General features: G+C 40.1%; 2 protein-coding genes across 2 annotated transcripts; both read left to right on the top strand.

Annotated features, from left to right (window-relative positions):
- The first annotated feature begins 4308 nt into the window (after positions 1-4308).
- On the top strand, positions 4309-73539 carry ube2j1 (ubiquitin-conjugating enzyme E2, J1). The gene is made up of 8 exons (XM_031318589.2): positions 4309-4683; positions 40089-40162; positions 45620-45751; positions 46340-46424; positions 54444-54549; positions 63592-63721; positions 64747-64875; positions 72592-73539. Exons 1-8 carry the CDS (start codon positions 4653-4655, stop codon positions 72883-72885), a joined length of 981 nt encoding a protein of 326 aa, XP_031174449.1. The 5' UTR covers positions 4309-4652; the 3' UTR covers positions 72886-73539.
- Positions 73540-81983: 8444 nt separating this feature from the next.
- Positions 81984-113878, top strand: LOC116063595 (gamma-aminobutyric acid receptor subunit rho-2-like). The gene is made up of 9 exons (XM_031318588.2): positions 81984-82265; positions 84851-84957; positions 95514-95581; positions 100059-100282; positions 100445-100527; positions 103572-103712; positions 106423-106575; positions 111888-112096; positions 112188-113878. The coding sequence occupies exons 1-9, from the start codon at positions 82144-82146 to the stop codon at positions 112500-112502; spliced, it is 1422 nt and encodes a 473-aa protein (XP_031174448.1). The 5' UTR covers positions 81984-82143; the 3' UTR covers positions 112503-113878.
- Positions 113879-138313: the final 24435 nt, after the last annotated feature.

Below are 138313 nucleotides of genomic sequence, written 5' to 3' on the forward strand. Positions count from 1 at the left end.
GATACTTGTAACCAACCATGAAAGGATATTATCCTCCGGAGTCATGTCAGATTGTTTAAGCGATCACTCTGTAATATACTGTGTGTGGAAAATTAAAATGTCTAAAGCACACCCTAAAGATATAACATTCAGACAGTGTAAATATTTTGATGTAAACCTTTTTAATGTTGACATGGGCAATATTAACTGGGAGCGCCTCTCGCTTATACCTACTATTAATGATGCATGGGACTTCCTTTACAGTGAAGTTATGAATGCGATCAATAAGCATGCTCCACTTAAAACAGTCAGAGTAAAAGGGACTAGTCTTCCCTGGATTAACTCAGAACTGATTTCTCTGTTTAAGCGAAGAGATGTTGCTTGGGCCAAATTCCGCCTTACCTGAAACCAGAGTGATTGGGAAATATATAGACAATTACGTAATAGTAGTAAAACTAAAACAAGGAATGCAAAGTCAGAATACTATAAAAATAGCTTAAATAGAGAGTTTAAGAATCCAAGACAATTCTGGAATAAACTTAACACTTTACTTAACCATAACAAAATAGGGCGAATTAATCAACTGAATATCAATAATGAAATTATACAGAACCCCGCAATAATTACACAAACTTTTAATGAATATTTTGTTGCAGTCTCTCAAGCTAATAAAACCCCATATTCACATGCAGCTTTCAAAAACCCCCTGCCTCAAAATCTTTTTTCTTTTAAACTGATTTCACCTATAGATGTTTACCAAACTATAGCAAAATTGAAGTTGAGTACTGGCGCTGGACCTGATGAAATGGAATCTAAATTTATAAAATATGCATCACATATCTTGATGTTCCCCCTGGCAAAATTATATAATTTATCTATAAATACAAACTCACTTCCACCCATTTGGAAGATGGCTAGGGTGTTGCCTGTATTCAAAGGTGGAAAACCAGATGAATTGAATAACATACAGACCTATTTCTATTATATGTACAGTCCAAAGAATATTTGAGAAATTAATTTTCATGCAATTAAGTGAATTTATTGAAGAACATGATATCCTACCAACAGCACAGTCTGGATTCTGACCTAATCACTCTACTACCACAGCTCTTCTCAACTTTATGTATATACAGGATGTATATACAGCATTTGATCAAGGAAAATATACTGGAGCCATTTTTATTGATTTTTCGGAAGCATTTGATAGTTGATCATTATTTACTCCTTGATAAATTGTATTCGATTGGCTTAAGTCAAAGATCGTTATTATGGTTTAATGCCTATTTACATGGTAGGCGTCAATATGTTGCATTACAAAATACACGCTCCACTAGTTTAGTTATAGGTAAAGGTGTGCCCCAAGGCTCTGTACTGGGGCCACTTCTCTTTTCTGTTTATATTAATGATATGCCCAGTATTTGTTTATCCTGTAATGTTCATCTTTATGCTGATGATACAGTTCTATATACATCATATAACCAGAAGGACCAGGTACGGAATGCATTACAATCGGATTTTATTATTGTACAGAATTGGCTCAGAGAGCACAACCTTTTACTTAACGAGAAAAAAAACTTGCACTAAGTTAAAATGTTGTTAAACTGAGACCATCTAAAGTTACTACGAATTCATTACAAATCTGTATGATTGATGGAAGTTTTCTTGTAAATGTAAATGCATTTAAGTACCTGGGTTTGTGGTTAGATACTGAGCTATCATTTAATGCTCATATTGAAGCTACAGTTAAGAAAGTCAAACAATGTTTGTGTCAGTTGTACCGTTCAATTGATTGCTTTACATTTGATACAAGAAAGCGCATTGCACAGCAACTTTTATTACCACTAATTGATTATGCTGATATTGTTTACCACATATCAAGTGTTACTTCTCTTAATGCTTTAGATCTTTTATTTAATTCCATATGTAGATTTGTTTTAAGGTTTCCATTTATGACACATCATTGTACGCTCTATGAAAAATTGGACTGGCTCCAACCTAAAGAAAGAAGAAGGTACCACTGGTTTATGTTTATTTTTAGTTGCATTAATTATGCCAATAAATGTCCCCCTTATCTTCAACAATATTTTGTTAGACACATCTCAGTCTATCCCATACGACACTTGCTCCATCCATTTTTTGCTATACCAAGAATACATCGGGAAATTGGGAGAAGAGCATTTTGTCATGAAGCTCCTATGGACTGGAATAACCTTCCATTGTCATTGAAATCTATTACATCGTTACACTCATTTAAAGCGGCATTATTTTTATATTTAAAGATACCATGTTCATGTTTTAATTGAGGTTTCTTTCTTTTTTCTTTTTTTTTTTTGGGCTTATCTGAATGTTGTATTATTATAATGCTGTATTATTATTATTATTATTATTATTATTATTATATGAACAGCTTATGAGGACTTATTACTTATTACTGTCAATGTAACCATGTAATTTATTGTATAATTTGGGGAGGTGGTGGATTTGGAGGGAGGGAGCATACTGTGAATGATGTCTTGTTGAGTTTGTTGAGTTCACAATTTTTGTGATGTCTTTCTTTTTATATGTGTTACTGTGTAATGTCATGTTTTGAGCATGTGTGGCTCTGGTTGTTATTTTCTAACACTGATTGAAAGGACCCCCTTGAAAATGAGATGGTACATCTCAAGGGGCTATCCAAAATAAAGAAAGATGGCTAATGGTAGAGAAATGAACATTCAATTCACGGGCAACAGTTCTGGTGGACATTCCTGCAGTCAGTATGCCAATTGCATGCTCCCTCAAAACTTGCGACATCTGTGACATTGTGCTGTGTAATAAAACTGCACATTTTAGAGTGGCCTTTTATTGTGGCCAGCCTAAGGCACACCTGTGCAATAATCATGCTGTCTAATCAGCATCTTGATATGCCACACCTGTGAGGTGGATGGATTATTTCGGCAAAGGAGAAGTGCTCACTAACACAGATTTAGACAGATTTGTGAACAATATTTGAGAGAAATAAGCCTTTTGTGTACGTAGAAAAAGTCTCAGATCTTTAAGTTCAGCTCATGAAAAATGGGGGCAAAAACAAAAGTGTTGCGTTTATAATTTTGTTCAGTGTATATATATATATATATATATATATATATATATATATATATATATATATATCAAGGGCATAACTTTGGGTTCAACATTGGGGGCGGGGGGGTTTGAGATCTCCACTTTTGAGCAAAATTGAAATTTTGAGCATATCAAACACTTCTTTTCCTGCATTCTGGTGATTTTTTTCTGCAATAATTTGTGCCTTTTCTACATCAAGTTATGGTGCAAATGTCTTTAATTATGTAAAGTAAATTATAATAGGTTTTTGGGGAGGGTTGCACTGGCCAGTTTCGATAATTGGGGGGGTTGTAACCCTCCCACCCCCACTGTATATTAGGCCTATGAACAGTATGTGTGTATATATATATATATATATATATATATATATATATATATATATATATATATATATATATATATATATATATATATATATACATACAGTATCTCACAAAAGTGAGTACACCCCTCACATTTTAGTAAATATTTCATTATATCTTTTAATGGGACAACACTGAAGAAATTACACTTTGCTACAACGTAAAGTATTAAGTGTACAGCTTGTATAACAGTGTAAATGTGCTGTCCCCTCAAAATAACTCAACACACAGCCATTAATATCTAAACCATGTGAGTACACCCCTATGTTAAATTCCCATAGAGGCAGGTAGATTTTTATTTTTAAAGGCCAGCTATTTCATGGATCCAGGATACTATGCATCCTGATAAAGTTCCCTTGGCCTTTGGAATTAAAATAGCCCCACATCATCACGTACCCTTCACCATACCTAGAGATTTGCATGGGGTACTTTCCATAAGATCATCTCTCAATGCAAATCAAACCAGCTATTAGGCTAACTGAAATAAAACCATGCCAATCTCTAGGTATGGTGAAGGGCATGTGATAGCAAGCATTTAGTGCGACAGTAGCGCCCATTGCATATACTTTATATTCTTTGCAATTTTGCACTCAACCCATTCAGCTTTTTTTCTTATGCAATAGTTACTTTGTATGTACTTTTATTTGTTTTTTTCTGTATTCATTGTTTATTTTATATTAATGTTTAATGTTTGTTTGTTTATGTATGCACCTTTCACCAAGGCACATTCCACATAAGTGTACTAATTGTGTCAATAAAACATTTTCTGATTCTAATTCTGATATATTACTTGCAATAATACGCCTGCGCTGTCTTAGATCTCCCCAGAAGAGGAAGAAAGGCAGATGTATAATAAGACGGCCAGTAGTCAGTCACTTCCTGTTTACGTTTCCACAAATGACGTCACGCGGATACCATTTAACAGACAGTTTCAAAACCGAAACAGCGGATAACTTGAGAAACAACTCTTCAATGTTCTTGTGACGGCTGGTTTAAAATATCGTCTAGTTTACCTACGTACTGGAACATCGTGGAGATTGAACGACCTACGTTTTCAACTGTTCTGCTCATATTTGAGGACCCGGAGGAAGCTAGCCGGGCTGCTAAGTGAAGCTAACGTTAAGTAGGTAGCTGGGAGCTAGCTAGCCAGTTAGCAACATTAACTCAACAGGACTTCATCTTTAAACCGAGTGCTCAACATCTGTTAGTATGGAGAATAAATATAACCTCAAGAGTCCAGGTAAGCTCACTTTACAAGTGTTGTTCTGCAGCTGTCAGCGAGTTTGCTAACATGACCGACACAGTTCCAGTTCACTGTTGACATTTCTTAAATAACTAATTGTGAACAAACTAAATCCAAATTAAACTGCTACACTGACATGAGCTGAATATTATTGACTCTATTTCTTAGTTATTGTGTTCGCTGCTTAGCTACATTTGTATGTGAACTCCATATGGAGGTACTTTGTTTTGTTTTAGCTAGTATTCAGAGAAAAAAACCATCTATATTCATTCAGCTTTCATAGTAATTGCATTGGCACAGCTCACTTGCTGGGCTGAAAGAGCTACGTGGTGCTCAGTTTTGTAACGTTACTCTCTGTTTAGGACGCGTCTTCGTGTGTAACATTAGCTAGCTACAGTCATGGTCTTTTGTGAACAGTATTTCACTGGGATACAGTTAAAAAAACAACAGCAGAAGCGAGGCTTTTGTACACAAATGACCTAGCTGGGATCAGCGATGTGGTAGTGGTGATTTGCAAAAATGATATTTACTGAGCGATATACAGTAGACGGGTTATTTTCCTAGCAACAAGTGAGTCACAGGCAGAATTAAAACTCCATGTTTAACAGCAACATGCTGTTTCTTAGTGATTACTTCAACAAAGATGAAGCTGCTGTTGGTCCTGGGTACATTAATGGATACGACATGACATTTATGCACTTTAGCCTACATGTTTTTCTGTGATTTTGCAAAGATGTGGCCTGTGGAAGATTTGGCCTATAGCTAAGACTTTTTTTTAAAGTAACTACCTGTATGTATGCCATGCCCTTTTGTGACTACTTGGACATGGTTTCCGAGCAGAGAATCCCCAAACTTTTGCCCTGTTTTAATGTTGTAAACGTAACATTGTTGCACTGTGCTAAAATAAGACATTATTAAGCATTATCGTCATTTAAAAGTAAGCACAGACTTTCTATCTAAGCTGCAGTGGCTGGAAGATTGTTAGACAAGTTAAAATATTACAAGACAAGATAGAACTTAATTCATTCTGAGGGACATTTTTCTGCCAAATATGCACAACATACAACTAAAATGAATAGGATAAATATACTATATCTACAAACATGGTAACATAAAATATACATTACATACTAAAACATAATAGAATAATACAAATAAATTAGAAACAAATGGAGATGCAAAGTGCAAATGAGGGTACAACACATTAATGGAAGTCAGGGTATTGGTAACAGTGTTCAAATTGTAATGAATAAACTATATAGAAAGGTGCATATTTGGCATTCTGTTAATAAAAGAACTAACCAGACAGAATGGTGTGTCTGCTTCAATATTACCACATAAAAAACTGTACAGAAAAATGTGTTATAAATGCTACAAATTACAAGCATAGACATATAGATAATTAATGAATGAGAAAAAGCACTGAATGAACTGCCTAAAGGGGTGATATAAAAAAAAAAAACAACATTTATTTATATTTAGCCAGGTAAGCCGATTGATAACAAATTCTCATTTGCAACGACGAGCTGTCACGTTCACACTAGACTTCTCACTTTGCCAGACCCTCCTCCACAGCGCTGCAAAGGAGGGTCTGGCTAGTCCACACAGCATTCCGGGATGGGAGAAAAACGTGATCTGGTTTATTGGCATTTCTTTAATCCAATCACAATCGTCATGGTTGGCGCGAATCTCTGCACGGAGCCGCTGCAAAATAGCCTCGGGAAGGAACTTGTTTTGGTTGAACGCGTGTACGTTCAAAAGTTATTTAAGTCATGCGAGAGAAAACTCAGATTGGACAGATAGTCTAGCTAGCTGTCTGGATTTAATCTGCAGAGATCTGAGGTAGAGCTGGGCAATATATCGATATTATATCGATATTGTGATATGAGACTAGATATCGTCTTAGATTTTGGATATCATAATATCGTAATATGACATAAGTGTATTATCTTGGTTTTAAAGGCTGCATTCCAGTAAAGTGATGTCATTTTCTGAACTTACCAGACTGTTGTAACTTTTCTATTATTTGCCTTTACCCACTTAGTCATTATATCCACATTATTGATGATTATTTATCAAAAATTCATTGTGTAAATATTTTGTGAAAGCACCAATAGTCAACACTACAATATCGTTGCTGTATCGATATCGAGGTATTTGGTCAAAAATATCGTGATATTTGATTTTCTCCATATCGCCCAGCCCTAATCTGAGGAGCAGTTAACCATAGTGCTCAGAAATCCACCGGAGTTTAAAACTCCAACACAAAGAAAGCGGAAGGAAACGGACATTGGCGAACAGACATGCATCCGGCGGCATTTCCCGCGTCACCGGAGCAATCCCGAAAGTGGAACGTCGAGGATAAAGGCTACATTCACACAGTCACACATTCATACCTGGAAGCTGCCAAGTACAACCACAGTCTGATCTGCTGGGCAGCCACTGAGCAGCTCCACTGGAGCGTTTTTTTTTTTATTTGGGTTAAGGGCCTTGCTCAAGGGCACTTCAGTGGTGGTAATGAGGGAGGGACAAGTGCTGCTCCACTTTCCCACCTAGAGTTATCCTGGGGAGTCTGGGGATTGAACCCAGTAGAAAAGCAAATGAAAACAGTCTGAGTTTGAGGTATGATAGGTATGTGATAATAGTGCATGACAATAAACCTTGTCAGTGAGAGTGTTCACATTGAGAATAATATCCCAGCTATGATCAAATTATGGGAATATCTAGACCGAATCACAGTGAACGTCCTAACACAAAAATCACCTCCGTAGACAAATGGTAGTTGATTTCAGCTGCTTAGATATGGGAAATCCGCAAACTTGTTTATTTCTGTTGTCATTTTGAGCCGTAACTGTAACCTTTAAAGATAGATGGCCTATCTTTTTTTTTTTTTTTTTTTATGAAACCTGAATAATCCTGGTTTTTAAGAAACCTAAATATGCTACCTGGATTTCTACAAAAGAAAGCGGGATACTATGACATGGAACGCCCTTCTCAGGTTTCTGTTTTCTATCACAGTATGTTTTGTAACAAGAACAAAAAACTTTTTGTGCCCAGGTGTGTTTATCAACTGGAGTTACGTCAGCAGCAGTTAATCAGTTTACCAAAAATATGACATTACTAACAATATAGCAACGATCTGCGCTGTGATGAAAGTAAAAATCTGTTTACTGGTAATGCAGAAAATTTGACATGTTATTGTCGCTCCTATTTTCCATTTCTGATGAGCAGATGATAATGATAAATGCTCCGATGAATGAACTAAATTGGCATCATCATGTAAACATATACTCACTGTTAGTGTCCACCAGTGAGAGTAGAGTTACTATTAGACCAGCCATTCAGTTTGTGTTACAAACTTACATGGCACATTTAAGGTTTACATAAATTCGTTTGGGAGTTATTTACTAAACTGTGGTAGCCAGGTGTATGTTTCTCAACGGGGGTGGTACAGCCCCCCAGGGGGTGTTCAGAGGATGACGGGGGGATGCTGGAAGCAATATTTTGGAAAGGGGGGCGTTGAGGTGCCCTTGGGGTGCGTTTTGTTTTAAGTTTGCAATTTAAACTCCTTGCAAAAAACAGTTGTCTGCAACATTAAAACCTGCCAGTTTACACCACCATAACTCCGCATCTTCAACTCCAATGTTAAATCAGTTTTATTATATGGGGCAGAAACTTGGAGAACTACGAAAGCACCATCAAATAAGCTCCAATCATTCATTAACAGATGCCTACGACATCCTGGAAATTTACTGGCTTAAGACAATTACAAATGAAGAGCTCTGGCAAACCACATAACAAGAACAAATTGAAACCCAAATCAAACGTAGGAAATGGGGCTGGATCGGGCACACCTTAAGAAAACCACCCTCCAACATGACCAGACAGGCCTTAACCTGGAACCCACAAGGAAAAAGAAAGCCATGAAGACCAAGAAACAGCTGGAAAAAGGTCTGTTGAGGCAGAACTCAAGAAAGCAACAACATTGTGGAAGGAAGCAGAGAAGACCGCCCAACACCGAACCAGTTGGAGGAAATTCATGAATGACCTATGCTCCCCAAAGAGCCAAACGGTTTAAGAAGAGTTTACACCACTGGGAGTGGACGAGACGGTGTAGCTTCTTTTCTTCAGTGTTTCCGTCAGCTCGGTGCTGCCTTCACAGGAAATGGGACGTCGGAGCATCCTCTTAAATGAACTCTGTACTGCAGCATTACAAATCGGTATTGTTGTGAAATTTAAAGTCTTCATTAAGCGTTCAACAAAAGTTGGGGCCTAATCAATCAATCATAATATTCAGGGCAATTAGCCTACATTTCATTTGATCGGGGGGGGGGGGTAATGGACCTGGATAATGGATAGGGGGCGCTGGCCCAAAAAAGGTTGAGAACAAGTAAGCGAATAAAAATGCATATGTTTACTTACTTTGACATACTTTTTTTAAAATTATTATTATGTTGGTCTAGTGGAGTATTGCACATTTACGCCAGCACTTCTTCATATGCAGGTGTTACCAGACAAAATGTATTTTTATGAACTGAAACTGAGAATATGGTCAGAAATCTAGAAAAGAAGTTACTGGTAAGATAATAGAAGCATTGAGTGCATGCCACGTATAACCAAGAACTCATTAGAGCAGTGATTATCAAAGTATGGTCCATGTGAAAAGTCTTCAAATTAATTTATTTCAATTGTCATGATATATAAATTTGTATTTTTTGTACATGAGGGGGTCCCTGGTCTATTCTCTATCTAGTTGTAAAAAAAGATTGAGTAGAAGTTTAAAGTTTGCTATGGGTGTACAACCTTGCTCCAAGGACAGACACACATTGACATGTACGCAACACATGCAGGTGCTAAGTTCCCACAGATACATAGGCTACAAGATTGGTTTAGATTTGGAAGTTTCAGTTTTCAGTTTTAATATTCAGAGTTTCACAATTACTGTATTATAGATCTCACTGGAGTTTCTGTTCAAGGCACTTGTTAAACTACCTTGGACCAATTCCTCACTGAACATAATGCAATGCCAAATAATACAGTGTATTCAAAAAAGGAAAAAAAAACTGTCCGAACATGACGATGATACGAATGTTCCTTCTAAAAAAAAAAAAAAAAAAAAAAAAACATTGCTTTGAACTATTTGTTATATCTATTTTTGCACATTATGTCCATAAGAGGGCAAATGTACAACAGGATACATACAGTCATGTGAAAAAATTAGGACACCCATGCTAAAGTTGACTAAAAAGAGGAATACAAAAATCATCTTTTGCAAATTGATCTTAATGCCTTAATTAAAAAAATGAGGAAAAATCCATTCTTTAAGGACACCAATTTTCTTTGTGAATGAATAATGTATCGTAAATAAATAAATGTTCTTCCTTAAAATACAGGGGGCATAAGTCAGTACACCCCTATGTTTAAATTCCCATAGAGGCAGGCAGATTTTTATTTTTAAAGGCCAGTAATTTCATGGATCCAGGATACTATGCATCCTGATGAAGTTCCCTTGGCCTTTGGAATTAAAATAGCCCCACATCATCACATACCCTTCACCATACCTAGAGATTTGCATGGGGTACTTTCCATAAGATCATCTCTCAATGCAAATCAAACCAGCTATTAGGGTAACTGAAATAAAACCATGCCAATCTCTAGGTTTCGAACACCCGCCCAACTCTGATTGGCTTAACATGACATTTTACTCAACCTCAGCCAATCGTCAGCATTTATGCGCTTGTGTCGCGCACTGCCCACTAACCAAGGAAGAACAGTAAAAAAAGTCTTTGTCTCTCGGCTCAGACACAGCGATAGTTGGTCTGATGAAATAAACGGCTCAAAATATAGTAACGCGCCGCATTTTTTGGCAGTAACGGTAACGGCGTTATTAAGATGGGAAGAGTAATCAATTAGATTACTCGTTACTGTAAAAAAGTAATGCCGTTAGTAACGGCGTTATTTATAACGGCGTTATTCCCATCACTGTATATAACTATTATTATCTACGTGTTGGTCAGTTTGTCTCATTGACAATTCCATTTTGCAGCAATAAAATTGAAACAGAGAAATGTATCTATTTAGATAAAACAGATGTTGACAAAGTTTCATTCATCATTTGAAATTGGAAAAAAATTGAAGTTAAGTTAAATTGCAATATATCGCTGAATATTGCAATATGTTTAAAATTGCAATAATATCGTATCTTGACATAAGTATCATGATGATATTGCATCGTAAGCCCTCAGGTGATTCCCGCCCCTACCTGTACAGCTGCTTGACAGGGAGCTATAGAAAATAGAAAATTACAAAGAGTTTTACAGTGCCTGGCCTTCTTAATTTCATTGTAGGCCATGGGCCAATACTGAACATTTACAGAGCCAAGTTGAGCTGTGGAAATGGATGGCCCCTCTTCCTCGTAATCCCCACCCAGCATTGCTATGTGTAAAGAAATAAGGTGCAAGTTTTATCATTGTATACCATCAGTTAGATGTAAGGTGTAAATCTCAATAGGCCTCTCTGTATCTTCCCCTGTGGCAGCTGACAATGTGCCTTCATCGTCCTCCTGTAAGAAAATGTTTAACTCTTTTGTGTTCTACTCTCTAATCCATTATGAACTGTGGAGTTTTAGGAGAATTTGCAGCTGCATGGTCTTTTATAGCAGGCTCCACCAGAGAGATTACACCATCTGTAGTCTATATCCCCGACGTTCCACTTGTGGGATTGCTCCGTTGCCGACGGAAATTCTGCCGGATTTCACTCATTTAGGCTGAATATCCGTTGCCTTGGGCTTTTTTTGTGTTGACATTTTAAACTCCGGTGGATTTATGAGGACTATGGGTAACTGTTCCTCAGATGTCTGCATGGTAAATCCAGACAGCTAGCTAGACCATCTGTCCAATCTGAGTTTTCTGTTGCACGCCTAAAACAACTTTTGAACAAGCACGTTCCACCAAAACAAGTTCCTTCCCAAGGCTATTTTGCAGAGGCGCCCTACAGCGCTTAGCGCCGCTCAAGACGATTGTGATTGGTTTAAAGAAATGCCAATAAACCAGAGCATGTTTTTCTCCCATCCCGGAATGCTGTGTGGACTCGCCAGACCTTTCTACGCAGCGCCGCGGTGGAGGAAGGTCTGGCAAAGCGAGACTACACCATCTGTAACTGGTAGAAGATGAAGATAAGTGCCCAACATAATACAAATTTAGTTTTTACAACAATGCAGGCCACATCACAATTTCTCAAATTAATAAGTGAATTAAGTCACCTTAAAATAGATTGTGATAGATAATGTCTATAGGACAAGAATAAACCAGAAGAAGAACAGCCATCAATTAGGCCTACAAAGATTTACCACTATAGAAAACCAGTGTGCATGATGATGGGTGGGATAGTGAGCTAGCACTAACTAAGATGAGCTTCCACCAGAGATGCCCTCAGCCATAGGTCACCCATGGTTCTGACTGAAGACCATCTCTTCAGCCTCTGTGAGTGGTGGTGGTCCCCCTCCTGTTTTTTGGGCCTCTGCTTTTTTTTTTTCGATTGGCTAAAATGGTGGTTGAATTTCTCCAAGCACAAATTTGGAGACTTATGCATAAGTGGATTTAATGTTACTTTCAAAGACAATAATAAATACAGGCAGTTTTAGGATAGCTGAAAAAGTTACTCTGTTTGCTTAGAAAATTCCACTACTATAATGCTAAACAACATCAGAATTGCTTGCAATTATACATGTGTGATGTATGTTTTTATAATTAATTCATCTTCAGTTGCTGCCAAGTGCGTTTTGTGCCTATTAAGTTTGACCTGAATAAATATGAAGACGTGCATGCGCACAGATGTTGAATAAGTGGAATACTCTATATAGAACTTGATAATTCTTTTTTTTAAATTGTATTTTAATACTCACGCATTGACTCGGTCAGGGCAGTTGCAGCTGTATTGCTCTTTTTCTTAAATATATGTTCATATTCTGCATAAGCATTCATTCATATTTCTAACTCCACTTGGGAGAAGTAGAAGGTTTGAGCTTTTTTTGGTTATGATGAGTCATGTTATCTGAATTCCATTGATAAGGGCTTTTTAAATGCTCTTGCACACCCTTTACCCACACTGTAAAAAAAAAAAAAATTGTAAAAAAACGGTAAAAAGTCTGGCAGCAAAGTTGCCAAACACTTACCGTCAAATTACAGTAAAAAACCTTACATTATTTTACAGAAAAATTCTTTTTTTAAATACAGAAATTTCCTGTAAATATTTTCTGTATTTTTACAGTCTAACTATTGTAGAATTAAAACAAATTCTTGTTATAAAACATTTCTAGAATGTTAAACAACTGTATAAATCTTTATCAAAACTAAGAAATATTGCAGAAATACCTTAAAATTACATAATTTAATTTATTTTCATACGGTTTTCTTTGGTAGATTCACAAGATTATTCAATCCATCCACAAGAACTCCCTGTTAAAGTACAGATTCCTGGATGTAAAACACATAAAAATTATGTAAAATGACTTTCAAATACCCTCCTTTAGGCATTTATTTTATGATTATCCAATCTATTTACGGTAAATTCCTGTTTAATACTGTTTTTTACTGTACAAAAAAGAGAAGATAATGGGATAATACCTTCCAGAAACATTGTAATAATAGTCATTACTTTATATAAACAATATTTGAGAGTATTTACAAGCAACTCTGCAATATATCTACATACTTTTACCATTAATGTATGTTGTTTACTTTAAATAAACATTCATTTATAGTTATAAAAGGCAACTCTCCAATATATTTACATACCTTTACCATTAATATACGAGGTTTACTTTATATATACAAGCAAATATCCAATATATACACATAGTTTTACCATTATTGTATGGATGTTCACTTTATATAAACATTATTTGCCCGTAATAACAAGCAACTATCCAGTATATCTACAGACTGTACCTCATTATTGTATGGGGTCTTACTTTATATAAACTGTTCTTTATAGTAATTACAAACAACTATCCAATATATATATATATATATATGTATATATATATATATATAATATAAATTAAATATATATATATATATATATATATATATATATATATATATATATATATATATATATATATATATATAATATATATATACTTTTACCATTATTGTACGCGGTTTACTTTATATAAACATAGTTTTATAGTAATTTAGAAGCAACTCTCCAATATATCTACATACCTTTACTATTAATATATGAGGTTACTTTATATAAACATTGTTTTATAGTAACTTAAAAGCAACTATCTGGTATATCTACAGACTTTTCCTCATTGAAGTAGGGGGTTTACTTTATATAAACATTATTTGACAGTAATAACAAGCAACTCTCCATTATATGTACATACATGTTTATTTTATATAAACTTCATTTGACAGTAATAACAAGCAACACCAATATATCTACAGACTTTTCTTATAAGTGCATGGGATTTACTTCATAAACATTATTTGACAGTAATTACTATTACTAACCAATATATGTTCACAACTTCCTCATTAGTAAATGGGGTTTTGAATGTACAAAAACCAAAAGGGCTATGTAAAAGTGCAATTGCATCAACTACTTTTACACGCAATAAATATATAATTTTTTCTGCTGACATTTTACAGCATTGTCCAATCCATTCACTGAAGATCCCTATTTGAGATGTATGAGATTTTAAGATGTATCATAACCAGAAAGTATTATAGAACTTATAGAATTTACTGCATGCTTTACAAAGAAATGCACTATTTAAACAGTGCTATCCTTAAAGTTCACATATGAATAAACTTATGGGAGCAAAAACTGTCTGGTACATTGAATTATAGCAAAAGGGGAACTATGGGCAATTTGGGAATTCATACATGTGTGTTAAAAATGTCAGTGAACATGAACAACTCTCTCCAAAATCTAAAAACTCAAATTTGTGATGTCATCTGATATAATGTCTGGAGCTTTTCCAAAAACAATGAATTGAGAAATATTTGAAAGATGACACTGAGAACACCCAGGGGGATGTTCAGAGGTAACGGGTAGAGTTTCTGTTTCAGAAATAAAATGCTAACATAGAATAAACCTCATTTGTTTGTTTTTTTTTATTCTACAAAATTAGTTTCACATTCATTGTCTATGAAGCAGCTTAGTAACCTGATGACATCATAGTTTGAGTCTTACATTTCTGGTTTGTGGCTTCGCCAGAGAGTAGCTGTCGGTACACGATCCGTTCTGCACATGCGCAAGATAATACTGTTTTACGTATCCATACGACCTGCACGATCTGTTCCACGCTAGCCTATGGCTAGCCTCCACCGGGAAGCTAACGTTAGTTTAGCTAACAGCTAATTCGGCTAACCGCTAGCTGACAGCTAGATTCAGTCTAAAATAACGTTAACTCAAACGTAATGGGAAAAGCAGGCTACAGCTAAATTAAGACTTCACAGTAATAACAATAAAGACAAGTATTGAGTGATTGTATTTTAAATGAGCACAAGTAAAGTAGAACTGACGTAACAGCTGTTATATATGTTAGGTGTTATATATGTCAACGTTTATTTTCAAGTTTTATTTTGAGGGTCTTTTAAAGTTATTACATGCTGTCTCAGCTAGCAGTTAGCCGAATTAGCTGTTAGCTAAACTAACGTTAGCTTGGCTGTCGACCGGAAGCGTGGAACAGATCGTGCAGTGTCGTAAATCCTCGTACAACCGCGCATGCGCGAACATTTTGCGCATGTGCAGAACGGATCGTGTACCGACAGTAGCTCTTAATCAAAAATATCAGAGGTGAGATTAAAGACCATTGCACACCAGGGACGATTATTTCGCATGTCAATATATTTTTTCGAACTGTTGTTTTTGTCACAAGTAGTGTTTACTTATGAGGATCACCAAACAACAACACGGAGGCTGCTGTCCCAACTACAGACTGTACGTCAGCAAACTTTATTACTCCTTTCAACCTTTACAATGGCAGCGTATGCCAGAAACATTCTTTCCGTTTTTACCTTTCACAATAAGCCCGAGACATATGCTACACTGTTTTGCAGAGGGAATTCAATTGAGTATTAACTGTATACTCAATTAGAGTTGGAGGAAACTCAATAAATAGCTTACAGTAGCTTAGTGTTACAGCTTTTCCTGGGACGTATCCGAAGCTAGCCCCCGTCCCTCCACTCAGCAGCCTGGAAACCAGACAGGACACCTTTTGGTGCTTTTGAGGAGCTGCTGCATTTATTTGTTGTCAAACTGCAGAATCTAGCTGCTGTACAATCACTTCATATCTTCACCACTAAACGTTAACTCTCCTCTGCTCCGACTGCTCTCTCTTTCTCGTCCGCTCACACCACATCTTCCGTCACTTTCTCGCTCTCTTCAGCATCTGTCCTACTGACATTGTAGATGAGCTGGCGTGTATATCCAAACCTTTTATTGAAAACTGTCACAAATTTGCATCGCTGCCGGTGTGAATAGTTTTGATGTGAAATACTCACAGGCGATTATTTTGCATATTGGCGTCGCTTATTCGTCACGCCCCCAGTGTGTAACGGTCTTAAGTCACACATGTGCAAGTCACAAATCTTAACCTTCACCATCTTGAACAAGTCCCAAGTCACTGTGTTTAGACTCAAGTAAGGCTGTACCAACAAAAAGGGGTGTAAAAATGTTACAAATCCAAATCCGGTTCGTTTTATTTACAAGCACAGACCAGGTAAAGCAACCGTTAACAATGCAGGGGCCCATTTCAGGAAGGAGGTTTAACAAACTCTGAGTGTAACCCTGATATCTGAGTTGATTTACCCTGAGATGGGAAACTCTGAGTTTTCAGTTTCAGGCAGCATGAATGGAGCCATGATACTACGATTCACCATGGTAACAACCACAAACAAACTGGTGGGCAGAAATCCTGCACATACAGCGAGTTTGAACATGTATTTAGTTAAAAAAGCACCACAGTGGCTGCTTTAAAAGAGAGAATTTGCGTGGGAGAAAATTGCTGCTAGAGTAAATGCGTTAGTTCCAATATAGTGTATATCATATTTAATCATAAGTATAATATTACTGGTGAAATGGTATTGAACCTATAATCTATAAAAGTCCTAGGCCTACTAATCCCATTCTGAGGCTGCAGCACCATCATCAACAGAACTATAATTCATAATCTTATATTTCAAAGGGTTTACATCATTCACCTGCAATACTGTGGAACTCTTTTTTAATGGCTCTTACTGGTTTGTGTCCAGGGAACACTACACAAACGTTTAAAAAACGTTTCAGAGTGAGTCACACTCTTCTGACGGCGCTTTGCTACAGTAGCTTTACCAATATGCTCCGCATCACCAATGTTGTAAAGAAAACTGTTGTTTGCAAAAAAATGTAATGTGACACAAATAATGTGCTGGGATGTAGAGCATGTCCACGATGGGTGACGTTAGTGATATGAGGATGATAAGGTTATGTAAGCTACATAACTGATAGACTGGGAAGAAAAAAACGGTACCGCTCAAATAGGTATTTATCTGGAAATTAAAATGCGTCGGGGCCTCAATATCATCTCCTGACGTATGTTTAACTCCCTGCAAAGTAATACAGCTTCTACATCACCGGGATCGTCGACAAAAGGACATTGCATGTTTTGAGAAAAAAAAACGTTTTATAATCTGCCTAACATGGTTAATAAACCAACCCTGTTTTTTTATTCATGCCGATAACAAATTGCGCTAAAATGCGCCTGATACAGACTGCAATTATGAATGATGAAATGAAAGAGAGCTGTGTCAGGGGGAGGAGACTGAAAGAAGAAAACCTGTTCCCGACTAGGTTAGGTTCACAGAGTCCGAGGTTAGGTTACCTCTCTTTCTGAAACGGAAAACCCAGAATTACCCTCATCTCAGGGTTAACAAACTCAGAGTTTTCACTAAACCTGCTTTCTGAAATGGACCTGTCATTCGGTACCTCCATTAGCTGTATGTGTGTTTGTGAACTCCTTTGCTGCCTCCTTCTTAGCCTCTGCTGGGCTCCCTCTTGCTCTGGGCTATCCTTTTCTCAGCCATCTGATGCACGAGTCTTCAACTTCACCCAGGCTATTCAGACCGTAAAGCAGGTTCTCAGGCTGGCTGTGGGAGAGTTGTCTGGTCTGTTGATCCTTGTCAAACTGAACACAGAATGAGAGCCATAACATGGGTGAGAAAGATGTGGTAAGGTACAGATGATTACGTGTGATACTGTAGGGTGAACATCTATTTACTTTAGCTTTCTTAATCTTCTTGATCTTCTTATCCTGGTATTCTTTCTTCCATCTTGCCTAAACAAGGATTAAAGAATTAGGGTGAGATTTGAACATTACTGTAACAGTAGTATACATAGATTTATTTGTGGAGGCTTGCCAGCATTGACCACCAGGTATTTATTTATTTTGATTTACAGCAAAAATTAAACTTAAAATACATATTTAATTACAGACTGAGTGCAATTGTCTGGAGGAAGAAACACTTATAAATAGAGCAGGTAGCCTATATCTTATTTCTGAGTTTGTTCAATTCCCTGTCCATTTATTTTTATGTGGAAAGCGGGAATGGAAATATTCTCTCTGGAAAGACAGAATGGTAATGTTAAGTTGGACACACTGAATCATGAGTGAAAATAACGATCACGTTCAAATTAAGATGTTGTGGTCCACAAAGCAGACGCTCCGTTTAATGTCAAGTTGTAACTTGTTGTTACAACGTGTGGTTCACCGTTCATAAAGTAGAACCAACGTAAAGTTAGTCAGCTGAGATAGCTTATGTAAACTTGAGGCATAACCTAGCTAGGTGGTAACGTTAAACGGCGGGTTACCGGTTAGTTAACAGTAATGTTAACTACTAGCGTTAGGAGCAACGGAGCGTTATAACGTTTCTTTAATTACTAGTATTAGCTAGTACCCAGCAAATCAAGCTGACCTGCTAAACTGTCTGTCTAGTTAACTGTTATATATTTAGCTAGCTAGCTAAAATTACGATTGGTGCATGGTTCACATTCAAGGCTAACATTACATAAGGACAGTCTTAATGTAATAACGTTAGCTAACGCCTGACACACTTTGATAAGGCACATAAACGGCAAATGCTAACGTTATCCCTGCTGACATTTTAAAATTGTGAAACGTATGCAAGTGTTATCTTAACTCGTGTCCAGTTGATATCTCGTGAGGAAACTGCATGTACATAAAAAGAAAATATTACTTTACCTTAAGTGAAAGCTGAATTTGAATCATCGTGGAGAAGTCCTGACTCCTGCGTTACATTATTATCCACACTGTCTCTGCGTCGAGATGAGTTTGACGTTAGCACAGCCCCCCATGAAGTCAAACAATATCATTGGTCAAGATCGTCTCTGCCCGGCATGATTCATCCAATGATTGTGCAACATTCAATTATTTGAATCTGCGCGCACTTTCCTGAAGCACATAGCCTAGACTAAAGAGACCATTTCTGTTTACATTTCTGTTTTTTCAACCATTTTAAGGTCTTACATCGCTTCACGTCCTGATTATCAATGTTCACGTTGATGCTAGAAGCCTTGGTTGAACTGTTGAGCCCTAGCATCCCTTCCCAGTCTTTCACACATTGCATGTATTGCTAAATTGAAAAAAAATATATTGCACACCAATGTAAAGCTTTATTCATACTGTGTCCTCCCTGTCTTTATTCACCGTATATTACCTCAGCCCATGAAAAACTCTGTGTCCCCTTTGACCTGTAGAAAGTGGGGAGAGGCAAAATGATTTGAGGGAGCAGTAGACTGCACAATGACCTTGCATTTTGTTGAACACTGTGACTCACTTTGGTTCTTAATATTAAGAAAAATTGTTTTAACAACAATTTTAACTTCATAAGGAAAAGAACGTGTATGCTACATATTCTATTTGAAGTACACCAAATACATTAAAAAGAGGTCTGTCCCGCATGCATATTAGTTTCTGACTGTGGGGAAATGGGAAAAACAGTAAAAACGTCCCCAAATTTCTGAATTGCTTATTTTCATAACATTCACTGAGCCTTGCCTAAAACAGTTTGGAGTTTGTATTGGAAGACTCCAACGTTTTTAAAGTGGATTAACAGCCTTTTATGAAAAGCCTACTCCTTCAGTTTTGAAATGAAATCACAGATAATTTCTCAAATAAGCATAATGTTGCAGATGTCCATACTGTTTGTCGGTAGGCATGGCTTTCATAGGAGGGGACACACTTTCCTATCAACGCAGGGTTGAATTAAACTGTATGAGTGTTGGAACTAGCGGAACAAGTTAGGTTAGGGGGTGTGCAAGTTAGGCAAGCAGGTACATACTGTATTTGAGGTACTGGTGTGCATTAATATTGATTTTCCACCCCTTATAAAAGTGTAGCATAGCTGTGGCACAGGCAATCCATTTAACTTATTAATGTTACACCTTAATGAAACACACATTGCCCAATATGTGCATCAATGCCTGTGTAACCATTGCAAGTCAGTGGAAATTGTAGTGTAATTTCAGAGGCAGGGGTGGTCAGATCACGAGGTCTTGGTGAGGCATTTAAGGTACCGGACATGCATGAATATTCATTCTACCCCACATAAGAGGGAAGCTCATGCTCTGAGCTGTTTGCATGACATAGACAGGAACAAACATCAAAAGCCAGAGTGGACACAGTATGAGACATCACCGCAGACATCAGCAAAGTAAGCAGTCAATGGAAAAAGATGTTGGGCCATGAATCTGAAATAGGCCCATGGCCTCCACGGAAGTGAAATGAGGCAAGAACATCAGATGCCCCCTAAAATATTAGGATGGTGAAGATGTAGTCTTACCCAGGCTGTAGGCTGCCTGGCTCTCTGTGTACTGTATCGTCATCCTGTAGGCCTATAGGGTTGTGGGCCTATGTGATGTGAACTGTGGCTGCACGATTCTTTTGTCAACTAATTTGCCAGACCAAAACATGATTATATAGTGATGAGCATATCACAGACTTGGACTAAAATAGACATCATGTACATCCAAGGCCTGTAGTTTAGGTTGACTCTTGTCTCTTATGCATTCCCATAACTGAAGCTATGGCTTTGTTTCCACAAATATTTAGGTGAAAGAATGTTTATTTTTACAAAGACAGATCTAAATACAGCATCTTTGTCACCAGTGGTGATTTGGTGCAGTAGTCCTATAGCTTTTTAAGCTTGTGTGCTGCCAAGTTGTTTTACTGTTTGTATTACCATAAATATGCTTGCAAAATATTACAGTAGTGTAGTTTCTAATATAATTACATTGATCCAACTATAATTGAGAACAATTGCTTGTGGGTTTTTGCTGTGGAGTTGTTGAGGCCATGCAGTGAGGGTTCATGTCAGCCTCATTCAATGCATTAAACGGGTATGGCTGGTCCTACCTGTCTCAGTACCTCTGTTAACCCCTCTTCAAATAACTGCAAAGCTAAATACAAGTCCTACTCTATTGCTAGAATTTAGTAGAGTTGCATTAAGAGACACTGGCCAGGATGAAGTTTGACAGCGATTAAAACACTAACACACAGTATGAGACCACATTGAATAAGCTAAAATGGACCCCTATACATTATATCAATATTTACCCTCTGAAGAGTCTCTGATGCATATATTGGATAGTTAATTGTAAATATTGTCAAATATTTTTACTAAGTAAAAACTAATTACTAATTACTAACTAATTTTTTAAGTAAACACACAGTACATTAATGGGAGTCTGTAGATATATTGAATAGTTGCTTTTAATCACTATAAAGTATTGTTTGTATGAAGTAAACCTGATATATTAATGATTAAAGTACAGTATATTAGATAGTTTCTTTTTAACACTATAGAATATTGTTTATATAAAGTAAACCCTTATACATTTATGGGGAAAAGCCTGTAGACATAATGAAGAGTTGATTGTAACGTTTATATAAAGTAATGACTATAAAATAATGGTTCTGCAAGTTATTATCACATATTGTTTTTTGTACAGTAGAAAACCAGTATTAAACAGGAATTTACTGTAAATTGATTGGATAATCATGTAAAATAAATGCCTAAAGCTTTTAAGATACTATTAATGGGCTGTCAAATAGGGTAATTTTACATTAATTTGACATGTAAATAACTATAAATGAATGTTTATTTAAAGTAAACAACATACATTAATGGTAAAAGTATGTAGATATATTGGAGAGTTGCTTGTAAATACTCTCAAATATTGTTTATATAAAGTAATGACTATTATTACAATGTTTCTGGAAGGTATTATCCCATTATCTTCTCTTTTTTGTACAGTAAAAAAACAGTATTAAACAGGAATTTACCGTAAATAGATTGGATAATCATAAAATAAACGCCTAAAGGAGGGTATTTGAAAGTCATTTTACATAATTTTTATGTGTTTTACATCCAGGAATCTGTACTTTAACAGGGAGTTCTTGTGGATGGATTGAATAATCTTGTGAATTTACCAAAGAAAACCGTATGAAAACAGCAGTTTTCATTTAAATTATGTAATTTTAAGGTATTTTGCAATATTTTTCAGTGTTTGTACAGATTTATACATTTGTTTAACATTCTAAATATGTTTTTTGATTACAATTCTTTTTAAATCTACAGTAGTTGGACTGTGAAAATACAGAAAATGTACAGTAGATATCTGTATTTTAAAAATAAATTCTTTGTAGAATAACAAGGTTTTTTACTGTCATTTCACGGTAAGTGTTTGGCAACTTTTGCTGCCAGACTTTTTACCGTTTTTTCACGATTGTTTTTTAACGTTTCTTTACATTAAATTTAAGGTTTAACAGTAAAAAACCAGAAAGAGGCCTCAATTTTACACACCGTAAAATGATGTTTTTTTTTTGTCTTTTTACATAAAATTCAATGTAATTTAACTTTCAAGCCCGTTAAGCAATGGAATTATCCTGTTAAACAACTATATTATCTCATTATATCAATTTACAGACTAAAACCTTAATGTTTTTTTTTTTTAAATAAAAGTATTTTTCTGTATTTTTCTGGCATTAACACTTAATGTAGAAAAAACGGAAAGAATCCGTAAAATTATACAGTGAATTCCAGTGAAATAACTTTTTTTTTTTTACAGTGCAGGGTTAACTTCACTCAGAGTGGATTGACCTAATTCTTATCTCCTGTTCTGAAACCGGAAACTCTTGAGTTTGACAGATCAGAGTTAGTAAACCTAAAGTTCAGGTTGGAACTCTGAGTTTGTTAAACCTGCTTTCTGAAATACCCCTCTGATCGCCACTCTGACAGGTTACATTGAACACATAATTGGACATAACGTATTACGGATATAATATAACAACGTTACACTAGTTCACTTAAGCACTCATATCCATCTCACATGGATTGTGATATTTAAGCTAAGATAATAACAAAGGAACATGATGCTGTGGTATTGTCAGACACACAGACTTTTAAAAGGGAGCCATAATATAGAAGAGACATTGCTTTTAATAGATTTTTTTTAACGTCTAAATATTTAAATAAAAATGACACACTCTTCACACTCTTTTATTGTCTATTCACGTAAATTACTGTATTGCTGGCAGAAAACTTAAAGGTTTAATTCTGTTAAAGCTCCGTCAGTTGCTGAGCCTATCAGTGATCTCGAGTAACCATGACCGGACGATATGAAAATAGAAAAGATCACCCAACCTTGTCCTCAAACTGTGGCTATGTGTCACAAGAAATGTAGCTCGAAGCTATTAGCACCCACAAGGTTAATCAACAGGCTGGAGTAGGAAAGATTCTCTCATTTGTACTCCTGGCTGTTGAAGACTAGTAGCAATAAAAAGTGCTCTGACTTTGGAGGTATCTTTTCCTTCTCTTTTCTGTGCTCTGTGACTTTCACATCTTTGGAAATGGCTTATTATTATGCAATAGTGTCTGCTCTCTCCCCTCTGGACCAACTATGAATAATTCCCAGTGGCAAACACTCAAAATATGTTGCATAAGATGATTTGGCGTACAAGGATTATCACCCTACCGCCTTGGGCCAGTGACCGGACCTCCGCGAACCCAACAGAAGCCAGAGGCACTTGTGTGGGAAGGGCTTTTCCTTGTCATTTCTGCTTACGGTTACCGGAAGGAAGAGCCAAAAATGGGCATGGGGTATGGAGCACTGGAGCGCCTGTCACAGTGCATCCAGGCACTGGCAGTACAGTGGTGTGCAGCTTCCCTAGAAATTACAGTACGTTCATACTGGAGAAATGTGCAATTTATGATCTACGTCCAGTGCCAGTGCCAAGTAATATTTAAAGAGACAAAAAAGTAAAGGTGTGGAGATCTGGGTAGTGGAGGGATATAAAAGTTTATAATTCACAAAGTTAGTAGTTTACCCGGAAAGCAGCCAGGCACTTTCACTTATGCAGGACTACTGCTCTGAACAAATTTAAAGCTCTCAATCTTCCTCTTTAAAACCATTAAATTCATTCGTTATTATTTTAAATTAGAGATGTTCCGGTATCGGCTCCGATACTGCCTAAAACGCTGGTATCGATATCGGGAAGTACTGGTGTTAATGCACTGATCCGATACCACGTAATAAAGCCCTAAAGAAAATCTACGTTAAAGTAGTTTATTTATGTTCTTTTTCCGTTATAACTGACTGTCAAACTGCATAATAAAAGAAAGTTCTGGGCCGTTTGTGTTTTTTCATGTTTCACAAAGAGTTTAACCTGAGCCAGACCGACAGTAAAGCTAGAAATCATATCACATCCATACAGGGATAGTAGTATACAGTTGTTAAAACATAATAAAATATATGACACACTGGTATCGGATCAGTACTCAGTATCGGCAGATACGCAAGTTCAGGTATCAGAATCGCTATCGGGAAGCAAAAAATGGTATCGGGTCATCTCTATTTTAAATATTTGAATTATAGTTGAATACTTAATGCTCAAATTCAGCATTTTATTAATATTTACTACACTACTCAGTTCTTTGTTATATGCTCTATCCACTAAAGGGATTTCACACATTAGCCTAGAAGGGCCAACTACGTCATAGCGCATTGCATTTCTGGCACACCACTTTGTTTACATTCACTTTCTACCACAGAAACACAGCGACCAATACAACTCAACAGAGAACCCTGTAATGAAAACGGCTGATGTACATTTTTTAATGTTAAGATTAGGGTTGGGCAGTGAAACCTGGTGTCCTAAATGACCTGACCGAATAGCAACACGGATTTAGGTGCATCATTTTGGTGCCACTTCAATGCCTGCGCTACTCTCTGGTGCTCTGAAATGGATGTTTGAGGCAACAGAAGCATCGCTGCATGTGATGGTAGTTAACACTACACTTGGCAGCAGGTAACGTTAGCCTACTGTTAGCTAGTAGCTGGCTTAAACAGTTAAATGGTCTAAATTGTATCTGTATTTCACTGGAAAAGATTCCAACACCGAACGTGCAAAGTATCGTGTTAGCACTGGTATCAGAAAAAACCTAAACGGTGCACAACTAGAGAAATGGACTACTGTTATGATTATTATTTCTTGTGTAGCATAAAGAGACAATAACTGCATTTCGTTGTGCAGCCTTGTATTGGACAATGACAATAAATTAACCTTAAAGTATACACAGTTCCAACTTTAAAGTATAAATAAATACATAATTATTAAATACAGTTTGAAGCAGAAGTTATTACAAACCTAGTATACTTTTTGTATTGAAATAAATAAAATCACTGCTTGCAAATGTCTCCTCGTATGCCTTTTATTAAAGAAAAAATATTTGATACATTTTCATTGCGCCCCTAAAATTCCTTATGCACACAGACTGTCCGGTAAAGTTCACAGGCAGTGTTTTAAAAGTGCATTTCTGCAATCTGCACTTTACTTTATGTGATTTGTTTCTGACTTTCATATTAATGTTTACACCAGGCTTATTTGTCAGTTCTTTATGTTGTCATGGTAAATATTGCATGGCGTTCAACAAATTGAAGTGATGTGAGTGATTGAAGTAGTTTATAAATAAATATGTCATTCATATAAATTCATACATCACCTAATTTCATCAATATAATAACATACAGGCCTGGCCTACAGGAAAGAACCGTTTGTTTAATCTATCTGATATTTTGTTGGTCATACTATACAATGATTTATTGTTTGTCTTTGTTGAATAATACAGCAGATAAATATAGATAAAGAGTTATCATAACCTATTTAGCCCAAACTACAAACATTGTTATTAGCCCTTATTGTCCTTTCAGGATAAGTAAATAAATAGAAGTTCTGATGATGGATGGCTGGGTAGACAGACTGATGAACAGATCACTGACATCAGATATCTCCCTCTGAGATTTGGTTTTGACATTAGGATGTCTTGTCCATGACCTAAACTGTCCCAGGCTGAGTGTGAGCTGCCACTGGCCCTGCCATCAAAGCTGGAGCTGCCTGCTGCCATCCCAAAGATTACTGGTGGATGAGGCACTGAGCAGACTCTTTAAAGTGGTTCATCTCTCATTCTGAAGTGCCTGCTCCGCTCTGATAGCCTAACACACCTTTCAGGGCTCCTGATTCCACTCTGCAGGGCACTGATGGATTCCCCAAGTGGTATATCATGACTAACCGGGGGCTTGAACTATAAAGAGAATCTTTTAACTTCAATATCTTTTAGCTATGGCTCTCTAAGTCTCGCCATTCCTCTTAGCCGCACCACCAAAGTGTCTTTCTTTCTGACCCATGCCGCCAGTATTTTCTAGACTGTTGGGATTTGTGAAACGTTATTAAACAAAGGAAAAATAGCACTCACTTTTGTTTTAGAAATAAGAAAAAAATAAGTTAACAGTATTCAGACACGGGATTATCCATAGCATGTGTGCATACAGTATGTGGAGATAGATAACTGTGGGATGGAGGACGTTACAAATAGCAAATATACAAATTTATAACTGCTCACACCCCCCCCCCCCCCCCCTGTCTTTTCTGCACAGTCAGTCCACCTCCACACAGTCATAATGTGCTGCTGCTGTAGGAATAAGGCCCAGTGCTACTGTCTTGTGCCAAAGCCTGCTGGGTAGTTGTTGAGGAGACCATTAATTCCTGTGCTGTCAGGACAACTTAGGCCACACTTTGGGCTTGTCGCCACAGGCAATAGGCATGTACCATACACTGAAGTTGAATTTACTGTATACAATACAGACAAACACAGTAACTCTGAGCCATACACTGCACTGTACTGTGTGGTCCAGGCTTCCTACACAGGCTTACCCGCACAGTGTGATAGGGCTGTGCAATTAATCAAATTTTAATCACGATTAGGATTCCTCACCACACAACGATCACCAAAACAATGTAATCGAGTAAAACGATTTTGCACATTACATTTTGCAAGTAAACTCTTATTTTGTCTTGCGTTCTGAATGAAAAATAAAAGTTCATACGGAAAAAAAAAACATTAAGGGAAATCTTACATTTCAAGGTGTTTTCACTGTTTAGTTGTTCTCTCCCCCTGCACATTTCAGGGAAAGACTGCATTTGTGAAAGGGGCTTTGGTCTTGTTCAATAGAAATGTAGCCACGTTTACTTACGTTTCTGAGTGCGTTCATCCTCGGGAGGGCCTCGACAACAAGCTCTACGCTACTTTTCTGATTCTATTGATTTAGAAACAAGAATTGTTTTGAGTAGGGGGAATAATTTGCCAAGTTTGAAAAGTTGGGGTGTTTTGCAAAGGTCTACAAAAATATGCAAAATGCTGCTGATACGTCCCAGACTCCAGCACTCACATAATTACATTACATTAACTGTGCTTGTAATGCCAAAGCCCTGCACTAAACTGAGGCATTTCTTGTTCTGAAGAAAGATCCATAGAGTGATCTGGCCTAGTTAACATCTATAAAACCACCTACTGTTCCATCAGCGTAGAACATTTGAACATTTAACTAAAAAGGGGCTGTACTCGACATTCAGAACATTAAAATAATGTAGCAGCAAACGGATATTTGCTATGGAAAGATAAAGTGGGGTAACGGCGTCCTGAGCAGAGAATGTGTGTGTTGTAATCAGAGTTTTTCTTTTCTTTGTTTTTTTTACATTTACGATTTTACGTATTGGGGAACGGTCTGTGAGAGGAGAGAATACAGCAACGTCCAGATTAAAATGTTTTAATGTTGGCAAGAATTTAATGTCATAAATAAACTCTGGAATTATGAAAATGGGAAAAAAATTTAAGAACCAAACAACATAAGAAATACCCTACAGAGCTAAAACACACACACAGACAGAGATTAGACCTCCACAGCTTTCACTTTTCCTCCTCACACCCTCAGCACTGCAACACATATCCTTCAGTCTCTCCATTGGCTTTGCATCGACAGCACAGTCACAACAGACGTCAGACCAGCATATCAATTAGCATTATCAAAGTTTCCCTCCTGGGTCCACAATGGTTAGATTGGCATTTTTATCTCCAGTCACAACAGCAGCACAGCTCTACTTCTCTTTCTCTCAGCTTCTGTCATGCTGCTCTTTTCTGCTCTCTTGCATAACAATTCTGTGATCTCAGAAACGTCTTGAGGACACTTTGTTCTTATCCTTGCACTCCCGGTTGCCAGCTGCTTGTATTTTGGTGTTATAGGATTCTGTTTGGTCTAACCGTTTCTGCTGTATTGATGTTTAATTATACCAAGTTTACAAAATAGTGTGAACATTCAGAGTAGGGCTGCACAATAAATCGCAAGTGTATCGTTATCGCAAATGTTGATATCGAGGTACACGTATCGGAAAGACTGCTTGAACTGCAATAAATGATAGCCTATTACATGTGCCGTGCATTCAAATGCATGCATGTCAAAATATTCGCTACTGCCTGAGGTGGCAAAGAGCATGGATGTGAATATAGCTCTTGGATTATGCGTCTGCCAGCAAAGCAGAAAGACATTAACACTGCGCATTTGAGTATTTGTTTAATTATCGCAAGTGACATCGTCATCGCTATATTCAACAATTTTATCGCATATCACATGTTTTCTGACATTGTGCAGCTCTAATTCAGAGACTTTCTATCCGACTGTAGAATATTTGGTAACACATTATAATAACCATTGCAAATAAATAGTAAATTGATAGTTAATTAAACTTAACGTTTTTAGTGCTTAACTTTTTGATATTAATAAACGTCCTTTACATTACAACCATTGCCAAATGAGTTTCTACAAAGCTAATTAAGACTATCAGCTCCACACAACACTCTCTGGATTTCTCAGTATTACTATGTTCAGAAGATTGTGTCGTCTGCTGACTTTCCCGCGCAGAAATTAGTGTGTGTGTCCCTTAAGGCCCTGACACACTAACCCTAACCCGAAATGACGAGCGGGATGATTGACTGACGCCTCTCAAAATCTACGAAAATTAGAACTTACGCTCAAGTCGGCGTCGCTTCGGTGTGTTCCAAGGCACTTTTTGGACCTCGGGGAGCCGACTGATCAGTCCGACTGCCTTTTCTGCCGATGGTCGGCCCTCGGGTTGGTGTGTCAAGGCCTTTAAAGTGACTATTTGTAACTTTAAGTTTGTGTTGATTCTAGTGGCCCCTTTGGACAAAAGCGGTAGTGTTTTTACCACACCTGCTGTCGTAAAGGTCTTTTCTTTACGGTGCTGTATTACTGAGTTAGAGTTACGGGGAGGTCATATAGTCGCGATGAATATTTTGCTCAGGCAGAAGATCATTAATTTACAATAAGAGAATAAGTTACAGATGCATCGTTAAATTTGAAGTGTTACATACAGTAACTTAGCCTACTTTGGATGCATCGTGAGCTAAACCGGGTGTCACTGTGTCACGAGCTAAAGCATTAGGAGATTGTTGTAGCAACCAACGTAATATTAACTTATACAGAGCATTTCATGAAACCCACGGACGCTTTACACAAGTACAGGGGGACACGGGAAAAGATTAGTAGTAGGCCAACACAAACACAGACTGAAAGGAATAAAACATCTTCGCTAAATTGACGGGTGAGTAAATTAATGTTGGCTACTGACGTACAACCACATCGCATATTGTAAAGTTATTTAATTAAGGAAAAAGACACACCTGAGGGCCAATTCGAGGACATTTTGAATAACTTGCAATCCCGTAATTGTCTCCGAGATTGACTCGGTTTTGCCCATTGTCTTTCACATTCCCTTTTAGCTTTTAGTTCTTCGTTTAATTTACTTCTTTTCTGTGACAGTCCTGCCCCAGTATCAGCCATAACTACAGCAGATAACTTCTAAAATAACATTAAAATACAGTTAGGTCTATATAAAGACATCTCCTGCTACCCTTTACCTGGCTGGATACAATAACGCAGGCTTTTCGACTAGACGAAATCTGTGACCCGTCAGAATGTGTTACTGTAGCGCTGTCCACCTGCCGTAAATCATTTTGTGACTTCGCGGGAAAAATCTCTTTTCACTGTTAGTCTGGTTTGCTGTAACCCACAGGTCAATAGGGGCTTTCCGACCGGAGGGATTTTTGCAGTTCTTAGAACTAAATGTTCCTAGAACACTTTTTCGTCGTGTTCCGACAGGAAAAATGTGGGGATTTTTAAGTTCCCCTGGCCGCAGTAGTGTACTTTTTTAGCTCCTACTTCAGAGCAGGTTCTTTTCCCTTTTCTTAGGTGTACTTGATTGGTCGAACTTATAAGTCACGCCCACTGCCAACTCGGAACTTGCAGACAGAGCAACAACGGGACATTTTTAACAATTTTCACCATCTTATTCATCATTAAATTCACTTCTGACAACGTTTTAGGCGAGAAATTAACTGTTTAGATTTCGAATATAGGCAGTCTTGTGAAAATGTATGCCGAATTGACAATTGACAACTTCAAAGTTTTCGGAGTTGAGAAGCTCCATGAAGTGAGGCGACAGCCAGCAAGCGCCTGCCCCGGCCGCTAGCTCGTCGCTCGGCCAATCATGCTCAGAGACCCCGCTGTGAGCTGGAGGTCTCTCAGACCGGTCTCGTAAATGAGAGGCTTTTATTTCACCGTTGACGGTTCGTTTGTTTAAATATCACAACACATGTCCATCATAAGATTAACAGGAACCTGTGGTTAACTGTCTTTTCGGAGTTAAACTCCACAAGCGTGTCCTGCAGCTCGCCGGCCGTCACACACACACACACACACACACACACACACACACACACACACACGTCCACAGCGCAGCAGGCAGAGGCGGGGTCTGTTGCGAGTATAATAAAGCCCCATCTGTGTTGAGCAAAACATTACGTGAATTACTACGAGAATGGACGGAATGCGGAACTCGGAAAAGTGGACTGATGCGGAGGTGCAGGCACTGCTGGCCATGTACGGCCTCCTCCATGCTGCTTTGTTGTTGTTGTATGTGGCGCTAAGGTCTAGTGACGATGCTATAAAGACCGTTCTTACCAGTCCCTATGGCCACTTGGCCAGTGGAAATGCAAACGGAAAAAAAGATTTTGGGGGAGAGTAGTTCTTAGAACTGCTTAGAAGTGTACTTTTCCTCTAAAAAGTACAAGGACTATCCGGTTGGAAAGCACCTATTTATGATCATCAGATGGAACATTACACAGTTTTTAGAAATGTGTAAAAGTTACATATAGTCACTTTAATATAAACACACAATGTGAAGTTGGTTGCTGACTTCGATTTGATATTGATATTAGATTATAGGAGGAGTAGTAGATAATATGCTAATTGCATTAGTCATATCTTTTTTTTCTGGCCTGTAAACCTGAATAGTAATGTGACACAAATGTTCTGTGCTTATTAAACTGTTCTAGTAGGGTAAAATAAAAAAAACATGAGTCCATCTGCCTGTTTGTTTGAGTGTTCCTAATCATCATGTCATGTACAAAGTAACCTGTAAATTAGGGCTGGGCAATATGACTGACATCAATATCACATTATTATATATAATATAATATATGATATCACTATTTTTCCAATTGCATTATTTGTAAAATCACATACAAAAGGATTTAAATGATGCTCCTTGTCAATGTAATATTTTGGTAAAAAAAAAACACAATAACTGATAATATTAAACTAGACTAAGAAGGTACAGGACTGTTGGAAATATATTCTAAAAAAATAGGTTTGGGTTGTGATAACTGGTGTCATTTTGATCCGGTTCCTGATTGACAAAATACCTGATAAAGTCAGATGTAAACAAATCAATTATCTCTCCTCAATTTTTATCAGCACATTTTTTGACAGCAATGTAGAAAACATTTAGGTAGTGTGTCATAATGCATATCATATCAATATTCTAAGCTTCTCAACTTAATATGAATTGAGATCTCCAGTTTTTGGAGCAACCCCCTCGAGAAAAACAAAGCCCTGCAGAGTAAGCCGACTGCACCAGTTATTTCAAGTGACGAATACATTTTCTATCAAACTTTCATATCTTCTGATTTCATTTTCAGGCTGTAGCTACAGGTTGTGGATTTTACGCATGCATGCAGCTACTAAAAACTAGTCATTCTGACATCTCAGCCAATAACTAATGATTACGGACCTAAGCCGAATCTTGGAGTTGTAGTTAATTTAGGTAATTTATACCTTTGGTCACTTTAATGACCGAATAAGGGCTGCTATTGTACATACGTACATTTTTTGCAAAAAATGTGTGATTTAGTATACCTAAATGTAAATGGACTGTATTTATATCGAGCTTTTCTAGTCTTAACGAATACTCAGAGCGCTTTTACATTGTACAGGAACCATTCACCATTCACACACTGGTGGCCGAGGCTGCCTTACAATGTGCCACCTGCTCATCAGATAAACATTCACACTCATTTACACTCTAATGCGGGGGAAATTCAGGGGTTCAGTGTCTTGCTCAAGGACACTTTGACATGGAACTGCAGGACTAGGGATCGAACCACCAACCTCCCGGTCGGTAGGGGACCGCTCTTACCACCTGAGCCACAGCCGCCCCACAGCCCACCAAAAAGGTGCTCTGTGTGCGTTACACTCTCTGGTCTCTGTTCACACTGCAGTCTCCACCTTGTAACATCCTTCACTTTACCGACAGTATTAAAAACAGATGAAGCCGCTGTGTCTTAAGAAGCTTCTTACTTCATTTTTAGCTGTTAACTAACTTTGCATCGTCTTTGCCATCTCTTTTTCCTCCTGCTTTTCCCTCACACAGCCACTACGCTAAAGTCCAAAGCCGCTCACCGATTTTAGCTCTCACTTGCGCTAATGTCGTAACAACATTCACAAAAGATATGACCAAGCAGTCTCTGTTTAGGCAGTAGCGCGTGTGTCGCGTTCAGTAGCGTGTGTGTCGCGTTCAGTAGCGTGTGTGTCGCGTTGGTCACGTGAGTGTCAGAAGTGTAGAGGGTTTCAGAGCATGCAGACTTAAGAGGCTGTACAAAGTATATTATGTAACTTAGGGTGTTTTCACACATACCTCATTTGGTCCGGACTTTCGGACTTTTCATTTTGATCCGAACCAAAATTACAGGTGTGAAACCTCCCCCGGACCACGGTCCGGATCAAAAGACCAAATTTTGGTCCAATAAAAGGAGGTGGTCTCAGTCCGGACCAAACTGAACCGTGGTCCGGTTCGTTTATAGTGTGAAAGCATTTTTTGGATGGTTCGGACTTTCGGACCAAATACAAGAAGCTCTGGCAGGCTCTCCTTGTGTTACAAGACCTGGGAAGCTCCTTTAAGCAATAGCTCGGTGCTTAGTGTGTAGGCTACATGAGAGAGTGATGGTGAATGTGCTCAGAGCAGACAGCTGTCGGCTATCAGAGCTGAGAATACATCAGCAGTTTATTTGTTAAGTGGTAGTAAACGTACAGTGTAGGTTTCCATTTGTCTCTGAAGAAATTCTCCAGAAAGAAAGTTCTCGTGTCTTGCTTCTCAACATCTCAACATCCGGACCTTGGTTCGGACTTTCATGTGTGAAAACACCCTTAATCACTAGTTATTATATTACAACCATCTTAAATATCATTGTTTATAAGGGCATACAAAATGTATTCTTTTAATAAGAATTAGTGCTGTCAGTTAAATGCGTTATTAACGGCGTTAACGCAAACCCATTTTAACGGCGTACATTTTTTTTATCGCGAGATTAACGTTCTTTTTGGCCTAGCAAACTTTGTAGTTTTTTTTCACATGGTGTTGCAACAACTAGTAACGTTAGAAAAACTACAACACCACACCGGATCTAGCTAGACCGGAAACACAACAACAGGCCGCACACACTTGTTCGGGCTTGCGAGCCGGCCAAAGAGTAATAGGCTAACGTTACGTTTTGAGTGGATGGCGAGCGCAAGACGCCGAAATGGATACCAATAAGATTCTGAATGGAAAGTTTACTTTTAAAAAGTTGCCAAATGGTTCCATTGACAAGACCGAAGTGATCTGTGTGTTTTGTCGTTGTGAACTGAAATATCATTGCAGCACTCCAGTCTGAAATACCACTTGATGGCCAAGCACACAGCTGATGCCAATTCTCCGCCCCCTCATCAAAACCAGGCGACATTGGATGACTTCAGAAAGAATTTTCTTTTCAATAAAAAAACATTTGCACAAAGCAAGCCGATCCACTTTACCATGTTGATAGGAGCATTAAAATGAGAAGAAATAATGGGACAAAAAGAAATCAAGGGACATTTAGAATAGATAAAAATGTGTGATTAATTGCGAGTTAACTATGACATTAATGCAATACAAATTTTAATTGTTTGACAGCACTAATAAGAATTAGTATTTTTTTAGTTATTGTTCTATTTATGTCATTTGTACTGTTGAGCAAAGCAAAAATGTCTATTTTGAAAAGATTTTTTGGTTATTTAGCTTTGTAAAATATTAAGTTATTTAAAAAAAAATTGCACATTTTTTGTTTATGTATTTTTTAGTTATGCTCATCTAACTTTGTATGTTTTAAAACGTACGGTATTTTGTGCATTTTCTTTGATAATCAAGCAACTAGACTCACCATTATATCGCAATCGCAGTATTGAAAATCGTAATATGACTTTTTCGCAAAATGATGAAATGTTGATAGTGAAACCTAATTGGATTGAAGGTATTTAAAAGAATGTGGATTCGTTAAACCTATTTTGATCCTCAATTGGGGTTTAAAAAAATGCTATAGAACCGCAGACTCAGGTCCTAACTCAGCGTTCTAAGTCCGACCTAATAGAGCTCAACAGTGACCGGCCGCCCACTTTTTTAACGGCTCTGGTTCCGGAAGTGTTTTCCCACATTCAGTTGTTTCATTGACGTTTCGAAAATTGCTTATATATAGAGTTTTAAGCCTGGAACCAAGCCATCCAGCTATGAGATGAATAGTGAACATAAAACATTTGATTTGGTGCAAAAAAACATTTTCAAAACAGCAAAAAAGGCAAAGGTACAAGACTGTGTACAGAAACTATCATAGACTTCAATGGTAGAATCTCGCTCTAGCTGTTCGTGGTTTCATGGGTATGGTAAACGTTTCTATGGTAATAGCGAGTTGGACCAATCGGAGACATTGCTGTTATGCTTAGGATTGTGGGTACTGTATTTTTTCTCCATACAAAGTTGATTTCATACAGACTTCTAGCTTCAACAGAAGCAGAAACTTTCGTTTCACAACCTCGTAGCTCGGGGTCAGTCTACCCCGGAGGGTTTAGACGTTATGGCCGATAATCTAAATCCTTATGGAGAAAATCAGTGGGATTTTTACTTCCGGAACCACACTGTCAAACTCTGTAGTTATGCCAGTTGCACCACCTTGGCTTAAGCCCTCTTCTCGCTAAGACCGGGCGTAATTCTTACGCCTAGTCAGGAGCAGGCGTCAAGTCGAAATCTAAGCCTGTTTCTATAGTAGTAGCAGTAGTCTTTTCACTTTTTTCGTTCATCGCTCTCTGTACAAAGGCTGCCTGAGTCGGAGCAATCGTTGATTGCCTCTGTTATCTGTCTCCATGTTGTTTGTTTCTTTTTGTTTGTCGTAACGTTGGACTGCTTGGCAGTCAGCGTATGTCTGTGCTGACTGTACAGCTCTATCAGTTTTCTTATCTCAGTGTCAGTGAAATTGCCTTTTCTTTTGCTTTGATCCTCCATTGAAATGGTTACAACTTTACAAAACAGAGGAAAATCTATACAAACACTTCACAAGAACGCGCATCGCTAAATCCAGGCACAGTTAAGCCTACGTGAAGTCAATTCTAAAGACTGGTCTTTACAAAGACCATCTGAAATAAATATTAAAGGATTTGAAAGGTTTGTACAAAGAGCAGCTGATAGCACACACTGATCGCACTTTCAAAGATCACACTTCCGATGGTGGGATGGTCTTTTCAGCAATTGGGCTTCACCGCCTACAGCTGGCTCAGCATTTGTGAATTTGAAATGTTATCTTGCTACCCATAATGGATGGAGCTCACACTGTGGAGTGCATGTTCAGCTGTTCACAGATCACTGCACAGTTAAGCTTCCTGTCTGTTATTTTATTTGTTGGCTCTTATGCGCGGGGCCACATGGGCCAACAGCTTTGTCGTATTTTGGGTTTCTGTTGAAGCTTAACGTTTTCTGAAAACTCAACAGATTGTCATTGATGAAGGTGGAATCACGCATGCATGCATGTGTAGTCAGAGAGCAGAAATGACAATAAAGGATGGAATCCAACCCATAACATTAAAAACAACAAACAAACTTGTATTCTTATTTTCCACATACACACAGTACAATGTAGGGAAATTCAATTATTGCATTGGAACCCATCCTAAGTATTAGGAGCAGTGGACAGCTATACACACAGCATCCATACATACACTCTACCCTACTCTACTCTACTCTACCTCCGAACCACTAGCCACCCCGATAAAGAAACATGCCAGCAGGCTCAAGCAGAACTCCCCAAATAGGTTATTTCATCATTCTGATGGAAATGTAGCTCAGCTCAGGTCTCTACCCACATTTTCCAGCTGACAGCTCTAAACAAAGAGATGTGTGCATTTAAGACCGATGGCAGAAAACCTGGCTCTCTTCCTGTTATAAAACTTGGAAAACATTTTAGTTTCATCACCCTGGGATACTTTTACGCTTTGTGAAGCATTTTCTTTATTTTCTGAGCCCAATAGATTGCGTGCTCTGTTCAACCAAGTGTTGAAAACACTGAATTGCCATTTCTTGAGCCTTCTCCTTTTAAATCAAGGGTGCCATCCAGTTGGTTCAACAATTACGACTAATGCAAATTTGCACATCACTGCTGAAAGGTAAAGGTAAAAATATTACGTGTATTTTGATCAGTTTTTGGCCACGATGCATCTTCCCCCTTGTCTGAATAGTTTTAAGCTTGAGTAAAAGACTGCAAGCACTCCATGACCCCCTTGCGCTCTTGTGTAAACAGAAGAAGGTGGGGAAACCTTGTTTGCACGCACACACATACACACACACACACACACACACACACACACACACACACACACACACACACACACACACACACACACACACAGAGAGAGAGAGACCAATGTGAGATTACTGTGGTTGGTTCACATATTCACTGAAGAGTGTCCGTCCTCGGGCAGAATCCGAAAGAACACGTGCTCTGAAAGCTGCGTGGTGTCAGGCCATCTCTCTGCTCCACTGCTTCACTCACCCCTGCAGCCTGCACATCCTCTCAGCTCACCTCGCCTTCATCCCTGTTATTTGCCCTCCCACCCATCCTCACTGCTGCCCCTTGTCTTTTTCTCCTATGTTCATTTCACAGTCTCCATTTCCAGCTCAACACCCTAGCAGTCCACACTCGATTGGATTCCAAACCAATTTTGCGTCCATGAATACTTCTTAGTTCCGCTTTTCTTTTCACAATTAACATTCCGGTTTTCAGCCCCATCCTGTTTCCTCTTGCAGCGGGCTGGTAGCTGATAGCTTGAGCGCTAAAAGCAGCCCATAAGAGAGCAAAACCAAGCAAATTGACCTTGCTGTCCAATAGTTCCACAACTCCCTTGTTTTGCACAAGGCTGAGACTGTGACATCAGCCCTGTTGTTGTGACTCATGAATCATCCTTGTGTTAAAGCATGATGGGATATTTAACCCAAGGCTTTGCCCAAGATGGACTCTAATGTGGCCTCACTTTGAGACCTTGCGTCCTGTACTCTGACTGGTGTTGCTGCAGCCTGGTAGTCAGCATTACATCAAGCAGCGTCTTTGTCCTTTAAGGCCCTGACACACCAAGCCGGCGTCCAAGGACTAGTGGCGTCACCTCATGTTGCCCCGCTTTGCCTTTGCCTCACAACAAACAGGGTTTGTCTGAATCAGCAGCGACATAACCAAACGGCGCCTACTGCTAACCCTAACCCGAAGACAGAGGACCCTAGGAGATGGTTTACCAGACTGTCCATCTCCCGGGCTGTCATCCATTCTCTCCGCAAAGAAGTCTCCCTGCGGTGGGGAGCGGAGGGACTGTGCGTCCTCTGGCTAAGGTTAGTTCGCTGATGAAGGCCGACACGCAGCGACGGTGCGGGACGCACCGCAAAAACTAGGGGGCGACGGTCGCTCACCGTCGACCCAGGAGTGATTAAACCCACACACGCGGCAGACGTCTCTGTCCTCCTAGTCTAGCATAGCGGTCCTGAGGAGGGTCTGGCTCCTCCACACAACATTCTGGGATAGGAGAAAAGATGTTCTCTGGTTTATTGGCATTTCTTTAAACCAATCACAATCGTCTTGGGCGGCGCTGAGCGCCGGACGCAATAATGGTGCCTCTGCCAAATAGCCTCACCGGTACTACTGTTTCAGCTTCTGTTCAGTGAAAATGACATTGATATTAATAGATGTTTTTATCTATTATTTATCTATTTTATCTTTTTTTTACGGCGCGTCCCAGAAGCGTGTGGCGTTTGTTTCCTTTACAACACCACAGACGACGAGAGATTCATCTTGGAGGTGGAAAAACATAATAAGATCTTTTTTATCAGGACAACGCCAGAAAAGAGAAGGCATGGAGTTTAATTACAGGTGTGCATGGAGTGGAAGGTATACTAGTTTAATAAACACGTGATTGTTCTGTAAAGTACTTGTAAAGACAGTATAATCTGCGAGTCGGGCGGGCAAGGCGCTCCGCTTCTGTGACGCTCCTGGTGTGGTGTGGTGTGGTGCGTGGCGAAGGATGGAACTAAACCGCAGCTGAAACGCAGCACAGACGCGCCCAGTGGAAAATAGCCTCGGGAAGGAACTTGTTTTGGTGGAACATGTGCTCGTTCAAAAGTTGTTTTTAGTCGTGCAACAGAAAACTCAGATTGGACAGATAGTCTAGCTAGCTGTCTGGATTTACCCTGCAGAGATCCTGTTGATGACGTTGTTTGTTGAATACAATCAACCTCATCACTCTAGGGCAGGCCTGCGTGTGTTGTGGGCTAGGTCATGACACAAGGGTCAGTGCCGGCAGATGATTCTCTGCCGCCTCATTTTGAGAGTATGTTGCGTCGGCACATAAACTCACAAAATGCTGCCATGACCCCTTTAGCACAACTTTAAAAAAACAAACTTGTTTACTCTCTTTCTGCCTCGAGTTACAAGTTCAGCTGTATTTGTAGCATGCAGCAAGATCAGGGCGCCTGCTGTCGTCTGCTAGTCATCTGCTCATCTTCAGTAAGCAACTAATATTTCATTCATTTTTGTTTGAGCGATTTATGAATCGACTAATCACTTCAGCTCAATTTTACTATGATTGCTCACAGGGTAAAGTTAGTCAAATGTAAAATTTTTATCATTACAGTAATCATTCTAATCATTTCTACATCGCAGATGTTTTGTTCTGTTAAGCTACCATCAATAAAGCTCAGCACTTACTGGAGATACGTCACATTAAAAGCCTGAATGAGACTCTTGTCTAAAGGAATTAGTGCTGTAGAAATCAACATTATGCTGAATTTAACAAGTCAACAGGTAAACATGAGGAATTGTTGAGTTTGCATTAACAGCAAGTTAAAACAGAAAAAGAAAGCTGGGTAGGCCTTTTGCTTAAATATGATGTCTGTTGAACAGTTGTAAGGAAACAGAAGTGCCAAAGCTGTCTGAATGAGTGTCACAGTGTGATTTTTTTTTTTTTTTTAAGCAGAGACGTGTCGGTACATGGAGCCCTGTTCCTCTGCATGCTCTTCTCATCTGTCCATCTGTGTTAATGTCCTGTTACCCACGGGGGAGCAGCACATTAGCAGCCCTCTGCATCTAGAAATCAGGAATGTTGGCCTGTAAAACTGCTGCAGTTATTGACATTTTGGTGTAAATGTAGGGTTTCACACACAAGGCATTGTGGTGGACATGAACATTTGATCTGTAATGATAATGTTTTACCCTAAAGGCACTAACCTCAGTTTTCTCATGTCATTGTTTTCATTGAATAACCAGCGGTAAAGAGGCTGATGAAAGAGGCTGCTGAACTGAGGGATCCCACAGAGCACTACCACGCCCAGCCACTGGAGGTAAGTTCACCACAAGACACCACTGTCCTGCAGTGCCTGTATAGTGCCAGTATTTACTATCTTATGGCGCTTACCCACTGCTAGTACCAGCTCTACTATACTCGGCTCGGCTTGACTCGACTCAGCCGTGGTGCCCCGTCCTCCATTTTCCATTGCAGATTTAGTACCAAAGGTGTATTTTTTACTCTCGGCAAGAAACATTTTGTTTCAAAAGAAGCTGGAGGCAGCAACAAAAAAAACGCTGCTGGCTAAACTACTTAAAAACGGCGGGTTTGTTCAGGACACCCCCGTCTGTTGCTAGCGATGGTGACGCAGTGATTAGTGACAATTCTCTCCGACCAATCAGTAGTCTGCAGGTTTTCACGTCACCTTTTGGTATCGCCTCAGCTTGCTTGGAACCTCGACGGAGGTGATACTAAAAAAAGTACCTGTTGGCAGATACCAGGGACTTTTTTTCGTAATGGAAAACCAAAAAAGGCGAGTAGAGTCGGGGTGAGTCGAGCAGGTACCATGTAATGGAAAAACGCCATTACTTTAGTTGAGGATCACTACAACAACACCTTCTCCGATCCTGTATAGTCTAACAGAGCATTTTTGGAGAAGATGTAAAGTCAATACAAAAAGAAGGCATTTTTCAACATGGCGTCATGACTTTGCGTAAACATACACGCCACTTTCCTAAAGCCAAATGGCGTGTTATCTGTATGCATTTTGAGCCATCCATGTGTATGTCTACGCTGTATACAGTGGATGTAAACATACACACCACGTGGCATCGCCACGTGCTGTGTTATCGCGAGAACGTGCTGTGCTATCGCGAGAACATGCTGTGCTATCGCGAGAACATGCTGTGCTATCGCGAGAACAACGTCGCACGCGTGTAAAAGGTTGGGTTCAGGGAAAGAACATTGGGAAAGGCTTTAGTAACACTAAAAAACGACAAACACGACGGTGACCAACGTCACACGCTTAGGGAAACAATAAACGGTTGGGTTTAGGAAAAGAACATTGGGTTTATTAAAAAAAACTAAAAACAGTTGACAAACGCCACACGCGGGACGCGAACCCGGCCCTCCTGGGTGAAAGTCACCACCCCAACCAACCTCCATCCTTTCATACTACTTGCTATGGCGATAATTCACATGTAATGTAGGTCAATGGAGGCCAAACAGCGTTGCTAAACATGCTAAAAAAAAAGATTATGCGTCTTTATAACACGCAAAAACTGGATACGAATTGGCGTGTCATACATATGCCACTTAGTGTGATCAGTCTGCATTTTTAGTTTTGGGTTATTTCTGGTTCACCAAAATAATTAGATATGGGAACATGGTGACATCACAAAATAAAAGTCAGGTGGGACAAGAAACACAAGCCGAGGGATTTCCAGGGATTACCAACATTTTGGGTGCCCCCAATCTGGCAGCAATAGTGAAGCTGGGTGCCCGGATCCCACACTGGGGAAATTTCTACTCTACATACCTGAGGGATGAGGGGAGGCAGACTCTGTATGTACATCAGTTGTGATCATAGACTCTGGGAAAAATTTGTATCAATAGTTTATGCCAAATCATTGATTTCTTTAGTCGGTAGCTGTGTAATAACTGGGATAATGTAAAGCAAGCGGGTCATTACGTGGGTGTGCCCAGACAACTGGCGACCTCCGTCTTGCCATGTGCCGCAACGCTGACGTTACCTGTAAAGATAAAAATCGGTGTATCAGTAATTTTTGTTTTACTTGTTTAACTGCAATGTAATCGATACCAAGTAGTCTGCGCTAATGGTAGGTAGCTAACGTGAGAGCCGTTAGAGCTAGCGGGCTAGCGTTAGCTTCCAACATTAACATCTTACATTCAGTGTTAAAGTACCCATATTATGAAAAAAAACACTTTCTGGGATTTGGGGTGTTATGTTGTGTCTCTGGTGCTTCCACACACATACAAACTTTGATACGGTTTCTGAATGTGTCCTACCTTCAGTCTCTGGGTGAGCTGTTCAAAGTCGGCACGGCTTGTGACGTCACAAGCCGAAACGAGCAGGCTAACCGCAACCATTAGCTCGTAGCGCTAGCATGCTACCTCGTTCTCAATAGCAAAGCACTGCTACAACACACACAAGTTCACCATAATCTACAAAAGAACTACTTACATGTGCGCCCTCATTTAGAAGTCTCCCAGCTAATCCTGCCTTGTAACTGACCGAAGTTGTAGAAACAGCCTTTCTTTTACTGTCTATGGAGCTAGCTAGCTGACATGATCTACATCTGAGCTACACAACATATGGGAGTGCAATCAAAGATAGTACAGAAGAAGAAAAGAGGTCTCACTCTGTAGCTAAGAGAGAGCGGTGCAGTACAACAAAAATATGGTGTTTTTTGAAAATTAAACCATGTAAACCTATTCTGATACAACCTTAAAATACAATTATGAACCTGAAAATGAGCATAATATGGCTGCTTTAATGAGAATAAAACTTGTTAGATAATTACCTTTCTGTTCGAACGTAATGTCCATAGTATTCAAGACCAGCAGAACCGATGTGTTCTAACCGTCTTCTTCTGATGCCAGTGTAGGCTCGCAAAGCCAGGAGAAACATTTGCAGAAAGACAATGTCATTGTTATGTTGTTATGAAGTTGACGCTAGCGTTTCCGGGGAATGCTGAGACGTATGATGACGTACACAGTGACATAACGACGTAGTTCTCTGGGCTCTCTAGCCAGTGGAAAAGCTAACAGGTTTGGAGAATGTTCGCAAGTTGAACCAACTGCGAACCAGCACCAGCCCAGCACTAGAACTAGATTTGCCTTGGTGGAGATGGGGTAATTGTGATTCAAGACCTCTCCACTTCGGGTTGGGGTCCTGCATCACAATTTCGACCTCTACATACCCACTCCAGAAACTGCCTGTTCACCCTGCTACCGTCTGGCAAGGAATACAGAAGCATCCACTGTTGGACCACCAGACTGCAGAGCAGCTTCTTTCCTCAGACTGTAAACTCCTCAACTCCACCATAAAACTAGTTTGGTTTAGTTTTTTCTTGTGTAGCATAAGGGACTACACCGATTACAACTTTCTAGGCCGATTCCGATTTTCATTGAGTTAGGCCAGCCGATACCGATTTTAGCCGATTCCGATTTCATTTTTTCTAACTACTTTACAGCACACACAAATATTTATTTTCTATCTTTTCTTTAATAGAACATTTTGCACAGAACATAGAACATTTTTTTAACAGATAATGGATCACTATAAAATAGAACTATATAAATTACTCCTGGTGTAGGAAATTCACACACATCTAAAGTTCAATGTTAGAACCATTTCCTTCTTTTCACATCCAATATCCAACTAAAAAAATGTGATTTTGTTTTTTGGTGTCGTCCCTCCACGCCCTACTTTTTCCTTTCAGGTGTTGCATATTACAAACTTGTTATCTTCTGCACACATGCTGAAGAATTTCCAAACAGCTGACATGTTGCAGGTTAATTCACGAGGTTCCCTACATGTGCGAGAATAGCGCGGACACGCGCTTCACACCGCAAGCGGGTACGTGCGACACATGGCGGAAAAGTTGAGAGAAAGGAAAAAGAGACTGTGCTGTCGCGTCCGTGTGTGCATGCGTCCTTGAGAACTGTAACTGGTTTAACTTATGTTGTCAGTTAATTGTAGCGTTGACCGGCATGAAATCGGCATATGTCAGACTGACCTGCCGGTCGCCGGTCATTGCCGAGCACGTGAAAACGTCACCGGCCGGTCTATCGGTGCATCTCTACAACCATGTGTTGTAGAATGACAATAAATAAGCCTTAAACATTATCCTGAAAATAACAATATATGCGATTTTTGAAAAAAGCTGATGTTTTTTGATCATGCACGACAAAACAAAACATGCAAGAATTAAATCCCCCTTGCAATACCATGGGTATAGTTACACTCGGCCAGGTATGCCAAACACTTAAATATGCACTTCAGTTCAATTGAAAATACAGTGCTTTCAAGCCGGAGAGCGGAGTTCACATTGCGGCACCAACAACATGCTTTCCCCCAGGAAACGCTTGTTTGTTCCTCGGGAATGTCTTAGTCCAAACCACAATATTTTTCTTAAACTTAACTAGTCGTTTGGGTGACTAAACTTAACTGTCATTGCCTCATGACGGTCACTTCTTCTGGCTAAACTCCACTACCACGGCCCCTGAAAGGACCGTCATCTGGCGGCCTGTACCCGGCTCACAGTCACCTATTGGCGGCTAAACAACTCCCGCTGGTAGCCGGTGTCCCGGAGCTTTGTCGCGGCTAAATACGACCAGCAACTGCCGCTCGGATTTTATCGTTCTATCGCTGTATATACTGTTCATGTTACAGCACTTTACTTAGTTCAAAATTCTTCTATTTTAGGTATATAATGGTCTATTGGTGAATTAGCATTGATCACTTTGAGGGGGATATGTAGACCAGAAAGGGGGACATTCCATGCATCCCCTCCGGCAAATCGCACCCTGGATATACAGTGGTGCTCATAAGTTTATGAACCCATGCTGAAGTTCACTAAAAAGAGGAATAAAAAAATATCATCTTTTGGAAATTGATCTTAATGCCTTAATTAAAGAAATTTGGAAAAATCCAACCTTTAAGGACACCAATTTTCTTTGTGAATGAATAATGTATTGTAAATAAATAAATGTCCTTCCTTAAAATACAGGGGGCGTAAGTAAGTACACCCCATACCTAGAGATTGTGGTGGTGGTTTTATTTCAGTTAGCCTAATAGCTGGTTTGATTTGCATTTAGAGATAATTTTATGGAAAGTACCCCATGCCAATCTCTAGGTATGGTGAAGGGTATGTGATAATGTGGGGCTATTTTAATTCCAAAGGCCAAGGGAACTTTATCAGGATGCATAGTATCCTGGATCCATGAAATAACTGGCCTTAAAAAATAAAAATCTACCTGCCTCTATGGGAATTTAACATAGGTGTATACTTACTTATGCCCCCTGTATTTTAAGGAAGAACATTTATTTATTTACGATACATTATTCATTCACAAAGAAAATTGTTGTCTTTTAAAGGTTGGATTTTTCCTCTTTTTTTTTTTTAATTAAGGCATTAAGATCAATTTCCAAAAGATGAGTTTTTTTTTATTCCTCTTCTTAGTCAACTTTAGCATGGATTCATAAACTTATGAGCCCCACTGTACCTAAACCTGTAAATAAAGGTAGAGAAAAATGAGGATTAGAGTTGACTTCATAATTAAATTACAGAAGATTCGTAATTTAAGACATTTTGCTTTCTTTATTAGTTAAATACTGCACAATAAGACAATTTATTAGCACAACAAACAGCTGTGGGGGTCACTTCTCATAGGACATGTCACTGTCAAGTGTTGTAACCCTTCAGACAACACTGCGACGACTTGAGTAATCACAGGTTGTCGGTGACGTTTCTCTCTCTTTTTGCAGGATAACCTCTTTGAATGGCACTTCTCCGTACGTGGGCCCCCAGATTCCGATTTCGATGGCGGGGTTTACCACGGCAGGATCGTGCTTCCCCCAGAGTACCCAATGAAGCCCCCTAGCATCATCCTCCTCACGGTAAGATGCCGGCAAAGGCTACATTTCTATCACATCTGATTATTCTCCCGCTGATGCGGAACAGGAAGACGCCAAATCAGATGATCAAAGAGTGGAAAATGGACAGCATGTCATTTAACCTTCAGCCATTTGTGGTTACATCACACATAGTGACAGTTGTCAGGTCAAAGCCTGGGCTGTCATCACAATGTCAGAGAGAATTGCACTGGTTTTGTGATAATATGAGACTCTCTTATTATAGAGACAGCTGTATGACGCCCTGCACTAATGACAGGCTGATAAAAGCGTACCCTTAATTCTTTCAACAGACACTTTTTCATTATGTTCCAGCTCCTTTTGCTCCTCTTCATTTTTCAGTTTGCATTTATTGTTTGAAAACTCTTACTTTTGCAGAAAACCAGCCTGCATTTCCCCGTTCCACAATCTCAACTGTGTCAAACTTCCATGTCTGACTGCTTGTCATAAACTTTGACGATGTATGTTCTATTAATTTATCTTCACCACACACACACACACACGCACACACACACACACACACACACACACACACACCACTCACCATCTTCTTTTTATTGCCTTCCCTCCTAGCCGAATGGAAGATTTGAAGTTGGAAAGAAAATTTGTTTGAGCATCTCTGGCCACCATCCGGAGACCTGGCAGCCTTCTTGGAGCAGTAAGTTTCCTCAACGACAAGTCAAAAGTTTTCCACATGCCCTGATTTTCTCTAATTAGTTCTCCAAATACAAGTCACTGTTTTAGTGTAGTCTTAAAGTGGACATATTATGCTTTTCCGTATTTTCTGTCATATCTACAATTTTAAAATGTCAGATTTTCATGTTAAACATGGCCAAATAATGAGGTAAATGTATTTCAGAGAAATCCCTGTGAGCTAAAACGTTTAGATTTCTAACTGTTCTGAACGCTCCGTTTTCAGCAGTTTTTTTTACTCTCGGCCAAGTGTTACGCAACTCTAAGCCGGCCTGCTATGATTGGTCATCTGCTCCAAGTAGGCAGGACTGGAGTATTTTTTTAATTATGAAACATTGTCGCATGTAGCTACATGCTAACGGCAGTAAAATATGTCATCTTAGCTGCCAGTGGCGTTAAATTCTCCCCAATTCCTGGTCACATTACTCCTGAAACATTTTCTGTTTATGTAGTATTTGCTTTAAAAGCCTTTTTGGCTGTAGATAGTGCTGCTATATTGTATTAGTGTCAACTGCTAACAATAGTAGTTACATGCCAAAGGCAGTAAAAAATGCCATCTTGGCTGCCAATGTTTTTAAATTCTCCCCAATTCCGGGGCACATTACTGCTGAAACATGTCCGATTGGGTAGTGTTTGGTTCAGAAGCCTTTATCTGCCTTTATTATTTTTTGACGGTAGAAAGTGCTGCTTTGTTCCATTACAATCTAACGTTAGCCTAGTGTAAATATTAAGGTGCTGCATGCTAACGCGAGATAGCTGTAATTTTGGCGGACAATGCTGGTCATTTCTCCCCAATTTTTTGGTCACTTTACTGCTGGGACATGGCCGGTTGTGTAATATTTGGTTTAGAAGACTTTACCGTTGATTTTTCACGGTACAAAGTCCTGCTATACTCCGTTGCAGTAGCTCCAGCTTAAACTAATGAAACACGGAGCGGAGGCTCCGGAGATTCCAGGAAGCGCGCTGGCCAATCAGAGCAGACTGGGCTTTTGCGGGAGGGTGACTTAAAGTGACAGGTGCTCCTACAGAGCATCTCATACTGAGGGTGAATACAAGTGCAGCAGCCATGGGCAGTATAAGAAAAATAAAGTGTGTAGTACAAACAAAATACAAGTATTATCCTGGTCTTAGGTTGGAATGAAAACCTCAAGTCTTAAAGCTAGTTTTATGGTTGCCGCAGTGTTCCGTGCTTGCGGTGCGCATGCCATGAAATGACGTCACCTCAGCTGTCGTTTCCAGCACCAGGGCTCCGCAAGCTGTCGTGGCGCGTGGTAGTGCACCTCTGAATTTGTGTAACTACGCGCCCCCTGCGCTTTCAATTCAGCACGGTCGGCTGGGAAGAGCAGGTTCATCTGTAGAAACATCTGTGTGATTCTTCATGTATAGACCACAGAGAGTCAAACAGCCTTAAATATGTGGTCAAAGAGAGACGACACACTGGGAAAAGAAGAAACATTTGGCTGGAGAGTGTGGAAAAACCATAGACAGTTTAAGAAATGGACAAAGCCACGTCGTAGACTTCCACGTAGACGAGTGAAGTCTATTAGAAGCACTTTTCCGGTGATGGCTGAATGTTACTGAGCAGCCTCCAACTGAGCTTGACGACGTAGATGTGACGTGAGCAACCTGTCTGAAAGTTGTAAGTCTTCTGGTAGCTGTGCCAAGAGAAATCTCAATCATTCCCAATCTTGCAAAAACGAGAGTGTAGGTATATGTAAGGAGATAACGTAGGCACAGGCTAATTATTGCTAACTAAAATGCTAGTTAGGACCCGAGCGCCGAGAGCGGCGAAGGCCCTATTGAAACTGAAGGAATTATTATTTTCTGCAAGTAAATTGGCTTTTTGAGGGGCTTAACATATTCAAAAACTCACCAAAATTGGTGGTCGCATCAAGTCTGGTGAAAATTTACATATTTTAAGGGTTTCGGGAATAGGCGCACAAAACTGGCTCGCTAGCGCCCCCTACAAAGTTAAAAAAAATTGAGCCCCTGCAGTGCGTTCACCGTAGACTCACGAAACATGGTACACATATGTAACATGTCAAGATGTACAAAAAACGTCATTGGAGCCATACCCTAAACCCAACAGGAAGTCCGCCATTTTGATTTCAAAGTTCGAAATTAGTGCGATTTTGGCCATTTCCACGTCGTACTTTAACAAACTCCTCCTAGAGATTTCATCCGATCAACTTCAAATTTGGTCTGTGCCATCTTAAGACGTTGAAGATGAAAAGTTGTTAAAAGAAAAACTTTTCGTCATAGGGCGTGGCCGTGGCGGGGCGGCCATTTTGTGCGTTTCGCCATCAAAACAGGAAGTGGGTGTAACTTGAGTGTACATTGTCCAGTTGGCTCGAAACTTTTCAGGATTCATAAGAGTCCAACCTTGAGGACAAATGAAGGCCAATATTGACTTTTGGTCATAGCGCCCCCCGCTGGCAACAGGAAATGCGCCTTATATGACAAACATCATCCGATTTACATGAAACTTATAATGGGCGGTCTATATGTGATACTGAGCCGCCCCCTATACTTTAACCACGCCCACTTACTCAGACACGCCCCTTTTCATAACATTTGAACCGTTTAAGGTAGAGTCTTGTGTGAGGTATCATTGACCTCAGCAGAATTCTTTCTTCATTGGTGATGGTTTGGCCCGCCCCCTATGCTTAAGCCACGCCCCCTCATAACATTTTAACTGTTTAAGGTAGACCCTTGTGTGAGGTATCATTGAACTCAGCAGAGACTTCCTTATTCATTGGTGATGGTTTGGCCAGCCCCCCTATGCTTAAGCCATGCCCCCTTTCATAAATACTGACCCGTTTAAGGTAGAGTCTTATGTGAGGTATCAATGAACTCAGCAGAGACTTCCTTTTTAATTGGTGATGGTTTGACCCGCCCCCTATAATTTAGCCACGCTCCTTTTCACAGCTAATGAACTGTATTATGTAGAGTCTTGTGTGAGATATCGTTGAACTCGGCAGGGAGTTCCCTTTTCATTGGTGAGGATTTGCGGTGTGTGAGTGCCACGCAAATGCACGGTCGCAAGGAGCGGCGTCCGCCAGTAACCCGCAACACGCGCAGAGGCGCGAGGGCCCGTCCATCGCTGCTTGCAGCTTTAATTAACATTAGTAATTAAACTTAAACAGCTAATGTAAGTCGAAACTGCCTGCAAGCTTCTCCTGTACTGTACGGTAATATTAATAAAGTCGTGTGGTTATGACACAGTCGTTAGCCTATTTTTATAAAAACGTCTGCTACGGAGCCATAACGTGAGGTACAAGGTAATGGAGCCTTTTATACATTGTTGTGTTTCTTTAGAAATAATTAATGGACAAATAAAGTCTTTAAACGCTTCAGATGTGAAGTTATTCACTGTCAAAGTGACGCCAAAATGAATGGCAGTCAATGGAATGCTAACGGGAGGTGATGGCTTGTTAGCCTATGAACCTCTCCATAGGAGGTACGCTTTTCAGACGCTCGCTTACCCCCTTGAGAGATCGTTTTGTCAAAGCTAAAAAAATGGCTTCATGGAACACTTCACAGTGTTACAGGCAGACAGTAATTTGGATTTGGAGATAAACAGTCATGTTAATGATTAGAGTAGATAAATGTGATGTTTCACGGTACGTCGATGTTTAACATACTGCTGTTGCCAGGCAGAGACTTTACGAATCCCACTATGGCCACGCCAAGACCCGCCCTTCAATAGCATATATTGGCCAGGCGTCCGTGCTTACGCAAGGTAACGTAACCCCATTTGTACAGGTCCTATCCCCTGACCAATCGGCTATCCTAACCTTAACCACTCTAGGTCAAATGCCTAACCCCAACCAATCGAGCTGCTTCGTAGGGCGGGTCTTGGCATGGCCATAGTAGGATTCGTAAATTTGCTGCCAGGCAGCCTGCTTTCCTTTACTTCCGCTCTCTTCTTCTCCACTACTTCTTGCTTATCCACAGATTATTTTGTTTGTATGCCCTCTGGTGTTTCGGAGAATACTGCAACGAACAATGCGTTGAGCATAAACGTCTCCGTGCATGCTCGTAGCGTGCGAGCCATCTACGGCGGCCCGCACAGGCCTCCTTATCTCAAATGACAGTCCAAAGCTTTTGCACAACATGGACCAGCTAAAATCTTCGAATTCTGTGGATAAGTTATAAATGTGTAAAGAAAAACCATGAAGCAGATTTGCTTTGGATTTTAGGGTTCTATATTTTTGGGAGATTTATTTTGATTTAGCCTTATATCCTATAACCAGCATTTATTAAGTACCTAAAAGTGAACCTTTTCCTTAGAAGAAGGGCATATTTTCATACATCCAGAGTAGGGCTGAAACGATTCCTTGAATAATTTGATTACTAAAAATCCTCGATGCAAAATGATTTGCCTCAAAGCTTTGTTTAATTAATGTTACCAACGTTGTATCGCTTACGGTGTTTCCGCACAGAGGATTATTACTGTCGCACACCGGGCAGACGCTGTGCGCTGTTGGCGACGCATGCCATGAAGACTGATTACAAAATGAAGAAAGAGCTTAAGGGGCTAAGAGAAGAGACAGGCTGGAGAAAACGACAGAAAGTGTCCAAAGTTTGGAATCAGTTCAAACGTAATTAAAACGAAAACTCTGTACGGTGTGTCTACTCCTGCAAAATGGAACTAGCTTACCACAATAATAGCACGACGTCGATGCTTCAGCATCTCAACAGAAAAAAACGAGTCTAACTTAATCATCCATTCCATGAAGCGGACCCGACAAAAGTAAATCACAGAGTCGTATGGAAGATGAAACTACACCAAACGCAACAACTACCAAAAACAAAGACAAGAAAATGCGTAGTGGTGACCACAATTTGATTTAAAGAGCCAGAAAAACAACTGATTGCACCATTTGCTCTCACTCTCTCTCTTCATGGAGAAACAGCTGATCAACGATCTACTAGCATAAGTGTAACAGCTGTGTAGCATTGTAATCAAATATATAAACGGAAATAGGTTGAGTATAACTAATATTTACATATAGGCCTATATACAGAGCAGTCTCAGGTTGAAACTTGTAGTTCTGAAAGTTAAGTTGCACAACTTCAGGTAATGTTTATGTATGTTTAATGTATGCCTTAGTTTGACGTTATTGCATTTCAGAAAATGTTTTCTTTAAAACAAATGTAATATGGCACTTAAATGCACTTGATATGTTTAGTTTTTTGAGAGATGATATTGTAAACAATGTAGGCAATAAAAATGTTGCTTTTTCTCGAAAATTAAACCAAACTTATTAAACCAAATATATTATTACTCTTCAATAAAACAAAAGTATTTCTTATCCGATTAATCAATGGAGTAATCGATAGAATACTCGATTACTAAAATAATCGATAGCTGCAGCCCTACTCCAGAGTAAAAACTGATAATTTATTTCTACTGAACTCATTTTAGTTCTCTGCTGGCAATCCGCCCATTTGCTGAGTTCTGCTTTCATGTTACTTCTTAGCATTTAATCAGGGGGAACTCAGTGGGGGACCGTGCATCTTCCTCAAAGCATTTTTCCCTACCAGTTCCCACTCATGAAAAAGGTAATAACAGGTCATTAATAGAATAAAATCAAAGACAAAGGTTACTCTACACCTCTTTTTACCAACATACTGCAGGTTACATGGCTGGCCATGCCTTAGACATTTGACTTCCCTTGCTGGGTTTTTAAAGTGTTGTCCAAAAACGGTGTGCCTCATTCTTTTTGGAATGAACCGAGGAAGCCTGGCTGAATAATTGATTTCTGCACTTCACAGTCAGGCCAGCTGTAGTGATTCCATGGTTACGCTTACTACTGTTGGATGCTGCTTTAGTTCATATGCTACGCCTACATATTTGATAAAATGTCCTAAGTAATTCAAACATTCCCTTTGATATTACTCTGGAGAAGTTTGACATTTTCATGTTTTACATATTCCTATTTATTTAGATCCATATATATATATATATATATATATATATATATATATATATATATATATATATATACTTATTTATGATTATGTGTCTGTTTTTAAGCTATTTCCCCTTTGTAGTTACTACTGTGTATTTGAAAACACACACACACACAGATCCATTCATCTTTTTCAGAACCTCGGAAAAAGTTGGAACTGAAAAGACTTATCTGAACAGACTTTTTATATATATATATATATATATATATATATATATATATATATATATAACTGCTGTTATCAAAGTAAAATGAGCAGCTGCTTCTCCTTCTTGTATTCATTTAGGGGTGCAAACTTAACTTCATTGGTGCAAATGACTAACTTTCTGCTCTTACTTTGATTTTTTTTTTTTTTTTTTGTGGTTTATTAATTCAAATGTGACTGAGTGAAGTCTAATTTATGTAATGGGTTTTCATTATTCAGTATTGTATCGTGAAAGAATTGGTAAAGTTAGCCATAAAATACAATAATGAAAAAGAATGAATTCAAATGCTCCATAATTAATTTCAATTGCTGCCATATTATGTCCAATTTGGCTTTGTAACAGTTTGAGAGTCCCAACATGCTCCAATATGGAATCTAATAAGGTCTTTCCAGCACGTTTGTAAGTTATACACCATAATGGAGAAATTATGAGATGTAACAACTAAAAAGTGCTCATGGTGATGACTGCTACAGTATGAATGAGTGCTCTTGGACATTAAATGGACATTAGAATCATAAATAGGACATTACGATCAGGTTTTTGGAGTATCCTGGTTATGCGTTTGTTACTGTAAACATCACATTATGGATCCAGAAATATGGATGAGCTCTTATTCCAGTTTTGAAAAACCGGAATATGCTACCTGGGGTAATCTGATACTGTGGCATGTAAACACCTCATCCAGGATTCTGATCACTGTCTGTCATGGGGGCAGGTGCTTACCTTACCTTGAGTTACAAGACATTACATTACAGTCAATGCAGAAATAGGTTGAGATGTTGAGAAATCAAAGACGCACTCTAAATGAATGACGTTTCATTCAAAAACAGTGCTCCACTACAATTTATGAGAAATAATACAAACACAAAAAACAAGAACTATTAGAAACCTCTTCCACGTAAATGCCACATCCCCAAAATAATGAAAGATAAAGATGCTCAAAATGTACTGCCACGCAAATGTAATACTAATAATTAAGTGCAGTGTTTATGGACTTTACCAATGAGTGTCGGCTGCTGCCAGGTGTGAGCAATAAGGTGATCCACAGTTGCTTTTTCTGTATGTTGCCATGAAGCTGTTGCCATGTGGGACATCACTTGTGAGTGGCCGAACCTATGGGCTGAACCTATTATTGAAGGCAAAATCAGGAACAAAATCAACCACAGAGCAAATAAAATAAATGCTGCATTTCAGCAAATAAAATGTCGCCTCTTATGTGTATTTGTTTTTAGTGATATGTTATAAAATAACATTCAATATGATCAACTAACAAAATGGTGCTGTGTGGGCCTTATCACAAAAAACACCAAATATTAGAGTGCGTGTAATTTCAGTTTCTACGTTTATATGGTTAGTCTATAGTTAACTGTATTATAATAAAATCCAATATGGATAACTTTAATAGGCTTATCTTTTTCTAAGACAGTCAGATAAAATGGGCTTCCAGATGATGTATTTAGTATATCAGATAGACTGAAGGACAGCCAGTCATAATATAGACCTAAACTAACCCTTGACCCAGACCATATTGTAAAATGTGTCCTGTGCCAGCTGGAGAATGTGTACACATGGTACGCACATGGTGGGTGTCCTCAAATAGGCCAGGGTAAATCCAGGCTTACGCTCTGAAAACAAAGCATCCTTCCCACTTATGTAACACGGTCACTGAACATGACGACAGGTGCGGCCTGTCGTGTAATTTAACCTTCCCTGTTTTTGCCAGGAATGTTGAACGTGCTCTGATTTGAATGTTTCTCATCTTCTCTTTGTTTTTTCTCCTCTTGTCTCTTTTTCTTCTAGTCCGAACTGCCCTAATAGCTATAATCGGATTCATGCCAACAAAAGGAGAGGGGGCGATAGGATCTCTTGATTATACTCCAGAAGAGAGGAAGGCCCTTGCCAAAAAGTAAGATTTTGGTGGATGAAAATCACTCCAGTGTTTACTGGGCAGAGCATGTGTTGTGGGTGCACTGCTATGGATAGAGAATGATAATGAGGTGAGTGGTGAGGAAGAGTGTGTATCGTAAAGATTGTATGATCTTGCATGCTGGATTAGCAACACACGGGTAAAGGATATGGTCAGTGCCGACATTACATGCATGATTTTCAACCTGGGCCCTATTTTTCCATGCATTGGTGTTTACGTGACTAATGTGAACAAGAATCTTCAAAAATGTATCCACTGTAAGAACGCTGTAACCGACAGCCGCAAACCGGGCTGCAATGCATTCAAATGGGGCAAATGCGCTTTGTCTATTTCTTTCGCTAAAAGTTCTGTTTTTGCCACTGACAGGCTCAGACTGTCTGACTGTGTCTGATCACATTATGGAAAGGATCCCTACAGAGATGGACCTTTTTGTTAAAGAGTAAGATCCTTTTAGTTTACCCAGAAAGAGCTTTGAAATCGCTATCGCCAAACCCACCAGACTCCATTTAAAATAAACAATACTTTTAGCGTGTATAGAGCCAGCATATTTTCACATGTAAATGGGTAAATGTAAGGGTTTATTTCAACCAAACCAGAGTGGTGATTGTTGGAACAGTGGAAAGACCAACCAAGATGGCTTTTCATAGTTTTATTTTGTTTCTGTGAACTTTGAATGAAGTGTGTTTTTATGATGATAATATTACTGTTTATTTAAATGGGGGTCTGGTGGGTTTGGCAATAGCTATTTCGGGGATTTTCATGGTAAACAGAAACAATCTTACTCTTTAAAAAAAAAAGGTTGGCCTCTGTAAGGATCCTTTCTATAATGTCAGACACTTAGAACAATAATCTGAGCATGTCAATGGCAAAACAAGCACTTTTTGTGGATGTCAATTAAAGGTACGCAATAACCTTTTAAACATACAATATGTCATTTTCTGGGGGTTTGTTGTAACGTTACTCAACACCGCTGAGAGACTTACTTCGTGGCTGGGGCTGGCCGAGATACTCGACGGCCGAGGATACGTCTACATCCATGGGATAACTTTTACGTCCGATGGCTGGAGGGTGTTGCTATGCTGTGCACCTTTTTTTAAACTTAATTAAGTCGTTTTGGTGTCTAAACTTAACCGTTGTTGCCGCAGGACAGTCACCATTTGTCGGTCAACTTGGCTGTAAAGAAGACCGCTAAAGGGGGGAGAATTTCAGCACAACACCGCGGCCAGCCAGACTCGGACTGGTTTGGACGGATTTCTTTGTTTCTCCAACGACTCATAAAAACCTTCTGTTACTGCCGTTAGCATTGTTATCACCCGGTGGTGGAGTTTGTGCTGGCTGGGTTCAGATTGTTGTAAGTTAATGATTGTGGCTGGCTGCTGGCTAACTGTGGATGTGTCGTGTCCCCGGGGCTGTTGTCCGACTGAAGTCTCTTAGCGGCGGGGAGTGAGGCAGAAAAACCAGGGTGGGATAGCTGGCTAAATTAGCAGTAGATTAGTTGTCTATCTATACAGCTGGCGAACGTAATCATGGGTTAGAAAACAATTATACTTAAAATAACTTGATGAGCATTTTGAACGATGTTGAACTAACAGATTTCTCTGGGTTTGAACGTTGTTAGAAACATTTGGGATAGTGTAAGTAGACAATTCAACAAAATAACATAGGTAAAGTCATTTTTAGACATTTTTAATGCTGAAATGTTACATACTGTACCTTTTAACTTAACATTATAGCTTGTTTCGCTGCTGCCGACTGCAGCGGTCTAGCTTAATAGTGAACCAATTTCAAAGATTGTTGTTCCAATCAGTCACTTTGAGACAAAAACTTTCCAGGAATAAAAACAGAAAACCAAGTTACCCTTTAACACAGCAAACTCCATACAAGCATTTAATGTAATCAACACATGAGCCTCGGTGGACATGCCTCCCACTAAAAAGTCTCGTCACAAAGGGAAAGGAGTGCGCCCAAGCCAGTCCTAGTATTACAAATTCATGACAAATTCATTATCATGAAAATACCCGGCCTCTGGAGGGAGCATGAGTGGGCACGTTGCTCTTCATTTCACACCACATTTCCCTCAGGGGAAACCACACAAAGCCAGAGAAGGAGAGGATCCAGCTAAAGTCGCTCTTCTTATAGCAGATGAGACGGGGGTCTTAAACAGCCGGCTGTTTCATTAGCACATAGAGATGAGATAGACCGAGATAGACGCACTTTGCTATAAATACATGGCTGCTCCATCTCCCTGATGGAAAAAAAAATGATTACTTTTTTTTACTCTGTGTGAGGCTGAGGCAGCACTCTTTTTGGGTTTCTCATCTTTGTTTCCATGCCCATGGTGACTGTAGAGCTGTCAGTCAGAAAAGGGCATCTGCACAGCAGGATATTTTTTTATCAAATGTTTTTCAGAGTTTGCCGAGTTTGTGACTGACAAGTAAACTGCAGAAGATGTTGGCTAGCTTGTTATGTAGCAAACCAAACACAGGGCCCTGTGGAAGCCTGGGAAGTCTCAGAATTTAAAATGAAAAATGTCAATCATTTCTGACACCCGAGTGAACATTTCATATACAGGACACATTCTGCCAGCATATATTGTGATAATAGTTATTACAGTGTAAGGATACAGTGGCCTACCTGACTGCCAAGTTCTTTTCTGGGGCAAAGTTGTCAAATTAATTGCCAAATAAACCCTTCATTTACCCCAGCAAGAATAGTGCTACACTTGTTTTGTACTGCAGATAACTGGTGACAGGCCTTGCAGAAGAATATGGTTCCCCTTCAGTTTAGCTCCAAATCCTCAGATCCATCCCACAGAGCAGTGCACATGCAGTATTTGACACTACTGTTTCTTAATGCAACTCCGATAACTCAGGGTTTCACTTAGTGCGTGTCTACCTGAAAATGTTGTCAAGCTGGAGTTGTGATAACACAATGGGCCATTACTGATGTTACCAAGCTGGAGCTTGTCCGAAGTTAGGCATTTTGTGTAAAATCTAACTGTGTGTCTCAATTCATATACTTCTACTTATATATAGCGCACTGTGTACACTGTGTACTCACTTGTGTAGTACGTACATTTCGACACGGTAGTATTGTCTCAAATCACACATGGCCATCATGCACTTACTGGAAATTACTCTTGTTCTTCTGTTTCTCCCTAACTGACAGCAGTATAGTGGTACTTATCGGAAAAAAAGAAGCATAAATGGCATTGGTATAGTTTGTGTTTCACCGTTTCAATAGTAACCACTGCAGCTTCTTCACCCGCCACATTCACGAGTTTGAAAATGCGTTGGTGGTCCCGTAGCTTCCGCGTAGCAAATATGGTGAATGTTGAGAGCGATTGGTGTCCATCATTTCACACTCAACATTTTGATCTTCTGAGTGCAGCACTCACTGCTGTGTTTGTAACGTTTATAATATTAATAATTAATGGAAAGCTGTTGTAATATTTTTGTGTACACCCCCACCCATCAAGTTGTTCACACCTTAATATTCGTCCTGTGGGTAGGTATTCGATTTTCAATTTTGATATTCGAAAGAAGTTGCAAGGCAGTGTTTCCATTTCAACTAAGTGTGAGGCTACATCCACACTAATACGTTTTTGTTTAAAAAACCTGCACATCTCTTGCTACGTTTACGCCTCGCGTCCACACTACTCCGGTGTTTCCGAACCCCTTAAACAGAGACATTTGGAAACACTGCTGACCCCGTGTAAGTTTGACAGGCAGAAACGGAGATCTTTTGAAACAGTAACACTTCCATCTCTTCGTTAGTCCAAGCAAATTAATCCCTGGTGATTTCGCCCTTGTTTTTCTTTAGAGTATTTTCTGTATTTATAATTTATACTACTGAGAAGTAGTTAAACCAAAAACACCACTGCCCAACACCGCTTGCAACAGTTAGATTTAGCGCTGTGGCGCAGTCGGCACAGGTTGCTGATGTAGGCTACGTTTTAATTTTCCAGAGCATGTGATTATGACAAATGCCAATTCTTTGCATAAATCAAACTGGTTTAAGCCCGTACACTGGACAGTTAAAACCGGAAATCGACCCAATTCTGCTCCCCCTTGATTCCACGATTGGAAGGGGTTTTTCAGATGATGTTAAGGCCGTTACAGACCAACCAGACGGCCGACCGTTAGCAGAAAAGGCAGTTGGACTGATCAGTCTCCCCGAGTTGGTCAAAAAAGTGCCTCGGAACACACCAAAGTGACGAGACTTAATATGTCTCCATAACAGCAGGCGGCGCTAATCTGTATTGTCGCCCAAAAAATTAAAACCGGCAGCTGATTGGACGAACGTGCCACCTGGGTCTGGCTGCTGCTTCTGGATTTTGGATTTTTCAACCGGCCATTAATGGCGACTCATTCAGAATATCGTATCTCATATTGTACTAAAATATAGTTCACCGAAACATGTTTCTGAAAAAAAATTTAAGCGAGAAATAGGCCGTGCAGTTGCTGAATCTGTCTTCATTTCAGATCGACAAAGGTCAGTTTAAAAGATTTTCGTCAGATTTTGAGAGGCTTAGTCACGCTCATCCCGCTTGCCATTTCCGGGTGAATCCCGACTGCCCTGTCTCCGACTGAGCACGTCAGGTCAGCGAAAATGAAGGCCGACAGCTCCTCCAGCGGACGACGGCACGGACCACACCGAACAGACTCGAGTCACTGACCTCGCCAGACTGTCCAACGGACAATTATCGGCCCAGTGTGTAGCTGCCTTTAGACCGTCCGACAAGCACTTTGTTTGAAGCATACAATACTTAAAACCTTTCTGTCACTGAATTTTACCAATGTAAAACGAAATTGCATGAACACCACTTCTGGACCAATGATTGACACATCTCAAACATGCTGCTGTCCTCTCAGTATGCATCTGAGATTTTACAAACCAAATCTCCAGTTTTGACTTTTTTTCTCAAAGCTTAGATATGTTCATGATGATTAGCACTTACGCCTAAAAGGTTTCAAACGGTCATTCATGTAAGCAACCATCAACCAACCATGAAGCCTGTATGCATGGCATCTGCTTTTGGAGACATAGACTCCCTGTTTAAGCTGTCATAGTCCACTGACAAGATGACTGGAGGCGTAAGAGAACATTTGCTGTGCCTTGCAAAATGTCTAATGTCTAAAAAGCCCAGCTTCTTTAACTTCACTTGAATAGAATCCAGTTTCAATTTGGCTCCAGAGGAAGACACTGATTTGGATCATTTATTACCATAATGTATCCAAATCTGTCCATGCTACCTTTAGCCTGAGGAGTGCCACAGTGATGATGTGACGTTCGTCAGAGCATGATTCATCCCTCCTCTTTACAGCTGTAACATCAGCCCATTAGCTGATGCAAGGGACGATTAGCTTTCCTAAGACAAATCCACAGACACCTTTTAATGTGTTGCATTTTTATGTTTTTTTTCCCCCACACTACTGCGCTATGCAGCTGTGTTGATCCTTTTAGCAATACTGCACTGAAACCCGCTGTCAGGAATGACATGAGAGCGTAAAAGTGCACGCAGCGGTCTGAACCCTTAGCAGGGACCTGGCATGTGAATGTGCCACAGGTGGTGAGGGGAAAAAGCAAACCTGTCAGATGAGGATACACTGTGAGGCAGCCAACAATACAAATAGACAGCCAATGCCATAAACACAGCTTTTGAAGCTGGTTTTCCTGCCAGTTTCCTGCCAGTTTCTACAGCCCTGAAAGGTATGGGCAGCTTGATCTAAAAAATCTTTATAACTTCATAATCAAGATCACCTAGATGACGGTACATTTTTCAAAATCAATACCACCCACTGCACTGGTTGCTAACTGTGAAATGTAACTTAAGTGCCTGACTAATTCAGAGTTCTTTGTCTTGTTTCTCTTTCTTTGTTCGTGTTGACCACAACACACTCTGACCATCAGCAAATCTGAAATTTGGCTCTGGATGAAAACACACTGTTGATTGGCTGCCTGCTACACTTCTCCAAAAATAATTCTCTGTGTGTTTGTTCATGTTTACATTGCCACAGTGAGAACATTTTGGGCAGCCATCCTCTCTTCAGAGGGCGTTTGATGGGGTAATTCAGGTATATTAAATGGGTCTAATTTGCATAGTTTTAGCCATTTCAACTGTGATAAAAACATTGTACTCACCGTGCTTGGACAGGACCCCTTGGCGTAATTTTTTTTAACCCTCTGGGTCAGGTCCCCTTTGCTTAATTTTTCAACACTCTGGGTACTCCTTTGGCGCCATTCTTCAACGTGCTTGGTCAGCTTCACTCCTGTATAACTAACCTCTTTAGATCTAATAACTGTGGTGTCCCTCTCTCCTGCATACAACATATTAATCAAAAAAGTATGTATTTCTTACACTGCACTGTAACTTTTATACTTGTATTTGGTGTGTGTGTGTGTGTGTGTGTGTGTGTGTGTGTGTGTGTGTGTGTGTGTGCGTGTGCGTTTTGAAGCTGAGCCCCGCTCTCTGTGAAACATGCAGAGAGGACAGGACTTATTGGTCCTCTGTAGTACCGACGTAATTCTGCACTTGTACTGATATCACGAGACAACTTTTAACCTTGACTAGAAATATCGTAACATTTTAATATCCCGAGATCTACACCTCTACCGTTTAACATTCTATGATAGGGGGGAAAAAACACAATTACAGCAGCGATGGTGTCCTTGCAAAATAGATAGCGGAGATATAGCTGCCCCTACCACAGCTTCTTTGTCAACTGAAAATGATGTCTGTGGGACGGATTCATCAGTCACTACAGCTTGGTTTGGTCAACAACAAAAATTGGCTAACATGAACACTAACCCAGGATAATTAATTAGGTCAAACAAAATGTCATAGAAAAGAAAGGCTAACTGTAAAAGTGTTACCCAATCGGTCCATTGTTGCTGTTTTTTTCCATCTGACTATGGGCCATGCTTACACTCACTGAGAATTGGGTAATGCGCACTCCGCTAAACAACGTGTATTGTGGCAAGCAAAAGACAGTAAGCAACAGTACACATGTAAACCAACCGTCGTGCCCAGATGAATATGCAGGCAAGTTTGGTTAGCCGTAATATTGCCCTGAAAATAGATTATACGATTACAGCGAATTAAGAGGACTAATTTCTGTGTTTACATTCAGTTGGACTCAGAAACAAGCTTTGAAAGTATTTGTAAAAAAACATAGTTTATGTAAAATGCTCTGCTTTCCCAGATGTATGCTGTTTTGCTGAAGTTGCGTTTCCCAAATCTCTAAAATTGAGCTTGGGAGAGAATAGGTAGAATGACCACTAGACAGAGTGGACACATTAATGAGAATAAGACAAAGGTTGAAGAATACCAGGATTTTCCTTAAAGCATGTAGCTGTGACATTATGTATTTAAGATAAGGTGTTGCAGCAAATGCATTACATCAGGGTTGCTTCATAATCATGACATGTATTTCAAACCTAATTGCACTTCAGTATGAATTACAAGCATGAGCCACCCTATAATTGCATACAGGTAGTGTGACATATATCAGTAAAAATGTAATTATTCTACACGCTAGTTGGTAAAAAGTTATTTTTTCAGTTAACTTGGCAGGTAAACCTGATTTACTGTGACAAGTGAGCCAGAACATTAATGTTGGGCCTGTTCATAATTAACAGGTAATTTATTTAGTCACTGAACCACTGCCATTGTACTCACAGTAATTTCTTTTTCATTTATGAAGCAGGCTGTTCACTTATAGAGTGGAGGGACCTGCTTATTCATCAAATGGCCTGTCACAAGCTACTTTTTTTTTAAATGAAGGTCTCTGAATCTTGGAAATTAGTAGTGTAAGGATTGGTCAAGGTGTGGAGGGGAACACATGGAGGCCAGAGTAATCTTCACCCGGTGTATGTTTTATTTGAAGTTTACATAAAACCAGTGAGCAGTTGAGGCTGGTTTTGGTGAAGTTGTAAAAAAAATAGCTAGGTTATATAGATGCATGTCATGCAACAACATTTGGTTGAAATAAGTTATTTTAGTGTTCTTACATGATGCGTCTTGGTAGCCAAATTGTTACAGAGCATGGCTTTTCCTGAACCTACAACTCCACTAACAATCAACCAATCAAATTAGCTACAAAGCTGTCTGTAACGTCAGGCTGGGTCGTAGCAAAGAGTGTCCAATCTTTTGTTGCATGTTAAAAAGCAGTACCCATTATAGATTGTAACTGTAAAGAATAAAGTCTCTAATGGAAGCAAGTGGATGTTGAACTGATGTTAACTGTTCATCTGAGTGAAGATGTGAGAAGATGAAGACATCTTTGCTGCAAATTACTGAAAAAGCTTTATGCGACTTACGCTTAGTACGAAACAGTCCATCTTCTCAACTCTATTGCTGTGCGCGGAAACTTAAGCAGTTGTGGGAGGCTACCTCCATCTTGTCTCATCTGATTGGTTTTGGTCATGCAACCTTTTTCACCTGTATTTTCCTCCAACTCCCAGAAACTATTTGTACTACTGTGGGTTGATGGGGATGAAAATGGCTAGATTGACATGTATAGGATTTTCTTATTTTTAATGTGGAGATAGGTTGACCATGTTGGTATTTTTATAAATGTTTAATAGACGCCCATATGCTTGCTTTGTTTCTTTGTAGGACACTTCCACAGACAAGAAATGCAGTGTAAGAATCGTGATCTTAATTCTTACAAAGAATCCTGCAGCCCAATGTTATACCTCTCTCTCTCTGTCTCTCTCTGCCTATTTCCAGTCTGCCTCTTCACTGTCAAATATTAAAAAAAAAAAGTGAAAATGCCCAGGAAATCTTACTTGCCCACTAACATAAGTTGGCCATGGAGGCCTGGGCTACACAACTTGGCAACACCAGGACAACAGATCTATTGTGCCAACAGGATGGAATAAATAATGGACCTGCAGACAGTAAACTAGTGTGTCTGGCTAGTGGGCAACCTACTCTCTAGGCCAAGGGTTAGCACTGTGACATGTAGAATGAGAGGTGCTCTTGGCAGCATGATGACCTCACCTGTTCTCTGGCAGGTCCCAGGACTTCTGCTGTGAGGCGTGTGGCTGCTCCATGCGCTCTGCCCTCCTGGCTCTGACCCCCAACAGCAACCCCAGCGCAGAGGACCACAAGGCTAAAGAGCTGGCCCAGCAAATCAACTTCAAGGTACAAACTAGCTGTAACGGGAACCCTGTGTGATATTAGGGCTGGACAATGAACCATTATGAATCTCTTACCCATTTAAATTTACTCATCTTACAATTGTCAATAAATTGTCTAAATGCTATATGATTTAAGTGAGAATAAACAGTTGCCATACTCACTTAAAAGTTAATTCTTGACTTTGAAACAGTTCAAATTAATTATCCACCACAAGGTCCATTTAGTAGCTGTTCCGGGGATTTCGATCATATGATGATCACATCTTACTACTCTAAGGACTTCTCATGCATGTTGGCTAAAAAGTCCATTGTACATTTTTGGAAACGGCAGTTAATAAAATAATCTCACCGCAAGGACCACTTAGTGGCTGATCTGTAAAACTTATACAGAATATAATAAATACTACTTATAATACCGAAATACTTGTTTTATTCTCTAATTAATCCAGTAACATCCATTTAGCTGTTTAGCTGAAACATTGAGCACATTCTGCACAGATTTTTCACGTTAAAAGTCTTCTAACAGCTCAAATGGTATTACCCATCTCGTTTCTGTTACACTTTTGATTTAAAACATATGCAGGAAGTGTTGAATTTCCTTAACAGTAGCTTGACTTTGATATTTTTGAACTATTAGTAAATGAAAATAGTACTTCTGGCAGAAAATGGAAAGTAAGAGCAGCAGATGTATACTAAATGTACTGTGTGAACTATTATATTACAGGTAATTCCAAATTTTGATTTAAACCAAGCTTTTATTTATCCGTGCTGGCCATGTGCCATTATTTAAGAATTGGCCATTATTTTATTACTAGCTTACTCATCCGAAGTTAGCCACCATGACAGAGAAAATATCATGCAGTGATTTATTTAAAAACAATTTATTTATAATTATTTTTTTTTTTTTTATGGTTGTTAAAGTATATGTGACAGATTATTATGATATACATTTGAGGTTATGTTGTCCAGCCCTATGACAGCAGCCAAGGCACAGTGTAGATGACTGCACTTCCCTGTGTGTTATTGCAGGAAGAGTCCAGTTCATCCAGACAGGCAAGTGAGAGTGGAGGTGCAGAAAGCGAGCCTTCCACACCCACCCAGGAAGACACCTCCACGTCTGCAGGCCAGGAAGCTTCTGAAGAGCCCCGGGCTGAGCAGGTAGGTGTCATACTGCCCCCTGGGGTTACACAGGACTAGGGCTGTTGGAACGAATTCCCAAAGTCGAATATAATTCGATTAGTAAAAAAAATCAATACTATTCGAATGCTGAATTTACTATTTGAATGTTGGCTAACGTTAGCTAATCTCCCTCTTCTCACCTTGGCCTACCCACACATGAAAACGAAAGGCTTTTGTCATGTCACATCTGATACGTTAGCGGGAGTGAGAAACACAAGGCATTGTGAGGTCTTAACATCACGGAGCACGTAACGTTAGTACAGGGGGAGTGACAGGCTGCGGCTGGAAATCAGAAGAAGGATGGGAAATGGTTTGAACATGACTTTAAAAATCGACATCCACCGAGCCAAAATGCTTATGCTATCATTAGTTAGCTCGTTCTTGTTTCCTAACTGCGTCACGAGATAGAGGAGCTTAGCTGGGAGCTTCACGGAGACAGCTAAAGTTAATGTTAGCTGTCCTACAGCTGTCAGAGTTAGCTTCCACTTCAACAACAGAGTTCTCTGTTGTTTGTGTTTGTTGCAGTGTGCTCGTGGTGGAAAATGATAGTAAAAACACAGCGGAGTGCCAGAAATGCAATGCGCCGTGACGTAGGTCCCCTTCAAGGCCAGGCTGATGTGGGAAGTCCCTCTAGTGGACAGAACGTGTAACAACAACCACATGCTTATAGTGGCATTGACAATAATGCATAAGCCTGAGAAGTGTGGTACATATTAATAACAGGCTGCATTTGAGCATCAACTATTCAAATATTTAAAAAAATAAATGAAATTCAAATGGTATTATAGAGGAAGGTGACAGCTCTACACAGGACAGCCCATAACCTGCTGCCAGCCCACAATGTTTTAGCCTGTCAGCTCCAATCAACTATATAAGAATGTGGAGTGAGACTAAAATTGAAAAGACATTTTGACTTGTCAAACACAGGTGTACTTAGTAACTGAATTGCATTGCAATAATAGCAGGAAAAGAGCCATCGTTAATGTTATTAGTCCCACCTCTGCTTTTCCTGCTGTGGCAGGGAACATCAAACAAAAGTGCTCTGATGCTGCAAGACTGTCAAGGCTTCAGGTTAATTAGATTTGATTTATTCAGAAAGCAAAATGACAAAGTATTTCATGTGGTTTTCATCAAGCAAATGCATCAGTCAAATCCAAATATGAAGAATCCGATCATCATCTCAAGTTCACTGTCTAGAGCCTTGTCTCTCTTAAGCTTAGAGTTAACAGTGGGAGTAGGCAATATGGATATAATCCTCTATCACGGTATGTGTCGTTTTATATTGTGACATCAATTAATATAATAGTGAATTTTGAGGAAAAACAAGTTTCTATGCGTAAAATGTTCAGTTTATCCAGAAAATGAAATACCTGTCAAATCAAGCTATTTAATCACATTGATGCAAAAACCATGAAAAAACTATATATATACAAATACTGCCATGAAACAGTCCTGCCTATTGATTATTACTTCAAACATATAAAAACAGAACAGAAAAGCAATAAATATCAAAGTCACTACATTAATTGTCTCGCTTTGCCAGACCCTCCACCAAAGCGCGCTGCAGGAGGGTCTGGCTGCTCCACACAGCATTCGGGAATGGGAGGAAAACGTGCTGTGGTTTATTGGCATTTCTTTAAGCCAATCACAATCGTGATTATGTGTTATGTTATGTTATGTTAAGCACCGGAGGAAAGCCGCGTTGCCGCTGTAAAATAGGCTCGGAAGGAACTTGTTTTGGTGAAACGTGTATGTTTTTTAGTGCAACAGAAAACTCAGATTGGACAGATAGTCTAGCTAGCTGTCTGGATTTACCCTGCAGAGATCTGAGGAGCAGTTAACCATAGTCCTCATAAACCCACAGGAGTTTCAAATGCCAACACAAAGGAGCCCAAGGCAACGGATATCCGGCCTAAATGAGTGACATCCGGTGGATTTTCCGGCGGCAATGGAGCAATCTAATCTAATTTAATATGCAGTTATGCTGCAGCTAAAGACATGACAACTCACAATTGCCAGTTGTCATAGTAACACAACATGATGCTTTGTGGCTCAGGAGTCTACTGGCAGGACTGAATCTGAGCTGACCAACAAAACTAAAATACACTCGGCCAACGGTTAACAACTGATGTCCATCATTGTCTGATCGCACATTCACTGTGGTATTGCACATTACAAGTTATTATTTTTATTTATTACCTATTATATGAGCTGATTTAAATTTAGAAGAAAATGAATGCAATCTATTAAACATATTTGTGTATTTAATTGTATTCATTGTTTATTTTAAGTTAAATATTTGTAACTGCAGCCACAGAACGGGCTGCGATGTAACCCTATGGGGCAAATGTTCACCATCCATTTGGTCCACTAAAAGTGCTGTTTTTGCCGCTGGAAGGCTCAGATTAATATTCTAAGTGTCTGACAACATTATGGAAAGGATCCCTTCAGAGATAGACCTTTTTGTTTAACCAGAAACAGCTCTGAGGTTGCTAGCGCTAAACCCACCAGACTCCATTTTAAAAAAAACAATACTTTTAGCGTGTATAGAGCCAACATATTTTCACATGTAAATCGGTAAACTATGTGTTTATTTCAACCGTGAGCGTGTCATCTGCGTGGCATGTCCGTTTTTATTTCGGCTCCCATGGTAACAGGTTAGAGCTTGCACACTGTCTGCGTGACACGCACGTCTCAAACGCGTGCATGCTAGAAATAGGACCCACGCGTATTTTTCCAGGCAAAATAGAATATGAAAAGATGTTTATATGTCATTTTGACACAAATACATTTAATAAATGACATTTTGATGTTTGAAAGTCTCTAGGTTTTGACATAAATGCAGATATAAATGTAATTTAAATAATTATAGATTTTCAAGTATTGCACCTGTCAATACAGAACGAAATATTCTGTAGCCTATTTTGCCGTCAATACTGCCGACGTTGTCTTTGCTGTAATCAAATCAGTATACACTCACCTAAAGCATAATTATGAACACCTGTTACATTTCTCGTTAATGCAATTATCTAATCAACCAATCACATGGCAGCTGCTTCAATGCATTTAGGGGTGTGGTCCTGGTCAAGACAATCTCCTGAACTCTAAGTAACTTTGAGCGTGGCATGGTTGTTGGTGCCAGACGGGCTGGTCTGAGTATTTTACAATCTGCTCAGTTACTGGGATTTTCACGCACAACCATTTCTAGGGTTTACAAAGAATGGTCTGAAAAAGGAAAAACATCCAGAATGCGGCAGTTCTGTGGGCGAAAATGCCTTGTTGATGCTAGAGGTCAGAGTGGAATGGGCCGACTGATTCCAGCTGATAGAAGATCAACTTTGACCAGTGCCAGGGTGCAGGAGGCCTTAGAAATCCTTTCCATAATGTTGTCAGACACTTAGAATATTAATCTGGGCCTGTCAATGGCAAAACGAGCACTTTTATGAAGGTAAATACAAGCTGGACAATTGCCCTATTAACTTACATTGTAGCTTGTTTCGCCGCTGCCGACTGCAGCGATCTCGCTTAATAATGGACCAATGCCAAAAATTGTTGTTCCCATCAGTCACTTAGATACAAAAACATGGGCAACACGGTTGTTACCCTTTAAGGAACCACTGACTTAAATGGAGTGTTGTGCGCCGTACTGGAAATATGACATGTCTTACATATCTCATTTCTCTCTAGTCTGTCAGGGATTCTACTTGTGAAGACAATGTTATCCTCTACCTCTACAATGGATCTCTGCCTGTGTGATAGCTGTAGAAAGAAGCCACTTATATTGTAATAAATATGATATAGCAATAGTGTGCTTTTCAAGAATAGCTGTAGAAAGAAGCCACTGACTTTTGACTCTGTGGAACCGACACTGAAACCTGACACTTTCTTGTGATGTATAACATCAACAAATACTTACAGTAAATCTCATTCACTGACATGAAACCTAGTTTAAGGATGATTTCACACAACCACAGTAACTCAGTGCAATCAATAGGGGGATTTTGGTCTCAAAGTAATGCATTAATTATGATGCATCTGCACATAGTGTATGAGCTATAATTCTTTTTGTGCTTTAAATTCCTGTTTGGTCAGGTCAGTAAACAGGGCTCTATTTCAAGTGTGCAAATGCAACATCCACTGTGAAGTTGGGTATGGTTGGTATGGAATATAAGTCTTAATTCTGTATCTCACGTCGTAAATGGATGATATTGTAATAAATATGGTATAGCAACAGTGTGCTTTTCAAGAATAGCTGTAGAAAGAAGCCACTGAAACCTGATGCTTTCTTGTGATGTATAACATCAACAAAGACTTGATGAAAAATATTCCACTGAACAATAAATGTCATTTACTGACATGCAACCTAGTTTAAGGACTATTTAGGCTTTGTTGATTCCTTCTCCTAATATTTGGAATAATTTAATACCCGACTTGTCTACAGCATTCTGTGGTTCTTTTTTCAATCCATTTAAGCTCCAAAGTGTTGGACAGAGCAGCGGGTGTTAGGAAGCTCCACGGTGTACAATCAAAAGGATGACATGGTGCTGTCTGTATGCAGTCAATTACACATCTTTCACATTGTTCCTTTTAATTGGTGGCATGCTTAATCACCTGCTGAGGTCCCACTGAGCTCAAAAATCATATTGAATATGTATGTAAGGAAATTATTCTGCATACTGAGTTTGCAGCAGCACCATGCTAGCTCAATTGATTGCACTGAGTTACTGCGGTTGTATGAAATCAAGCAGCTGGATATCAGCGCTTTCTCATTACATAGTGCTATGGTAGCATGAAGCCTGTGGTTCTGTGGCTTCTTTTTCACCAGTTCAGATGGTATGTGCAAGCTTTGTTGCCTAAGATCATTGGTTTTGACTCCAGCTGCTACCCATTGATCCAGTCTGAATGGGCAGAGAGGAGGGTCTAGATTAGTGTTTGGATAAACTGAGGAGGGCCACGTCAAAAATAGGACTCACCATCTGCCGCTGCAGTTAAAGGGACGAGTTAAAACTTGTCCGGCCCGCGGTATCCCACATTGCCTTGCTGCTGTTCCCTGAGTACAGAGGGATGTAGGATAACTGTGAAGTGTTTACTGCCTCTGTCCAGTTTGTGCAGGCTCCCTCCAGCCAGTCTCTAATTGGGTGAAATGTACATTTTCTGTGTAAAAGCTAGGCCCGTTGGCACTGCTCATTGGTCAGTCATCGCCCTCACAGTCTCCTGCCCTCCAGAGAGAACTCATTCTATCAGCACAAGCATCATAACTTCATCTTTAACTAACTCTAACACTAAGTATATATGCCGTATATATGCCGAAACTGGGAGTAGCTTTTAATGTGTTGATCCTGGAAGCTCATGAATGACTTATTATTTCGATAAAGTTGCATAAAAGGAAAGCATCTTAATGCGCTGTTTTAATAGAACCAAATTCGTGATTTCATTATCCTCATTTACATGTTTTACGTTTCTATTGTCAGACAGTGGAATGAGTATTAATTGATGGTGAGTGATTTGATTGTAGCTCATAAATACTACCTTTTAACCAGCAGTCATTTCCAAGCTGTTGGCTGAGCTGCTGATCACATCATTATTTTGTGAGGACAACATTGTCTGACAGAATCAACATAAATACAGGTTAATGACAACAGCTGTACTGTGTGATCGGCTAAATTGACACGTATTGACATTTAATAAAGTGATCAGAAGGCAACAAAAGATGTCCAACATTTGCACCCACACTGTCCCCAAGCCTCACTGGGCGGGTCTGTGAATGTTACGCGAAAGCTCTGTTTTTGAGTGAGAAAAATACCGGCCGAGTGAGGACAGAGGGCTGGAACGGAGACAGAAAAATATGCATTTATAGATTTTATTGGCTTAATGTGGATGCGTGCCACTATCAGTAAGTAGGCTACAAATAAAAGATCAGGTGGGATAGGACAGTGGGCTAATTAAACTGAGTTAATTACAGCATCATAGTATCTCTTACACACATTCAAATGAGCTGAAAATGTGTATTAAAGTGCCCATATTATGAAGAAATCACTTTTTCTGGGATTTGGGGTGTTATTTTGTGTCTCTGGTGCTTCCACATGCATACAAACTTTGAAAAAAATCCATCCATGCTGTTTAGAGTGAGATACAGGTTTCTGAATGTGTCCTGCCTTCAGTCTCCGGGTGAGCTGTTCAAAATCTGCACGGCTTTCTACGTCACTAGCCGAGACGAGGGGCCTAGGGGGCTAACCGTTAGCATGCTAGCTCGTTCTCAATGGCAAAACACTGCTACAACACACACGAATTCACCCTAATCTACAAAATAAATTGTATAGAACTACATGTCCCTGTTCTGCAGGTATTCCACGCAAAGTTGGAAGTGCGCCCTAGTTTAGAAGAAGTCTCCCAGCTAATCCTGCCTTGTACAGGCTGAAGTTGGAGCTAGCTCATGTAATCCTTACCTAGCTACTGCGCATGTGCGACTGACAACAGAGATGTTACAGAAGTTAAGAGGTCTCACTCTGTAGCTAAAACAGAAACCTGACAGCGTGTGAAAAGAGGAGCTGCAGTAATGTGCAGTAGAACAAAAATATGGTGTTTTTTTGAAAATTAAACCATGTAAACCTATTCTGGTACAACCTCAAAATACCTGAACCTGAAAATGAGCATAATATGGCCACTTTAATGCTTGATTTCAGCAAAACAGCTCTAAACTATATTATACAAACTGTATTTATGTACAGAGGCTTGCAAAAGTATTCATACCCCTTGAACTTTTCCACATTTTGTCACGTTAAACCACAAACGTAAATGTTTATTTTTATGTGATAGACCAACACGTGGTGCATAATTGTGAAGTGGAAGGAAAATTATACATGGATTTCAAGTTGTTTTTTTTTTTACAAATAAAACACTGGAAAGTGTGGCATGCAAAAGTATTCAGCCCCCCTGAGTCAATACTTTGTAGAACCACCTTTTGCTGCAATTACAGCTGCAAGTCTTTTGGGGTATGTCCAGTGGTGTAGTCTAATGTATTGTAGTGGGTACACTGTACTGTATATAAATATATTGGCCTATATACTGTATATGGGCCAGAATCTGCCTTTGGGGGAGGGGGGCATATTATAGTGGGGGGTCTGGGTGTCCTCCCCCAAGGTTATTTTGAATGTCAAAGACTTCATTTCCTGCATTCGGATGCACTTTTATGCACCAATGTACGGTGGAAATACCTTTGTTTAGCCTATGCAAAGACAAAAAACACAGATGACAATTAAAAATATATCAAAAATATAATGGAAAGTTGTGAAATGTTGTTGCATGTCATTGGGCATTTTTAAGTGGGTATATGGAAATCCTGGAGCTTTCTTAGTGGGTATACTGCGTATACCTGCATATTACGTAGACTACACCACTGGGTGTGTCTCTACCAGCTTTGCACATCTAGAGACTGAAATTTTTGCCTATTCCTCTTTGCAAAATAGCTCAAGCTCAGTCAGATTGGATGGAAATCCTCTGTATAGATATCTGCTGAAAAACACGCTTCACTTCTAAAAAATGTCCAGTGCACTTTAGAGCCACAATGGAGCCGTGACTAAGCTGTAGCACAACACGAAACGCAACGCAGCCGGATCCAGTGGGCATCATCAATTAGTCGAGTAACTGTTTCACCTCTAATGCCTAGTTTTGTCCCAATGCCATCTTCCTCCACAGGCAGAGGCGTCTCCAGCCACAGGAATAGACGGGCCCCAGCCCCCTGCGGCCCCCATCGTCGGCCGCCCGCTCAGCCCCCGGCAGCGTCGTGCCCAGCAGCACAGCCAGCAGGGCCAGAGAGACGGCAGAGAACCGGCCAGCAGGCCTGTCTTCGCCCCGACTCCTCGCCAACCTCAGGATGGAAGCCGCGCAGGCTCGGTAGCCCTCATCGTGGTGCTCACTCTGGCCCTGGCCGCACTCATCTTCCGCAGGATCTACCTGGCTCACGAGTACAAGTTTGACTACGAGCTGTGACCACACACTTGGCCGCCCCTCCTCCTCCCGCTCAAGTTCCCCCCCCCCCCCACACCCTGCTACCACCCTAACAGAACTATGGCCAGCCGAAGTGGAACCAGAGCCGAGGCGGTGGCTGACACTGGCTTCCTGCGCTCCCTGTTTGTCAGCAGAGGGTTCGGTCTCCGCTGGGGGGGGGGGGACTTTCATTCCTGCAGAGGAGGCGCTCCCACTCTCCACAACACCTCCAGGGTGTCTTTTAATCAATGTGAATTTTACTCTCCAGAGTGTCATGCATTTTTAAGAATGGGAAGCTTTGTTGCGCTTGTGATCAGTTCAGCAACTACGCACGCCACACGTACCCTTCCATAGAATTGTTCTGTCCGAGTGCTGCCGCTTGTTCCCATTATTTAATTGAAACTGTAATATATGTCAACAAGGTTATGGGGGACTTTTGTATCAAAGTAATTAAGTAATCATGGAAGCATCTGCACAAAGTGTATGTGCTATAATTCTTTTTGTGCTGTAACTTTGGTCTGTTTGGTCAGGTCAGTCACACCATGCAGGGCTCTATTTCAAGTGTGCAAATGCAACATCCACTGTGTAGTTGGTATGGAATTTAAGTCTTAATTCCGTATCTCACGTCGGAAATGGATCATATTGTGATTTATATATTTATATATATATATATATATATATACACATTATGTTGAGGAGGATTGATGACGTCTCCCATGTAAACTGGCAGAATGTTGAATTATAACTGACAAGTCTGATGTGTGTAGAGGTGTGTGTGGCGAAACATTTCAAATCAGAGGCTGCAGAATTAGCAACATACGAGTCCTACTGCTGCCTGGCTGCAGGGATTTGATGAACTGAAGTATAAGCAGCTGTGGACAGCAGATACTGTAGGAATAGCTGGTATTCATTTATAAACCAATGCAGACTGCTGTATTTACCAACATTCGTATGTTACACCATGTTCTGCGACCACTGTAATGTGTGACTGCAGGGGGTTGTTGAAGGGATGTTATCACGCTTTCTACAAGTGAGTAGTCGAGAACGTGCCTCGAGGTCACAATTTCTGACGCAAGCCATCAGAAAATGTGACCCTACTGTCGCTAGGAATAAGAAAGAAAAAAAAAAAAGCAGCACTTCTGCAAATTGTTGTTCCATGTGGGTTCCATTATAACACTTGTCCTTAGCCGAATGAAGAGAAAAAAATCTATGCTGAGAGTTCTCTACCATGTTTTGCTCTCATTTATGGTCATGCTAGCTTCTCTGTCCTCCCCTCTGCGCCTTGACCGAGGGCAAGGCTTAGCTCCTAAACACACACACACACACACACACACACACACACACACACACACACACACACACACACACACACACACACACACACAGCGGACAGCAGGGAGGCCGCGTTGGAGACACCTGCTTTGTCTGCAGTTATTGTTTGATACAACCACATCACCTAAGCCCTCAGAAACTGAGGGAAAACCCTGAGAGACAGGTCTACAGCAAGGCCGCCCAATTTGGGGCCCACGGGCCAAGTTTGGCCCGTGCTCCCTTTGTTTTGGCCCGCCATGGATTTGACATGCTCATGCTTATTCTCCTCTTATTTTAAAAATAATGACTACGAAACGTACATTTTGTGCAGTTAAAAACTACGTAATCTGAGTTTAACGGCAATGTAAGACACAGTGCTGGTAAACTTCCCATTTAAATTACATACGTACATTTTATCTACGGAAAATGGCAAGAATTACAGTATTCTTCAACATCGACATTTATTTTTGGCCAGTGGCCTTCCATCCAGATACATTTTGGCCCTTTATATGAAAGAATTTGGGCACCTCTGGTCTACAGTCTTTAAATAAAGTTTTACTGTATAGGACATTATTCATTTATTCGTTTATTTTGTGAGTGTAGGTATGTAGATCTTTTAAAAGACATGTTTATGTTTAAATAAAGATACCTATACAAGCAATTATGTATCTCGTTGTATTGGTTTGCCCTCTTATAGACATAATGCGCAACAATAGATATTCTAATGGTTCAAACATATGTGTTCTTTTAGAAGGAATAATAAAAAAAATGTGGAATTGAAAAAAGGCGATATCTCTGGTTGTGCTGCATCAATTTTGGTCCTTTTTTTTAATTTTGGGGGCCAATTCCCAACACCAAAAGGAGATCCGGCGATTGGCCGCAGGGTTGTGCGGCAGTGGGAGTGTTACTGAAACAGCCCATTTGTGTGACGTCCTGTTGTCTTCTTTATCCCCTCAATGTAGCACAAGTAGACTTTATATTTCACAATTATTGTTGTCCGTCAGATCGTTTAGAGATCTCAACATTCCCGACCACACTTGAAGGCAGCTTCATTTCACGAAAAAAGAGAGAAACAAAAGAAGTTCAGTGCTTGGGTTTTGTTTTTTTACATAGTCTTTTAAAACTTTCTTGTGGCAGCGATAGAGGCAGTGATGTTTCCTGTTTACTGTACTGAACTCTCACACCGCCTCAAAACCGACTGCCAAGTCTGATCGGTGGTTACATCATTGGCCACCGCAGCGTGATGCCGGGTTGCGTTTATCCAAAAAGTTTAATCAGGTTAAACTTTTTGCTGCAGGCCGCTGAATAGGCAGACCTACGTTTTCGCAGCACCGTCTGACGGCGGACGCAGGCAGTGTAAATGCAGTAGGGATCGACCGCTGCTATTTTTTCAAGGCCGATACCGATTATTAGTAGGTAATTAAGTCAGACTCAGTGGTGAGTGAATGTGTAGCAGAGGGACAGACAGAGCTGTAGCGAAGCCAAAGTAGCGCACTTTTTTATTCATTAACTTTATCGGGCATTTCATTTAAAGGCATTTCAGCCTTTAATGGAAAGAACAGCTAAATGTGAAAGGGGAGAGAGAGGGGGAAGACATGCAGGAAATTGCCACAGGTCAGACTCGAACCCTGGACCCTCTGCATCGAGGCATATACCTCCATATATGTGCGCCTGCTCTACCAACTGACATAAACCTGGCCACGGAGTACTCTTTTAATGTGGTCACAGAATATGGTGTAATACCTGCTATAATCATATTAATTGCCTTTTATTTTAAAGGCAATTAAAATGCATCTACTGATTTGAAAGGGTTTAATTGGAATTGTTTATTTACAATTTTAAGAATTGTTTTTGCAAATGTATAGTATTTGGGTTGCTTTTGTTGACAAAAATCACCAAATTGCCGGCGTAGTGACTTTGCTCCAGACACAGACGTGGTTCTGAAACATCTATTCTCAGTGCAAACGTCTAAGACCACCACAATACCAACTGCCTACTTTGTGCTCCCACATACGCTGGGCACAATACCAAAAGCAAAAATAACAAACATGTCGGAGTGCGAGTCGTTGTGCCGCCACTAAAGTAGAGCCCGTAGTGTAGTCATTCCCAGCAGTCTTGTGAAGGGAATAAGTTAACTGATCCAGGATCGGCTAAATGCAACCCGTTTACTGAAGCACACCATGAGGGCAGAGTGCTTTCAACTGTTCTCACCACTTCAACGTTTACTGGTGAGCTACTTTTAGGGATTATTTGCACCAGTATACATGACTGTGGTCTTCAGAAAACACCTACAGGTTCCGCCAACTTTCTGCTTACTTTCAACAAAAGTGTGACTCATTGTATTTTCATTCTGCTTTCCCACCTACAACTGATTTTATATATTTTATTTGAAGGCATTTTTCTGTGGTCACTGTTCTCCCATTCCTTTGTATCTTTCCTGCCTCAATGCCTCTCTCCCTGCCTCCCCTGCTGTGTCATGGTATTCATCCCACATCCCTGTGCATTAATCTCTTGGTTGGCTTGCATTCTCTTAAGCTGTATGCAAACAGTAATTCCCCTCCTGCTTGTATAAACAGACCCAAACACTGTCTAACAGTTACCCTCTTTAATATACTTTGAGTGACGAGGAACTGGGAAGCAATTTAAATGAATTTTTTGCACATCGTAACTGACGGCTTTTTGACATGTACAATAACTTGACAGCATACAAATACATCAGAGGTCATAGCAGTCTATCTGTTGAGGGGAACAATTCTGTCTCTGTAGTTTTTCTTTCATTTTGAGCAACATCCTATACCTGCATGTGTACAGGTATGACTTGAAGGCAGCAGTGTGTGTGAAGCTATGAATTTCCATATTGTCAGAATCTCTGTATATCTGCCTCTTCAGTTTTTGTGCCCAAGGCTGCTATAGTGGGATATAAACAGAAAATAAATCGCTTAAATGAAAGAATGTGTTTGCCATGTGTAATGTCTTTCTTATACCTACAGACCCACCTGTAACATTGCTGTTACCTTGAAATGCTCCTGATGACGGATCAGGTAATTTCCAGGTCCTAATGTGTCTAGAATACATTTTGCCACCCATCTCACATTTTCTATTATATGAAGGTTTGAATAATCACAACAACCTGTGCAGTGATTATGGCAGATTTCACAGCCAAGATGTCTGACTATCTAAAGCTACTGTGAAGCATAGGGAATTAGCGGTGTATTTCGGAGATGTTGAGCTGCACAGCATCCTTTCTTCTTTCTTTCGTGTAGAACCTGATTTAGATTTTTTTTTTCAGCTCATTCTTTAGAAGTGGATGTGCGTCTAGAGTCTACAGCCGTGCTAGTGGCTCTGCGAGGCTGTATTTTTGGCACATCGGTGCTTTGAGCTAAATACTAAGATGCTGATGCTTATAGTGCGTTGCATTTACCTCGGAACTCGGAAGCCGAAGCTGGGAATGACGCCACACCTGAGCTAAATGTGTTCCATGTACAACTCGGATTTTCATTGTTTTCATTAGCTCTAGCCAGGTTAGCCATTGTTAGCAATGCCAGTTTATAACAACGCATTACGCCATTTTTGTGCATACAAACCGCGTAATAACATGTCCATAAATAGAATATGGACAGCGCTGCGTGTGCAACTGATTTAGTGAGACATAAATAACACAGAAGTGCTAATAAGTGTACGTTACTACAGCTTTCACTACTGTTGATGCACTGAGCAGCCATGTTGGATTTTTAGCTTGGGGTACTTGGTGGTTGCCATAGACAGTAAAAGAAATGCACAAGGTGACGCCATAGATTTCCACGGAGACCAGTGAAGTCTATTAGAAGCACTTTTCCGGTGATGGCTGAGCGTTACTGCGCAGCTGCAAACTGAGCTTGCCGATGTAGATGTGACGTGAGCAACCTGTCTGAAAGTTGGAAGTCTTCTGGTAGCTGTGCCAAGAGAAATCGCAATCATTCCCAATCTTGCAGAGACGGAGAGCGTAGGTATATGTAAGGAGATGACATAGGCACAGGCTAATTATTGATCACTAAAATGATAGTTAACATTAGTAATTACACTTAAACAGCTAATGTAAGTCGAAACTGCCTGCGAGCTTCTCCTGTACTATATGGTAATTTGTCTACTGTGCGACAGTAAGTCTCGTGGTTATGACACAATCGTTAGCCTATTTTTACAAAAACGTCTACTACGGAGCCATAACGTGAGATACAAGCTAATGGAGCCTTTTATACATTGTCGTGTTTCTTGAGAAATAAACAATGGACAAATAGAGTCTTTAAACGCTTCAGATGTAAAGTTATTCGATGTCAAAGTGACGCAAAAATGAATGGCAGTCAATGGGATGCTAACGGTGGGTGATGGCTTGTTAGCACCAAAATGGCTCCATGGGAGGTATGCTTTGTGGACGCTCACTTACCCCCTTGGTGGTTGCCCAAGTTCCAAGCTCGGGGGGCGTGTTTCCAAATTTAACCTCGGAAAATCTGAGTTCCGAGTACAAATGGAACGCACTATTAAGCAGATATTATGTTTACCATGTTCACCATCTTAGTTTAGTGTGTTAGCATGCTAACATTTGCTAATTAGCACAAACATAAAGTACAGTGGAGGCTCATTGGGAGAGTCATCAGTTTAGCAGGTATTAGGTCAAAAACGTATCGGCCACATGAAAAGCATCACTGAAGTTATTAGAAGGATTTTTTTAGGAGGATATTAATACAGTAGGCCACATATAATGGCAATACATAGTAGTACTGTAGTTTCATTCAAAACCACAAATGTGAATCTCATGATGGTGCTACTGGTAAAGTCAGCGGATCACCATGATTAGGATACATCTTCTTGACATTCAGTAGTTTTTGGGATATTTCAGTCTGGACCAAAGTGGTCAACATTGCCATCTGCAGAGCCATGCTGCTGGCATGGTCAAAAATCTTCAATGGCCAAAAGGCCAATGACCCTAGACACTGAAACTTTACTTACAGGAGGTGAGGGAAGCTCTCTCACCTACTGTCTTAAAAAACACTAAATACATATTTCGCTAAAACTGAGTTAAAGCATAAGGCTGACGCTTTTATGGTATTGTCAGCAAATCTCATAAAAAGAAACGTAACTGGCGCCTGGGTAGCTCACCTGGTAGAGCGTGCGCCCATATATAGAGGTTTACTCGTCAACGCAGCGGCTCCGGGTTTGACTCCGACCTGCGGCCCTTTGCTGCATGTCATTTTCTCTCTCTCTCTCTCTCCCCGTATACTCTTCAGCTGTCCGATAAAAATAAAGGCCTAAAATGATGCCCAAAAAAATAATCTTTAAAGAAAAATAAAAGTAACACCAGCTACACAAGTTGTAATAGTTTGTAGCTATATCAGTCTTTTTAAACCATGTATTCTCTTTAAAGTTGAAATCAAGTCAGGAGTTTAGGGGGTCAAGTCTCAGGTATATCAAGTCTTGCAGCAGTCAAGACGACTCAAGTCGCAAATTTTGACCTGGTAATAATTGGAAAAAATAAGACAGCAACAGGATGGACTTAGATTGCAATATACTGTACTTGTATTGTTTCATTGTCAGACATGCGCATTGACATAGCAGAGCAATATGGAAAAACACTATGGACATAGTTACAGTACCTGCCCTCGAGGACTTGAAAACTTGAGACTTAACTTTGACAGGACGTCAGAATAGACTCTGACTTGTTTTTGACTGACTTGAGACTTGACTTGGACTTTTTCAATTTACACGAGACTTGATTTGGATTTGTTTCAGTACACTTGAGACTTGACTTGAACTTGCCCTCAACAATTTGAAAAATTGAGACTTCACATTGACAGGACTTAAGACTAGATTCATCCTTGTATTTCACTGACTTGAGACTTGATTTTGACTTGCAGACAATAACTTTTGACATTTTTGAGAAGCCTTGAGACTTGATTCGCAATTGTCTTGATCCACTCAAGACTTGACTCGTACCTGCTGTGAAAGACAGCTCTGGATTAAGCTCCCTTTATATTACATATTTAAATGTATTCATCTATAAATTAACTAGTGCTTCAGTTCAAACGAAAAGCTGAAGCTGTAGAAACACATTTTCTTTGTAGATACAGCATTTTCCCTTTACATTCCCTTAAAATTGTCTAAAGGCAGAGAGACTGCAGTTCCTGCTATATGTGTTACATCTGTGACAGTAAAATAAAATGCTAAAGGCAGTAAAACTTCTCTCTTTTCTTGATGCTGAAAGTCAGCTCTTGAATCCCCAGCTTTCACTCGGCTGGACATCGTCATCTGGAAAACGGGATTTTACATGGATAATACTTTTTAATCTCTTGAAATCAAAAACATTTTAAATGAGGGAACAGAATGTCTCTAAGCATCCACAAAGACTACAAGTTAAGAGAGTTCATGTAAGGAGACAGAGCTGACACCACATGCAATGTAATTCTTGACTGTGTGATGGAGGGCAAAGGTCAAGAAGAAAACAATCAGAAAGCAATATCTTTAAAAAAAAATCATCAAGGACACTGTTCCCTCCTTACTGTGGGCAGTCAAGTGAAATGGTGCAGTCAGCAGCTGCTGGCATATTTTGTCCTCCGACATTCCACAGAGAAAGGTGGATTTGGCACATTTAGTAGGAAGCACATTTAAAAATATGAACCCTAGGTAAACTGAGTCTGAGAGGCATGTTAAAAAATGCTGCACACTCATTGTAATTCTACTGGTTTCTAATGCTGTTTCATATACACTAAAAAACTATCTCTATCTATGCAGCCTCTAGGCCGGAGATCTTCAACAGGAGCCAGGACCCTTGGGGGTCCTCAGAGTTAATGCAGGGGGGGCCACCAAATTCTTAATGTTTTGATTTTCAAACTTTAAAATGTCTTAACATGAATCCAACAAAGTATTTGCATAAAATAAATCAGCCTCTTTGTTAAAAAAACATGAATGATCGGCTTACTGGCCTATAGTTAAGGTAGTCGCTAAGATAGCCATCCACAGATACAGTGAATCCTAAAAACATGATTTATAAAATCATGCCAACAATTATTATTTTAATATTCTATGTACTGAAAAGATATGTAGGCTATAAAGGCTTTAGGCCGCCCTACATGTTATTATAGGCCCAGTTTAAAATGCAACAAATTTTAAACAATATAGTAGGGGGTCCCTGCTCCGTATCTCTTCCAGTTAAGGGGTCCTTGGCGGTTGGAGTGAAGAGAAGCTCCCAGAGCGAGACAGATGTGGACAAGTCGTTTAAGAGGATGCCTTTACAATGGCCCACACTGTCAAAAAATATAATCAGAACAGAACAAACCATGCAGTTACTACTGAGTGTTCAAATCTCGGAGAAATGAGAGAATCCTGTAAGTTAGATTGAATCATTTTACTTTTTCAAGCTGTTTCTTTTTTCATGAAATCAAATCAAGTGATAGTTTTTAAATAGGAAAGTAGGCTACTCCTTGTAACATTTTGTACGGATGGTCTCCTATTTGTGTAAATCTAAAAAAACAAGCAAAGCTGCAGCAGGAATATGTGACATCATGTCCCCACGTTTTTTTCTTTCTTGTTTTCCTTTTGGGGATAAACTGCCTTCCCTCAGCAGGGTCTGTAAATGACTCGTCAGGGGGGACGTGTAACCTAGGTCTATTTATTTATTTATTTATTTGCAGCGCGCTGCATGTGGTGCTGATGTTGCGCGCTGCATGTGGTGCTGATGCTGCGCGCTCCTGAGCCAGAAAAAAAGTTCCTCTGGAGGGTGAAGACCAATCAGAGCGCTCACCAGATTTCACCATCCCGTCTCTCTCTGCAGAGCAGCCGGCGCACTTGTCCGCTACAGTTCCTCGACTCTCACACTCTTCCTCCTGCCTCTGACAGGAAGATGTTACCGCGCACAGAGTGTCCTGCACGCGAACCGAAGGCGTCACTCACCGACTCGCTGCGGGACTTTTAAACTCAATCATGCCGTGTTACGCCAGGTTTCTGTTTTTACTTCTGTGTTTGATCCTGCTCGGGGAGTGCAGGAAACCCAAAAGTAGGAAAAAGCGGTGGTCCGCGCCGGCGGAGAATCACAAGCCAGGCACGTAAGTACTGAAAAACTTTCTTTATTTTTATTTCGATTAAAGTGAGATGTGAACTCTGACCTCCATAGATCATCCTAGGATAAATATCCAGCAGGAGAGCAGGGAAAAATCACATCATAGGCTGCCTCTAAGAACTCACATTTACGCACAACTTGCAATACGTGCAATGGACCAATTAACACTTGTATCAGTTTGCCAGCAAGCGTGCTATTGGGTTGTTAGAGATTGAGAGACAATTAAGTTTAGGCAGAGCAGCAGCTTTGCGGATTTTCCCTTCACTTCATTTCCAAGAACATCCAGAATGTCAACATCTGCATGCAATCTGTTTAAAACCCATTCCAACCAATTTCCAGCCTAGATCATTCTGTGAGGTGATTGGCTGTGGTAACTGATACTGCCCGCCGTCACACCGATATTTGGGAGGGGCGGTTATTTGTCGGAACCAAACGGTGGGAACAGAGCAGCTACAGAGCGCAGCGACCCGTTATCCTTCACTGCGTGTAAAACTTCTGCATGTGTCCACATTCACAACAGCAAAGAAAACCCTTCCATCCAGTTACAGTATTTTGAACGTTTTTTTCAGCTGAATGTAGGTTCTTTACTAGGATTGCCTTGACGGGAACATGAGGGTCTCCAAACAGAGCGACTGGAAAGTGGAGAGATTTTAGGAGGGGTATTCTCTTTAAGCCTGTTGTTTGGCTGGCAGTGGCGATTTTAGACCCTTTTTAGGGGGTCTCAAGCCCCACTAAATTTCATCTCAGCCCCCCTAAAAATCATAATAATAAAAAACATTATTATTTAATCAATTTTAGTGCTTCAAGTTAGAGTTTGTGAACTTGTCTGTTAGTAACGGGAATAACCGTCCCGTTCTTCCAGCGAGTCACGGAAATGTAAGCCCACCCACGACCTTTTCCTAAACTCAACCGTCCCGTTCTTCCCGCAAGTCACGGAAACGTAAGCCCACCCACGAGCTTTTCCTTAACCTAACTGCGTCAAAAGGGACGTCAATAGTCCCGACCAAGCACGTTATATGACGCTAAAGGAGACTTTTAGCGTCAATAACAACGACAAAGGCACCTGACCAAGCGTCCGTATTTTACAAGATGGGAGTGAGAATGTGTTGAAAAATAATAATGAAGAGACTATGACAACACCGCCGTCATTAAGCGCTGACTGTGGCGATATAAACATGCAATATTGTTGACGAAAAAGACAACATTAAAATGTAGTTAAGAAAGCTACAAGCAGCAATGCAGGAGGCCAAGCAATCGGCCCGTCCCACACAGGCATGTTTTGAACGGGCAGACACTGCACTAGTTTAAAAAAAAAAGGGGCCCTGCATCGTAGGACTGCAAATTTCCATCAAATTTCCATTATTGATAAAGCTTCCTATTATTTTCTCCTTTCATTGTTTTGTCTTAAATTTCATCTTTGGTCTTTCACTTTACCAGAGCCCATGTCGAGCTGTACAAATTGCATGTTAAGTCGAAACAGCAGTCCAATACTGATGATATATAATTTACTATGATAGAAGACTCAGAAAACCAGCAAATGTTCCATTTTGGGAAGCAGAACCAGAGCTTTCCTTTTGCCTTTTTGCTTAGCAAATGATTAACAAGACACAGTTGTTGCTGATTACAATATATTTCTGTGAATTGATGAATCTACTATTTTTTTCAGCACTACTTTAGAGACATTTCAGCACAAGTTTTGAACTTTTAAGGGCCCTTATCTAAGCCAAATCGTATTCTTATTTCTAAAGCAATTCAATCAGGAGAGACTTCATTTAAGAGGGAAATAGTTTAATGAACATGGTGCATAATAGGTTAACATGATTAGAGTCTTTGGCGATTAGACTCCATCGCAATGTTAATTTATAAGGGGTATAGAGGCCGTGGATATATAGGAATATCCCCCCGATGGAGTCTAGACGCGGTGGAGGTGATGAAGAGATAAAGGAAGTCTTGATGGATGTGATGTGAAGCGGGGATTCTGATGGAGGAACCCTTGGTGCTGGGAATGATGAGAACTGGAGGTGAATGGGGTAGAGGAGGGTTGCATCAATTTAGCCTGAAATAATAACTGGCAGCAGCGGAGAGTAGAACAGATTTAAAGTTTCAATGCAACAACGCGATAGCTCATGGAGATTGTGGCAAATCTGGTTGGTTTAACTGAAAGAGCAAACACCCACATTCAGCTGAGGACAATGCGGATGATAAGGATGGGAGAGAGAGAAATGTGAAGTATAGAAGTCTTCCTGAAAGAATTTACGCTGAAATGAACTTTGTTACATGCAAAAATACAGAACAACTATGACCTCCAATTAAAATCACAGAAAGAAAATGTCATTCAACATGGTAACCTGAACTGTTCAGTGCTTCTTTTGTTAGGAAGTAGAAAGCAATAAACAAACTTGCTCTTGCTTTCCCCTACCTCCACTCTTGTAATTATAAAGTATAAGTCTGCTGATATTCTGTGTTCCTGAAAATAGTCCCCAACAAATGCCTCCTGTGTGAGTAACAATCGATAAAAAATACAGTGACCAAACTCTAACGGCACCTCTCTGTCTGCTTGCCTGTTGCCAGTCCTCTGTCAAAGAAGGTTGCAGATGGAACCAAAGCCCGAAAGATGAAGACCAGCCACCTTCTGCGCATAGACGAGCATGACTTTACCATGAGGCCCGCCTTCGCAGGTAAGCTCTGTTAGCTTTAGGAGACATGCCGCTGCTTGTAGTCAGTGATCATGTCGAGAATGAGTACAAACTATAAAAAAATAAAAATGTAACAACATAGTTCTTGTGTCTTTGAAGAAGTGTGTTTTCAGAGTGATGTCACACACACCAACAGGATTAGATTAGGTTCACCCTTTGTTGAACATGAATGTGAAGTGAATGTTGATGCCACGCTGGTCTATATCCTCCGCGTTCCACTTCTGGGATTGCTCCGGTGCTGCAGGAAATTACGCCGGATGCATGTATTTTCCGTTTCCTTCCGCTTTCTTTGTGTTGGAATTTTAAATCTCTGTGCAGAGTTTAGCACCGCCCATGACGAACCTGATTGGTTTAAAGAAATGCCATTAAAGCAGAGCACGTTTTCCTTCCATCCCTGAATGCTGTGTGGAGTAGCCTGACCCTAGCCCCGTGAGACCGTCCTGATCTCGCGAGCTCCAGTTTTCCAATCGCAGATCAGTCTGGCATCTTGAGACAGAGAAAATTTGGAGCTGTTCTCCAAACGACCGACCAATCAGCGTTGGTTTTGAGGCGGGTTTAGGTGTGACGGAACGAGAAGCGACTGTTCAATCTAAACAACATGGTGGCTTCCACGGATGAGATGAGCATAGCTATCGCGCAAGTTTTATCCGAATTAGAAAGTATTCCTTCATTGAAAGAAGAGCAAAAAACGGCAATGGAGGCTTTTCTTGGAGGAAAAGATGTTTTTGCTCTTCTCCCGACTGGTTTCGGCAAGAGTTTGATATATCGTTAATCTGATTGGTTGATTTGGCCCGTCTATCACCAACATAGGTGGTGATAGACAGATGGTTTATCCAATCAGCTAACCAGTATTTTCACCCCTTCCCAAAAGTTCTCCAACGGAAAGTTCCCAGATGGATATGCCGAGCAAATGCAAAGTAATCCATCTGACGGAGTCAGGTTAGTCTGACCCTCCTTCAGCTCGCTTTGGAGGAGTGTCTGGCAAAGCGAGACTAATGCCACGCTGACTGTGAAAACAGAAGCAGAAGGTTTATTTCCCCCACTTCTCTTCCATTCGACTGCCAAACCTAAAGAGCGCACAAGTAGGCGAGATGTGGAGCTCACAGCCCCGGGCTAAAGCCTCAGCAGGTTAAGGCGCTGACACACCAAGGCGACCGCCGGCCCAATGCAATGACGTTCGAATGTTCCTTCTAAAAAAACACATAGGTTTGAACGATTGAAATATCTATTTTTGCACATTATGTCTATATAATGGCAAACATATGTACAATGAGATACATAACATTAATAAACTAATGTTCTACCAGGCCGGCCACTAAATTAGTAAAATGCAACAACGTAATGTTTCATTCACAAGATCTTGTCAAATCGTAGCAAAGCACATCACCAGAGTGACAACCTTGTTTGGCTTATTTTCTGTGTAGCATGAAGTCATGTTAGGTGGGTGGAAGCTGCCTGCTGGTATGTAGAGTTATTTCCGTGCACGCATGCGCAGTATATGCGGTACTTAGCCGTCGGCTGTAGTCTCCGTGCTAATTTTTAGCCAAGACAAAGGCGACGTTGGGTGACATGGGGTGACATGGGGTGACATGGGGTGACGTGGGGTGACGCCACTAGTCCTTGACCATTGGCTTGGTGTGTCAGGGCCTTTACACTGTAAACACATCCTGACGCAGAGCTGAGCAGAGGTCATCCTGTAGAAACACCTGAGGCCATTATTTGTCACCTCAGATTTTTTACATTTTTCAGCACTGACACTAATCAGTCATGTGTTGGGCCCAAGCAAAAGTCACTGGGTGTTGTGTGTGCCCATGCTTTACAACCTTGAATGTCAGGACAATGGCACTGCTGCTGGGGTTTGGGGATGCAATTAAAAATAAGAAGCTTATTTGTTGAACCATTCAGTCCCATTCTCTGGTATTTAGCATTAACAGGTCCTGTTGAAGCACAGGAGGAGGTGGCGAGATAAATGAAACGCCCCACAGTGAATTTCATGCTCCTCTGGGACTACAGTTGCAGCCACAGATGGGAGCGTGGCTCCCACTGATATATTGCATCTGTCAGCTTTTGTTTGCCGGAGCAGGCAGCTTCTGCAGTAGCAGAAGAAGAAGAATGTGATCAAACATCAGAAGCTGACTTGTGTTAGTGCCGCGCTGCGGCCTGTGAGACTGCCATGCGTTGATTTGGCTAAAGAAAAAGTGTGTGTGTAGCAGCTGCTGTGGTTCCTTCTGGCTTCAAAAGGAGCAACTGCAGTGTTACTAATGAAAGCCTCTTACACGGCCTCTTCTGGAAAATTATCGAGAACGACGCTGTTACGTGCCAATGGGGATGTTCGTGTAGGGAGAAAATTCCCAAGTCACAATCAGACAAATCCTGACTGTGGAGTATTGTATTGTCCAAATGTATACAATAAACTGCTATGTTGTGATCCCATACCCAAAGAACAAAGGTATTGAATAGAAAAATGTTCATTGTTTGGTTTAGATTATTCTGCTTCTACAGTATGCCTAAAAGAGCAACAGTGGATTAGGTTTGTATAATCAAAAGTGTGCAGGCGGAGCTGTACAGTTTGAAAACATTTCTGTTATCATAATTAGAGCACCTGCACTGCTCCCATTGGGCAGTCCCCTACTGTGGTCTGACAAATCAAACACATACAGGAAGCTGAAGGGAAGAAGACATTTGTTTGGATGGAATATTTGTCATCACATCAAGTTGTGATTTCCTGGGTACATCTATTTATGGAGCTTCTCCTTCCTGTCTGACTCGGGTTTAAAAAAAAAAAAAAACATCTAATGGGGTGGATAGACTTGCTATGCATTAGTCACATTTGCATTAAAGAGACGGCTTTTTTTTTACCCTCATTCCACCCACAGGATTCCGAAGAACCCTCCACCAAATGCATCCTTTCACTTGGATTTCTTTATAGCCTCAGCAGTATAGTGTCTAATGCTGTCTAATCTAGCCAGGGTAAACCAACAGTGGATATGTAGTTGCTAATCCATGAAAAGAAGAGCAGTCCAGCATCATTAGGTGGAATGGATAGGGTGTTTTTCTCCCTCTATTCTAGACACATTTGTGGAAATTACATAACGACAATCTGTGAAAGCATCAATAAGTTAAAGAACAAAAAAGACTCCCTGCAAATTGCAGCTGTAATCGGAGATATCTGACTTTCTGTAAATGCTTTCGATATTCTTTTTTTTTTTTTGGCCCAAAAGAGGATTCTTAAAGAAACTGACGCAAAAGAATATCTGTGTCAAGCTAAAGGTATGAAGAATTACTTTAATGCAAAACGCAGAAGCAAAAAGGATCAGTTCACACTGATTACATAAAACAGACTGGCAGTGCCCAAAATCACTCCCTTGTTAAGTCATTCACTGTTCCCTATATCAGTGGTTCCCAGCATTTATGGCTTGTGACCCCTTAAAATTAAGCATTGTCTAGTTATGGTTTTAGTGTGAACATGATTTGTGAGCAGCACACATACAAAAATCCATTCCCCCTTATTGTATGGGGTGGAAGCAGAAATTTTAAAGATAGATATATCTTTAAACCTGGACACATCAACTTGCTCAGTTAACCTGGGGCTTTCAGGGCCCCTTGAGGTCTTGGACCCCATGTGGTCCAGGGCCCCAGGGCAGTTAGTAGAAGTAGTTTTGGTTTTGTTGGTTGCGATTTGACTAAGCACAAGTGTGTTAGAGAATGATGTGCCGCTAAATCTCAGTATCGACAGAAATGAAAAGGGCATTAAGGTGATGAAGGTGATTCTTTTTTAACTTCTTTTTATTTCCTTTGCAATCAAACAGTATAGTCAACTGTTCAGAGACACAATACAGGCATACATGTCTCAGGGGGTCAGTCCATGGATTTCAGCATCACCTTAACATCCACTCATAGTTCGCAGGGAAGAGCGACATTCCTCCAGCAATACAAGGAAGAGACAAATGTAAACAATTTGAAACAAAAAAAACTAAATAAGCACAGAGAAAATAATAATAATAATAATAATAATAATAATAATCATAAAAATAAAAATAAAAATAATAATAATAATAAATAAAAAAATAAAAAATAAAAATAATAATAATTAAATAATTTAAGTAAGCATTCGCATGAATTGTTTCACTTACACTTAGGTTATATCATTTGAAAAAGTATGTTATAATCAGAGACCATTTAGTCAGAAATATTTCTGTTTTTAGTTGTAACCTTATACTAAACCTCCAAAACTTTTTTCCCTCCATTGTGTTTAAGGTGATGATTATTACCTAATCCTGTAAACCTGTTTATTAGATGGGCCCTACGTGAAATATACGTTGATCAAATTACCACAAATTAATTTCACACACTGTTAAAAATTAATTTCACACACTGCAAACATCCGTAGGAGAACTGTCTGGAGGAATTTATTATTTATTATGGGCAAATTTTGACGAAGTTGCCAAGTGTAGTCTGCTAGGTGCGGTATATGGGCACTTGAGGAGACTGCACATGCATAGCGAGCTGGGGAAAAAGGGGCAACACAGCTCATTTTTTCCTCAGGCCTCTAATGGATGAATTCAGCCCTACCTTTGGGAACAGGCCTTTTATTTCTTTATTTCTACTTGCCTGCTCAGAAATACAAAGTTTCATTAGATTAGCATATACCAGTAAAAACAGGATGAAAAAACTTAGGAAATTGCCTCCACAAGTGAATCATTCCCCTGTTGCCTAAATACTTTAATATGCCTGAACATCTGCTGGCACACATCAAAACCAGTCCCTCCCCAACACTAACATCCATTATTTCTTAGATTAAAGGTCCCATGGCATGAACATTTCACTTTATGAGGATTTTTAACATTAATATGAGTTCCCCCAGCCTGCCTATGGTCCCCCAGTGGCTAGAAATGGCGATAGGTGTAAACTGAGCCCTGGGTAGCTTGCTCTGCCTTTGAGAAAATGAAAGCTCAGATGGGCCGATCTTTCTCTGCTTTGCCCGCCCAGATAATTTGGCCCACCCATGAGAGAGAGACATCATGGCTTTCAAACGAGCAAAGTGGTTAGTCAAGGCCACACCCCACCCTCCACCTTGCCCCCGCCTCTCTCCTCCTCAATAGCTACAGACTAAGGCATGGATACCCGACCCGGGCCGGGTTCGGACAGATATTTAGAAATGATGGTCGGGTTCGGGCCGGGCTCGGTCACATCAGCGTGATAAGGCATTTGTTGTAAAATGGTGCTGCGGCTCCTTTAAGAGAGCTCAGTGTGTGTGTAAAGTGGGCAGAAGAGAGATAGAGAAAAGAGGAAGCAGACGTGTAGATGCGACTGGAGCAGAGTTGGTGGAATAAGTTTAAGTTTTGTACACAGTGTGTGCGGTGTCCGAGATAAACCCCAGACTGAAAACCAAGTTCATTCATTTGCTCACCAGAAACGGGATTTTAACCCCGACGTTATATAACGTCGGCCCTGGAGGTAACGAGTCTCCCCTGGTTTTCTGATCACGGTCGGAATCGAAGCAAGCAGGAAAGGTTAACACATTGAACATTTTAAATTAAACAGCTGATTAACGTGAGCTTGTTCCCCCGTGTGCGCTGATGCGCTCATCTGTTGACATTTCCGAATGCCTTCCAGCTGCTTAATAAAAGCCTGCTTTCCACACAAACAAACGTACATGTGTCACTAGTATGAGAAAAAAAGCAACGAGATTTTAACTGTGTCGGGCTCGGGTCGGGCTCGGACATAAATATCATAATGCCTGTCGGGCTCGGGCCGGGTTCGGTCACGGCTCTGTCGGGCTCGGGCCGGATTCGGACGGCCCGATCCAGGCTCTACTACAGACACAGAAATGGCACATACTAAGGAAAGCTCATTGTGGGACTGGCTCTAGTGGCTGTAATTCTTCACCAAGGCTGAATTTAAGGAAAGAGACTTCAGATACAGTATTAGGGGACCACTAAGGTCTATATAAAAGCATCCAAAGAGCACCATGTCATGGGACCTTTAATGATCATTTTGTAGCCTACAGTACAAGTGTAACTTTCTTAATTAGACAATGAGACATTATGAAGTTCTCAAATAATTAGCCTGATAAAAAATTCAGATGCTGGATAAATCCCCAAATGTAGCTAATAAAATGTTTGCTTTTATGTCACGTTGTGAATACGTATGGATTATGTGCTTTTGTTTTTGCTTCTATGCTTTGACGATAATTCCATTTTAAAGAGTAAGACGTGATATTGATATTGAATGAAGCCGTTGGGGTTTAGTAGAGCTCTCAGTAAAGCAGAACCGTGAAACTATCAATATACTTGTTCTGCGTGCTACGTGTGCCCATAAACAGGCTGTTTCATAGTGTTTGCTCCTCTGTGATGTTGATACTCAGTCGTGTGGTGTTCATGTTTGTGGGACCGTGAGGTCAGGGGGAAAACGCTGGCTGGCGCAATCTTGCTACATGCCCCATTTGAAAAGACACGGAAGTGCTACTGAGAGCTACAAGGGCCAACAGGAGTTATGATGTGGAGCATTGCTATGACGCATTCTTGGGTCTCATCTGATAATCAGTGACGTGGAATAATTCGCTGATGCTGTCAGCTCAAAATAGAAAACGGAAATCTTCTAGCAAAACCACACACAGGACATTTCATGTATGCCTAATTGTCGTGCTTGAACACACACAAACTTCACTTTATCAGCCTCGATTTGAGGTCAACATTTTGAACATTGAAGCACAGAAAACAGGCTGCCATATCCTGATATTTTGGGAACATACACAGCTACATCCCTCTTCTGGACTGAAGGACTTTTTTTTACCACTCCTGTGTCCTCACAGTGCAGTTCAGCTCAGAATGGATTCTGACTGTGGCCCCCTGTGACCCAGCTGCATAGGGGGCTGAAATGCAGCAAAATAACAGAGCCATCCTGCTCCATCAGCACCGCTGGTCCAGGCTTTTTTCACAGCAGGTGTCTAGTGTTATGTCCACTGAGGCAACATGTCAGCACAAGCTTTGCTGAATCTGGCACGTGATACGTGGCATATGGTGTGAGTAAGAGTAGGGAGGACACTCTGCTGACAGCTGGAACTGGGCATGAGTTGATATCCCCCCTTCCAGGTAGCAGCTTTGCTGTGCCACCAGTTATGTAAGGCTGGCATCCACTGCTGCTCAGATTAACAATAATACAGCAGTCAATGTGCCTTTCATACACAAGTGACAGAAAGGTGTGTGAATGTGTTATTAATGCTGAGGGCAAAAAAAGTTATTACAAGTTTTAAAAAATCGCTTTAATACTGTAAATGTGTGTTAGGACAGAACACAAAGCAACATTTCACCTCACTTTATTTGCACATATTTCACAGATGGAGTGTTTTTGCAGCCCATGTTTATTTGCCTCAAACAGCCAAACCATAATAATAATCTTTATTTATAGAACACTTTTCAAAATCTACAAAGTGCTTCACAAAACAGAAGAAAAAAAAAGAGGTGTATACAATCCCGCACAGTGTAGGTTAGAATAGTAAAAACATTTAAAATGAAATAAAAGACTGTTTATAGTATATCCAAGCTAAAATAAATTCAGGAAAGGCTCTACGATAAAATTAGTTTTAAGAAAGCACTTAAAGGAGATCACTGACTCAGCAGACCTAATATCCTTGTGGAAGATTGTTCCAGAGCATCAGGGCCCTGACTGCAAACGCTCTGTCCCTTTTAGTTTTCAGCCGGGCCTCTTGAACAGACAAAAGACCTCTGCCCAAAATACTCATCTCAAAATACTGGCACGAGGAGTTTAGAGATCTAGCTTGGTGCAAGGCCATGAAAAGCCTTAAAAGTGATCAGTCACATCTTCAAATCAGTGTAAAGAGGCCCATGTACCAACTCTATATCTTGCTAGAAATTAATGCACCATTTCTCCTCCACTCTCTCTCCTTTTCCTCTTGACTGCATACATTAATGAAGTGAAGTCATAAAACCTCAGGAGAAGTGATAAGCTCACATTTCTTGCTGAAGTTGAAACATTTTCAGCTTGTGGAGACATGTCTTCACCTCAATTTCCTGCTGTTCATGTCCACTCACTCATGTTACACTTCTTAAAAAAACATTGTCAGAAGAGTTCATCCTCTGTGGAACATGAATGTGCTCATTAACTTTCATGGCAGTCCATCCCTTAGATTTTAAAGATTTTAAGTCCTCGTATGTAAATGACAAAATAGTGTAAGTTGTATTATATCTGTACCTTCCAAAATTTTACCATTATAAAAATTAGCATTTTCTGATCTCCTACATCTGTGGTTAATGTTTGCTTGAGTTTAGGCAACTCAAAGTCCTTGGTTAAGGTTAAGGATCATGATTAAAAGAAACCAACATTGCCTGTTGGTTGATAATTCTGAAGTGCATAATTTAGGTCCAGTCCCAAGAGTTAGTGCCAATTCAGGACGTAGTGTGCCCTTTAAGTATTGAGGCTGAAAGTAGGTGGTGCGTAAGGGTGTGGAGGTCAGGGTGGTGTACAGACGTATAGCACTTTAGACTTTCATGTGAGAGACAAGAGTTTGCGCCCAGTCAGCATCCAACAGTTAATCTTCCCTTTTCTTGAACCTACAACCTAACCATGACCATCTCTCCTTAGTTATAGTTTATTAGCTATCACCACAATCTGTTCCTTACCAAAACAATATTGTAGTTGTCCTTAAGATATTGTCAGAAGATACATTTTTAAAAAGGTTGGCATTGGATGTTAAAAACATTATTGTTGGTGGCCGGGTTAGCTCAATTGGTAGAGCAGGTGCACATACTGTATATAGAGATTTACTCCTTGATGCAGCGGCCGCGGGTTCGACTCCGATCTGTGGCCCTTTGCTGCATGTCATTCTCTCTCTCCTTTCATGTCTTCTTAGGCAGGTGTGGAAAAATGCTGTAAACTAAGAATGCTTTCAAAAATATAAATAATGATTGTTTATTTTTGTTTATTTTTATTATATTTACAAAATGCAAAGTGAGCGACCAAAAAAACATCTAAATCACATCAATATTTGGTGTTACTACCCTTTGCCTTCAAACCAGCATCAATTCTTATAGGTACACTTGCAAAAAGTCAGGGAACGTTGAGGATTGTAGACGCAGTGGTCGGCCAAGGAAACTTAGCGCAGCAGATGAAAAATGGATCAAGCTTCGAAATCGGAAGATGTCCAGCAGTGCCATCAGCTCAGAGCTGGCAGAAACCAGTGGGACCCAGGTACACCCATCTACTGTCCGGAAAAGTCGGGCCAGAAGTGGTCTTCATGGAAGAGTTGCAGCCAAAAAGCCACACCTCCAACATTGAAATAAGGCCAAGCAACTCAACTATGCACGAAAACTTAGGAACTGGGGTGCAGAAAAATGGCAGCAGGTGCTCTGGACTGATGAGTCACAATTTTAAATATTTGGCTGTAGCAGAAGGCAGGTTGTTTGCCGCAGGGCTGTAGAACGGTACAATAATGAGTGTATGCAGGCAACAGTGAAGCATGGTGGAGGTTCCTTGCAAGTTTGGGGCTGCATTTCTGCAAATGGAGTTGGAGATTTGGTCAGGATTAATGGTGTCCTCAATGCTGAGAAATACAGGCAGATACTTATCCATCATGCAATACCATCAGGGAGGCATATGATTGGCCCCAAATTTATTCTGCAGCAGGACAATGACCCCAAACATACAGCCAAGGTCATTAAGATAATTAACTATCTTCAGTGTAAAGAAGAACAATAAGTCCTGGAAGTGATGGCATGGCCCCCAGAGAGCCCTGATCTCAGCATCATCGAGTCTGTCTGGGATTACATGAAGAGACAGAAGGATTTGAGGAAGAGTACATCTACAGAAGATCTGTGGTTAGTTCTCCAAGATGTTTGGAACAACCTATCAGCCGAGTTCCTTCAAAAACTTTGTACCATGTACCTAGAAGAATTGATGCTGTCTTGAAGGCAAAGGGTGGTCACACCAAATATTGATTTGATTTAGATTTCTCTTCTGTTCATTCACTGCATTTTGTTAATTGATGAAAATAAACTATTAACACTTCCATTTTTGAAAGCATTCTTAGTTTACAGCATTTTTTCATACCTGCCTAAAACTTTTGTGTGGCCGACCTGTGACGGTTTTCCTGCATGTCTTCCCCCTCTCTCTCCCCTCTCATATCTCTCTGCTTTCCTATCCAATAAAGGCAGAAATGCCCAAAACTTTAGAAAAAAAACATTGTTGTTGTTGAATGCAATCTGGGGTTTTACAGAATGGTCCAATTTCAACATTCTGTCAAGAGATAGGGTTGGTGAAGCTAATTGTACCTCTTTAGACCTATCTGGTTAAAATATGTAAAATTATTGAAATAAACCATGTGTCCTGTTCCACATTGGTATGACATTCCTCTTAGCATAAAACAGTAGGTCATACAGGTCCTGTACTTTAGGATGTTTGTCTTCCAAATCTTGATCCAAGTCTGCACTATGATGTAACAAAACAAATATAGTCAATGGGCCTGCCATATTGTGCAGTACAGTGCAGCAAACTCTAATCTGTTTGATATTTATCTGCAGGTCCAGCTGTCCCTGTTGGAGTGGATGTGCAGGTGGAGAGCTTGGACAGCATATCAGAGGTGGACATGGTAAGTGGCTTGAATATGTTAAATGCCAAACGGTACACAGTAACTTTGCGGGCAAATTGATTACTAATAATGTAGCAGCTGTAATCTGACTTCAAAAAGAACTAAAATCTACGGAAAATTAGTGAAAATAGATTAAGTTTGGGCGTAAAAATAGAGGATTACTCGGATTATTCTGTCTCTCTAGTTTAATATTCAACCAGGTTTGAAAGCAAAGACCAAAACAAACTCAAAAGTAATGAGATTATGAAAGAAGTAAAAGTGTAATGTCATTAATGCTACTATTCAACTGGATTATGGTACTGGTGGCAATGTCTCCAGTAAATCTGTGACAGATTCAGTTTGCAACTGTGCAGCCGTCGCTGACTTTAACAAATGAGCTCACAGTGCTTCAACACATGGGGAAAGAAGCTCTCCTCAGACAAAGCAGTTAATGAGGCAGGAACATTTTTCATTAACAGCATGAGAATGGACACATGAGTACAACAGTGACTAAGATTGTGTTCACACTTGTCTTCTTAATCCAACTTTTTTGATTGGACTCACCAGATCAGATTTGTCCTTTATCAGATGTCTTTGTTTTGCCACTGGCATTAGAGGGATTCTGTCCTTTGAACTGATGAATATAACATTTTAGTAATAGTCATTTAGCTGTTCAGTTGCATAATCAATCAATTACAAAAGCTCAATGGTAAGAATTGTTTATTTTGCTCAAAGTCAGACTGAATGCATGTTAAGTAATGTTATTCAATTCAATTCAATTTTAATTAGTAAATCAACCTTCTGTTCTGGAACCATACATTTGGATCCAAAACTGTCGTCCTGATGTTGTGTAAGCTCCTGTTTGCAAGGACAACCAAGGATTAGATTTAATTTGGATCCCAGTGTTGTGTATTTAATTGTTTAGGGAAAAAAAAGGCGGGGGGGGGGGGGGCAAATGAATGATTCCAGACTATGGCTGATCTTAATGACATTATGTCATATCACAAAGCTGCAGGATGCTACACAGTTTAACAGCAGAGCAATCTTTTGCTATTTCATTTAGAGGTAAACAGGTTAAGCAAAGATGAGACTTTAAAGAATATAGATGGTATATTTTGTCAACATATCTCATGGAAAGACTCAAACCAACAATGTGTTAGTCCGGTTCTCAATACCTTCTAATTTTTCCTTCTCTGTCATTTCTCTCAGCTCCAAGCCCATTGGTTCATATTTAAAATATTATAAAACACTAGTACAAGTAGAGAAGAGTCATAAAGTCATAGCACTCGCCAGGGTTGCCCTCTGAGACCTCTCCACTTTGTCTTGGCCATCGAACCCCTGGCTTTAGCTGTGAGATGTAATCACTCCATTCTGGGCATAAATAGAGGGTATAAAAAATAAGACTTAACTCACATTAAAACTTAGAAGACTTTGAAGACTGGGTTCTGGATCCTTAATGCGGATAATAATACATAAAGGTACTTCGGACAGCACTCCAACTAATACGTTTTTATTATAAAAAGGGCCAGAACTGATATGACACATGAGACAGATGAGGGGTGTGTGTTTGTGTGACGCCGGTTTAACCCAGCCCAAGCGGCAGGTGGTAGAGATTCATTGAGGGATTGATTCAGGAAGAAAAAAAGGAGAAGCTGGAGGCTTCAAGCAACAACACAAACAAAAGCTGAAACCACGAGCTGAAAGACAGGCACTATTCGAAAGATTGTTTTCCCGGCAACACGACTTTTGGTAAACACACCTTTTAAAACCAGAACTACAACGCATAAATTGGGCTTGCGGAGTCCCAAAGCTGATGAAACAACGCTGGAAAGCATACCTGGAGCATAGGTTGCTCCCTACAGCGTGGACACCAAAGCTGGCAGGTTTAGGGCCGCAAATTGAAACAGCAGCTACGTGAGCCAGTTTAACACAGCACAACCCCTCTTAAGAAGTAAAGTAAGCACTCATCTAAACCTGTTCGAGTCATGACTCACTCAGAACTTTCACCCGTGTCTTTAAATTAACTCATGAGTCACGAGACTCTAGTATCATTAACTCGGATCAGATGAGTCCTACTACAATTCAATCTAAAATGATAACAGCGTCACACACAAACCTCTTGCAACATTAGCTACTACTAGTCCTAGCCATCTTAGCTGCCAAAAGCTTTATAACTTACAATTTTGTAGGCAACCACAACTCCACAAGTCAACTCAAGTGACTAAGTGAGCAGAGACAGTCCGAGACAGGTTATAGGAACTCCCCGACCTGCAGACTCAGAGCTGGAAACTTTGCAAGCTCGCAGACCATGGGACTCACTCGAGGACACATGAGTCATGATGACTCATGAGTCCTTGCGAATCAGCCAGCTACGTTGTCATGAGTGGATCTGTAGAGCGAGTGAAGTCTCTCCTCTAGTCAGGGTGAAAAGCAAATCCACAACAAAAGCCATTCTTTCACTTCTAAAATAACATACAATGTTCTGCACGTAGCCTAGGCCTACTGTAGGTTTGGTGTATGAATGTAGTATATTAAAATGCAATTAGATCGAGCTGACAGACCGAGACATTGCAAGCTCGCCTAGGCTCACAGACCATGGGACTCATGAGTTATTATCTCTCATGACTCATGACTCCTCGAGTGAGTCAGTCATTCGCGCGAATCAGCCGGCATTCTTTCACTTCTGAAAGAACATGCTTATAGGTTATAGGTTTGGTGTATAGATGTAGCATATCAAAATTAGGTCGATCGATTTAAAAAAAATATATATATTAATTTATTCACTGCGGGCATTTCTCTGTTCCTGTTTCTATGTCTACATTGAAAACCTATATATCAGATCTGAAATAGTGAGTCTGCACCAAGTGAATCCTCAGAACTTCCTACTACGTTAGTGGTTAGAGACAATGGGCTAGGACTGAGTTTCATTGGTGATTTAGCAATACTGACTCAAGTGACTCAAGTGACTCGCACAACCCAGATCAGTTTAGTGAGTGACTCAGAATAACCCGAATCCTTAAAAGGAATCGAGTTTGCCAGGCCTACACTTATCCAAGTGAGCTCAGGTCTCATTCTTATGTTGAATGCAAACACACAGAGAGAGGAGACAGTGTGTTTGATGTTGCGAGCTAGGTTGGCCTTTGGTGGCTGTGTTCCTTTGCTTTGCCAGCCAATGTTGGCTTAGCTGTGTACCTTTATACATAAATAAAGGGAACATGTAACACAAAGTTTCCCTTTATGCCGACGATCTTCTCCTCTATGTGTCTCACGCTGAAACTTCGATTCCCTTAATCCTTGATTTGTTACAACTGTTTGGGTAGAGCTCAGGATATAAATTAAACCTGCATAAAGACATAGCACTGACTCAGTAATGTCATTTTCACAGCAATACATGTCTAAGGTTTGCTAACATTAGCTACCATACTGAAAGCAGACCAGAACCTCTGAGTGTGCTGTAGTTTTTGTTAAGGAATTCGGCACTGTTTTGTGGCAATGATGAGGTAATATTGATTGCTAAAATGTAGCATAGCAGTAGCAAAAGTAAAGTCATAAAGTCAGTGAACCATTACACAGTGATATTTATCTAAAGTTGGCTTGTTATTCGTTAATTTTAGACACTAGTGTGTTTTATTGCTAATGAATTCAACTTAATATTTTGTGGAAATTATGAGATCATGGTTAATGCTAAAATGTAGTATAACAGTAGTAGAGAAAAGTCATAAAGACAGCTACACAGCAATGTCTATCCACATTTGCAAAAATTAGCCATCATAACCTACTGGTTATACCAGACCAAGTAAGACTGTAGCAGCAAAACCCTGGAGTATAGCGCACATTTGTTAGAGACTAAATGTGTTATTTCCCCTTTCAAAAGTTACATAGCTTTAAAACATACAGCTTTCAGGACCATCAAAATCATTTTGTCATAGTTTCAACTGCCAATATGTTGGCAGTTCAAGGATACTTACATTAGATCCCGACACTTGAAAACATCTCTCATTAGTAAACGTATAACACATTACAGTTTTTGGAGAGATTCAGACATGCCCCTGAACTCCTGAACTTATGCAACATCAAAGTTATTTTTTTATGGTGGGTGCCAAGAGTACAATGTGTTGCTGCAGCTATTATTCCTAACTGATCTGGTCTTATGTAATGCCATGAGGTAGGTGGGAGAGGATGATCCCTGTAGCGGGGGGAGTAGTGCAGACACAGGACTATTCCTGCCTGCATAGCAACAGGGGGAAGGAGGTGAGAAGACAAGGGTAATCTAGGACCAATGAAAGCGGTGGCCTGCTTTGTTAACATATGTTCAGCACTTCTCTTGACCATGTATGTTTAGTCATAAGAAATCCATATAATCCAACAGCAACGGGTCGTAGCACTGTAATCCCAGAGGGATTCAATAAACCAGAGGCAGCGAGCAAGTAAAGTCCTCGTAGTGAGACTTAATCCAGAGGCTTTTTCTGTTTCTGTCACCCCTCCCCCCCTCTCTCAGGACTTCACCATGACCCTGTATCTAAGGCACTACTGGAAGGATGAGAGGCTTGCCTTCCCAAGCTCCACCAACAAGAGCATGACATTTGACGGGCGCCTGGTGAAGAAAATCTGGGTGCCTGATGTGTTCTTCGTCCACTCCAAGAGGTCTTTCATCCATGACACCACCACTGACAACATCATGCTGCGGGTGTTTCCGGACGGTCATGTCCTGTACAGCCTGAGGTGAGTACAGGAAGCTCCCACCACGCATATATATATATATATATATATATATATATAGATATCTGCCATCACAGGATTTTCACACAAACCAAATGAGACATGGCAGGCCTTGTTGCAGAATGCATAGAGCTGGTGACGTTTACACTTTGCTTCTTTCCCCAGGGTTACAGTAACTGCTGCATGCAACATGGATTTCAGTCGTTTTCCTTTGGACTCGCAGACATGCACGCTGGAGCTGGAGAGCTGTGAGTATTCATATGCACTGACACTCCACTCTATTGCTAAGAAGACAGTGGAAATAAAGTGATACTAATTATGAAAGGCACAAAGCATTTTTGCAGCATGTTGCCTTAATCAACACCACACTGACTAAAAACACAGAATAGTTATTAATTACTGTTTTATTATTATATACTGTTATTTATCAGTAAGAGGTTGGTGCAGAACAACAGTGGATGTTAAAGCCTCTGAACACCCACACAGGTGATCTCAGTTATTCTAGCTGATTTGACCTCTGCTCAGGTTTAAGTTTGGCCTGAGCTTTGTTGGGAATTTATTAGGTCACAAATCTTTTCTACCAATAAGAATGATAAAGCTGTCATTTGTTCTGCCCATTTGTCGCCAGATGTCCCTTGCCTTCCGCTCTGTGTGGGTTGCCGTTCTCAAACTCTGTTTCAGGAAACAACAACAACAAACTTCAAGCTAGCAAGATACGTGCTGAAAATGGAAAGTTTAGAAGAACACTTGGATCGTGCAATAGGGCAGGCCTGCTTGGTTCTGTCAGGGAATGATTGTCAAGATTTACAAAGAATATGTTTAAGGCATTTACTATCTAACTGGGAGGTTTGGGGACCAATTGGTGAGGATTTGCAATGGACAAAATACGATGTGATAAACTGGTAAAAGCAAATTACGTTAAACCATGTATCCAGCTAATTTTGCAAATGTTTCACCAAAACAAGTTCCTTGCGAGACTATCCATCCATCTATCCATCTTCAACCGCTCATCAATCCGGGGGTCGGGTCGCAGGGGCAGCAGCTTCAGCTGGGGACCTCAAACTTCCCTTTCCCGAGCTACATTAACCAGCCCTGACTGGGGGATCCCGAGGCATTCCCAGGCCACGGTGGATATATAATCTCTCCACCTAGTCCTGGGTCTTCCCTGAGGCCTCTTCCCAGCTGGATGTGCCTGGAACATCTACCTAGGGAGGCGACCAAGGGGAATCCTCAACAGATGCCCAAACCACCTCAACTGGATCCTTTCGACGCAAAGGAGCAGCGGCTCCACTCCGAGTTCCTCACGGATGACTGAGTTTCTCATCCTATCTCTGCAGTCACTCTCCTGAAAAAATCCATTTTGGCTGCTTGTACCTGGGATCTCGTTCTTTCAGTCATGACCCAGCCTTCATGACCATAGGTGAGGGCAGGAATGAAAACTGCCCCGTAGATAAAGAGCTTTGCCTTCTGGCTCAGCTCTCTCTCAATGGTGCAGTATAGGGAATGCAATACTGCACCCGCTGCTCCGGCCAATCTCCGGCTCCCCGGATGGGCATAGTATTAGGCCCCTTCCACGCCAGAGTGAAGAGCTGGTCCGTTTTTCCACAACCAGGATGGAATCCGCATTAATCCTCTTCAATCTGAGGGTTCGACCATCGTCCGAACCCTATTTTCCAGCACCATGGAGTAGACTTATCCAGGGAGGCTGAGAAGTGTGATACCTAACTACCTAAGGGTCTTCCACCAGGGAAGTTGATGATGATCCTCCATCAGCCTCCAGAGCTTCCTCTACCAAGGAGGGTATGTTAGTTGAATTCAGGAGTTCCTCAAAGTGCTCCTTCCACAGCCCAATTACCTCCTCAGTTGAGGTCAACAGCGTCCCATCCTTACTGTAAACAGCTTGGATGGTTCCCCGTTTCCCCTCCTGAGGTGGCGGACGGTTTTGCAGAAACACGTTGGAGCCGACCGAAAGTCCTGGAATCCCATGGGATAACAAATCCCGGAAAGACTCCTTCTTCAGTTGGACGGCTCCTTGCCCACCGATGTCCACCACGGTGTTCTAGGGTTACCAGCCCATGGGGCACCTAAGACCTTGAGGCCACAGCTCTCCATCGCAGCTTCAGCAATGGAAGCTGCGAACATTGCCCACTTGGGTTCAATGCCCCCAACCTCCACAGGGATGCCAGAAAAGCTCCGTTGGAGGTGTTAGTTGAAGATCTTTGGGACAGGGGCCTCTTCCAGATATTCCCAGTTCACCCACACTACCCGTTTGGGCTTACCACATCTGTCCAGAGTCTTCCCCCATTCTCTGACTCAACTCACCACCAGATGGTGATCCGTTGACAGCTTGTTCCCTCTCTTCACCCAAGTGTCCAAAACATGTGGCCTCAGATCAGATGATACAATGACGAAATCGATCATCAGCTTTCTGCCTAGGGTGTTCTGGTACCAGGTAGACTTATGAGCATCCTTATGATCAAACATGATGTTTGTTATAGACAATCCATGACTAGCACAGAAGTCTAACAACAAACGACCGCTCGGGTTCAGATCAGGGAGACCATTCCTCCGAAATCATGCCTCTCCAGGTGTCTATCATTGTCCACGTGTGCGTTGAAGTCTCTCAGCAGAACCTCCCCCCCCTCCCTCCCCCACCCCAACAACCCATAGGCAAAGGAAGGCGACCCTCTCCTCTAGAGGCTTGCGAGACTAGTCCTGCCCTAACAGGTGAAACAAAGCTAACAAGGCACTCAGGAAGATCAGTCTAGGGTTGGGTTTTTGCCGATACCAGTGCTAAAACAATACTTTTCAAACAATGCTGGTGCCTAAACAATGCCTGAACTGATACTTTAAAAAAAGATTTAAAAAGAAAAAAACAAAACGACAACACAAAACGGTGACATTAAAGAACAGCTTGTTAATTGCACAATGCACCACAAGTCTTACTAGTTGCAAGTGAATGCACCATTAAGTCACATCTGTGTTGTTTCTCCAACAGTGGCAGTGGCCATAGTGCAGCTAGTTTGTGTCTTTAGCTGCAGACTGTTGCACGCCCCGGTGTTGAAATCCTTTCCAGTGAAATACAGTCACACTTTACACTGATTAGCTGTCAGCATTTTAACCGTGTTTAAGCTGTTCAGGGCCTTCAATGGCATCGTTTCACAGTGGGTATTAACACATTGTTATTGGTTACAGGAAATTCTCACATACTGGCCATTATTCATCCAACTGCTGCTGCTGATACTGAAACTAGTACAACTCTTTACTGACAATCATGCTTTCTATCCTTCAGATGCTTACACAGACGAAGACCTGATGCTGTATTGGAAGAGCGGTGATGAGTCCCTGAGCACTGATGACAGGATTTCTCTGTCTCAGTTCCTCATCCAGAAGTTTCACACTACTTCCAGACTGGCTTTCTACAGCAGCACAGGTAGACTGGCAAAACAAATCTCCAGTCTGTAGATATTTTACAGTATATAAGGGCAGTTCACCCCAAAATGGTGATTGCTCCAAGGGGGCCCAAAGTTCTCATGTTTACTGTGTGGCAATTAGTATAGAGTCATTTGATTAATGGATTAATATAAACAGAAATGGAAAAGACCTTAATATGGCTGCTGCATTTGTACCTAATCTTTAGGCGCTGTATTGTTGAGAGGCCCCGTGTGAAAATGTACTTTTAATGCTATTAATATTTTAGTTGAAATGATGAATTTAGTTAGTTTAAGAATGGTGCATATTCTTAAACAAATTCATGTTTAATCAACGGATAATCAAGTTGGAGAACACACAGGGAATTAGTAGGGGCCCTCATTCTACTGCTGACGCGTTAATCAGCCTGAATTAATTGTATTGGCTGAGGTGAACCTCAATGAGGCTAACCAAAGGCAAGATATTAAATTAACAGATATTTTTTTAATATCGTCTTCTTTCTTCTGCACTCTGTCAATTGCAGTTAATGCTTTTTATTTAAAGTGTGTATTTGCATTTTGCAAGTATATGTAATTTTTATATAATTGTATAAAGTTTTTCTCACTATTTTAGCAAATAATACAATTCTGTTTCTATCACATTTCAAAACTTTTCTAAAGGACAGTACTTTGTCTTGATCGCCATTTTGGACTTGATCTCCAAACTGCTTGAACATATCATTGTCTCTGACTCAAGTGGTCATAACTACCACCTAGGTGCAGAGACCTGACATCATGGGTTTGAAATCCTTGCCATGGCCATTGTTAGACACATGTGGCCCCATTAATGTTGTTATTAAAAAAAAAAAAAAAAAGAAAAGTAAAACAAACTCAATCTGACAAGTATTTTTTTCTAAATAAAAATAGCAAAGGCAAACAGCCCTCATGGTCAGTGTATCTTTTGGTCATTTGATTTACCTTTCATAAAAATAAAAAACGAAAAGCCAGTGGTTGTTTTTTGTTTTTAATACCAGTTTATGAAAAGAAAATCAAATGACTAAAAGAGACTTTTCATCCATGATTTTTCCATCTATGGTGTTGAATCCAAAATGCTTCCATATTGGTAGTCCATACTATTACTTATCAGATGTTTGGTGTAATGATTATCGGTTTTCTCCATTTTGAGTTAGCTCGAAGAACAACAATAAACTGTGTTTACTGTAGACATTGTGACATAAAATAGGAAAAGCCTAGGTGTAAAATAGTATGAATGATGGCTGAATATAAGTTTAACTGCCTCAGTTTCAAGATCCTGGTATTGTGTGGCTTACTGGGACACTTGAATAGAACGGAGCAATCCATAATGTCATAAGCAAAACCTTTGCCTCATCTACTATGACAAGTCAAAATGTCTGCTGTGAAAAGGGACAATAGCTTTGTTTACTGATAGGACAATGGGGCAGGACAATTGTTGTGCACAGACAATTTTGTATTCATACAGATTATTATAGGTTGAATATCTCTTTTTCTCCATATTATGATAGTTCAAATTTTAAATAAGTGTCAACCCTAGCCCCCACCCCAATATATATATATATATATATATATATATATATATATATATATATATATATATATATATATATATATATAAAAAAGTCTTTTTACCAAATAATTACATTTGAAGTCAGTAGCAACTTTGTTACGTTTGAAACAAGAGCTGAACCCAAATGCAGACAGAAACACAGAGCCAGAGTGTGAGTTAACATATTTATTTAAAGTACTTAAGTACAGTCCAGGTTTCCAGAAAGGGGAAGAGCAAGTCCAGGTTTCCAGAGAGGCAAACAGGTTCAGGGGGTTCTGAGCAGGAGTGGTTCCGTCAGAGTTATCCAGTGGACAGCTAGTGGTGAGGGCCAGTTGTGGTTGTCTGGTCCAGTGGATGGTAGGAGCGGAGCGGAGCAGAGCAGTAGAGTCACGTTCCAATAATAACATGGTCGTCTTGACTATGATCTGACGCAGAGTGGAGGATGAAGCAGAGGTTGATTGTGGTAGATGAGCTGCAGCTGGAACCCTGACTCCCGCACACCAGACTCCACTCCTGCAATTAGAGACAGACAGAGGGGAGGGGGAGAGGAGAGACAGAGAAGCAACCTAGAAGCAGCAGGCCTAACAAACTTGTCTTTAGAGAAACAATGTACTATAGTTATTCACCACAATCCACAAACCACACTAACAATTTATCATGTTACGAAATAGTGCTACTAAAGGTAGGAAACAAATATTAGTTATATTAGTATATATAAAAGCTGTAAGCTGTTACTGAGTTAAGCTTTCAGTAAAAGCTCTACAAATAATTTTGCCTAATGAGGTTTTTACTCAACCAATGAGATTAACAATGTATGCAGAGGAAAGCGGTTCCTCTGAGAAATGTTTTGCAAATCAGGAACTATAACATTAATGTGAAAAACACATAATTGGGCTATTGTAAACTTGCTGTTTTCTCGTCATAAATGTTATCCAATGCAATTATCTCTTTTCTATTCAGATGTGTTTTTGTTTGTTCATTGTATCGTTTGGTTTTATATCCCATCCAGATTTATATCATCCCTGTGCAGATTAGTTCACCTGTCTCTGTGTTCATCGTGGCATTTTAGCACATCATTTCTGTTTTAACTCTGACAGATAAAACTATTTTTCAAACATTCACTTTATTTTCCTTCTTCCCTCGACCAGGCTGGTACAACCGTCTGTACATCAACTTCACTCTGCGGCGTCACATCTTCTTTTTCCTGCTGCAGACCTACTTCCCAGCCACTCTGATGGTCATGCTGTCCTGGGTGTCCTTCTGGATCGACCGCAGGGCCGTCCCTGCCAGAGTCTCATTAGGTAGGAAGATATGCAACACAATGACCATCCTGCCTGTTCAAATTTAATGTGTGTACACCAGTGTTGGGAGTAACGGGTTACAAAAGTAACGCAATTACAGTAATGTATTCCTTTTTGCTGTAACGCAGTAATATAATGCATTACTAATTACATTTCGGTAATATTATACCCGTTACAATCTCAGTAACGCTAGTTACAATGCATTTTAACACAACATTTAGTGGTGTTTCGTTCTTTTAAGAATTCACCAACACCGCGAAACATTTCTTTACAGGAAAAAAAAGCCGTGAGTATTATTTCCTGTTGCTGTATTCGATGGTTGAGATAACTGCAGGGACAGATACATTTGCGAGATGGATATTGTTTTCAGGAGTTATTACGTTGCGTTGAAGCGAGCTGTCCCGTCACTGTTCCTGTGGTCAGAGCCAGAACCAGAGACGGTACGGACAACATCTGTGTCCCAACAGGTGACGGTACGTCAGCGCGGACAGCAGTGTGTCCGAGCTGCTGACACAAACATGTCAGGAATGAATGTTTAGGCTTGCTACACGTAAATACCATTGCATTTTATCAGCGGTGGAAAGTGCCGTACTTCATACAACTGTAAGGTACTTTTAATTGAGTATTTTCATTTTCTCCTACTTGCCATTGTATGCTTTACTTCTCTATTTTTTATAGCTTTAGTTACTTTGCATATTAATTATATAAAATATTATGAATAATCTATGATGTATTAAAGTGGATAAAGAGGAGACTTTATTGATCCGGTGGTGAAATTCACAAGCTGCCGGCCAAGTCAAACTTAAGCTGTTATTTTGGTGAAAGTAACTCAAAAGTAATGCAAAAGTGGTGTAACGCATTACAATTCAGAGACAGTAATATTGTAATATAACTAATTACTCTCAAATGACAGTAACTAGTAATCTATAATATATTACATGTTGGAAGTAACTTGCCCAACACTGGTGTACAATCACATCACAGTGACCTGAGAGCATAACCTGGTTAGCACAGGAATTAAACTGTTAAAAGAGGGTTGATTTCAATATCATGTCCGCGTTACGGTAAGTATGAAGTTGGAATAAGGATGTTGTTAGCCTACCTTAGCATAAAGACTGGAAGCTGGGGTAAACCGTTAGCTTGGCTCCATTTAAAATAAAAAAATAATCTATTCCATCTACCAACACCTTAAAAGGAAATTAACACGTTTAATTCGTACACAAAAAACAATATTGTACAACAATTTGTGGTTTTAAGGGAGGGTTACAGCCTCAGTGTTACCTTAACATCTTTCTTACTAGACTTGGTGACTTACATGACCCCTTTAGTGATTACTCTTAAAACACCTAGGGACAAATATAACAACCTTTTGGGCAGACCTTAACTCCTCTCCCTTGACGAGAGTCGCAAATAATTCCCAGTGAATGTGCTCTCAAGTTTCTGTGGCAATCAGCAGCCAGACAGAAACATGGATGAGCTGTGAATGTGTGTACCTAACAGCCAATCACTGATCCCCATTGTTTGTCTGTGGACCTCCTTCTCAGTGCCAGAAATGGGCTGGTACTCACTGGTACTGAGTACCGTCACTTCTTATTGCTTACCTCCACCTCCTGGTGAGTCTAGGTGCGCATCCCCAAAAGTAGAGTATTAATAAGGAAAATGTGTTACAAGTTACAGTATTTTTTCAAATGGTTTGTGAAATGCAAAATAAATCCATTCATACACACACACACACACACACACACACACACACACACACACACACACACACATATATATATATAAAATAATAATTTATACTTTATTAATCCTGCAAGGGGAAATTACAATGTTTTCACTCTGTTGTTATTACACACATTACACACAGGCCTGAATTACACACACATGCTCAGGTCCTATACATGCACTAATGGAGAGATGTCAGTGAGGGGGCTGCCCATGGAAAGGCGCCCCGAGCAGTTGGGGGTTCGGTGCCTTGCTCAAGAGCACCTTGGCAGTGCCCAGGAGGTGAACTGGCACCTCTCCAGCTACCAGTCCACCACCATACTTTGGTCCGTACGGGGACTTGAATCAGCTACCCTTCAGTTCCCAATCCAACTCCCTACTGACTAAGCTACTTAATTAAGACTGTTTTGGGCTTTTTTCTTTCATTTGGAGAGCCTAGTTCTAGCCTAGTCCTAGTGCTTGTTTCTTTTGCGAGATCTGGCAACCCTGCTGCAAACTGCATCCCTGTGATCTAAACACAACTATCTAAACACAACTCCCCCAACAGCTGCGAAACGGGGTGGCAGCAGTGACACTTCGCACATTGGGCACAGTGCACCTGACTGCTGGACGAGGGACCAAGAGGAATGTTTCTGCAAGGCAAATGATTGGTTCATTGTGAAAGATAAGAAGCTTGGATGACAAATTTGCAGACATGTTAAATCTTTGGGAGTACACAAGCCTGGACAAGACTGAAACCTTCAACTGAAAGGTGCGAGTGTGTGGTGACGCACTTCGGACATGATGAGTACAAACAACATCTAGGCCTCAGGAAAAAGATAAAATAACACAAAGAATGACTTGCTCATAAAAAGACTACTGACACACTGAAATGTGCTTCACACGAAACAATTGAGAAGCAGGTACGGGCTATGCATGCATCAGATTACGAGAGAACGGCCAGAGTCGTTTGAACAGCAAATAAAGTAGGCAAGCATAGCTGGCTGCTGGCGGACATGCCGGTTGATCTGAATTTGCACCTGAATGGACTAAATATGGGCAGGGTCTTGCACTCCAGTAAGATGTGTTGAGTAATACTCTACAAATACGCAGATTAGATGAAGGAAAAAAGTGCAAAAGACATCACAAAAAATAACAGGATACTCTGTATTTTGATTGATGAATCTACCACTATTAGTGGCAAATCTGTGCAAGGTGTATGTCTACGTTCAGCATTAGTGGATGCTTACCCTGAAATATTTTACCCAGATGTATGATGCGCTCACAGAGCTTAGCTACCTCTCTCTGCAACACCAAAAAAGAGCGATGACACTGCCAGCAGACAGCCTGCTAACTCTTAGTTATGCAAGTTTTTGAGTCCATGGATTGAGTCCATGTGATGTACAATGCATCACATGACCATCACAAAAAGCTAATGCATGACATGAAAGTCCTAGATCCTTAAAGTTGGTCTAAAGGAGTTAGATGTACAGTAGGGGGTGTAAATCTTCACTGGTCTCACGATTCAATTCGATTATGATTATCCTGTCAATGATTTGAATCGATTCAACATCACGATGCATCACAATCCGTCACCTCCTCAATATTATAAGGTATTTCTACACAGGGTTTTCCATCAACAAACTCAAGCAGTCAGATATATATATATATATATATATATATATATATATATATATATATATGAACTCCCCTTTTTATTGTATCTGCTCTTAAAAAAGACCCTTCCTGAATGCAGCAGAGTCTGAACACAGCAGACAACAGACAAAAGGCAAAAACAAAAAAGCAGCGACCTAAAAATCAACAAGTACCATCGGTAGGCAAAAATCTAGAGGTTGGGGCTGTTAAAGGGAAGGAGAAGTGCTGAAGAAGAGGCCTGTTGACCTTCAGCTTGTGACGCTGCTGTTACCAAGATCTTCTGGACCCTTTTTTTTAAGAGTGAGTGTAAGAAAATGAATGTAAAAATGTTTGCAAGAATACATCTGCACTAGCTAATGCTTTGTTTAACAATATTGTTGTTAATATAGTTGAATGCAAAAGGATAAAATGTCAATCTCACATTCACATTATGAATCCTACTTACTTACTTGTTGATCCATTTTGACCATCATTGAATATGAGTGTATTTCTGTCTAATTTTGAAGCTATCGTGTGCTGATCCAGATCATGAGGAAAGCAGGATCATTTCAGGAGTGTAATGTGCATTTCTATGACAACAAAGCATTTAATGTCTACATGTTACTATAGTTATATTAATAACAGCTATCAGCTAACAGTCTACTAAGTTCAGAAAGTTGTAAAACATATTTAGTCTTGCATCACTATATACAGTATCAGCATGTCTGCCATTTGTGCTCTACACGGTGAGACTTTCTGTAGCTTATCAGCACTGCTATGTTCCTTTGTGAAATGCAGAAAGAGGTTATTACTTTACTGGTGCTTGAGATGACGAAGTTATGATGATGTTATATCTTTTGCAATTTACCTCTTTACCTAAAGCAAATGAAACACAGCATTTTAAACATTTCTTTTGAGTTAACCACTTCTGTATTTGAATGTCCATTTTGTATTCTGTTTGGAAAAAATATAGACACACGTGAAAAAATTCATGTTACATTATCATTTTAAAAACAAAAGGATTGAATTTTCAGAGCAATTTGAGTTTTAGTTTTCCACTATGGGCTGCTTGAAAATAGTTGTCCGTAGTAGTCGGAATTAATCAATTTGCAACCATTTTCATTATCTAATTTAATCTGTAGGCCAACAGATATATTTTAGTTAGTTTTATTGTAGCATATATGCAATATTATACTGTATTTGTGTATTAACATCTTTTTGAGTTTATTAACAGCTACATAAGCCAAAACTGGAAATGGCAGTCATATGTAATATATGAAATACATGCATACAAAAAAAGACACATGCAATAATCATGTCATGCAACTGCTAAATTAGGATGCTGGCACTTTTTGGGGTCGAATACAGGCAGCCCGCTCCAGTGGTGATTCTAGGATCACATCTTTAGGGGTGCCTAGCACCCTTTAAACGTAATTCTTTAAAAAAGGTTATTCTACTGTGCTAACTGCATTTTAACATAATTTTGGACCATCATGGTAGGTTAAACACTGAATTATGTAACTGGACAGACACCAACAATTCTAAGAAAACTGACTTTAATGCTGAGCCACAGGGCCATTACTACAAAGGTGAGGTGATATTACAAATCAAATGGTATTATGCAAATATTAAATAAATGGAAAAATTAAAAGTCACATCATCAAATTAAAAGATAATGAGGTATAAACAATAGATTCATTATTAAAAGAAAAACTGAATAAAAAAAGATTGTTTTAACATTGGTACTGAATCTCCGCTGTGGCTAAAAAACTGATCTTGCGGGAGCTTGTCAAACACCCTAAAACAGGCCTAAAATCGCCCCTGCACTGCTCCTCCAATTGTTCCAACAATTACAGCTAACAGTTTCTAGTTTTTGCCCTACATGTTCCGGAGTGATGTCTGTCGCCGACAGACAGAGATAACATGAATATGAAACTTCTTCATAATAAGATTGTATGTTCTCTGTGCTTCAGGTATAACCACAGTGCTCACCATGTCTACCATCATCACTGGAGTCAACGCCTCCATGCCCAGGGTCTCCTACATCAAAGCTGTGGATATTTACCTGTGGGTCAGTTTTGTCTTTGTCTTCCTGTCTGTGCTTGAATATGCTGCTGTCAACTACCTGACGACAGTGAGGGACGGTAAAGACCGCAAGCTCAGAGAAAAAGCCAGAGAACAGGTACAGAGACTGTTTCAGAAATGGCGTACGTCTCCAAATGGTGCTTTTAACTTCTTATTCAATCTTGATTTCTTTCCTCTCTTTTGACCAGTCCCAGACACTCCCCTGCACCTGTGGCATGTCCCACGCCAGGACCATGATGCTAGACGGGACATACAGCGAGGCGGATGCCAACAGCCTGGCGGGGTACACAAGGGCCTCCATGGCACCTGAGGATGCTTCGGAAAAACAGGAACGAATGGTAGTGCATCTCTCCCTGGACACCGAGCCCACGGGGACCAAGAAGAAGGGCATCCGCGGCTTCCGGATTATCCAGAACACTCACGCCATCGACACCTATTCTCGCATGATATTCCCTGGCGCCTACATCCTGTTTAACCTGATCTACTGGTGTGTGTACTGCTGATTGTGTGCATTCTAGCCTAAACTGTAGCAGTGTATGAAACAACTGCGGAATCTTTTAGTTGTCCTTAGAAGAGGGATACAGTTGTTTCCCTTATGCATGTTCAGGTGGAGCAACAAGTTTGGCAGGATGGTTGAAGAATATCAGAGGCTGCTGGGTGCGAATATCTCCAACTCTGGCTCACATGTCACCGCTGGACTGAACCACTTATACAGCTTCTCCTCCTTTACGTAATTATATCACAAGCTCATATTTACCCACATCATACTCCAACAACTTGGTGGGGCTGGTTGTACAAAAATAAAAACAGACTAATTAACTCTCCAGCCCTGCCTACTATAAATATGGCCACCCAAAAACAGACATAACTGCTTACAAGACATCATGATGTTTTAAAGCTTTTGTAGCCAAGATTTTGTTTGTTTGCAATTTATTTCAACAGAATTTTTGTCCTAACATAAGCATTAATATTTTCCTATATTTCCATTTAAACATGTTTCTCTGCTACACTCATCACTGAAGCTTTAGTCGTTTTTTAAAATTGTAAAAAAATATGCTGATGTAATCCGCCATTTTTCAGGCCCACTTATTTTCATAATTGTATCTAAGTAGCTAGCATATAGGAAGATGGTGCCCCTATTCTTAATCCCGCCTACTAAACTCAGATTGAGCAATTGCTTTTCCAGCCAGGGAAAATAACTGTCAATGAGCACAACACCAGATCTATTTGATTGGCGAATAGAATTGGAGAAGTGAGTGATCTGAAACTAGGCTACAGAGGATCTTCACAGCAAGCTGAAAAACACAAACCATGGACATCTTGTTACCTTAGAAAGTTGGTTTTGACTAATGTGTTACCAGTTGTGCGTTTACACATCCAGCAGACACAGAGCAATATTAGTTTTTGGCAACACAACTTATGTTGTGTGGTTGTTGTATGTTGTATGTCTCCATCAACTTCTGAGAAAAATATGTTTAATGAAGTGCCATATGTCAATGTCATGAATATATTGATTGGCAGAGTTTTTAGATAGTCGTGAAAGCTTTGCACAACTGAAGAACTTACTGTCTATGTCTAACTGAAGTTGGACTGTTCCTATCTAAAACATAATCAAATGTTTGTGCTACCAGCCCCTGCCTGTACTTCCCTAAATACCACTCTCTTCTCTGAAGCTCTCTATCTAAATGATCAAACTGATAAAAAAAAATAACAAGAGTAGATCATTCGGCTGCTTTTGCCTCTGCAAACTTTGGATCTGACTGAGTCGCATAGCTAAATGTGTCCAGAGCAGACGGTTTATGAGGCAGTAACTGAGCTAAAAACCAGACCTTCTTCCCTTAACGTTCCTAGTACAGTGACAACATTTCAGTTAAAGTAACAGTAAATGCTGCTGCCCTGTACAGTATTACACATGGACTACCGTTATTAACTACCGGCATTAACAAGACTAAAGCAAAAGGATGTTACTACTGTATGGGTTTTAAAGCAACACACACACCACTGTTGCTGAGTAAAGTCTTTATTTATTTATGTATTCACAGCTTGTTCATTCATGGAGTTTATTTTATTTGATATTTATTTTTAGTGTAGCACCAGATCCATGTGCCATTATACCTTAAGTTGGCAAATATGCACGTAACAGGGCTTGTATAGAAACTGCTTGATGCATGCTGCAGACGTGCAATACAGTGTCTTTCTAGATGTGTATTTCTTAGAAAGGACTTATCAAAATGGAAAGCTTTACCAGTGATGTAACCAACTTGAACCGCCTTAAGTGAACATTTTTTATACACAAACATGGTTTAATGGCCATATGCTTTTTCATTTGTTTGTCTGAGTACTATGAGGGACTGCATTGTTATATTGGGGAGTTCTTAGCAGAATCCCATCAAATTCAGTATCAAATCATGTGGGTAAATAGTAAACTAGAAGCTATCCCTATGGCTGGCTGTGCTGTGGCGTGTGACTTCACCCACCCACAAGTGCTGCAGTTTCATTCCACAACACAACACAAGTCAGTATTTCAAATCAATCAATCAATTTCTGTGCATGTTAAATACACAGCTAGACCAAGGAGGCGGTCATCTTAGCTTTGCATAAAGACTGGAAACATGGGTAAACAGCTTGCCCTGCTCTGTCAGTTTTAAAATGAGCCAATAGCACCTCCAAGCTCACTAAATACCATGTTGTGTACCACCAGAAATGTAAGAAAGAAATATGGGGAGAGAAAACTTTGTAGCCTGTTCATCTTGTTTCATTGATTTTATTCAGCTTGACATTGTGTTTGTATGCCATTTCTGTTTGGAAGGGGGTTACTTTAATTAGTTTTACCATAACCAATCAGAAAGGAACCAGCCAGGGGAAGCAGCAGTCAGTAAGCACACCAGACGTATTGGACTTGGCGAACAAATCTGAGGTTTTTAACAGGTCTGGAACCAGTCTATGCCAGCTGTATCCCCCTGCTTCCAGTCTTTATGAAAAGCTAGGCTAACCACATCTTGGCTCTAGCTCCATACTTATTGCACAGACATGAGAGTGGTATTGATCTTTTCATCTAACTCTCTGCAAGAAAGTGAAAAGGCACATCTCACAAGATGTCAAAGTACTCTTTTAAGGACAAGTTCTCCACCTGCTTCATAATCTTTTCAGCAACCAATATTGGGCTTTTGCTTTATGGCAGCAATCATTTGCCAAAACTCAATGTGATTTTTATTTATTTATTTATTTATTTATTTATTTTAATGGTGCATATCATTTTGGAATGATACTCTCATAACAGCAAGTCAGATTTCTCAGAGCACAAAACCAAAACAAGAAAAACAGATCTGTCAGCTTCCAAACCAACATCACTTCAATCTTCATCTTCAGAGAATGTTCAGAATGTAATGCTGTCAGAGCAAATTTCATAAATAAAGACTTTCTTTCAAATGAGTCCTGAGTTACAGCTTTGAAGATCCAACGTATCGGACCACCAGTCTACAGAATTTAAGGATTTGAGGCCACAATGCTGTCAAGCTCCCCCACTCTGGTTTATAATGACAGCAATGCCTAAGAAGCAGCTGTACTGAAAACAGTCATAACTTCCAAGAATAATGTATCAGACACAATCTTCCTGTACGACGCACATCTGTCTTTAATCCAGATTTTAGAGAGCACTCTGTGCACATCTAATCCCCAAATAAACAAATCACGTCAGATTTGCCTATGCTACTACTACTTAAAAACACTGCACTGCAGTAAGGCAACTGATCCCACACTCTACTCTGTGTTGTTTTTTAATGCATCTGCTGCTTTAAGGTAATACACTGACTCATGCTCTAATATGTCTGGCAGTGGTTTAGAGTCACTGGCAGATCCTTTAGGACTTATTGTCGTAAAAGGACGTCTGTGCCTTGGCTTGTAAGAAGTTGAGTCTGGGAAAAATTATTAAATATTTACACACATTTCAAAAGGACAACATATAAATAGTTTACAAATCACTCTGTGTGCAAAGCTGCTGGCTTTAGTTTGGTTGGATTTGAACAGGAAGGAAAAGGATCAGATTTGAACTGAGCATGACCCATAATTAGGGTTTTTGGTACGTGGGATGTTAAGTTGTGTCTGTGAAAGATGACGTCTGTCACGACATCATTGTTGCTTTGGGAGTGGGACTGGGAATATGTGAGAGTCTGTTTCATTTAACTTTCCCTTTACCCATCTATGAGTACAAAACTAACAAGAGTGATAACCAACAGCATTAATTATTTAGGTCATTGATGGTCATAGAATGCTGTTTTTTTTTTTAGCAAAAATGTATAGCGTATGATGAGTACACCTGATCAGCAATGCGTCATCTTGGCATCAGACAGGAGTCTGTGGGAAGCCAGTTCTCTCCTCCACTGCTGAAATGATGGGAGTTCATTCCTGAGCACTGCTGCATAAAAACTCACATTAAAAATCTGCAAAAACATGTTGTTTTTCTTGTACATCCCATCCATTCAATTAAAGGTGCTCTAAGACATCTCCTCACTATCCGCGAGCTGCCTGTCCCCTGAACACACTGTAAAAAAAACGTGGTCTTTGTAGACAGCCCGGGCTCTACAAACGGCAACAAAAACAAACTGCGGCAACCTGCACCACGAAACATACACAAACAGTGTCCCAGCGTTCCAGCCAATAACCGTCAAGAAGGATTTTGGGGTGGGGGTTGGGGGGGTTAGTCCGAGGAAGCACGGAAGGGAGGGGGACTGGGACGGGATGAGGAGGAGGGAGGGGCGAGCTAGTCTCAGTTTTGTTTGAAAATACTTTGAACGTCAGCAAGAAGTAACGTCACCCAACATCGCTTAGAGCACCTTTAATTATTCACTGTAAAATAAGGCCAAGTTTCCTAGTAAATATGGCATGGATGCTGACATGCACAGTGCTCACAAGTCAGACACTGATAATTAATGGTAACATTCTCTCAAATGTTTTTTTTCTCCAAATTTTTTTATGGATGCTAATTTTTAGCAAACGTCAGCAAAGGTACACAACTAATTTAAAAGAATAGTTCAAAAGTTAGAAATACACTTATTTGCTTCCTTACTGAGAATGAGTAGTTCAATTTCAATCTCATTGACTGTTAAAGCTCCATTAATTGAAAAGATTTTCTGGCCCTTGGGGCAACAGCTGTAAACATATCACCTTATAAAAATTATATGGTGACAGTTTCCGAAGTACACATTTAGCAGACTTTATGAAATATTAGCATTTATTTGCAGTAATGATCCACCTGTTGTGTCCACCAGGGTCATTATACTAAACTAAAACTAAAACAAAAACATTTTACGTAAACTGAAAGTAAATAAAAAACTTTAAGCTTCAAGAAAACCTAGAACTAAACTGAAGCTATATAGCCAGCTTAAAACACTAATACAAAATGAAATAAAAATGAACGCAAATCATTTCAGTTGTAGTTTTTTTTTGTGATTAAGAATTCTTTTATTTTTCATTTTTTAACAAAATACAAAACATACAACTCACAAGATGAACACCCTCCCCCCCTCGTCATCACCATCCACTCAGTAAAATATAAAGAAAAGATGACACAGTAACTACAATATTCAAAACCATTCAACAGAATAACGAAAAAGACAATAAGCCATAAACCAACAAACATATGTATAAATGACAACACCATAATCCCATCATACACATCTCTCCCCAGCACAAAGCTTCTTTGGAGCCCTATAGAATGTCCAGGTACTTTCCCCATTTTCTAGTTTAGACATTCAATCTGGCAAACCGTTTATATGACAATTTTTCAAACGCCGCCACCCTAGCTATCTCACAAGCCCACTCCTGGATTGATGGCACCCCTTCATTCTTTCATCCTCTTAAAATAATCTGTCTGGCTATCATTAAACTAGTGTGGACCCAGCTTCTTATGTGCTTATCCATCCCGCTTAGGATTGACCCATCTCCCAGAACAAATCATCTTGGGCTGAATGAAACCTGGGTCCCTGCAACAGTTTTAGTTTTTTACATAAATTGAAAAGACTTGACAGGAGATGGCGCTGTCCCGCAATTACTAGTGATGTCCAAATTAAGCTTTATAAACTATTAGTTGTATTTGTTGATGCACCTAGATGGCGCTCTTGGTTTAAAGAAAAAAGCTCAAGGGATGCAGTTCAATGTGCTTTCAACCCTTTCTAGAACAGAGAGAGCCATCGAATGGGCTCAGAAAAAAATGAAAATGCTTCACAATGCTTTATTTGGACATCACTAGCAATTGCTTTACATCGGACATTAAAGTAGAGTTCTCCAACAATGTATTTTGTATGTATAGTACATACTTCTGAGACATTATACCTGGCCCTAACAAAAACAAGCTAAAACTACTGTAAAACTAAAACTAAATATATACAAACTAAAAGTATTTTTTTCTGAAAAACTGAAACTAAACTAAAACTAGCAAACACGCTCTGAAAACTAACTAAAACTAAACTAAAATAAAAACTAATTGAAAATGTTATTACCTTGTCCACCTGATTAATGTTAGTACAAAATTCACTCTCATTTTAGCTGTAGGTTTGGTCTCCATCAACTCTTTAGAAATAAACATCTGCCTCTCTAGTTGCTTAATGCACCACTAGTCCCAAACTTTGTATGCTGTTTGTTCCCTTGCAGGCAGTGTACAGTGGTTTTATCAGAGCCTTTTCACTGAAAATGACTGCCTAGGTAAAAGTTTAACCAATTGAGAGATGACGTGTTAATTAGCACGCTTTATATGTGTTGGTAGATCTATTTTTGAACTTCAGACTAACCCAGGTTAGGTGTTTTCCCCTGCTTCCAGTCTTTATGCTAAGCTAAGCTAACACATCCTGGCTCCAGCTCTGTACTGAACACAAAGAGAGATTTAGATTGATATTGATCTTCTCATCTCACTCTCAGAATGAAAGTGAATAAGCATATTTCCCCAAAGACTGAACTAGTCCTTTAAGCTGTAATGAATCTGCAAATACAAATGTCCGAAGGGGACATGAGAGGATGCTTAAGCCTGGTTCACACGGGACGATTTTAAAATTGTCGGCCGATTTTCCAATCCTGAGAGACCCCACACACGGCGATAAAAAATCACGGGTCTGACGGTTTTGGTCATACAGTGTGTGGTGCGCAGCACACGGCAAAATCAACACATCACACACGAACCAACATGTTGGATATCCCCGATTTGAGATCGGAGCGGTTCCGACATCCTTCCGAGCAGACGAGAGCAGTCTTAACACACCACACAGTCTGTTAGACAAATGAAAAAGCTAATGGAGCACACAGGGAAGTAGCCTGGCGTTACTAAACAGAATGACACTTCAATTATGGATAGAGTCCTAGTGTTTACTCTGCTCTCAGCTGGAGTTTATATGTGAGGAATACTAACTGCCAGAACTGAGAATGTGTAGCTCTCAAATGTAGGCATGCAGACACAGCTGGATTATGTTGTGCTTGCTCAGTAGTTTGGTTGTTAATGTACCTCTCTACTTTTTATCATTGCTGGTATAAGAGGTTGGTTTCTGTAATTGTAAAAAGGTGATGAGGTGATGAGGTGATGAGTTCGAAAACAGAGCAGTAAAAATGCATGTGAATTCGAAAACAGAGCAGTAAAAATGCATGTGAATTAAAAAATATAATTAAATTAATTTAAAGCTGATTTGATGAAAACAGTTGTGTAATGAAGAAAACAGAGCCATGTTTAATCATTTTTCCCGTCACATTCATCATACAAAACCCGCAGCTACACGTCCACACCCCCACCATGCTTCTCCTTTACCCCTATCCTGACAGCTGACGTGCTGAGGGAGTTGCAAAATCTGGACCCATACAAATCAGCCGGGCTAAACAACCTTGACCCCAATTACCTAAAATGATTTGCAAAAATGATTGCTTCCCCCATTACCAATCTGTTCAACCTATCTTCAGAAATTCCCGGAGATTGGAAAGCCGCCACAGTCATCCCTCTCTTCAACGGGGGAGACACCCTTGACCCAAACTGCTATAGACCCATATCTATCTTACCCTGTCTTTCTAAAGTCCTCGAAAGCTTGGTCAATAAACAGATTACCAACCACCTTGAATCCCACCGTATCCTTTCCGCTACACAATCTGGCTTCCGTGCCGGTCATGGCTGTACCACAGCTACCCTCAAGGTCATAAACGACATCAGCCGTCTACATTGATCTGTCCAAGGCCTTTGACTCTGTTAACCATTGTATTCTCATCGACAGACTTGGTTTCTCTCATAACTGCCTCGCGTGGTTCAATAACTATTTTTCTGATAGGATCCAGCGTGTTAAATCTGAGGGCCTGCTGTCTGAACCTATGGATGTCTCTACGGGGGTGCCACAAGGTTTGATTCTTGGACTGACTCTTTTCTCCCTATACATCAATGATGTGGCTCTTGCTGCTGGGAATTCTCAAATCCACCTATACGCAGACGACACAATCCTGTACACATCCGGCCCCTCTTTGGCTACTGTGCTATCAAACCTCCAGGAGACATTCAACGCCATTCAGCACTGCTTCCGAAACCTCCAACTACTGCTAACCTCTGGCAAAACTAAGTTTATGCTCTTCAATCGTTTGCTGCCCACCCCTGCCCACCCGATAAGCATTACCATACTCGATGGGTTGGAACTAGAAAACGTGGTGGTGTACAAATACTTAGGTGTCTGGTTAGACAGTTCCCTCTCCTTCCAGCAACACATAACTCACCACAGTGCCATACTTTTCATAACTAGAGCCCCTCCTAACACCCACCACTGCAACCTCTATACATTAGTTGGATGACCCTCGTTGCGTCGCTTAACTCACTGGTACCAACTCATTTACAAATCCTTGCTAGGCAAAGCCCTGCTGTACCTACGCTCACTGGTCACCATAGCTTCACCCACCCGCAACCTGCGCTCTAGCAGTTACATCTCACCCGAAAAGCCCACACCTCCTTCGGCCGCCACTCCTTCCAGTTCTCAGCTGCAAATGATTGGAATGCACTTCAAAAAACCCTGAAACTCAAAACCTTTATCTCACGAACTGCCTTCAAAGTACATCTATCTGAGCTCCTGTCCGATCACTGTACATGCTAACCGTTCTCCATCTCTCGTGCTCTGTTTACGCACCCCTTAATGCATTATTGCATTCCATTATCTCTGTCACGTCCAATTGCATATTTGCACAGATGCACATTTTCACGTGCATTGCTATCATATTCTGCTTACGCCCTTTTGCACTATTCATCCGCCCAGGTATGCTCAACTGTCATTCCTCCAACCTATGTGTCACACAATTTTTGTACACCACAATCTGCACTAACTGTATATTGACTCTTCACTACATCTCAGCATTTACAGTGAGGAAAATAAGTATTTGAACACCCTGCTATTTTGCAAGTTCTCCCACTTAGAAATCATGGAGGGGTCTGAAATTGTCATCGTAGGTGCATGTCCACTGTGAGAGACATAATCTAAAAAAAAAATCCAGAAATCACAATATATGATTTTTTTGTATGATACAGCTGCAAATAAGTATTTGAACACCTGTCTATCAGCTAGAATTCTGACCCTCAAAGACCTGTTAGTCTGCCTTTAAAATGTCCACCTCCACTCCATTTATTATCCTAAATTAGATGCACCTGTTTGAGGTCGTTAGCTGCATAAAGACACCTGTCCACCCCATACAATCAGTAAGAATCCAACTACTAACATGGCCACGACCAAAGCGCTGTCCAAAGACACTAGAGACAAAATTGTACACCTCCACAAGGCTGGAAAGGGCTACGGGGAAATTGCCAAGCAGCTTGGTGAAAAAAGGTCCACTGTTGGAGCAATCATTAGAAAATGGAAGAAGCTAAACATGACTGTCAATCTCCCTCGGACTGGGGCTCCATGCAAGATCTCACCTCGTGGGGTCTCAATGAGCCTAAGAAAGGTGAGAAATCAGCCCAGAACTACACGGGAGGAGCCGGTCAATGACCTGAAAAGAGCTGGGACCACCGTTTCCAAGGTTACTGTTGGTAATACATTAAGACGTCATGGTTTGAAATCATGCATGGCACGGAAGGTTCCCCTGCTTAAACCAGCACATGTCAAGGCCCGTCTTAAGTTTGCCAATGACCATTTGGATGATCCAGAGGAGTCATGGGAGAAAGTCATGTGGTCAGATGAGACCAAAATGGAACTTTTTGGTCATAATTCCACTAACTGTGTTTGGAGGAAGAAGAATGATGAGTACCATCCCAAGAACACCATCCCTACTGTGAAGCATGGAGGTGGTAGCATCATGCTTTGGGGGTGTTTTTCTGCACATGGGACAGGGCGACTGCACTGTATTAAGGAGAGGATGACCGGGGCCATGTATTGCGAGATTTTGGGGAACAACCTCCTTCCCTCAGTTAGAGCATTAAAGATGGGTTGAGGCTGGGTCTTCCAACATGACAATGACCCGAAGCACACAGCCAGGATAACCAAGGAGTGGCTCTGTAAGAAGCATATCAAGGTTCTGGCGTGGCCTAGCCAGTCTCCAGACCTAAACCCAATAGAGAATCTTTGGAGGGAGCTCAAACTCCGTGTTTCTCAGCGACAGCCCAGAAACCTGACTGATCTAGAGAAGATCTGTGTGGAGGAGTGGGCCAAAATCCCTCCTGCAGTGTGTGCAAACCTGGTGAAAAACTACAGGAAACGTTTGACCTCTGTAATTGCAAACAAAGGCTACTAGCAGGGTGTTCAAATACTTATTTTCCTCATTGTATATATATGTATATAATTGTGTCTATTCTTGTATACTGTGATATTACTGACCTATATCATCATCTAGACCACACTTTGCACCAACTGTATATTGACTCTTTACTACATCTCAGCATTATATAGACTATATATAATATAGTCTATTAATGCATATCGTGTAATTTCTGATCTACATCACTACCTAGTCCACTATTTGCACTAACTGTATATTGAATTTTCACTACATTCAATATCTACATATACTATTCATATATACTGCTTTATAACTGATCAACACCACTAACGAGATCATAATTTGCACTAACTGTTTTTGTTTTTTGTTTGGCTCTTCACTACATCTCAGCAGTGTTATAGACTGCCTATTCATGTATATTGTGTTATTACCATATCAATTTCGCATTTCCTTCCTTACTTACACCTCACTTTGCTTTGTAATGCCTACTTAATCTGCACTTTATATAGCCTTTGTATTCTGTATTCCTGTATTGTATTGAATGTGAAACTGTCAAGGGTACAATGTCGGACTCAAATGCTCGACTCAACATGGAGTAAAAGGTGAGTATGTTTATTAACGAATAAACAATCCAGGCAACGGTACAAATCCAATAGGCAGAAGACGAGGTGAAAAATACAGGCAATAAATCAGGAAACACTGGAAACAAACACTAGGAAATGCTGGAGAGTGAGACACACGAGGAGTAACAACAATCTGGCAGGGAACAAGTGAAACAAGGGCGTATTATATACACAGGGGATGGGAAGACAACTACACACAGGTGAATCACATTAGGGCGGAAACAGGTAATCACAAACGGCGGGAAACAAACAAAGGCAGGAAGACAAATGAAGTGAATGAAGACAAAACAGTAAATGTCAAAATAAAACAGGAAGTCCAAGAAACAAACAGAAAACACAATAAGAGCAGAACTGTATGTGACAGAAACTGTATGTTGTCCTGCACGCTTTTCTTGGCTAGGTCGCCGTTGCAAATGAGAACCTGTTCTCAACGGCCTACCTGGTTAAATAAAGGTTATATAAAAATAAAAATTCACAACAAAAAAATTGCCATTTAAGATAAGTGGCCTCAAGGGTGGAAAGTAACAAAAAACAATGGAAAAAACTGAATTGATGAAAATGTGAATGTGAATTTAAAAATGCATCGGTTAAAATACATGTGTATGGAAAAATAGAGTGATAAATTATGAAGTGATTTGATAAACTTGATTGACATTTTATTTCAAACAGTGTTGCTTTGATAATCACCTGGGCTGTGTTACTGACCATGCCGCTGGGATTTCTTTCATAAGTAGCTGTGTAATAAGTGGGATAAAGTACAGCGAGTATGTAATTATTGTGAAATAAACATTTTGCAATAATGACCCGCTGGCTGTACGTTATCCCTAGTCTATATCCTTAACGTTCTACTTTCAGAATTGCTCCGGTGCCGCAGGAAATACCGCCAGATGCACGTCTGTCCGTTTCCTTCCACTTTCTTTTTGTTTGAATTTGAAACTCCGGTGGATCTCTGCATGGTAAATTGAGACAGCTAGCTAGACTATCTGTCCAATCTTAGTTTTCTCTCGCACGACTACTTTACAGCGGCTCTGTGCGGAGCTTAGCACCGCCCATGACGATTGTGATTGGTTTAAAGAAATGCCAATAAACCAGAGCACGTTTTTCTCCAATCCCAGACTGCCATGTGGAGTAGCCAGACCCTCCTCCGCTCCGCAGCGTGTGGATGGTCTTGATGATTTGATAATGTTGTTATCACATGGCCATAGTTAAACACCTAGCTAATAGTGGGCTACCATTTTACTTCCAATGTTTTTTTTATATATGCATCCATTCTGACCTCCTCTGTCTGTAGACTTTGTCACTCTTTCATTAAGTCCTACTACTTCCTCCTTTGCTCCTGACGGACAAGATACATAATTCCTGCAGCCACTAAAGGGCTTTGTCATTGAACTGTTAACTTATGTTGTTTTAGGCCACCTTTTTAAACATCTGCTTTAGGTGTTGAATGGTTTCTACAAGGAAGGGGTTAAAGGTCATCGACCACAAGTCAGTGGAAAACCAGAGATAGTTTAACATTCACATCTGACACCAGAGACCATCTTTAAATGAAAAGGCAGGGTTTACCATGTCCCCCCCCCATATACAACCACCTCATGTGACCAAAGTTACTAACTTGATGATGATCCACTGATGGAGACTGTGACAGCTACATGAAAAAAAGATGATTTGCAAACCATGATTGTTTTATGTATAGCCACTGTATGTGTCTAAGCATTAGCTAAAGCTAAACACATGGCATGAAATGTGTGAACGCCCTCTGATGCCTGAAAGAGTGTTATAGGCTATGTGGCATTATGCTGACATCTGCTGGATTTCCTGAGGTACATCCTGTGAAAGCTGTGAATCTAAATCACCATGTGTAATTCCTTAACTGGCCACCCTCTTGCATGCAAATTGCATGTGATCAAATATTGTAAATTTTTGTGAATAATCATGCAGATGAACAGCAAAGAGACCAAATTGTTTTGATAATGTCTCTTGTGATAATGTCTCTTGAGAACATGGCGATGTAACTGAAATTCACCGGATTCAATAATTGGGATAGAAAATGTCTGGGAGTCAGTCACTAATTCACAGTCAGTAGAACAACTAGAAAGTGTCAATTCAATTAAATTTTATTCATAGTATCAAATCATAACAACAAAGAGTTATCTCAAGACACTTTACAGATAGAGTAGGTCTAGACCACACTCAATAATTTACCAAGACCCAACAATTCCAACAATTGACCAACAAGTCGCCTGATCTCTGTGATCTGCAATCTCAACAAAAGGTTGATTTACTCGCTTTCAACCGTATCTCATGGACCTCATCAGAAGATTGAATTTGCTCAGTTGACATGTAATTGTAGATGTAAACAATCTGTTTAAAAGAATCTTGTCTAAAAATGGAACATCTTTTAATTTAATAATTAAGATGAAATCAAATATCAATATCTTTATCAAACCTGTTTGATCATATACTGTACATAATTTATATAACAAGATTAAACTCTGATTTCCTAACCAGGGCACCTTTGTGCAGTTTGTAATCAAACTGTAGGCTATGCCACTGCGTCCAGCACGTCCCACACGGCCTCTAGTTTTCCATAAACAGTGTTTACTTAACATTCCACATAATGATTTAACAATTGTACAAAAAGAAAACTCAGTGTCAGTGAGAAAGGAAAGAGTGTATCTTAAAGTGGAATGCCAAGGTTCACTGCACAAATACATTTCTGTAACATCAGCCTGTGTCGATGTGTGACACAGAGCATAATAGGGATAAAACCTGTCACTCTGCATCAAGTATCCAATCATTTACAGTTGCGTGTGCTGAAAACACCTGTAAGGAGAAGAGGCAGTAAAAGTGATGCAATACCACTTTTAAGCTAGGATACTCATTGTACAATATTCCATGTTCCATCACCACTGCATGGACAATTTGTAAACTGGAATGTGTTTATCTACAACGTACCAACAGTCTATGGCAGAGTTAAACATCCAAAATAAAATACAGCAAATGTTTTCAGAAAAAGATGCAATTAGCCTACAATGTAAATAATATCAGGATTCTATACAGTTGGAGTTGAAATACCCACATGCTGTGCAGGACAAAGTACTCTTTACTTGAACAAAAGTAGCAACCATTACACATAAAGGTCCTGCATTCAAAAATGCAATATTATCAGCAGCTGTACTATAAAGGGACAGTTCACCCCAAAACCTGAAATCTATATTTTTCCCTCAAACCTGTAGTATTATTTATCGATACTTAGTTACAAATAAGCACAGGCATCTTGTCTATGAATATGCTTCCTTCTGTGAATTTATACGGTCGGTGGGTGTAGTTTGTTACAAAGAAAATAGTTTGTACCTGAAACTGCTCACAAACAGGCCTGTGGATTCTTGAGTAACTGGGTCATGATTTCTGGAAAGAGACATTTGCATCCTGCAAATTTGACTACATTTTTATTATTCCGGTGAGTGATTAGTTAACTGCGTGGACGTCATCTACACTCACACTCTCGCTTTCATGGCGTCACACTCATCGTCCGTAAAAATCAACTTTGGCGAAACATGCACATGCTGTTGCACAGCGCTGTTTTTACCATGTTTCTGTGAAAATCATGATATTGCAGTCCATAATCCATTTATGCGTGGTGATCTGCAGCCGAAGTTCATCCATTTTGTTTGCTGAAGACTGTACACATTGGCAAGGAAAATGCTGCGTAGTGATAGCCGATAAGATAAATAGAATGAAGTAAGAGACTGTGAGAGAATATATATGTTTACAAAGAACTTCCAACTTTAACTTGAATAGATATATATATATATGAATAAATATATATATATATATTTTTTTTTTTATATATATTTTTTATATATTTATTTTTTTCTGGTTGTTTTTTCATTTATGGTAGTGTTACAGTTAAGCAAGGCTGTGTTAAGTTACGATAAATTGTCTTTTCTGTTTTGTTTTTATAAATTTACATTTTGACCACCAAAATTTTACTTTGGCCACCACATTTAGGGGCTTGGTGGCCATTGGGTCCAGTGTTTAAAACAATTAGGGTCTATCCCTAAAGAGGATTAAATCCGATGTCAGAGAGTACCTGCATGTAGACACAGTGGATGACCTCATTAGAATAAGAATCGAGCATAGAATAGAATAGAATAGAAGAGAATATACTTTATTGTCCCCTAGGGGAAATTTGTCATGGACTCAAAAATGCGTAGTGCATAGTAGTAGCTGTCATTACAGACAATAAATACAAAAATATATATATATAGACTGTAATATAAATGGACAGAGCATGTGTGACGTCACCCATTAGTTTGTGGAGCGCTGCTATGAGGCCTCGAGTTTGCCTATACGAGCGTTGTCATCTTGGTTGCATTACAAACGGATGTGACAATAATGCATTTTAAGATAACTGTGTGAAATTAAGATTACTGCTGTTCATTTTGCCTTTATCTACATATAACCTACAATATGATACATTTCTCACTATTACAATGTGTTTTTCGATTCAGCCACAGTTGGGATCATTGGGGACAGCTACGTCGGGTGTGGGGCCAAGAGAGTGACAGAGATCATGGAGAACAACCTTGGTCTGAATAGTCTACATCCATTGGTTCAGCTGGGTAGTCTGAGATGGAGAGCGTTTTACACTTCTAGTGTGTTGTTCACGTTACAACAAACCCTGTCCGCCTGGCAAAATCCAAAAGGTGACATTGGCATGTGAAATAGACTGTGATAGTGTGGTAAAACCTGCTAATGTTAGCCGCTAATGTTAACTTGCCGGCTCACTAGCTAACTGGTCAGCCAGCTACCAATACAGATTGAATCAAGAAAAACGTAATTATGTTGGGGAAACTGCAGCTATTTTATTAGCATGATATAAACGTTACTAAACGTAACGTGAATAAACTTGAAAGGGTAAACTCGTCCGTGAAAAGATGCATTCTAATCAACAATCATCGTTTATTAATAAAAACTCCCATAATTCCACACAACTTACCTACGTCATCAAACGTCTGTGTTTACAATCCCTTGTTTTGGTTGAGGGACCCCTAGCGGCAGAAAGTTACATATTGTACGTTTAATAGACTTCAGAGCAGTTTCTTCCCCCAAGTTGTGAGCCTGCTACATATAAAATGTCTCTAAAATGTTTTATGATAATAATAATAATAATAATAATAATAATAATAATAAACATTATCATCATCATCATCAACATCATCATAATAATAAGCCATGCAGAATTTTGTCATTGTAAAAATGTTTTGTGATTGGAAGCCCACATTAATCAAAGTATAACAATTCTTTTTTCTTCAGGGTGCTTGTAATCTAAATCCTGTCCCTTACCACGCTGAATCATAAACTTCACCTGGATCAAAATGAGAAACTTGTGATGTTTGGTTTGACCCATGTGTTGGCTGTGGATGGCTACAGTAACAAAATTGTTGCCAATGCCACTATGCCAATGAAAAACAACCTCGTGATCTATGAGGACGTTTACAGGTGAATATATTCAGACCCCCGTGTTTCCCAGTGCAGCCAATGCATCAGAGAGTCCAATGAGTTGTTGTGTGTTGACAACAAAATCATCAGCTCGACATTTTGGACAAAAGGCAGCACTGTTCTGCCATTCCTCGATGCAGATCCTGCAGCCAATAATACAGCATGAAGAAACCATGGGCTCAACCACTGCATCTAAAAAATAGATTTAAAAAATAAAAGTTTTTAAAAGTACAGCATTTGCTTATTGTCCTTACTTTATAATGTAGAGGTCTACTTTCATCATGGAAAAAATATGAATTAGTTAAAATCATTTTTTTCCTACGATACCATTTGTTTATGTACATGTATGGTTGTTTAAAACACCTGACCTGAGATTTTCCATCCATCGGAAAATGATCAGCAATTGACAGTGATGGCTAAATAATCAGTATTTTTAAACAACTTTTGGGTAGGTGTATTAAGTAGTTTTGGAAAATAAATTTTAATCAGAAGATCATGCCTAAACAAACTAAATAAACAACTTTATTTTCATGACTGAATTAACAGATTGACGTATAAGGACAACACAATTTCAATCTGTTTTACTTTATGTATAATTGGCAATTAAGAAAATAATATTTAAAAAATTTACTTTTGCAGACAACACAGGTAAAGGCATCTTTAACAGCTGCTGCTTGGGCCACTGTCAGGGTCACTGTTGTTCTACGATTGGAATCTACAAGCTCAATCAGCTCTTTCATTGTAGTGGAGACAGCTTGTAATCCCTGGGCCGCTAGGAAAACCTCATCGAGGCCAGTATCTTCCCATCGACTGTAAAACAGGCAAAGCACACAACAAGCTAATTGTATCCTTGTTCTCTATGGGGTGGTTTTCTTAAAACCTAAAGAGTTCAAAAGGTGACAATACTGAAACGTGGACTATTCAGGAAGTCATTAGTCAGTCATTCCAACTACAAATGAATAACAAGTGTTCAACTGTACCTCTGGTTCCCTCAGAATCCAATATCTTTTTCCTCTGACCATCAGTGAGGATAATTGACTCCTCTTGTTGAAGGGCATCATTAACTTTATCCAGGATGCCCACAACTGAAGCCTCAAATAAAAAAAAAAAAACTCACTGTTAGCGTTTTGCACGTCTCCAACTTGCCATCATCAAGTTCAGCGATGGCGATGTTCCTGAATATTGATATGAAAACAACCCCCCCCCCCCCCCCCACACACTTGTTTCATCACCTTTGGAATAACTTTGCCACTGCAGCTCTTGCTGTGGCAGAAGCCCTGAAAGTAGAAGCTGATCCAGCTCAGCACTGAGTGGCCGGCGAAACGAAAAACGGGCAGGCTGGTGTGATGCTGGCACTGGCTCCTCCATGCTTTCACTGTGTACCTCAAAATGACCTCTTCCTGTTAGGTCTACGGTGCTGAAGTGCCCATGATTCGTGGGGAATATGGCCACATTGCCATCATCCGTTAGGTAGAGACTGGAGCTATTTATGTATGTAAATGTAAACAGTGGAGAAAGGGGTCACCACAACGTTACCAGCAGCAGGGGAGACTAGTGACAACTAACTTGTTTTGATTTTTGGTGCGTTTTTTTTCTTCTTGTTGCTCAAAAATGGAAGCAATGTAACATTTAATTTAGCCTTTTTCTGAAAATTTCATTTAGTGTGTTTTAACACTAGGTGGATACAATTGTAATTGTTTTTATTCACTGTCTCCTCTATATTTATATAGGGCAAATGCATTTTTGTCTCTTTGTCTGCATGCATTGTCTTAGTCCGGCAGCACCGCCGCTAGCTTAGCTTAGCATAGTGAATGTAATCCTTTGTTGCCAGTTAGCATGTCGTGAGTAAAAGTGAGCCAACAACAAAAAAAAAACAAACGAATTACTTCTTGTGGCCTGCGTATTCACAACGAGTACAAATAGCAATGCAGATTAAGACTAGACGATTTCCTAGGCAGATATTGGTTTGGGACTATATTGGTCGGACGCACAGGCGAAGCACTGCTATTTGGGCAAAGAGATATCATGCAGCACCTGAAAACCCCCAACTTCCGTCAATATACTGGCGTGAATATTAGCTGGCTATTTTTCCTACAGTAGACAGTGAATGGCCATGAACTTGGTGGATTTTGTGAGAGACGAAGAGGATGACTTCTCAGACAGTCAATGGTACCATACCGCTACGAACCAGAGTTTTCAGAAGAGGAGCTGCGTGCTGTGGAAATAGAACGACAGGAGGAAGAGGTTGCGATCGCTCAACAGCCCGAGTGTGGGGGAATATGCCAACTGAAATAGAGTGTCTGTGCTGTGGCGAGTGGGACAAGGTACTGCCATTGATGACCAGGCTCAACGTGTCAGATCAAGATGAGCGTGCCCGCAGTTGTGTCACAGCTACCGATGATATCTCTGCGCCAAAGTAGCAGTGCTTCAGCTGTGCTTCCACCCAATATAGTCCCAAATCAATATCTGCCTAGGAAATCGTCTAGTCTTAATCTGCATTGCTATTTGTACTCGTTGTGAACACGCAGGCCACAAGAAGTAATTGGGTTGTTTTTTTTTGTTGTTGGCTCTCTTTCATTCATGACATGCTAACCGGCAACAGCAGAATTCCATTCACTACGCTAAGCTAAGCTAGCCAGAGACAGTGATAAGCTAGACAATCTTTGGTAACGTTAGTGCTTGAATCTTTGATTGGAACTATTTTGGAACTATTGCTTTTTGGGCAGACCGCCGACACTTTTTTAATTTTTAAAATTTTTTTTTTTTTTGTCAGGCCCACCCATCTAGCAATTAGTAGCGGGCCGCTTCCGTAAAACCTGTGGCGCTGTCAGCTGAGTCGCGGCATCGGCTGAGTCGTGGCAACCGCAGTTAGGCCAAGTCATTTTGCCACCTGCAGACAAGCATCCTACCGCAGATACAATGTTGTTAACTTTTGGATCGTCTACCAATGGTGGGTAACAGAAACAAAATGCCAGCCTAAATATTTTTCTACCGGCAAAAACATCATTTTTAAGATGTAGACTATTATATACAGTGTATATATAGCCAATTAATTTTTTTACCAGCATTGACTGGTGACGGCTGTTGATTTTAAACTCTGAACGCAAGGCTCAGACCCTTTTTACCAGCATGAAGCCGATTTCAACGGTAAGCACGCAGCTCAGCTCATCACTGGAGTGACGTGTGCACAACTTTGGGTGAGATAAAACTCAACGCCTGACTTAGAATCATCCCTTTTCCATCCTGCGCAGTTACGGTGAACTTAGGTAAGTCTTGTGTTCCATTTCCTTAAAAAGCATCGACATTTCACACCAAGCATAGTTTCAATCGAGTTCCCTTAACATACTATATTAACTCTACATATTTCGAACTGTTGCTGAAATGTTGATTATTATCGATCCATTTAAACTTTGTTTGTGTAGCTAGCTAGTTCCTTCGACATGTGGATCCCTGAAACGAAAATGAAAGGATTCAGAACTAAAATTCAATTAAGAATTATTAATTAGGACAACAACAGAAAATTATTTATCATGTCTGAGTAAAGTAGTGAAAGTTGGGGGTACGGTAATATATAGCTATGAAAGTGGCTCCGACTTATGTGGCGCGAACGAAGCTAGCTAACATTAACACTATTTAGCTCAAGGTAACTAACATTGACTAGCTGTGTTGTTAGCTCATGGTTTCGTTGCAGCTTGGCAAAGAATATGTCTGAGTAAAGTAGTGCAAGTTGGGGGTAATATACGGTATATGAAAGTGGCTCCGACTTTTGTGGCGCAAACGAAGCTAGCTAACATTAACACTATTTAGCTCAAGGTAGCTAACATTGACTAGCTGGGCTGTAAGCTCATGGTTTCGTTGCAGGTTGGCAAATAATATGTCTGAGTAAAGTAGTGCAAGTTGGGGGTAATATACACTCACCTAAAGGATTATTAGGAACACCATACTAATACCGTGTTTGACCCTATCCTATCAATATGGGCCAACATTTCTACAGAATGCTTCCAGCTCCTTGTTGAATCAATGACACAAAGAATTAAGAAAGTTCTGAAGGCGAAAGGGATCCCCCACACCATTACACCCCCACCCGCCTGCACAGTGGTAACAAGGCATGACGGATCCATGTTCTCATTCTGTTTACGCCAAATTCTGACTCTACCATCTAAATGTCTCAACAGAAATCGAGACTCATCGTACCAGGCAACATTTTTCCAGTCTTCAACTGTCCAATTTTGGTGCGCTCGTGCAAATTGTAGCCTCATTTTCCTATTTTTAGTGGAGATGAGTGCAGCCTCCGCCTCAAGGTTGTGCATGTTGTGGCTTCACAAATGCTTTACTGCATACCTCGGTTTTAACGAGTGGTTATTTGAGTCAAAGTTGTCTTCTATCAGCTTGAATCACTCGGCCCATTCTCCTCTGACCTCTAGCATCAACAAGGCATTTTCGCCCCCCAGGACTGCAGCATACTGGATGTTTTTGCTTTTTCAGACCATTCTTTGTAAACCCTAGAAATGGCTGTGTGTGAAAATCCCAGTAACTGAGCAGATTGTGAAATACTCAGACCAGCCCGTCTGGCACCAACAACCATGCCACGCTCAGAGTTGCTTGATCACCTTTCTTTCCCATTCTGACATTCAGTTTGGAGTTCAGGAGATTGACTAGACCTGGACCACACCCTTAAATGCATTGAAGCAGCTGCCATGTGATTGGTTTATTAGATAATTTCATTAACGTGAAATTTAACAGGTGTTCCTAATAATCCTTTAGGTGAATGTATATGACAACAATATGAGCAAGTTTGACTAGCCTTCTACATAGATATTGTACTTGCATATTGTTTATAATTAACTTCAGATGTGTCTGACTTATCAATGCCAGCGGGATAGCTTGTGTTCACTTACTATATTTTTTTATATATATTTCCATACACAGGTGTTTGTGTGTATATGGGATGTCACAATTATAGATTTGTGTGTTAAGTGTTGATGATGTTGAGAACCTTGTGAACTGGTGAAATGCTTTCTTATCAAAGTAACTTACACACATCTTGATGGACCCTTTTTTATGCACTGTGTACAGTTATGCTGGTAGTGGGGTAATGTCATAATGGTTATTGGGTTTGGCTTGGACTAAGAAAGGGAAATCGTAATGCTTTAGTATACTAAGACATTATGTATGGTTTTGAACCATGCTAATCTTTTTTTCTTTTTTCCTCAGGTAATCTTGCTTTTGCTGTTCTATTTAAATAAACACTGCTCTAAGGTAAGAATGGCTGATTTTCTTTCAAATCTAATCTGAAAAGCAAGGCAGTTAAATCAGTGTCTAATTTGCTGCAAGGTATTGAGAACAACAGTAACAACAACAAACTCTGAGTCTAACCCTGAACTCTGAGTTGATTTACCCTGAGATGGGAAACTCTGAGTTTTCAGTTCCAGAACAGCTGATTTGAGTTGGTTCAATCAACTCGGAGTAGGTTGACTCAGGGTTAAGTGCGTGCACCACCACAATAAAAAGGCAGCATGAATGGAGCCATGATACTACGATTCACCAAAGCCTACACAGCGAGTATGAACCCGTAATTTGCAAAAAGAGCAACACAGCTGCTGCAGCAAAAGAGAGAGAAACGGCGTGGGAGAAAATTGCTGCTCGAGTCAACGCGTAAGTTCCAATATAGTGTTTTCATTTCATATTTAATTTACACAATCATTTTAATTTATACTTTTTATTAATTCCCAGTAGGGAAATTACATTTTTTACACTCTGTTTGTTAGAACACACTACACACAGGCCTGAAATACACACCCATGCTCATATTTAATCACACGTATAATATTACTGGTAAAAACTGGTGGACTGGTATTGAACCTATAATCGATTTCATTTAGGTGCAATCCTGCGGGTGAAAAACGCTTGTGGAAGGAGCTGAAAATGAAACATAAGAACATAGTTCAAACAGGAAAGACTTAGGTGTAATAGGCTCATGGCTCTACCTCATTTTAATCACATTTTAAATATGAGAGTAAATATTCATTGGCAATTTGAATGGGCTGTAGCTTTATCCCCAACAAATTTTCACATACATTAATGTCCTCTCACCTATCCTGTTTTGTTAATTAAAAGGGCCCATTTAAATTAATATCTGACTTCTACTCAGCCAACACAGAGAAGGCAGGGGCCCGGAAAACTGGAGGACCAGCACCACCGCCTCTGACAGAGGCAGAGGAGCTGGCCCTGAGCTAGAATGAAGGAAGGCCAGTGACTGAAGGAATCCCTGGAGGGACAAGTGCCTTCATAAGATGTAATAGGCTTATATTTATCTTCTTTTATTCCTATATATATTTTAGAGATATATTATATCCCTTTCATGGGTTTGTCGTTTGTCCCAACAGATTCTGATAGTGTTCTCTCACTTGTGGATGCCACAGCAGAACTCCTTGAAGCTGTAAGTAGACAACTAAATACTCCAGACATGATGCAAGTAGTTTAAAGTCTACGAAAACAATGCTCATCTTCACAGGATGAAACAGATGAAGAGGACACATTGTCTGCTGCCACAGAGAGGGATCCTGAGAGGCCTACAGAGGTAAGATATCACCACTATGCTACTGATAGTCATCTCCACATTCACAATTCTTAACACTGCTGTGTGGTATATGGAGTGTGACATGTATGACTGGATATACTACTTTTTAACAGAACATGGCTGGGCAACAGGAGGAGGGTCCATCAACTTCCACAGCACAGATGAACACAGTGAGATGTGCAGCAACTGCCAGAGATTCTTTCTGTGGAAATAATGTTCAACTGTACATGCTTTTAATGTCATGATTTTATGTATTCCCAGTTACCTGTGAAGGACCTATATAAAATGAATCATCAAAAAAATGCAGAAAAATGACCTAGAAATGGTATTGTTGGACCGCCAGATTCAGAAGACAGATCTGGAAATTCAAATCCTGAAACACAAATTAGAGGTGGGTGCATGGTCACAGGTGACTTGTGTTAATTATTGGCACAATATAAAAAAAACCTGTTGCTTTTGTGTTTTTAGGAAATAAAGAAGACAAAATAAAATTTGAATTATTATTCTTTATTTGGGTGGTGCTTGTGTTTTAGTCGAAGTGATTCCTGCATATAATGTCTCTGACTACTCTTCCATACTGGAAATCTGCAGGGTGGATGGGGTCCTCATCAGGGTCCTCTATATGTAGGGCAGGGTGGTGCTCTCCTATAATTGTGGCAATATTATGGAGAACAACACATGCCACAATAATGTCACAGGCCCTCTCAGGGGTTACGCTGAGGTGATGTAGGCACTGGAAACGAGCTTTCAGCAGGCCTATGGTCATCTCCACCCGGGCTCTAGTCTTGCAGTGGGCCACATTGAAGTTGTGTTGGGGGCCTGGCTCAGGGTCAGGGTAAGGTGTAAGCAGAGTGGGCTGGCATGGGTAACCCCTGTCACCCAGAAGAAGGCCTTCAAACTCTCCTGTAATGTATAGTGTATACATTTGAGTGTATTTAAGGAGGGAGACAGGTGAATACTACTGTACAAAGCTTTAGGCTACTTACCACATTCCAGTCTGTTGCTCAGGGCAGACTCACAATTAATCCGTGAGTCATGCACAGACCCAGGCCATTTGGCCTCCACATTGGTTATTAGATATGCAGCAGCACATATGATCTTGACAGTGCAGAGACTGACAGATGTTACTTGCAGTATTGTGATGCAGTCTATGACATTTTGTGACAGTGGTCAATTTACCTGCACATTAATGCTGTGAATGGACTTCCTATTCACATAGTCAGCTTCATTTTCTGAAGGAGCAGTGATCGGAATATGTTTGCCATCAATGCAGCCAATCCCATTGGGAAATCCTAAAAGAAATTCAAATTACTTTTACTATTCTGATGTTGCAGCACCATGTTATTGACCAAATTATAATGAATAATTATTCATTGTAAAGGGTTTTACATTATTCACCTGCAATCCTGTGGAACTCCTCTTTAATGGCTCTCACATGGTTGGTGCCCAGGGAACACTACAAAAACGTTTAAAAAAACGTTTCAGAGCGAGGCACACTTTTCGGACGGCTCTGCATACAGTGGCTTTACTGATATTCTCCGCATCACCAATGTTATAAAGAAAACTGCAGTTTGCAAAAAAACTTAATGCAACACAAAGAATCTGCTCAGATGTAAGAGCATGTCCACGATGGGTGATGTAAGTGATATGAGGACGGATAATGTTATGTACATATCTGATGGACTGAAGAAAAACAGATTTACCTTATAGTTTTAGATATTATTTTGTTAACAATTCACATTTCTATAATTACCCAATGAGACAGGCTGAGAATATTTATCTTCCTTTGTACCGTTGTAACATCCTGGGGTCAGTTCTCTATCAAATTTTGTGGCGTTATTTTGTGGAATAATTTTTTTTACATTTAATGGATTACTCTGTGTCATTATCTATGTATAAAAATAGACTTAGAAATGCCCTGCTGTCTAAACTGTGATTTTAGTGAACTGTTGTTTTTACTGTAAACATGGAAATTATTTCTGTTTCTCTACATTATTTTTATTACATTTTAATGAATTTTTTGCACACTAACACTTAAAATGTATGTATTTTTGATTTTATATGTCTACATTAGTGTATATTAGTGTGTCAGCCGTTACAGGTTTCTACCACACCTTCATATATATTTTTGTTTTTCTTCAGTGTAAACTGATTTTTATGTTCTGTGAAACAAATAAACTAAACTAAAACCTCCACGCTGGGGAATCGAAGCCCAAAGTTTAAGTGCAGTAGTCATCACGTTCGCCTAACACGCGTAACTTCCGCACGGTGACGGTCTGGTGTGTGTGTGAATGTGTTTTGAATTATTTCTTCATTTTGTGATGCCTACTGTGTGTTTGGTGTGTTTTGGTTTGGTCTGTGTTTCTGTTTTTTCCTGCATGTTCCACAGAGTGTGGACACACCCCCCCCTGTTGATTCTCCTCACACCTGGCACCAATTCCAATCAGCGCACCTGCTACTCATCCTGCTCCATCATCTGCCTTCAAATACCAGTCTGACTTTCCTCTCCCTGCCGGATTGTTTGTTTACCACTGAGTATGCTTATTCACCAGCCGTTGATATTTGTATCTAGTCTAGTTTCTTGTCTTTGTACTTACCTGTCTGCTCTGTTCCCTGACGTGACTAACTGGAAGATCTCTGTTCTCAGAAATAACCCACTTTTGGAATCCTCTGCTGCCAATAGCCACGCGCATCTTCGGACGCAGCACCCCTTCTGCCAGCCCAGCCATCTTCTGACCCAGCACCCCCACACTCACAGCTTCAATAAAATAAGATTCTTTACCACCTACTCCAGTCTGCGCCTGAGTTCTGTCCTCCATTCCTGACATATACATCCATGATTTTCAGTAGCAGAGTAACGTTAGACAATTTGCTTTCTGTTTACACTGGCACAGGC

Source organism: Sander lucioperca, chromosome 19, assembly GCF_008315115.2.
Source record: "Sander lucioperca isolate FBNREF2018 chromosome 19, SLUC_FBN_1.2, whole genome shotgun sequence".
Taxonomy (NCBI): domain Eukaryota; kingdom Metazoa; phylum Chordata; class Actinopteri; order Perciformes; family Percidae; genus Sander; species Sander lucioperca.

Excerpts from the sequence above, each read along its gene's own strand:
- ube2j1 (XM_031318589.2), top strand. The coding sequence starts at position 4,653 with ATGGAGAATAAATATAACCTCAAGAGTCCAG. Across the intron at positions 4,684-40,088 it reads ATATAACCTCAAGAGTCCAG|CGGTAAAGAGGCTGATGAAA; the intron begins GTAAGCTCACTT and ends TTGAATAACCAG. Across the intron at positions 54,550-63,591 it reads AGGAAGGCCCTTGCCAAAAA|GTCCCAGGACTTCTGCTGTG; the intron begins GTAAGATTTTGG and ends GTTCTCTGGCAG.
- LOC116063595 (XM_031318588.2), top strand. The coding sequence starts at position 82,144 with ATGCCGTGTTACGCCAGGTTTCTGTTTTTACTTCTGTGTTTGATCCTG. Across the intron at positions 82,266-84,850 it reads GAGAATCACAAGCCAGGCAC|TCCTCTGTCAAAGAAGGTTG; the intron begins GTAAGTACTGAA and ends GCCTGTTGCCAG. Across the intron at positions 84,958-95,513 it reads CATGAGGCCCGCCTTCGCAG|GTCCAGCTGTCCCTGTTGGA; the intron begins GTAAGCTCTGTT and ends ATTTATCTGCAG.